The sequence below is a fragment of the Crocodylus siamensis genome, chromosome 12 (genome assembly GCF_052110815.1).
Source record: "Crocodylus siamensis isolate JL-2025a chromosome 12, ASM5211081v1, whole genome shotgun sequence".
Taxonomy (NCBI): Eukaryota; Metazoa; Chordata; order Crocodylia; family Crocodylidae; genus Crocodylus; species Crocodylus siamensis.
Genome location: NC_143406.1, coordinates 20,210,058 through 20,353,356, shown reverse-complemented (window position 1 = coordinate 20,353,356; position 143,299 = coordinate 20,210,058). Strand labels below are relative to the sequence as shown.

At 47.0% G+C, this 143,299-nt stretch overlaps 2 protein-coding genes and 1 pseudogene across 3 annotated transcripts; 1 reads left to right on the top strand and 2 right to left on the bottom strand.

Moving 5' to 3' along the window:
• Positions 1–22,113: 22,113 nt before the first annotated feature.
• Positions 22,114–25,318, bottom strand: LOC149854742 (hemoglobin subunit pi). The gene is made up of 3 exons (XM_090023634.1): positions 25,155–25,318; positions 23,237–23,441; positions 22,114–22,386 (listed from the first exon to the last, which is right to left on the bottom strand). Exons 1-3 carry the CDS (start codon positions 25,247–25,249, stop codon positions 22,258–22,260), a joined length of 429 nt encoding a protein of 142 aa, XP_089879760.1. The 5' UTR covers positions 25,250–25,318; the 3' UTR covers positions 22,114–22,257.
• Positions 25,319–34,210: 8,892 nt separating this feature from the next.
• LOC149854741 (uncharacterized) lies at positions 34,211–36,384 on the bottom strand (annotated as a pseudogene).
• A 6,629-nt stretch (positions 36,385–43,013) lies between these two features.
• Positions 43,014–137,621, top strand: NPRL3 (NPR3 like, GATOR1 complex subunit). 2 transcript variants are annotated; one of them, XM_090024241.1, is made up of 11 exons: positions 43,014–43,250; positions 51,540–51,609; positions 68,754–68,883; positions 71,753–71,827; positions 75,905–76,058; positions 83,087–83,162; positions 90,596–90,733; positions 91,681–91,837; positions 105,059–105,165; positions 106,419–106,548; positions 137,475–137,621. In XM_090024241.1, exons 1-11 carry the CDS (start codon positions 43,094–43,096, stop codon positions 137,475–137,477), a joined length of 1,197 nt encoding a protein of 398 aa, XP_089880367.1. In that variant the 5' UTR covers positions 43,014–43,093; the 3' UTR covers positions 137,478–137,621. The 2 variants fall into 2 exon arrangements, with proteins under 2 accessions (XP_089880367.1, XP_089880366.1); XM_090024240.1 differs by having other exon boundaries at positions 43,015–43,250; positions 83,081–83,162; positions 137,475–137,618.
• Positions 137,622–143,299: the final 5,678 nt, after the last annotated feature.

Here is a 143,299-nt window from a genome sequence, read left to right as displayed (position 1 = left end):
AGTTCTGCTTCCAGCTCCTCCAATAAGAGGCCAGGTAGCTCGATGTGAGGCAGCGGCTCTGGGAAGGTCCAGACCCCTAGCAGCTTGGCACAGTATCAGCACTGTTGGCTGTGTGGGAGAGTTTCTGCCTACTGTGGAAGAAATCAAACTTTGCATTGTGGTTGAATCAGAACTGACAGAGCCAGCTTTTCTTTATTGAGGGCTATACTGTGATCACAGGGAGAATTCCATACAGCGAGGGAATCACTCACTTGTCTGTTCAAAGGAATCCTCTCCCTCCCTCAGTTTCTAAGCATTTTTATACTTAAGACAGATAAAAAGAAAAAAAATACGACCTTGAAGAAACTAAAACAAACTTACTTCTGTGCACAGAGTAATAATGCAGGAATTTTTTTTATCTCAGAACATATAACTGAAATAAGCAGTATTAGCACTTCTGGTCTCTGTTTTTTCTAGTCAGAGAGGCCAAAAGCCTGATTAAATTCACTTTAACATTCCCTAATTTTTTTTTTCTTTAAGTTAGATATTTATAGCCATTAGCCTTTCAACTTCTAGTTTTCCTTTTTCCTTTACTTTCTGCTATTTCAACATACAAATTATATACTTCGTTTCTGGTTGATGGACTATTCCTCATTTGCTTAACAGCACAGTTTAAGCCACACTGAATTATCATAAATACTAGGCATACTCCAATAAAAACAACAAACAATACCAACAAACTATGAATGACGGTAGAGCCTAAGGAACTGAAAATAGAGCTAAACCAAGAACTCAAATTCCAACTATCTGACTCATGCAATTAGCTGCTTCTTTTCAAAAATGTTTACTTAAATTCTAGATTTCTTCTGAATTATCAGGAATATAAGTACAACATTCTTTACCTATTAAAGCACAGACTCCTCCTTTGCTAGCTAGTATATAATCTAACGCAACTCAGTTTTGCAATGTCATTTGCCTTATTTCTTTCATTTCTGTATTTATTTTATCAAAACCATCAGCAGTAGCATTAGCAATCTTTTCTAGAGATGCTGCAACTTTCTTTATCTCAGACATAGCTAAGCCTGCACCATAGCTCGGGAACATTATACCCCAAAACCTTTGATTTTCTGTAATTCCGTGAACATTGCGAATTCTTCCTTTAGGTAAGTGAGTGTCACGGAGTGGGTGCAGGGGCGGCCGTGATCCCGCTAGCACCCCCTGCCGTGTCAACTTAGGTGATCCAGCACCCTCTTATCCTTGCCCGCCATGTCTTTGATGGTAATTGGTTCAATTGGGGAGACTGCCTTTATCTCCTAATACACGGTGTAAGTTGAACTACCCCTGCTCCGTATGGGGTGCCTCGGTGCACCCCTGCCTTAAGGGCTAATGCGTGCCTCCTGCCTCCCCTTCAGCACGCCCCAAGCCTCGCAGCTGTTCCTGCATGTTCTGGGGTCCTTGCCCTTCGGTGCCCCTCTCTGGCACCCCTGGGCTTGTCTCGTACCCGGCGCCCCTTCTCTGGCGCCCCTGGGCTCACTGGCCCTCTCGGTCCTGCTGGCAATACTCTTCCAATCAGGCTCAGGCGGCCTGAGCCTTACCTGGCCCCCTTGACCCTTCGGGGTCCTCTCTGGTCCACACCTCACTGGGTATCTGACGGTTACATGCACCTGCTCCTGGGGCCTGTGCCGCGCCCCTCGCTCTCCCTCGCCCCCTCTGGGGCCTGTGTCGCGCCCCTCGCTCTCCCTCGCCCCCTCTGGGGCCTGTGCCGCGCCCCTCGCGCCTTGGGGCTCAGGTGGCGTGTAGCCGTGCCTGGCCTCCTGACCCTCCTTTGGGGTCTTACGCCCTACTCGGGCTTTACTCCCAATACTGCCCCACTGGGTTGGGGTCAGGATACCCCGCTAGCTCCGGGGCTCTTCGCTGCCCCCTTTAGCTCCTGGCTGGGCCAGCGCACCCCCAAACAAAGCTGAGCCCTCTCCGGCACCAATCGCCGCACCCTCCCAGGGCACACTCTAAAATACAGCGCCCTCTCTGCTGCCAGGAACCCCCAGATTATTGGGGAGCTCCCATGAGGCCTCCTCACACCCCTACAGCCTCACCCGGTCCTCCAGTGTAACACTAACCAAACTAAACCATAAGCCTGCCGGCCGTAACATAACAATAAGCCTCCTGGCTAAAGCATCTATTCTAGGCCCACCTGGCTCTCTCGCAAGGCCTTCTAATCAGGGTCCTCTCAACCCTTGCCATGGTGCAGCCCCTTGGGTGGTCAGGGTGCACCACTTGTCTTTGCTCCGCTAGACTCTCCTGCAGAGCTCCTGTACCTCAGGCTGCCGGACAGGAACTGCTCCTAGGCTCTGGCCTGGGCTCTTTATAAAGGCCCTGCCCTGCCCCCTTCTGGCCACATGACCTGCCTGGTTGCCCCGGCAACTGGCACCTGGGCTGCCCTGGAAATTGGCAGCTAAGCCTGCATCGCCCTCATTAGTAGTGAGCACCCTAATGCTCCGCTACAGTGAGATTTAATAGTAAAGGCAGGATACGCTGTGGAGACATAGCATGTTCCTCTCCAACCAGAGGGAAGATTTTTATAGGCCTTATCTCCACACACAAAATAGTGACCAGCTAGTGCAGTATATCCACCTGTATTACAGTGTGGGGACATCCTCCATTGTGAATAATAGCCTGAAAATTAACCTGCAGAGGAGTAATTAGATGTCCAGGAAGCATTAGAAAACCAAGCACCATTTATCTTAAATTCTACCTCACAGTTACTGACTCCTACTGCAACACGAGATCCATTACAGGTCCAACAGAACTTTCCAGGGGTGGCATAAGCTAATCGTACATAGACTGGTTGCAACTTACATTTTGCCAAGTTTCATTTCCATGAAAATCTGAATAGTAAGGGGCTAACATCTGAGTTGCATTTAAGCGTACTGGTATCATGGGTATTCTTCCGGTAGAATAGATAGGGACATGACTACATATCCAACAATGAGAGACATTTAAATCTATCTCAATTTGATTAACTAAAGACAAGAACATATTTTCATGAAATGATCTTCTTTGTCGGTGCAGAAGTGTAGTTTGGTTTACAGAGTTTCTTATAACTGATGAGTCAAGTTCACGTAAGATGGCCCAAAAGGAAATACTGAGAACTACCCAAATCACGACTAACCAACTCCACCTCAGGAACCAGGAACTAGGTAGAGGCCTTTTTCCTGTCCCAAAGGGCATAGTGGTGTCGTTGGGGCACATCCCCTTTGCTCTGTAGTGGCAAATCCTCTTCACCAGTAGGCACTTGGCTCACTACTGGTCTTGAGCTCTCCTGCTGGCAGGCGCTAGGCTCACTACCAGTCTGTGAAGGCTGATTACAAGTTTGATATGAAGGAGACTCTGGGTCTAATGGGGCTGATGTTTTCTTACTGTGTGAACCGTGGATCCATGTCTGGAGTTCTTGACACTTTATTGCATTGTTGGTGGTCAGGAGTACTTGGAATGGGCCTTTCCAGCAAGGTTCCAGCGATGACTTTAGTTGATGGACGTTTACATGGACCCAGTCTCCAGGCAGGATAGAATGGCACTGCTCTTCTGGTTCTTTGGGGAAAGCTGCTTGTACCTGTGAATGAAAAGCCTTAATACACTTCATTAGTGCCTTACAATAGTCCAGAATAGTATCATCAAGTGAATGTATATCGCAAAAGTGGGAGGCAACAGGTGGCGAGGCGGGGAGCCTCATGGGTCTTCCCATTAGAATTCCATGTGGGCTAAGCCCAGTCTTTCGGTTGGCAGTAGATCTCATACTCATAAGGGCTATGGGAAGTGCATCTGGCCATTTCAGGTGAGTCTCAGCACAAATTTTGGCCAGTTTATTTTTCAGAATGCCATTTTGGCGTTCTACTTGGCCCAAGGCCTGTGGATGGTATGGGCAATGAAAGTTCTGTTGGATCTGCAGGACCTTACAGATTTCTTCCATTATCTGTCCAGTAAAATGAGTTCCTCTATCAGAGTTTAGGGATAAAGGAATACCAAACCTTGCAATAAAGTCTCTGAGCAACTTTTTGCTTACAGTGATGGTGTCAGCTTTTGCACATGGGTAGGCTTCTACCCATCCAGAAAACATACATACAATAATAAGAACATATTCATAAGAACACCATTTCTGCATTTGAATAATATCTAATTGTAAATTTACAAACAGTCCCCATGGTGGGAGGGGTGCTGCCTTCTTTGTTTTTACAGGCTTTCCTACATTATGGTCTTGGCAAATAGGACAGGTGTGGCAGTATGGATTTGTTTTACTTTATTAGCATGCTGGGACCAGAGAAACGAAGGGACAGCTTTTATGATTTCTTCTTGCAACACAGAAAGATCAGGGAACTCAGCCTGCTCAGGAGGTGGACTAGCTAAAGCGGCAAATACTGCTATCTCATTATCACAGGGGACATCTAAATAAACACCATTAGGAGAGCAATAGATAGTACAGCCGAGTTTACAAAGCAAATCTCTGCCTAATAAATTAACAGGAGAACAAGGACTAAGGAGAAAAGCATGTTGATCAGAAACAGGACCAAGAGACACATGTAATGGTTGGGAAACAGGATGAGGAACTATTTGATTTGAAATTCCTACAGCGTTTACAACAGCAGAGGAGAGGGGAGTTGTGGAAAATTCTTCAGCTTGAAGAGTAGAGTGGCTTGCACCCGTGTCTACTAAACATTTTGTAGAGATGCCATTTATCACACAGGAAACGAAGGGATCATCTCGATTAAGTGGGATAAGTGGGGCTGTGATGATGTTACTATTCCTTAGGCTGGCCTAACAGGAGGCTTCCTGATTTGGGACAGAGAATTGAGTGAGAGGAGGTGGTGGTGGGTTAAATGTCATCCAGGCCGGTGAGGACATTGAGCCTTCCAGTGTCCTGGTTGGCCACAATAATGACAACTGCCATTATTTTGGGACTGAAATCCTCCTCATCCCATACCACGACCACGTCCCCTGCCTCTGAACTGTCCTTGATGGAAACCTTGGCTTCTGCCCCTGCCTAAAGTCTGTAATTGCAATGACACTAGCTTAGTTTCTGTGGATTCCTTTTTCTTTTCCTAGCAGGTTGTACAATGATTTGCAATGGTGACTAGTTCTGCAAGTGGCTTAGTCTGCCAGTCTACAGCAATTGTGCACAGCTGTTCTTGGACTTTAGAAAGAAGTCCATGGACAAAAGCAGAAGCAAGAACTTCTGGGGCAGTTTTGGCTGCATTTTCAATACCAGAATGTTTTTCAAATACTAGTTTTAAGCGGTCCATGTAGTCTGCTGGGGATTCTCCCTTATTTTGTTTACAGTTATGTATTTTGGCCCAGTCAGTTTTCCTGGGGCAAATTTTAAGCACAGCCTCAAGGAGGCATCTTCGGGCATCTATTAGTGATCTCCTATTCCGGGGTCTTGAGTAGGCCAAGTAGCCTGTGCGTTGAGGCAGGTGCAGATCTCAGAGGGCAGAACACTTCTCATTAATTGGTTCAACTCTGCCCATGTTGGATCATAACATTGGATTACAGTGTCTAATTCATCTCTAAATTTTTGGGGTTATTCTCTGATGTTGGGAAATTGTTTAACAAGGTTTAGGAGATCTCCTGGGGTCCAGGGGACAGGGACTGTGATTGTAGTTTCCCCATTTGGACCTTGTCCTGGAAGTTGGCATAAAGGCATAAGCTGAGCCTTTTTAGATTTTAAAGAAGGGGATGGACCATACTGAGTACCAGACCTTAAACAAGAGGAGGGGGTTGAGATTTCAGGAGACAGATGCCATGCCTCCAGTGGATGTGGGCATGCCCCAGGGGCAGGTGACGGTTGTTGAGTGATAGTTTCCTGGTGAGGTGGGCTAATCTTGCCAGAAGAGTCTATTTGGTTACTTTGGACTTCTTCAGGTTCAGATTGTGCCTGAGGCTGATATGGGGGTGGTACATTAAGAAAATCAATTATATCTTCTGCAGAGTCATTCTCAGTTATTTGTGGATAAAGTTGTTTTGGTGCTGATGGTACTATTGCTGGGGGGGGGAGGGGGCCTTTTGGTGCACTTTTCTGTTTTAATTCCTTTATCTGAGATTTCAGTTTCTCTTGGGAGTCCTTAAGACTCTGAATTTGAGATTCTTGATGTCTTTTGAAAGCTTCTTCATACCAATCAAAAAATGTGTCCCACTGAGTCTGTGGTATATTACTACCTCTTAACTCAAGGTCTCTGTGGAGATGAACAATTTTACTTAAATCAAATGTTCCATCCAGGGGAAACTGCTGGCTAAAATCATCTCTGGTATACCAATTCCACTTGTCTAGAGACTTACAACTTTTATGGCCATAGTGTGTGTACATGTACAATGCTGAAGTCCCTTTTGGCGGAGCCGGTATGCCTTTAGACTCTCTGCTCCCCATATCTTTAAACTCAATTCACACAGGTCTTTCATACAGGAATGGCTTATTCAGGGTATCTGGTCAGGTTGTGAGATTTGCTAGTGGCACAGAGATGCTGTGGCTAATGTCCAAAGACAAGACTCCACTACAGTAATGGCACACAATGCAGTTACTCACGGTTAGACAGGGCTCATTTATGAGGGTAGGGAAAGGGTAAACCTGTCCACTGGGTCAAGAGGTTCCAGTTGGGCCCCCTTGCATTCAGAACTGCTCTTCTGGACAGCCTTGGGGCGGCTGAACCCAACCTTAATCTCAGACCTGGTCAGTGGCTCATATTTCTCAATTCATACTCTCAATTCACACAGGGGAATTTCTGCATTGAGGCATGAGGTTCAGGAGCAGTTCTTTAGTCTCAGCCTTGGTCAACGCTTATTGTGGAAAACACTCACACTCTAAGAGTTTTCACCTTGCACCCTTGCTTTCGAAGAGCACACAGAACAAGTCCAGTGTCCTCGAGGCGGCTGCACAAGGTTTCCACACCTGGCCTCAGAGAGACCTCATAGTTCTTTACAGAACTTAACTCAATTCACACGGGGAAATACTTTCATTGACAACAGCAACACGAGTCTGTAACCTTAACTCTTTCTACTCACAGTTACTACTTATACATGGGTCTGACAGTTCTGGCAGAAAAAGTTTGGATAGGGTGAGCCTCAGGCAGGAATCAGGAAGACACAGAGACAGCCTCTCACTGAAAAGCCTCAATAGAGATTTCAAAAGGTCTCTTACCTTGGCTTGGCACCAGGGCTTCAGTGAAGAGATATCTGTGTCCCAACTGATCACTCCGGGCATCTCTATCCGAGTCACAGCACCAAATTGTGGAAGAAATCAAACTTTGCATTGTGGTTGAATCAGAACTGACAGAGCCAGCTTTTCTTTATTGAGGGGCTATACTGTGATCACAGGGAGAATTCCATACAGCGAGGGAATCACTCACTTGTCTGTTCAAAGGAATCCTCTCCCTCCCTCAGTTTCTAAGCATTTTTATACTTAAGACAGATAAAGAGAAAAAAAATATGACCTTGAAGAAACTAAAACAAACTTACTTCTGTGCACAGAGTAATAATGCAGGAATTTTTTTATCTCAGAACATATAACTGAAATAAGCAGTATTAGCACTTCTGGTCTCTGTCTGTTTTTTCTAGTCAGAGAGGCCAAAAGCCTGATTAAATTCACTTTAACACTACCATGTGGGAGATCTGCTTTCAAGTCCCAGTTGGGGTGAGTGAAGTAATAGGGAGAAATTCTTGTTGCAGTGGAAAGGGGTCATTGTGTTTTCCCCCCTTTCTCCCCCTCCAGGTACCTAGGCCCTATATTCCCTGTTATTTGACATTTTGTATTTATTTTGTGCCTTTTATATTTCACCAGCCAGTATTGTTTGTTCTGCTGTTTGTGTTTTATATTTTGTTAATCCTGTCTATTGTCAACTGGATGAATACGTCTATGATTGTAAGTGTCTAACCTTTGTTGAATCTTGCCCCCTCGGGGCATTGTAGTGTCCCCTATACCACCTGGTTTATGCCTGTTATGTTCCCAGTACTGTTCTATCATTAAAAGGTATATGGTTAAGTCCTCATCGGTGGTCTGGCTCTGCTCTATAGGGGGAGGAGAGTCCCTACACCTGCCATGGAGCTTGTGCTTTGATCCCTTCAACTGAAGAGGGGGTACTTTGTGGAGTACTGCCCATGTTACAGATTTATAAGAACTCATGGTGCTCAGGAGAGGTACTGGATGGCTGGAAAAGAGCCAATGTGGTCCCAATCTTCAAGAAAGGAAGGAGGGAAGACCCAGGGAATTACAAACCAGTCAGTCTGACATCCATCCCTGGAAACATCCTGGAGAAAATTACCAAGGGTTCCATCAGCAGCAGGCTAACGGAAGGTAACTTTTGGAGTGCTAGCCAACATGGATTTGTTGCTGGAAGGTCCTGCCTGACCAACCTCGTCTCCTTCTATGACGAGGTGACACATTGCCTGGGCAAGGGAGATGAGGTTGATGTCATATATCTGGATTTCAAGAAGGCCTTTGACTTGGTCGAGGCTGCAGTTCTCCCCTTTAGCCATAAGGACATTATGGGAGACCATCTCACAGTCCAATGGCTTGGGAACTGGCTCTGGGGTCAGACCCAAAGAGTATTAGTTGATGGAAACAAATCAACTTGGTGCAAGGTGACCAGTGGTGTCCCTCAGAGCTTAGTGCTTGGGCCAATACTCTTCAACATCTTCACAAATGATCTGGATTCAGGCATCAGATGCAAACTGGCAAAGTCTGCAGATGACATTAAACTATGGGGGAAGGCGGTAACATTGGAGGATAGGCTGGGGATACAGGCTGACTTGGACAGCTTCGCAAGGTGGACAGACCAAAACCTGATGGCATTTAATGCAGAGAAGTGCAGGGTGCTCCACCTTGGGAGGAAGAACCAGCATCACACTTATAGGCTCAGCAGTGCTACACCACAACCAAAAGAGACTTGGGGGACTTGACTGACCACAAGATGAACATGAGCCATGAATATGATGCCGTAGCTGGCAAAGCAAAGCAAACTCTGGCATGCATCCACTGATGCATCTCAAGCAAAACCAGGTACATCATCCTCCTGCTCTACTCAGCCTTAGTGAGGCCACAGCTGGAGTACTGCATCCAGTTTTGGGCCCCCACTTCAGGAGGGAAGTGGATAAGCTTGAGAGAGCTCAAAGGAGAGCCACCCACATGATCAAAGGCCAAGAAAGCAAGCCTTACAAGGAGAAGCTGAGGGGCATGGGGCTCTTCAGTTTGGAGAAGAGAAGGCTTAGTGGGGACTTGGTGGCTGCCTTATAAGTAGATAAGTGGGGTACTCCAACATCTAGGAGAACAGTTGTTCACCAGAGCTCCCCAAGAGATAACACGGTCAAATGGCCACAAACTTCTGGAAAGCCAATTTAGACTGGATGTAAAGAAAAACTCCTTTACAGTCCAAGTGTCCAGGGTCTGGAACAGACTCCCCCCAGAGGAAGAGAAGCTCACTGAGTTACAGCCCCAAAGGAAAAGGCTAAGGATGTGGTAGTCATGGGGGACCTGAACTTCCTGGACATCTGCTGGGAAGAGCAGTCAGCCAGGTCAGATTGTTCACGTAGGTTCTTAGACAGAGTGCAGGACCTCCATCTAACCCAGGAGGTGCACAGCTCCACCAGGGGGGACGCCTTGTTGGACCTAGTGCTGGCCACGGGTGATGACCTGGTGAGAGGGCTGCAAGTGCTCGACCACCTGGGCAACAGCGATCATCGCCTGCTGGAATTCACCATCCAGCGCAAGGTGGCAAAGGCAAGCAGTAAGGCAGTGGCCCTAGACTTTAGAAGGGCAAACTTCAATGAGATAAGGAGGATAGTTGGAGAAGCGCTGAGATCCCAGAGGGGATGGGAGCCAGGTGTCCAAGGTGAGTGGTCGCTGCTTAAGGAGACGATCCTCCAAGCCCAAAGGAAGGTAATCCCAACAAGGATCAAAGGGAGCAGGAGAGCACACAAGCCTCCATGGCTCACCAAAAGCATCCAGGAATGTCTCCTTGCTAAAAAGGAGGCTTACACCCAATGGAAAGAAGGGGTCATCACCAGGGAGGACTATTCTGCAGTTGCTCGGGGATGTAGGGGGGTAGTTAGGAAGGCCAAGGCGGAGATGGAACTGGGACTAGCTTCCCAGATTAAGGACAATAAGAAGTCCTTTTTTAAATACATAGGAGGTAAAAAGAAGGTCCCAGGTAATGTGGGGCCCTTGCAGGATGCGTTGGGAAACTTGGTCGTCACACCAGACGACAAAACTAACATGTTTAACGAGTTCTTTGCCTCCATCTTCCTAAGTAGGGACCAGGACAGCCACCTCCCTGCTGGGCCCCCCTCAGGCCCTGGGGGAGGCACACCTAGGCCAAGGGTTAGCGAGGATTTAGTTAGGGAGCTTCTGGAGGGGACATTTTAAAGTCAGCCGGTCCGGATGATCTCCACCCTAGAGTTCTAAAGGAACTGGCCCAGGTCATTGCAAGTCCCCTGGCATGGCTTTATGAGCACTCGTGGTGCTCTGGAGAGGTACCGGAGGACTGGAAGAGGGTCAACGTGGTTCCCATCTTCAAAAAAGGGAGGAGGGATGACCTGGGAAACTATAGGCCAGTTAGTCTTACCTTGATCCTAGACAAGCTCTTCGAGAAAATTATTCTGGCACACATCCAGGAGGGGCCAGCAGAGGCCAGCATGCGTAGGGGCAACCAGCATGGGTTCATCAGTGGCAGGTCCTGTCAGACCAACCTGGTGGCCTTTTATGATCAGATCACCAGATCATTAGATGCAGGGGTAGCAGTGGACATAGTCTTCCTGGACTTCCGGAAGGCTTTTGACACTGTTTCTCACCCCGTTCTCATTAAGAAACTGGAGGGCTGTAGCGTAGACATCCACACAGTCAAATGGGTTGCCAACTGGCTGGAGGGCTGCACCCAGAGGGTGGTAGTGGATGGGTCCTTCTCAACCTGGAAGGACGTGGGCAGTGGGGTTCTGCAGGGCTCGGTCCTCAGGCCCGCACTGTTCAACATCTTCATCAGTGATTTGGACGAGGGGGTAAAAAGCACCCTGTTCAAATTTGCTGATGACACTAAGATGTGGGGGGACGTGGGCACACTAGAAGGAAGCAACAGGATACAGTCAGACCTAGACAGGTTACAAGGGTGGGCAGATGAGAATAGGATGGGTTTCAACACTGAAAAGTGCAAGGTGATGCACCTGGGGAGGAACAACCAGCACCATACCTACAAGTTAGGGAACTCCCCTCTTGTCAGCATGGAGGCGGAAAAGGATCTTGGAGTCATCATTGACTCCAAGATGAACATGGGTCAGCAGTGTGGGGAGGCAGTTAGGAAGGCCAACCGTACCTTGTCATGCATCCACAGATGCATTTCAAGCAGGTCAAAAGAGGTGATCCTCCCCCTCTATGCGGCACTGGTCAGGCCGCAGTTGAGTACTGCGTCCAGTTCTGGGCGCTGCACTTCAAGAGGGATGTGGACAGCATGGAGAGGGTCCAGAGGAGGGACACTCACATGATATGGGGACAGCAGGGCAGGCCCTATGAGGAGAGGGTACAGGACCTGAACCTGTTCAGCCTCCAAAAGAGAAGGCTGAGGGGGGATCTTGTGGCCTGTTATAAACTAGTCAGGGAGGTCAGCAGGCATTGGGGTAATCCCTGTTCCCTCAAGCACCCCCAGGAGTGACCAGGAATAACAGTCACAAGCTGGCAGACGGAAGGTTTAGGTTAGACATCAGGAGGCACTACTTCACTGTTAGGGTGGCTAGGGCCTGGAACCAACTTCCAAGGGATGTGGTGCAGGCTCCTACCCTGGGGGGGTTTAAGAGGGGGTTAGATGAACACCTTGCTGGGGTTGTTTGACCCCAGTACTCTTTCCTGCCATGGCAGGGGGTCGGACTAGATGATCTGTTCAGGTCCCTTCCGACCCTAGAAACTATGAATCTATTGAAAAAAACCAGGAGGGCTATGCTTGGGGAATGTGGGGGAGGGAGAACACACAAACAAGGGCTGGGAGACTTGAGCTGGTTTACTCAGCCACACAAAAAAAGACCAGGGCGGGGGGGGGACCACAGGACTTACCACACAAGGGCAAAAACACACGGGGAAGTCTGCTGAAATGGGCGACTGGTGCCACCTTATTCAGGGGGGCTTTTGCCCTCCCAGTAACCAGTCAGTGTTGGGGGGGTCACCCACAGCCAATCTCACTGACAGAGGCGGGGTCTCCCCCTGCAGCAGGATTTCACTGACCGGGGTGGGGGGTTGCGGCCAATCACGAGGTGGCTGATCAATCTCTGCAGCTGCTTCCAGAAGTGGCTGCAGCCACTTCCAGGAGTGCTGCTCCTCAGCTGGTGCTTGCAAGGGGGGGCACTGGCAGCAAGCATGGCCAGTCAGAGGGTGCATGTGCACCTCTATGCATTCCCTACACCTCACCACTGGCTGCTGAGGCAGATATAAAAGATGGCTGGAGTGGTGGAGGGGCCTTGTCCAGGAGGCCCTCAGGCCTCCACCCAGGTACACAGCAGCAGAACAATAGGCAGGAAAACAAACCAGGTTTCAGTGCAGTGAGGCAGCTGTGGGGGAGGCAGGAGCAATCAGTCAATTAGGGAATAATCCAGTGCAAGTGTGGTGTTGAGTGGTACAAGGTTGTGCAGCAGGAAATTTCCATCTCTCCTGAGAGCGGGTAGCAGCAGAACAGCCAGCAGCAGTAGCAGCAACAGCAGCAGCAGTGGTAGTAGCCATCCAGTTCAGCCACTCAGGGTGTGCTTCAGGTGAAAGTTGAGGTGAAGGTGGGAGGTGGCCTGCCAAGGTAGCTGGGGCAGGCAAGTAACCTTTGGGCTCTGGCAGTGATGGTGGGGGAGGGGCCCACAGGAAGTGTAGGCTTCCTCCCCAAGCTGTCTCCCAACTGCAGCTTGGCAGCGGGCTGGGCAGCAGGTCGGAACAGGAGTGCAGGACCTGAGATGCGGTGCTAGGGTGCAGTGCAGTGCGGTGGGCCCCCTGCCGAGGCAGGGGGCAGCAGCATGCAGCATGCAGTAGAAACCTCCCCCTGGGGAAGCAGCAACAGGAACAGCAGCAGCCCAAGGCAGGAAGGGATGCATCCAACTTATTCCCAAAAGCTCTGGGAACAAGCCAGCAGCAAGCAGTAGCCAGAGGCAGGAAGGGGCCTGACCATCTTCATCCCAGAAGCTCCTGAGACCAAGCTTGCAGCACCAAAGCAACAGCAGCAGCCTGGGACAGGAAGGGGTGTGGCCAACCTCCTCCCAGGTACTCCTCCCCCAGAAGCTCCTGCCTATTTGGGTTACCTAAATGCCATGGGCCTTAAGGCCCACCCAACTAACTAGGGGTCCCTACGGTGTGGAGCCATTGAATAAATAACACAACAAAATGCTTGGGACAACTAAGGCAAAATCAGGGTGGGAGTGTCATGTGGGTCAAAGGGTCAAAACATGAAAAGAATTGTGCCTGAGGGGGACACCAAGCAGAGCCCCCTGGGCTGCACCCACCAGTCCTCAAAGGCATCCAAGGAGCCAGTGGACACCGCCCACTGGTGCTCTGTCTGGAAATGAGCAGGAGGTCCCAAGACTTGGTGGGGCCATGGATGAGGTGACCAAAAGCAAAAACATGGGAAGTGGTGGAAGGGCTGCATACTGGTACACTCAAAGGTCAAGTATGCCTGGGTCTCCCTCTGCCCACAGAAGGAGCAGGAGACTGGGGTGTCCATGAAGCTCACCACATGCTTGTGGCAACACCTCCATGGAGGAGCTGCCAGCTGAGGTCCCTAGTGGCTCATGGGATGAAGGTGGAGTACAAGCTCAACCACTGGGGTGCCCCAGCCATGCCCTCACTAAGCAGGTCCCACCACTTAGTGCCTGGGCAGGACGCGAGGGCGGCATGATGGATCGTGTGGCACACGAGCGTGTAGAGGTAGTGGCGATGGACGGTGGAAAGGTGGACCACTCTTGTGTCATAGTTTCATAGTTTCATAGTAGCTAGAGTCGGAAGGGACCTAGGTAGATCATCTAGTCCGACCCCCTGCCTTGGCAGGAAAGAGCACCGGGGTCAGATGACCCCAGCAAGGTGCTCATCTAACTTCCTTTTAAAAATCCCCAGGCTAGGAGCCTGCACCACTTCCCCTGGAAGCCGGTTCCAGGCCCTAGCCGCCCTGACTGTGAAGTAGCGCCTCCTAATATCTAATCTAAACTTACCCTCTGCCAGCTTGTGACCGTTATTCCTGGTCACTCCTGGCAGCGCACGGGGGAACAGGGACTCCCCCAATACCTGCTGATCCCCCCTGGCCAGTTTGTAGCAGGCCACAAGGTCCCCCCTTAACCTTCTCTTGTGGAGGCTAAACAGGTTCAGGTCCCGTAGCCTCTCCTCATAAGGCCTGCCCTGCTGACCCCTGATCATACGAGTGGCCCTCCTCTGAACTCTTTCCATATCGTCCACGTCCCTCTTGAAGTGTGGCACCCAGAACTGGACGCAGTACTCCAGCTAGCTTAGGTGGTGGTGCAGGGAGCACCACAAGGCTGCAGGAGGCGCCGGCCCTACGACAAAGTCCAGTGGGCTGGAGGACACGGCGGGGGAAGGGGACCGCAATCATGCAGGACCTGGTCGACAAGGACAAGGGCATCAGGAAGTAAGGCAGATTTCACCTCCTGGACCAGACGGCACATTGTTCATAATTCATAGTTCAGGAGGTCTGCAACATGGATGACACAAGCCAGGATCAACCTCTGTCACAACCGGAGTGCCTCTACTGTCAGCACCTCCAGATGAGGGTTCCAGAGGTGGGGCTCAATAAGCAAGTCAGTGCCCTGAACAAGTGTTGCAGGGGACCTGGAGCAGAGACCTGCCTCCAGGCCTATAGGAGGTCCTGGTAGAAATCCAGCAGCCCTTGCAGATCCTGCAGGGAGAAGCCCCACAGGCCGAGGACCTGCCAGTCATATCGGAGCACCTGGAAGTGGCAGAGGAAGGTGCTCCACAGGTTGTACCATGCCGCGTGGCTACTGACACTGTATAGCAGTCACTGCAGGGCCTGAAGGTGAAACATCAGGACCTGGCTGGAGAGGCGAACTAGGCCCTGGCCGCCTTCCCACAAAGGGAGTCTCAGGCCCTCCACAGCAACCCAGCGCCGTCCTGGCCAGAAAAACTCCAGTGCCCATCTCTGGAGCCCTGCCAGGACCTCAGGGGGACAGGCAGGGTGTGTAAGCGGTGCCAGAGCATGGACAGGACCAGCTGGTTCAGCACCAGCACTCTCCCACTCATGAAGAAATACCTCAGGAGCCTTGCACACACCCAGAACAGCTCTACCACCCTTACCTCCAGCTGGTGCAGGCGGGGTCTGGTGGGGAGGGGTCTGTGAGGAACAGGTAGACTCCCAAATAGAGCAGCAAGCCTGCATTCCAGCAGATCCTGTGGAGCGTGGGTGGGAGTGAGACCATCTGCCACCTGTCGCCCACTACCAGGCCAGAGCTCTTGGCCCAGTTAACCTGGGCAGAGAAGGCAACCGAGTACACGGCCTAGCAGGCCTCCACCTGCACCAGGTCACCTGAGTCCTGGATCACAAGGAGTATGTCATCAGCATATGCTGACAGGACCAGCCGCACAGCCTCCGCAGGAGAACAAGGAAGGGCTCTAGGACCAAGGCGTACAGCTGGTCTGACAGTGGGCAGCCCTGATGCAACCCTCTCCTAAATGGGATGGGCTCCACCAGGGTCCAGCTGAGTTTGACCAAACACTCTGCAGAGCTGTACAGCACCTGGAGAGCCTGCACAAAGCGGGACCTAAACCAAAGGCCTGCAGCATGCTTGTGAGGTACCCATGATCCACCCTGTCAAATGCCTTCTCCTAGTTCAGGGATAGGAGAGTGAAAGACAGGTCTTCCTGGCATGCTAGTTCCAGGAGGTCTTGAATCAGGTACAGGTTGTTGAAGATGGGACATCTGGGCACCATGTATGTCTGGTTGGGATGGATCATATCCATCAGCATGGGCCACAGGCGCAGTGAGATGGCCTTTGCTGCCACCTTGTAGTCCATGCAGAGGAGGGACACAGGACATCAGTTCCTCATGTCATGGGGTTCCCCCTTCTTTGGCAGGGGGGTCAACATGGCCCTCTGGCATGACATGGGGAGTTCCCCACTTGCCTCAGATTCAACCCAGACCACGGCAAAGTCCAGGTTGAGTACATCCAAGAAGGCCCAGTAGAACTCTGTGGTCATCCCATCAATGTCTGGTGCCTTGTTGCCAGACATCAGGCAGAAGGTAGCCAAAAACTCAGCCAAAGTGAGAGGAGCCTCCAGCCAGTCCCTGTCACCCGCACTGACCTGTGGGAGTCCCTCCCACAGGGCCTGACTGGCTTTGGTGTTCGTCAGATGCAGGGAGAAGAGCTCTTTGTAGAAGGCTCGTGCGCGCTGGCACATCTCTCCTGGATCCATGAGGGAGTTGCCATCGTCCGCCAGAAGGCAGGTGATGTCTTCTTGGCTCCCTGTCTCCTCTCCAGGGCATAGAAGAAGTGGGAACTGCAGTCCATATCCTGAAGGAGCTGGATGCATGAGCGGACAAATGCACCATGGGCACGATTGTCGTCCAGAGCATGAAGCTCTTCCCGCCTCTCCTGACTCTCTCTGCAGTGGGATGGGTTGGCTGGGTCAGTAGCCAGGCACCTACCCAGCTGCAGCACTTCTTGCTCGAGCTGCTCCCGAACTGCCTCCATCGGCTGGGTATGCCCCCGAGTATAGCTGTGGCAAAAAAGCCAGATGCGCACATTCCCCATATCCCACCATCTCCGAGCTGAGGGGAAAGCTGCCTGTTGCTCCCACCAGGCCAGCCAGAACTCCTGGAAAGCCTCCCTGAAGCACACATCCTCCAGCAGACTGGCATTGAAATGCCAGTAGGCCGACCCTAGATGCCTAGGTCCTAGCATGGCCAGGGTCCAGACAAGGTAGTGATTGCTGAAAGGAGTCAGCCAGATGCCAGAGGAGTGGGCCTGGGCAAAGTGCAACGCAGAGATATAAAGCCGGTCCAACTGGGAGTGTCATGCCTACTCCTCCCCCACCCTCACATAGGTGGAGGCAGGGGGACCGGTAGGGTGACGGGCATGCCAGACATCCACCAGGGACTAGTCTGCCAGTGGTGGCCCACTGTCCGACTGGTCCTGTGGCTTGGTTCTGCTCCCTGCTCAACCAGTCTCACGCGTCTAGGTTAACGTTAAAGTTCCCACCAAGGACCAGGCACTCAAGAGGGTTGAGGGTGCTGTCGCAGGGCATTGAAGTGCCCTGCTCCTAGAAAGAGTTACAGGTGCCAGTTGCCGGGGCAACCACAGGTTGGTCAGCTGACCAGAAGGGGGCAGGGCCTGGCCTATATAAACAAGCCAGGCTGAGGCCAGAGTCAGTTCCCTTCTGGAAGCCAAGGAAGAGGGAGCTCTGCTAGGAGGAGGCAGAGCAGAAAAGCCTGATGGCCTGAGCAGTGTCAGCTTGATGATACTGGGTGGAGGAAACCCTGATAGCGATATGAATGAAGGTTAGGCAGTGGGCTTGGAATTTAAGTTATAACACAGGACTGTGAGTTTTCTGTTTTGTAGTTGTGTAAGACCGGAGGACCGGGTGAGGCTGTAGGGGTTGGAGGAGGCCTCATAGGAGCTTCCCAGTAGCGTGGGGGTTCCGGCGCTGCGTTTTGGGGTATATCAACCCCGGCCCCAGTGTGGGCAGTATTGCGGGGAAAGCCCCAGTGCGGCCGCAGGCGAGAAGCCCCAGTAGGGCGCAAGACCCAGGAAGGGGGTCTGGAGGCCAGGCATGGCTACGGCCACATGAGCCTCAACTGTAAGGAGCCCAGGGGGTGCAAGACCCAAGAAGGGAGTCCGGGGGCCAGGCACGGCTATGGCTACCTGAGCCTCGATTGTGGGGATTGTGAGGAAAGGCCCCAGTGCAGGAAGGGGATCGCAAGGCAAGGCCCCAGTGTGGGTGGGGATCGCAAGGCAAGGTCCCAGGGCGGGCGAGAGCACGGGAGACAGGCCCCAGAGCTTTGGGTGTACCGTGTCACTGAAGGCAGGGCACAGACTGGGACATCTCAAGGCACTGTGCCAAAGAGGGTAGAAAGGCAGCCTCCCTTTAACAATATTACCATCAAAGACGTGACGGGTGAGATAGCGAGGGTGCATTGAACCCGATTTGGCACGGTAGGTAGGGGGCACTAGAGGAGTTCACGGCACCCCTAGGTCGCGTCCTGCCACAGTACTAATGTAAGTGGCCACCTGGCAGAAAAAATCCGCCAACTCCAGGTCCCTCGCAAGGGGTGTACACATTCAGAAGGTTCCGGACCAGCCCCTGCACTTGGACCCAAAGATGCAGCAGGTGGCCCGGCACCACCTCAACATCCTGGAGAACCTCCAGCTGCAGGCCTGGGGAGAACAGGGTGGCCATCCTGCAAGAGGTGGCCGAGAGGTGACTAAAAAAGACCCTGCCTCCCCACTCCAGCTGCCAATTAGGCTTGTTGGCTGCAGTTGTCAGGGCCTCCTGCAAGAATACCACGGGGTACCCTCTGTCCTGAAGGAAGGAGAGCACCTGGCATCTCCAGAGACCCTTCCTTAAGCTGTGGACATTGAGGGTTGCAATCTTAAATGACCTCATGGCTGATGGGGTGGAGTGGATGGTTTAGCAGGGGACTCATGCTTCTCAATGCCCAGTGTGAGGCCCATCGGCTCACACAGTGCCCTCCCATAAGTATAGAGGGCATCTATGAAACTGTGGGCCTGCCTATAGATCTGGGCATTGCAGCTTTTGGACCCCTTGCCTTCCCCTGTCAGTGCCCTTGCAGTGGTGAGGATGCTGTCAAAATCTCTCCAGCAGTCCAAGGCGAGCTGTACTTTGCTGGTGGACTGACAGGTGTAGTCACGGTCAAGAGATACAAGTAGCTCATCCCTAAAGACCACCGGGACTGAGAAGTCTGCAGGCTCCACAGAGCCTGCCGGTTCTTGGGCATCTTCCTCCTGGTCCTGGGGTTCAGTTGGCTCCTTAGGTACTGTCTGAACCCCCCAGTCCGCTAAGACCTTGGACTCTGGCTGGGATTGGGAGAGCTCTGCATCCCCTTGAGATGGGGGCAGGGGTAAGGGTAGGGGCAGGGTTCCCTCACAAGATGGCAGGCCATAGCTGGAACCCTGTGAGGGCTGCATGGTGTCCCTGGCAAGATCGACTGTTGGTCCGGGGAATGCCACCCCAACCACCTGTGGGTGGGACCACTGGGCGGGCTAGTAGCGGGGTTTGACTGGGAGTCGGGAGGAGAAGACCCGTCAGGCACCGGGGTGGCATCAGTGCTTGTCTTGGGGTCTTGGAAGAGGGGACTTTCTCCCTCAGAACTCACTGGAGTGAGCCCCAGGACCCTCATCTCCCCTAGATCATTGGAGGGAAAGGGCTCCACTGATGGACCTTGCATTGGGTCAGCCTTAGCCTTGGGGCCTGTGGTCTCACAGGATGGACCCTGGCCAGTGGTGTGAGGGGCCTCCTCCATGGGCTCCTGCTCAGGGCTGTCCAGCAGCCCCAAAAGCTCCTCCACAAGAATCACTTGTTTGATCTTTCCTGGGGGTGGGGTGTCAGGTGCAGCCAGGGAGGCCCCTGCCAGCTAGGCTACTCCCTCCCCCTGTGTGGTGGTCTTGAGGGGGAGGTGTCCTCCATATCAGAGGGCTCCAGCTATGGCCAAGCCTTCCTTTGGACTTTGAGCCTGGAGGGGACCTGTACCTGGTCCTCAGCTGTGTGCTCCCCTGTCAGAATTAAAGAAACTGGAAGCCCCATGCCCCTCAGCGCCATGCACCTCTCCTAGTTCTGGCCAGAGGGCAGTCCGAGAAAGTGGCTCTGAGAGGTCAGAGCACACATTCAATAAGCTCCACTACCCCAGCATGGGCAGGAGGATTGGAGTCAGGAGTGGAACTGTAGGTTGCAGTGTCCCTCAGGAAGTTGGGGTGAGGCAGAGTGCAGAGCAGAGCCAGAGTAAGCAACAGTGCCTGAGACTGAGTAGAGCTGACTGTCTGTAACCACCCTCCTGTGCCCTCCATCTCTGTTCTCATGGAGCATCCCTCCATCTCCTCTGGAAACAGAAGAAGTGCAGATGAACATGGGACTTCCCATCTCCCTGATTGCCAGCACTGCCAGACTCCTCCCTGAGCTGCAAGCCTCCAGATCTGCATGCAGACAGAAGGCTGCTGCTGCTGCCTGGGACCAGCAGCAGCAGCAGTCTTCCCAGACCTAGGCATGGGTCCCAGCAACAGTGGCAGCCTCCTGTCATCCGGTGCACAGATCTGGGGTCCTGCACCCCTGGGAGGAGTCAGGCACAGCCCCGCAGCCCTCCTGGGGGTGCAGGTCCCCGGATCTGCATGCCAGATGACAGGAGGCTGTTGCTGCTACCTAGCGCCAGCAGCAGCACCCAGTGCCGGTCCTACGCAGCAGTGGCAGCCTCCTCTCATCTGGTGCACAGATCAGAGGAGCCACACACCTAGGAGGAGTCCCACACAGCCTTGCAGCCCTCCTGGGAGTGCGGTCCCCAGGATCTGTGCACTGGATGACAGGAAGCTGTCTGCAAGTGTCACTAGTTCTGCTTTGAACTGTTTGAGGTGCAGTTTCCCAGAAATCTCTTCACCTATCTTCTTGAAACTTAGCAGGCATCATACCCTCAGAAGGGGCTACCATTCATGCAATTTTCATTCAAATCAGTCAAGAAATGACAACGTTTTAGGCATTTTCATGATTCCCCATTATAGCCTATGGGAGAAACACATCGAAACAGCAAGGCAGTTTCGGTGAAACAAAATGGAACAGTGCTTTGAAATGAAACAAAATGATGAAATGAAACACTGCCCCTTTGAAACAACGAAAAGGACATCAAAATAAAATGGTGCTGTTTTGCACAGCCGTAGTGAGCAGGACTGTATTGCAGCCTCTGTATTGCAACCTCTCTATAGCTCCTTCAGAAAGCTCTTCACATATGACCTACCACTAGAAGGTAGCCACCTCTAAAGAAAAATGCAGCTGGCACAGCTGGCAGGATGCAGCAGCCCCCTGTTGCACGCTTGGCTGCAGCTGCACTTTGAAGTGCTTCAAATGTTACAAATGTCCCTACCCTACTCTAAGTCTTCATTTCCGGAAACCAGGTCTGCAGCCTGACCTGGGCTTCTGTGAACTGCATATTAGCAGTAGGGGCTGTCAAAAGGCACTCCAGTATGCATCTGATGCCATGTGACTCAGCATCTTTCCCAGGATATCAAAATTAACAACAGTCATGTCCTGGAATGTCTCATTCCTTGCCTGTGTTAAGGAAGTCAGTTTGTTGCCTACTGGGTTGGAAAAAATGGGGAAAGGATTGCATTAGAGACAAAAACCTTTCTCCTTTATATCCCTGGCTTTTCTGCAGAAGTAGGATTTGAAGTCCTGCTAAAAAATAACTCTCTACTTTTATTCTGAATGCCTGCTGCACTTACAATCCAGTGACTTTATCTGTGCAGGTAATGCATCTGCAGAGCTCTGAGAATTTGCCAGTCTGACTGAGCCAAGGTAGCCTAGTACCTGCTTCCAGGAGTGGCCAGTGCCAGTTGCTTCAGGAAAGGGCACAGGGATCCCTACCTAGTATTAATTCTGGAGTAGCCTGCCCATCTGGGAGTTTTTCTTTGCCCCTCTCATCAGAGCTTGACTTGTTCCCTACCAGGAGAGTTTTATGCCTCAAAAATATTTGCTATTTAATTTAGCTCTAGATTTGACATCATAAGGTAAATGACTTGTCATCATATATGCAGATCCCACTGACCTAGTGGCTTCAGTGAGAATCACAGAGTTGGAAAGGACATCAAAACTGATCTAGTTCAACCTCCATGAGGTATTTTTTCCACATGATCTTATAGCAATGAGTTTTATAGTTTTGTTGTGCAAACATGTGTTCCCTTGAATTGGTTTATAAATGTGCTGCCTGTCTTTTCAGTTCAATATGCCCTTGATCTTGTATGATGGATAAAGAGAAGGATAAAGAGAAGTATTTGTATACAGACACTGTATACAAACCCCAGCCCCTGAAACCTATAACATAAAATGTAAGAACACTTTTCAACATGAGTAATATTGTGTGAATGGAGCTAGTGACAAACAATTCAAGCACACAGACAATGGCATACATTTGGAGTATTTATTGATTTTTTTAAGGACAGGACCCAGGTCTATGAATTCACAAAGGACACAAGGCAAAGGTAGTGTATTCCCAAGTTCTGCTGCCATGGCCCGCTGCAGGAGCACATCTCTCACTCTGAAGAAGTAGTTTATCTGTATTTCTCAGTCAGAACAGAGGAAACCTTGGACAGAAACTTGTCCCATGCAGCATGAACTTCAGGGGTAAAGTCATTGGGGTAGTGAGCAGCCACAGAGCACAGGATGCAGTGGGAAAGCAGCTGCAAGAGAAGAGGATAGAAACAAATTCAATGGAACTGCCTGAAATCACAGTCCTCTGAGCAGGGAGATGACAGAACAGGACTCTGCCTTTAGAGAAACAGATGTTCCCATCTGTCATGCTACCTGGGGCTGACATGACCTACTTGCTGAGAAATGTGCCTTTAATTCCTTGTGCATGGAAGAAAAATCATTGCTTAATACTGTCTTTGTGCAAAAGACCCCACCCACTCCACAAAAGGGAAATACAAAGTAAGCATGAATCCCCTGGGAATCTTAGGTCACCTAGCCATGGAGAGTCAGTAGTATTCTCCTATATTCATATGATGAAGAGTCATAGATTACAAAGCCAAAAGGCAACTGCAAGCATCTAGTCTGACCTCATGTATAGCTCAGAACATAGGACTTCCCTGAATTAATTCCTCTCTGAACTAGAGCAGGAAAACAATTAATCTTGGTTTAAAAATTGGAGGAGGCACAGACAGGATGATACGACTTCCCTAAGTTTGCAAAGTATTCCAGTAGCATCACTGCGCTTGGAACCCAGAGCTTTTGACTTCTAACCCAGTGCTCAACCTATGAAAGCACATCAGAAACAGGCAACCCCACTAAAGGCAGGAGATTTAGCAAGTACAGAAGTAAGCAACTTAAGGACTACATAGCCTCACTGGTGAGAGTGAAGTTGCAGCCTCACTCCCAAGGCTCAGAATGAAAATACAGTACCTTCATCTCTGAATTGCAAGGCCTAGCTCTATTGTGCTGTATGGAGAAGTCCACCCACTTAAGTGGCTTGCATTGTCTAAGCCAGAGATCCACAGACCCTCTCTCCTCTATCTCTGGACATTCACTCACCTTGAAGTTTACAGGGTCAACTCTGAGGATGTAGGCATGCAGCTCACTAAGCTTGGCCAAGGCACCTTCAATGTCATCAATGTTCTTGACAGCCTCCCCAATGGCACCCAAGACCTTGGAGCCATGGCCACGAAGCTGCACAGAACCATGGCTAAGGTCAAAGTGAGGAAAATAGGTTTTGGTTTGGGGGAAGCTTGAAAAAAGCCTGGAAGAGAAAATCAGAAATGGCTTCAGGAATGGAAACTGCACTGAACACCTGAAACAGCCTTGAGAAATAGGGCTGTAGCCCCAGCTCCTGTAAAGGACAAACACTTGTGCCTGCTGCTCTAGTACAAATGTTACAGGACGTTTACTAGTCCACATGTGCAATTATATTTGAGTAACATATAGCATGATTTCTTTGTCCTAAGCAAACAGTGACATCAGGCCAAATTATTCGTGGTGTACCAAAAAAGTCACTAGAGTTATACAAGTGTGGAATTTGGTTCCTCCTTTTCAAGTGAGTTTAAGTAACCTAGTTTACATTTAAATCTTGAAATGGACTGGTATTTTACATTTACTTTCTTTTTTGGACTAAATATCCTAACTCCCCCACAAAATTGCCTGCACCTTTGGTATTTTGTTTTCTCCAGTGGAAACAAGTTGCAGTTCCTGAGGCTAACTAGTAGAGTATGAACCTTTAGAATTAATTTATACAGAAATATTTCATGATCCCAAATCCTTGCTTTAATTGCTATACATGGTACTATAAATCCATAAAGGATCATCAGAACATTTAAAATTAGCTTATAAATAACACAAACGTTCAAAAAATATCTCCTGGAGAATTCAAGACAACTCGAATCAGCTGCCAGGTTCTTTCCCTCCTTTTGTGCCAACTAAGTTAAGTAAATTTGGGTGTATTTCTACTGAAAAGAACACAAATCTCTCCAATCATAGAAGAGGTTGTTCCCAAATTTCAACATGGTTCATTTGAAATTGGAGGTGTGGAGGAAAGTAGTGTACCTAACATATTCATGTATAGTTTCCCAATTGTGGCAGCAAAAGGCTATCTAGTTATATTTAAATAGATCTTTCAGTCACCTAATAGTCACACTTGGTTTGAGGTGATACACATTCTTATAGGAAGATAACATTTTCTCCTATGTATGTTACACATCAAACAGAACACTGAGACATGATTCCAGCTACCTGATTGATTTTCCAGTATATTGTCACTCTTCCAGCAAGGTCCAGCACTTGCCAACTAAAGCTGCACATTACACACCTAACAAATTCTATATTCTTGCCACTTCTTTACATGCTCTGCTTATAATTATGATAACCTTAGGACATGGCATGAGCTGGGTATTAATCACTGTGTGGAGTTCCTTGCCTGTATTAGACATTATGGACTCCTCTCAGCTGTTATCCTGGGAAAGTCCAATAGAGCTGAATAGGAAACTATATTCTTACCATAGGGTTTTGAAAATGTAATAGATTTTGATGGGAAGTATCATTTTCTGTTACAGTGTAAGGGTTTTTAGAACAATTTCTATAGAACTCTACTACATTCTATTTGTAATTTTTATGTTGCTTATTCTGCAAGAAAGCCCAGGAACATAATCATTGATGTCTGAAGGATACACTTTAAAATATGCCCTCAGCATGTTATCCAACAGCCAGCCCACCTTAGCTCTTATTCTGGTAGGACTGTGCGCAACAGGCCCACATTTACCACAATAAATCCAGTTCTGGAATTGTCCGTGTTGCTGGGCTCATATACACAAGTGGTAAACTTGGTCTACAGAGTATAACAAAGCAAAGTTTTATCTTGATTTCACATTCATTTTGCCCTAAAGTAACTCTAATGACCTAGTTATACCAGAGGTCACAGTTAGGCCCAAAAGCAACTAAGCAAAAATGCAGTACTGCTTACCTCTCCAGTGATTCTGCCCCAATGGCATCAGCTTGAGAAGCCACTTTTCCCCAAATAGCAACCACAGCAGCCTTCTCAGCTTGAGTCAGAGTCATTGTGAGAGTTTTGGAGTTTTGAGATCAAAGTCTTCCTATGATGAAAATTCAGAACAATTGTGAACCGATTGACTTTGCAGCTGCAAATATAAAGGGGAAAGAGAGAGCAAAGCTTGGCTGCTGTCCACTGTTATTGGTCACTCTTGGGGCCCACCCAAGGAGGTGGGGTTATCTTATCTCCCTGTGGAACAATGGCTCCTTCTGTAGGGGGTCCATGCACTGGGTTCCATTCTGGGTTTTATCAGCTTCTTACATCTTAACACAGAGGCTGGGAGAGTCACTGACACACTGTACAACTTGAAAAGAAATAACCATTACTATTAATTCTACAGCCTCACAGGTGTGAGTATGAGGCAGTGCATGGTAGTAGTTACAGATTAGACATTTCAGACACTAATGAGAAGACTGCTATTTCATAAGGAGCTCATTTCCATATCATATCTGGAGACAGATTGGGTGTGTTAAACAAAGACTGGTTGAAACCCCTTTGCAGTCCTTGGGAGTTTTGCCATTGAGTTCAATTCTACCAGGATTTGTACCTTTGTTGCTCCTGCAAAATAATTTGTAACTAATTCTACAATGGCTTTATCATGTGGTATCATTAAAAACGTACATTACTACAGACACCTTATATAAACAGCAACAGTAATAACGTGCTACACAGCCCCACACACAGAGCAGTGTATCTTGTAGAATTCAGTGTGTGCGCAAAGTATTATTTTACATGTGTGCATGTGCATGCACATTGCTTCTTACCTGTAGTATCTGGACTATTCCTTATGTAGTAAAATAACTGGCTCCCAGAATTTGCTTCCTAGACCTAGCTATCTCTCTGGAACATTGGCAGAGTTCAGGTCTCTCATTCTTCGCTATACAGTTATTATTCTTTTTAACCATTTTTGTGAGACAGCACTCAAGGCTCCAATCAGGATTGAGATATCTATATATCTGATGTACATAAACAGAAAAAATATGGTCCCTGTTTTGAAGTCCAAGAACTTGGAAAACTAAGAATGGTGGTCTCTGCTTTGAAGTCCAAGGACAGGAAAACATAAGAATGATGGGGGAATGAATGAGGAAGGAAAAGGCTGACTCACATCTAGAATCACTGTGCAAACAAGAAGCAGCCATACACAGCCCCAGATAAATACTGCTCTACAGAAGGGTGCTTCTATGACTGCAGAGAGGAAACCCATGCTCTCTTTCTGTGACTGTGCCACTGCAGTATTTTGACTGAAAAATACAGGTCAGGCCTTGCCAGCTGCATTTTCCTTTAGAGGTGGCTACTTTCCAGTAGTAAGTGATATCTGAAGAGCTTTCTGAAGGAGCTATAGAATGGTGCAATACAGTCCACTTCTAAGAACATAAGAAGTGCCATACTGTGTCAGACCAATAGTTAATCTGTCCTAGTATCCTGTCTCTGACAGTGGCAGGAATGGATGCTTTAGAGGGAGAGCAATGAACCAGGCATATCTAGAGCAGGGGTGTCAAGCATATGGCTCACAGGTGGGATCTGGCCCGCTGAACCAATCTATCCAGCCAGCTGGACTACCAATGTGGCCAGGAGGAGTGGTCTGCCATAAAATGGTGATCTATGGCAGGAGGCTGAGTGAGGTCATGCTCTGGCTGCTTTGCTGGTTGCCACTGCTGAGGTCCTACCTCCTGGTCACTAGCCCCTGCCATGTACCCTGTGCTGGAGTTAGAACTGGAGCTGCTACTACAGCATGGGGCATGCAGTAGTGGCAGCTGCAGCTCTACATGTTTTGATCTGGAGCTGCTACCACAGCATGTTCCGTGGCAGCTTTCTCATGCCCTGAGCCAGTTCCAGCCTGCAAAGAGCTCCACAAGTCAGATCTGGCTCAGGGCACAAGATGAGTTTGACACCCCTGACCTAGAGTAATGTGTTCCCTATTCATTATCAGCCCTTGTACCTATCATTATTGGTTTAGAGATCCCAGGGGAAATATCTCCAATTCTTTTGTTTAAAGATCAGGTCTGTTAAAACAGTTCTGTTTCAAGAACCCCTTTGTATCTGGGGCATCATTCTTCGTGAGGTAACCCACTAAGCTGTGAACTCTTAAACCCAGTGGGCTTGTCTACATGTGGCCCCTGCAAACAGGATTAGCCTAACATTGCCATTTTTAAAGTGCATTAAGGGCATGTGCCCATATGTGCACACCCTCAATATGCCTTTAAAATGGCAATTTTAGTCTAATCCCACCTAAATTTGTTACCTGCTTAAAGCAAGTACCAAATTTAAGCTGGCATAGTTAAGTTGCATTAGCCCACGTGTAAACACTTAATGCTCATTAATGCACTGCACTGATGCACATTAGTGTGGCTGCATGTGTGCTAATGCGACTTAGCTACGCCAGCCTAAATTTAATGTGCGTTAATGCACATTAGCATGTCTACATATAGAAGCATGCCTAAATCGCCTTAATGCACCTTAAACAAAGGCACATTAAGTTTAGGCATGCATAACTACACGTGTAGATGCATCCAGTGTTACTTAAAGCAAAGGCTACTGCTTCATTGATAAGATAACTGTGTATAAAGGAGGCACCTTCCTGGGATCTAGCAGTATTTGGGACACTGGTTTCAGGGCTTTTCCAGAATAAGGAAAACTCCCCCTAATGTAAAAGCACTGGTGTGATTACTGTATTGCACATAAGGCACTAGTGTCAGTTGGGCCTTCTACCAGGATGACCTAACAGTGCTTGCCTATGCTGCTGATTTCTTCACTGTTTGGTTATAATGTACAACCCCCATGTCCCCATGTACATTTGCTGCACTGCTGAGAAGAGAGACTGGACTGGTTTTGCTTACTCTAGGTTGAAACCACAGCTAGACCACTCTGCAGTCATGAGTCCAGATTTCCCCAATCTAGCTGGGCAAACACTGGCTGCATTTGCCTGTAACAGCAGCGTTTGGTCCTCTATTGCAAATGTTTCTTGCTCTGCTGCAAGTCAGCTCAATGTTGGTGCCTAGACTTAGTACCTATCCTAGTGCAGACAATTGTGTCTGTAGATCTGAAATGGGATTTCAGAAAGGAGAAGGGTAGGAGGACTTTGGGTCCATGCAAGAGCAAGTGAGGATCAGCTAGCAGATGGCAGCAGACAATAATATGGTGTCCATGACATAATTAATGGGGAGGGAGGCTGTCTATCAGGTGGAGGACTCTGTATGACAGCTGAAGCCACAGAAATAGCAATTAATGCAGTGGAGGTTGATGCTCTTACTGTTACCATTCTGCTCTGTCTGCAGTTGTTCCTGACTCTTCAAATGCTTCACTTTTGCACCAAACATTTCAGAGACTTGGTAGCAAAGAGGCATATGGAAGTTGGCAGGAAATAGATCTCACTGAGAAGTGGTATTCTAGAAGGAATGAGTTTTACCTGAGCAAAGACAAACACCTCTGAAAATTGCTCTTTGTCCCTGCAAAGTGGGCTTTGAATGATGATAGCTCCTTCCAGATAACAATTGCTTCCATCTTCACTTAAAGGAGGTAGCACTGCCCAGATGTTTAAGTTAGTATCAGTGCCAGAAATGCCATGGGCTCTGCTTCACTCTGCATAGAAGAGAGGCTTATGTGAAACCCTGATCCAATTCAGTGCATAATTTAATGCTAAGGAGACTGATGATGCTTAAACATTTATGCCAACTTCAATGTGCCATGTAACATGGAAAACTTTGTGAATTCAGGGGCAAATCCAGTCTCTTTTTCTGTAACCATACAAGGGATCTGATGTAAGAACATTCTGGGAATGTGTGTGTGTCAGGGAACATCAGGAACTGATAGGAACAAACCAGAGGATTGTATTTATGCTTCCTAGTACTCATGACCTGGAATAGTTGCCATAGGGAAAGTCTGGGGAAACTACTGTGGCTGGGCAGTGGACTCCAAATTTAAGACTCAGTGCATGGTCTTCTACATAAAGCAGTGACAACCTAGGGCCTCTCCAAATAAAATACACAAGAAATTTAAAACTTTTTGGCATGCAAGCCTAACTTCATGTTGGCTCTTTGTATTACATAGCCACTCCGTGTTAGCATATTGTTTCCCTTGGGATATCATTTAGAGAAGACAACACTGGACTGGGACTTTTTGATCTTAGTTTTCTTCTTCGTTGTTCTCTTGGGCAAACCATTTCCTCTTTCTATGCCTCAGTTTCCCAATCTTTAAAATCAGAATAGCAATCTTTAAAATAGGATTAGCAATACCCTCCTCCTCTATAAAATCCTATTTCAGACCTACTGTGTTTATTTCTTTTAAAATACCCCATACATATATATGTTAATATGCACTACAGTGTACTTACAAGCCAGGCTACCTTAAATCCACCCATTTGTGCAGATGTAGTATGACACAGCCTTTGATTACATATAAGTCTGTAGGGATCCCTGCCTTATCTAATGACAAACTAGACAGAGTAAAGCATTTAGTTGTAAGCAACTCATAGAAATTAAACATCCTACGTAGATAGCTGCATACTGTGCAATTTCTGAGGCAAGAATTAAAGCATTTATTTTCTCTATGGAAATTAAATACAAGTTTATTTTAATAGTCATGTTTTCAGACATATATTAAATATAATATTTCTGTACACTTACCATTCAATAAGTGGTCCTATTCCTTACTCACTGTGCACTATAACCTGCATGCTGATGGCCAAATTCTGCTCTTAATCACACTACAGTTACTCAGGGATTACTCCATTTATTTCAATGGTAATATTGAAAGCAGAATATGACCTAGGCACAGAGACAGGCAATGGCAGGACTGCTACTTCATTTGGTATGCTGTTTCCAGTCTGCACACTAAGTGAGGCAGGGGTCCTACAGAAATTGATCAGACAATGAAAGACTATCTAGTTACAAGGCTAGGAGCTACATTTGCATTGGACAAATAAACTTTGATGTATTTGAAACTTAGATGCTCAGCCAGGAAACGCAAATTTAATTTTCATGGAATTACCAACATGTCCCAGAAAAAAACAGAAAAGCATTGGGAGAAATTCACCCACATGCCACAGACAAAGCCTACAATGGAGGTGGTGGCAGGAGCTCTATGAGGCACCACATAGCAGAGCCAGTTACCACCATGCTGCATTTTTCTCTTTCAGAGATCTCCCTGAACTCTTGAGGTTTTCCTACATCCTATGATTCTATTTTTAGATAGTGTCCTCCCTCTGACATGCTTCAGAGAGGAAGAATGGCCAAGTGGTTAAGGTGGTATGTTCTGACATAGAAGACCAGCTTTTGACCACCTGCTGTTGCACATACCTTTTTTTGTTGCCTAAGTTTTCCACTTGTAAAACAGGAATAATGATACTCAAGGATCTATGGCCTGTTTTATGCAGGAGGCCAGACTAGATGATATATGGAAAGCAATAAAAAGTCTTTCTTTGCATGCATCTTAGATTACATCTGTATATAGAACTAGGATAATTCTTCTGGGGTCCAAGAAATAAGTTTTGTTAAAGATACTGTGGCTGCAAAAAGTGCAGCCTGAGCTATGATGATAATTTATAATATAGAGCATGCTGGCTCCTCAAAGCACATTACAAATATATCTTTTCTTGAGAAGGTAGAACATTATGCATGATATAAAGATTTTTGCACATGCCAGGTTTCAAGTAACCAAATTAGACAGCTTCTTTGATGCCAAACAGTATTGTGTGTGTGTACAAGGGGATAAAGAGATGGGAAAACTATTCCTTTACATGTTCTATGTATGTTACATATATATTATCATAGTGTTTGTATATTGGTTCAAATATTTATAAAGTGTGTGGGGGCACATCTACATATTACCCTATGTCATCGTAGCGATGCACTGTGGCTACATAGGTCTACACGTGATCAGCAGCTACTCGGCCATAGTGGCGCACTCCCCTGTTTTACTGTGCCGCTATAGTGAAATAGTGGCGAAAACTAACCGTGTACCATGTGCACAGTGTAATATGGGTGGTTACTGAACCATACTTTAGTACTTCCAAAAGTACTAAACGGAAGTACTAAAGCATGATGCAGTAACAACGTTGCCATAGGGTGATGTATACATGCCCTGTGTGAACTTTTTATGTTATTATAGTATCTAAATGTTTGTCTATTTATATACTCATATTTAGATATAGCAACAGAGGTATAATATGTAGCTAGAAGCATATACTGATTCTTATCACACTATGGTATGTTTCTGTTGCATTGTCTGTAACCAAAGATGAGGTTGTAAATAAACTGGATTTTACTGAGTATATTGGCACAGTGAAGCCTATTCAAGAAGAACCTTTTTTACAGAGATATATAATTAAATTTGATGCCATTTCTGTTCACTACAAAAAGCAAATGGCAACTGATGACAGCAAACTTCTGTCAGTCAAGTAGTTCTGTATTAGTATTCTGTGCTAAAAAATAAAATAAAATTTACTTTGTTATTTATGGCTCCTTCATAGCCTGGATAGGATGGGAAAGGGCTGCATTATTTTGTAGCCCTTAGCAGCCAATGAATGGCCTGATTTAGCAACTAGTGCTGGAATCTCAAAATGTTTTTCTGTCCTACTTAGCTTCTGAAGATACTGAATATTGAATTGGACAAATACTGAGTAAGAAAAATCCTGTTTGCTGTATTTAGAGAGTATAGTATTGATTAGGTTCTCTTTTACCACCACCATTTTATTCGAAGGGCAAGCTTCCAGAAAAACAAATGGATTTTATTTCTTGTTTTTGAAGACAGAATCAGGTAAGAGTCTTATGTATCCACTTCAAAATGAAATTGATTCATATACTGATAGAGGATCTTCTCTTTAGCAGTGTAAGTTAACTCAGTTTTAGTACAGGATATTTGCCTTATTCAGTTGATTGCAATAAAATATATATTTACTCTCAGCTGTAAAGAAATTTGGGATTACTACGTTTTGGAAACCTAATCTACAAAGAGGAAAACGTTCCCGAAGGTTTTATACAGCTCTTTGTTTAACATAGTCTCTTACAGTTGCAAATGACACACTTCTGTAATTTGTCATTTGTAATTTGTCACTTCTGTAATTTGTGAAAAATAGTGTCTTGCTTAGTAGAAGCCAAGTTGAGAAATTTTAGTACAGCTGACCACTTTTGGAGCATGAAGAATGCTCTGCTGAGATAACATGCCTGTTTTTAATCACTCTTAACACAACTGGCTCACTCGAGTGACATCTACTCCTGCTACAGTTGTTATCATGATGAGCCTTACAGAGAATGACCAAGCAGAGCAGCAAGTAGTCTGCGTTCATTTACCTGCTCCGCCCTAGCTACTCATTTCTGTATGCAGTCTTTGTGAGGGGACTCTACTCAGTGAAACCCACAATAAGGGTATATCACATTATAGCACAGAGGACTTCTTAGTCTCTTTTGAAAGAGCTGAATGCAGCAAATTATGGAAAGGAATTTTCATGCAATGTATCCAAGTGATTTTCAGGCCCCTTTCTAGCATCATCACTGATAACTGTCTGTTCCCACTTAAAATTCCTGACTGTAAAGCATGAATGATGAGAGAAGTTGCAGCAAAAGAGTTGTCAGGGAAAGCAATGTTTCATTAATAGTCCAGACAAAGGTGTCAATTCATCGGGTAACGTATTCCATGAGAAAAGCTAAATCAGACTTGAAACCAAACTACACAGTAATCCATATGGACCATAACATCAGGTCTTGGATAACAAGATTCAGTTCTAATGGAGTCCGACATCCAGGAATAGAAAGGAATGGTGAATAACAACCAGATCATGATGAAGGAGATTCTTTACCCAGAGCACTGGCAACTATTGATCTTTCCAGATCATGGTGAATGCACAACAGGCCACCCAGACCCTCAATGCATATGCCTAGGCAGGAGGGTTATTTTTGGAGGAGTAGAAGTTCCCAGACCTTTCATCCCTCCCTTTAGGCCACTGAGACAGAATCCAAACGTTAGCAGGAGTCCAGACATTTGGTGCCTCTATGGCTGTATTTATATAATCATCCAGGAATTGAACCCAGGTCTCCTGTGGGGCAGATAAAGATTCAACCACTGAACCACAAGTGACTCCATACATGCAATTAATGCAACTGAATCTGGTCACAGAGTCTCCAAGTGCACCCAGTAATAAGAGCAAATTGAGCTCAGGTGGAGCAGCTTCGGCCAGGGATGCTCCTGGCTTGCTCTGACCCACTGATGCAGGAAAGGGAAGCACCAGGCTCCAGCTGCAGCTGGCCACTGCATCCTGGCCACCAGCCCCACACTGTAAAAGGCTGCTCCATGCTGTGTTCTTTGGCCACACACTTGTCTGGCCCTGAGCAGTCTGCAGCCTGCTGGCACAGCCCTCCAGGATGCCATCCCAAGAGCCTGTGCCTAGTGTACAGTATGTGTTTTCAACTGTCAGGTGGGGAACAGTGGGGAGGAGGCACCTAGGATGTGGAGTGTTGAGGGAGATGCCCAGTACACCAGCCTTCACAGACACCACATTGGGTCTGGATGCCATGTGGAGGGTGGTGGGCTGGGGGCTGGCCCAGGGACAAGGGTGGCTGCTGTTCAGCACACTCCAGCCGCTCCCTCTCCTCTTCCTTCATGGGGCTGGGGCCAGTAGGGCCAGCACGAGGAACCAGCACTGCGATGGCCAACTCCCACTCAGGGGTCACATGGAGGTGGGGCGAGCAGTGGGAAGTGGGTGAGACAGGGGCCAGCTGCTGGGGGGCCAGGATCTGGAGCAGGGCTTGGGGACCCTGGCTACTGCAGGTGGCACTGCACCTCCTCCCACGCCCAATAGGGGACCTGAGGCAGGCCCATGGGCAGCTGTCAGGATGACCTGGGCCCAGGGGCAGGGCCTGGGCCTAGGCACCAGGCAGGACAAAAGACGTTGCCAGGACCAGCATTGTTTAAAGGATGTGCTGGTCATCCTTGATTGCCTCCACTGCATATTGGACCGTGGCAAGCTGGACCTTTATCTACCTCTGAAGGAAGGTGAGGAACACCCTGAGGTCCTTGCAGTCTACCCGGTCCATCTCCTGGGACTCATGCCAGGCCTGACTCTCTTCAAGCTGGGCCTCAGAGATGGTGGTCAGCCACTCGAAGAGAGCTGTCTGGTCCTGGCTCTGGTGCTCATTGAGCCAGCTCATGAAAAGCATACCAGCAGAGAGTGGCAGCATTCTTGAGGCCCCATCTCTACTAGCAGCAGTTGGGTCTCCCCCATGTCCAGCAGCTCTTCTGCAGAGCAAGGACAGAGGGGCTCCTCGTGAGTTTGCAACATTTCAGAGATAACATCTACAGATGGGCTGTATGCCACCTGCCCTCAGTTCGAGAGTCACGTGTGCACAAGTGCCCAGGGACCATGGTAAGTTGCCCAGGTGGGCCCTTCCACAGGTGACTGCCCAGTGAGCCTTCTCTCTCTGCTTCCACAGAGGGAGCAGGCAGGCCACTTGCTGCTTGCTGTAGGCAGTTTCCTTTCCACATACCCTACCTAGGCCAGGCCATGGCTGGCCCCTGCCAGCAGCTGCTGTGGTGGCTCTGGAGCAACTCCCCTCCTTCTCCTCCCTATAGGCCAGGCATTTTGGTCCCATGCTACTGGGCCTGTGGCACCCAGGTTCCAGGGGTGAGGAGCTGCCTGCGACACAGACCTGGTGATGCCTCCCTGCCCCCTCCTCTGGAGAGGTGCCCTGGGCCAGGGCCCCCATTGTGCATGGGCTGTGCCCCAAGCCTGCCTCTGGTCAGAATCACCAAGGCGTGCCATGATGAGCTGTTTGAGCGCTGCCCAACCCACTACACCTTGCTGCTGCTGATCACGATGGTTCCCCTGGCACAGGTAAGAGCCTGGCATGGGGCCCTGAGCTTAAGGGTGTCCCAGGCAAATCCAAGTTTCTCTGCTATATGTGCCACTGCGTGGAGAGGTATGTTTGCCTATGCTATGAGTGCCTGACCCCTGTAGCTGAGGAGATTGCCGCTGCCATCAATGAGTTTCTCCACAAGTGACAGGGCCCTGGCTGCCCAGCTGGGAGCCTGCACGGTGCTCAGTAAAGTCCTGAACTGCCTTCAGTCCCCCTGCATGTTGGGGGGCAGAGGGGGAAACTCCATCAGATGTTGGAGTGGGCAGGGAGTTTGGCCAGGCAAGGCAGGGAGGGAAAGGCCCCCCACCCTCTCATGCTGGGTCCCTGGCTCTAGGCATGCAGCCCTGAGGTGAGCAGGTGAGCTGGCACAGCCATGAGTAGTTGCAGCGCCCCATCCCCATCAGCCTACCTCCCTGTGTGAGGCTTACCGGGCAGGTGTGGCAACCAGTCCCAGTGGTCAAATGCTTTCCTTGGTTGCGGCAAGGAGGTCTGTCTGACCGTGTCCCAGAGGGCTGTGTAACACAGCATGTGGCTGCCCAGACAGTGGCTCCCCCTGGCAACAAGCTGGAGCTGGCACATACAGGGGCCATCCTCAGCCTGTTGTCACTGTCAGTGGGCCACTGCTGGAATAGCTGGGGCAGGCGGTGGTCTGGGCTGTCCAAGCTGCTAGGTAAGGCCAAGGGCAGGGACTGTGCCAGGACCTGGTACAAGAACCCCGAGGTGCCTTCCCCCAGAGAGTTCTGGCTTGTGGCCCCTAACTCAGGCTCCAGCACCCTGCCCATGCTGCAGAACAGGTGTCAGGCCTCACCAGGTCCTGTGAAGTCCAGGATGCTGTCCAGCTCCTGTGGGAAGGGCATGGATTTGCGGAAAGTCTGTTGTGGTCCCAGATGCAGACCCACTGTGCCCTTAGGGTCTTGGCCTTGACTGAGCACTGCTGGTGGGACCACTGGTGTCTGTGCTTCTGCATCTGCTGGGCCACGTTCTCATACACATGGGCATTGGCCCTTGTCGCCTGGCCAAACTGCCACTGGACCTCTACATCTCCGCAGAATGCTATGAAGTCTGCTGCCTTCTCATGGCTCCAGTTGGGCCCCCTGTCTCTGTGTGTCAGTGGGTGTGGGGCCTAATATGGTGGCAGCTGGCAGGGGCCTTGGCAGTGCAGCCCCAGGCTCCAGGTAGTGACATCCAGAGGCAGGTGCCTGCAGTGGTGGGGCATGCCCAGGCTGGTAGGGGCCTTGGCAGCACAGCCGCAGGCTCCAGGTCAGAGCATTGGGTGCTGGAGGAGCTGCCCATGCCATGAGGCTCCTAAAGTTGCTGAGCCACGTGGCTCTGAAGCAGGCTGGAGTCTGGCCCCTTGATGGATCAGCTGACTGGGGACAATTTGTGCCTGTATCACCCTCTACATATGCATTTAATTAGTCTACTGTGCCCTGATAATGGTGCACATGTAGATGCTGATGCTTTATTGAGGAGCCATTTAGTCTACTCAATAAAACACGTGTAGATGCACCCACTGTCTTAAGTGTTTTTACTGATTCACAGGATGAATGCCACAGTCTCTGGGTAACTGTTTTGTTACATGTAAGTGCAGATACAGAACTAGGAGAAAGGAGGTAAGAGGTGAGGGGAGAAAGGATGATTCCTTTAGATCAGTGGTTCTCAACTGCTCCTTGGAAAATGTCAACTCTTAGGCTTCACTTGATTTTTGATTACTGAAAAATAATAGATCAATTTTTCTATTGCAAAGAATTCTGAAAGACCACAAAAGGTCAGAATGTTTTTAACACTATGGATTTTTATTTGAAATCTCTAGGCTTATCTTGTGAATTGTGTTTGCACACTTAATAGTGCTAACATCATGTGGCACTCCATGGCATCCCTGAAAGGATCTCAAGACACTCCACTCTGCCATACACTGTGGCTGGGAATCACTGTTCTAGATCCTAGTTTGGGTGTCTTGAAATGCTGGCCACTTGGTCTTATGGTATTGCATTATAATATGTTAATTAGCAAAATGTTAACCACTTGGTACAGATGAGGATTTGTATATTTAAGCAGCCACCATCTTGTTGTGATAGTTCAGTGTAAACTACTGCTCATATATATAGTTTTTCATAGCAGAGGTAGATACAAGCCTAAGGGTCTTAAGTGGGGGTGCCCAAGGGCCAAAAATTTGACATTGAGACAAGCGGCAGCAGCTTTAACTGCTGTGGCTCCCACAGCTATTAGAGCCACAGCAGCTACTGTTCATCCCACCACAACATTTCTGACCAGGGCAGCCTGTGTTTGTGCCTGCCACTTTAAGGGCCTGGAGCTGGCAGCTGCCAGGTGCCTGATGAGGGCAGCTATTTTGAACCTAGGGCTGCCCTTATAAACAGGGCAGTTTTGCTGCCTGGCTGCAGGTATCATCTGGAGGTAAGGGAGGAGCTATAGGGGGTGGTCAGGAGGCTCCTGGTCCTGGACCAGACCTAAAACTGCACCCTGCTGGGAGTGGGTGGCCTGGTGGGGCTCTCAGTGGTGTGGTAGCCCCCAGGAAATACCAGGCCAGTTACCACCCTGGTAAAAGGGGGGGCAGGGTGCCTTAACCCCTAGCCCCCACAACCAGGTGGGTTACCCCTTTGTAGGGTCTGGAGGGTGGACCCCCAGAGAATGAGAGTGAGGCCATAGACTCATGCCTGTCTGGACTTCTCCTGACTAGTCAGTGCTGGGGGCAGGACTGGAAGGGTCGAAGGGTTGCAGGCCCACCGTGAGGAAAGCCCAAGAGCTGAGGGCCTGGGTCTCTGACTGGCCTGGAGGTGGGCCAGGGCTAGTGAGCCAAAGGTCCAGGGTGGGGTGGGGCTCACACCTGGAAGGGGAAACAGTTCAGGGGGTTATGATGCCCAGGATGAAGGCGGATTAGGCTGCCAGAATGGAGGGATCATAGAGGGGTTCAACACTAGGATTATGGGGCCCAGCATGGGGCTGGTGATTGTGAGAACATCTGGATGCCATGTGCAAGGCTTGGGCTGTGGTATATGGGAGGAATGGAGCCACAGAGAGTGCCCCCTGGCATCGAGGTAAGAAATGAGCAGCCTCCTGCTTAACTGACATTTTATTAACTAATTACCAACAAGGCATGCTGGGTGAGAAGGTGGGTGGTTAGCCCAGAAACAGGTGGATGGGCCACAGTGAGATCAGCCCTGAGAAGGCTCCCTGTTGCAAAGAGCTCCATGGGCCAGATCTGACCAACACTTTGGAAATCTGGCAGTGAGATGAACAGCAGCTGCCATGGCTCCCAAACCCATGCAATTTATACTGTTGCTACTTGCCCCACCATGAAATCTGAAGGCCACATGATATGGGTCTGCAGGCTGATTCTTTGACAGCCCTAGTCTGAGGAATACCAACTATCATCAAGAAAAGAGATAAATGTCTGTGTGGGAACTATTGAGGTATTGCCCTCGTTTCCACATCAGGGAAAATCCTCTCCTGCATCTTTCTGAACCATCTTTTACCTCTTGCTGAGGAAGTCATGCCAGAATCTCAGTCACACTACCCTGTGGGACAAATTTATATGACCTTTGTTACTCACCAGGACCAAGAACAGTGTTGGGAACAACATTAGGACATGTATATGGCCTTCAGTGACGTTAAGACATTTTGATTTCATCAATTGTGAAGTCATGTGGTTCCCCTGCTTTATCTATGGCAGGTCAGGGAGTTAGGTCTGTGTTATGTCACAGTAATCTTGCATAGAGTTTGGCTTATAGATTGTATAGGATAACCCCCATCTAGTCCAACCCCCTTCAGGCAGGGGGTTGGACTAGAGGACTTCTAGAGGTTCCTTCCAGCCCTACTTCTGTATGATTCTAAATACTGGCCAGATCTGGATACTTTTCAGATGGCTAAACCTGAAAAGTACATTAGGGTCCTGAGGCTTTTCCATGGGCAGATAGATGGCTGCAGCCATTCTTTGTAGATCAGAGACAGATCCATTTGTCATCTTAACTTGGGTCAGGCAAAGATGCGCTATTGGGCCAGCTCTGTTCTCCATTGTTTGGCAGTCATCCTGGTTCTCGTTCAGGACCCTTTTTCCTTCCAAAATGGACATAGAATACCAAACAAATGGAAGGCTTTTCAACCTGAGATGTTTTTGCTCAAAGATTAAAGTATTCAAAACAACCATCCTTGAACTTCAATATGCTGACAACTTCACCATCTTAGCACATATTGAGGAAAACTTCCAGACTGCGCTGGATCTTTTTGGAGAAACCTACTGAACTTTGGGTCTGCCTCTCAACATCAGGAAGAGTAAAGTGCTCTATTGGCCTGCCCCAGGCCATAAATATGATCCTCCTCCCCATCAAGGAAAATACCCTAAAGGTAAGATGTGGGAGGATGTGGGAACGCTAGAAGGAAGGAATAGGCTACAGTTGGACCTAGACAGGTTACAGGGGTTGGCGGATGAGAATAGGATGGGATTCAACACTGACAAGTGCAAGGTGATGTACCTGGGGAGGAAGAACCAGAACCATACCTACAGGCTGGGGAATTCCCTTATCAGTGCAGTGACAGAAAAGGATCTTGGAGTCATCACTGATGCCAAGATGAACATGTGCCAGCAGTGTGGGGTTGCAGTCAGGAAGGCCAACCGCACCTTGTCATGCATCCACAGATGCATCTCAGCAGGTCCAAGGAGGTGATACTCCCCTTCTATGCGGCACTGGTCAGGCCGCAGCTGGAGTACTGTGTCCAGTTCTGGGCACTGCACTTCAAGAGGGATGTGGACAACATGGAGAAGGTCCAGAGGAGGGCCACTCACATGATCAGGGGGCAGCAGGGCAGGCCCTACGATGACAGGCTATGGGACCTGAACCTGTCCAGCCTCCACAAGAGAAGGCTGAGGGGGGATCTAGTGGCCTGCTACAAACTAGTCAGAGGGGACCAGCAGGCATTGGGGGAGTTCTTGTTCCCCCGAGCACTACCAGGAGTGCCTAGAAATAACGGTCACAAACTGGCAGAGGGTAAATTCAGATTAGACAACAGGAAGCGCTACTTCACCGTCAGGGTGGCTAGGATCTGGAACCACCTTCCAAGCGAAGTGGTGCTGGCTCTTACCCTGGAGGTCTTTAAGACAAGGCTAGACAATCACCTTGCTGGGGTCGTTTGACCCCAGTACTCTTTCCTGCCATGGCAGGGGGTCGGACTTGATGATCTGCTCAGGTCCCTTCTGACCCTACTAACTATGAAACTGAGCACTTCCTCTACATTGGTAGCTATCTCTCACATAATGAACATTGATGAAGAAATGCAGCACAGGAGCCAGTGTACAAGTGCCTTCAGGATCCAGGTCTACAATGCAGTTTTCATCCCCATGAAATGTGGGTGACCTACTGTCGTCAGCCCAAGAGCCTGGAGAGAGATACCAATGATGCCTGATCAAGTTGGCTGACCTGATATGCTCATTGGACTGTGTGGAAAGTGCCTGTAATTTCTTCAAATTCAAGGGACTAAAACTATCAGGACTCTACAGCCCAAGCAATGGAACAAATCTTGCAGGAAACAGTTCCAGATCTAATAGGATGTGAAATTTCCTTATGAAGGGTACAGGTACAAGAATATTAGAAATGACAAAGGAATGCTTACCATAAAAAAGTCATCTTGGAATGTTTTAGAAGTCAAAAAAGTATAGGGATAAAGTGCAAATTGCTAGAAGTCAAGGTGAGTTAGATCTTCTCAAGGATATTAAACAGCAAAAGTATTTTCAGGCACATGAATAGGAGGAGGACAGAAAAAAATAGGGCCACTTTGCTCTGAGGGTGGTGGAGAGACTTAAAAAAACCAAGTATAGCCCCCAAACTGAATGATTACACTTCAATTTTTTAATAAAGATGTTGTGGAGGACTACTGGGGCAACAGCAAGATGAATAATGAAATGAGGGTAGGGAATAAAAATTACTACAACTAAGGTGGAATCAAAACTCAAACCGTTTCAGTTCAGGAGCACCAGATAATCTCTACCAGAGAAGACTGAAAGAACTGGCATGTGATTTTTAACATATTTTCCAAGCCAAGGTTGATACTATATAATTGGAAATGACAAATACAGTGCCTATATTTAAGAAGTGGGGGACAGTATTCTGAGCGACTATAGCCCTGTTACACCTCAACATTATTCAAGGCTTTAGAACAGATACTGAAGGAAAGGATAATTAAACAGAGATGAGAAGAAGGTACCATACAAATGGCTTTACTAAAGGCAGTCCATTCCTAACTCAACAGTTTTATCTGAGAACTCATCTTCCAGATGTGTTAGATTTTACCTATCCAAACTTAAGTAAAGCATTTGATTATTATGCCACACAGACACTAAATTAAACTGGAGATGATTGGAATGAGATGGAATTAGACTGGGGGGGGGAAAGAGCAAAGAGGAATAGTGAAAGGAGAGAAATATCAGATTAGAGAGCTTAGTTCTGGGGTCCCTCAGGTATCAGTCTTGGGACCAATCTTGTTTAACATTTTCATTAGTGACATCTGCAGAAGGATTATGAGCATTTGCTGATAAAACAAACTTGGAATTATTAAGGAAGATTGGGATAGCATGCATAAAGAACTGGATGACCTTGAGGACTGGAATAATAAAACTGACCTGAAATTTAATGGCACCCAACACAAATTAATGCACTGATGAACTGTAGCCAACTGTTTTGTTTTTAATCAGGAAGCCTGAGTAGGAAACAAATGAGAAAAACCTGTACGAAATGGTTGATCACAGGGTGATGGTGAGATGTCAGTGAAAGGCAGAGCTGAAAAAAGAAAATGTTATTCCAGAACGCATCAAGAAAAGTATTTCCACTAGATATAGGGAAGTAATAGCGCTGTTGTAAAGCCTCATCTGCAGCATTGTGTACACTTCTGAAGCATGTTCAAGAAAGATGAATTGAAACTGAAACAGGTTAGAAGGGCTAGTAGGATGACCAGAAGAATGGAGAGTCTATCTTACAAGACCAGCCTAGAAACACTTTACCTTTTTTGTTCAGATAATAAATATGCTGAGAGAAATTTCTGTCTATAAACACAGCGGGAGACTGCCATTTTTAAAGGATAATATTGCTATACAGACAACTTGTCATGAATAGATTTTGGTTGGAATTAGAAGGTTCCTAATCATTAGTGCACTTAAATTCTGTACTGGTTGAAAGAGAGAGAGCAAAAAGCCCAACCGCTTTTAATACTGACAGATCATATTTTGGAAGGGTTACATTTCTGAAGTCATCTGGTTGCACCATATGGTTTCTACAATGGAAGGGGCATGGACCTGACCCAGGAGATCCCCTCCAATCACACATTCTGATGTTTCTATTAGTTCAGCTATACCTATCCAGGGTGCAGCAGCATCCTGGGGTCTGTTGAGATCCTTCCACGTGTGCCACACATTAGCTTGGATAGGTTTAAAACACAGAAAAAAAGCCAGTGACTTCCACCAGAAATCCACAGCTGTAGCCTTTCTGTTCTTTGCAACAGAAAGCTGCTCTTTTGTCTTTTTGCAGGCAAAGAAGAGAGAAAGGTGAGAGGTGCTTTCCAAGGGGCACCTTGAGGTGAAAAGGGTGGAGAACCACTGTATTAGGTGCTGGCACGAGGTGGCTCTTACAGGTTAGGTGCACGAGTGACAACAGCAAGTCCCCGAGGCAGCTCAGCGTCCCAGCCATGGGCTCTGCGCTGCCCCAGGAGCAGCCAGGTCACACACAGGTGTGTGCACACGGGGGCGAGTGCGGAAAAAGCCAGCGCCGCTGAGCCAGGGCACTGCAAACACACGGGGTCCCGGAGGCGCGGCCCCGTATGACCACAGGAACCTTCTCTTCACGTCTGAAGTGGCCGGGCGGACAACAGCACGCGCACAGTATCCGCCGCCCTGCCCTCAGAAGCCGCTGAGCCGCACACTGAAAACTGGTGCATGCGCAGGGGCGGAAGGAGAGCATGCGCTTTCCTGCCAGGTCGCTCTAGGCCGCTCGGCGCGGCGTCTTTATGGTTCGCGCTCGCAGCGCGGGGAGGGGGCGCAGCATGATGGGCGAGAGCACGAGCCCGATCAGCGTTATCCTGGTCAGCTCGGGCAGCCGCGGCAACAAGCTGCTCTTCCGCTTCCCCTTCCAGCGGGGCCCGGAGCACCCGGCCTCCCGGGCCGGTAAGTGGCGGCGGAGGGACGCGCAGACGAGCCGGCCGGGCCGGGCTGAGAATGGTGGTGGCGGCGGCGGCCTCCCAGTGGGACATGTTGTGTCGGGCCAGCCCGCGCTGCCCTCCCGCGGCGCCCTGAGCCGCCTGCTTGCTGGGGTGGAGCGAGCGGGGCCTGAGGCTCCATCAGGGCTGTGAGCCCAGTGCTGGGACCTGCCCGCTCTGCTCCTGCATCCTGTGGGGCCTGATGAGCTCGACACGCCCGATCTGGCGCTTGGTAGCCAGCCTGCTGCACGCACACACATGCCGCAAACAGCCCAGTGGCAATGGGGCACTCCCCCAGCAGAGCACCAGATCAAGCGGAAGAGGCATTGGCTGATGTGATTCCAGAGCTATTGGCTATCATCTTTGAAAACTCCTAGCGATCTGGAGGGTTCCCAGACAGTTGGAAAAGGGGAAATATAGTGCCCATATTTAAGAAGGGGAAAAAGAAGGATCCAGGGAGCTACAGACCAGGCAGCCTCATGTCAGTCCCTGGAAAAATCATGGATCAGGCCTTCAAGGAATCCATTTCTAAGAATTTGGAGGAGAAGAATGTGAATAGCAGGGATCCTGGTTTTCTCTGATTTAAAAATCGAAAATTCTCTGATTAAAAACTCAAAACTCATTATTAAAATTAAAGACCCCCCACAGCTCCCCCTCCCCCAGCAGTGCTGGCTCCCCCCACAGCCACCACTGCTACTTGCTTGTACAACCATGCCTACATGTAGGCAGCCGGCACACATGAGCCCCCCCATCTGTGAGCATGACTCTGAAGACAAGCAGCAAGTGATGTGAGGTGATGGCAGCCCCCACCCTGCCCCTGCTGGGTGCGAACCCCCCCACCCTGCCCCTGAAGCCGCCACCGCCACCACCATCCTGCACTGCCACTTCCACTTGTGTAAGGATCTGTGCCCACAGAAGGTGGGGGCTTGCACGCAGTGGCTGCTACCACACTGCCACTGTCACCCTCGCTGCTGTTGCTGCCACAGAGCCATGCCTGTGGACCTGTGTCTGCAGAGCTGTGTGGCCATCTGTGGGGCGGCAGCGGTGGTGCAGGGGTGGCTGCTGCATGTGAGCCAGCCTCTTCCCCCCAGCTGGCCAGTATGTATGCAGCCTGCAGAGGGCCACCTTTGCCCTCACTCCCTGGTCCTGCTCCTGGGAGTGGGCTGAGGCGGGGGGGCAGGAGGTGCTGCAGTGTGCTGGGGCTGGTGGTGCCTGGCTCACTCCCTGCTGTGTTCACCCCCCAGCCACCTTTTCCCCCACAGCCCTGCCCCACAGCCCCAAGCCCCACTTACATCCAGGGGCGAAGGGTGAACCTGAGCCTGAGCCTGAACTCAGCCTTGGTGACTCAGAAGCTCAGGCCCCACCCTCCCCCTCTTCCTTCCCCTCTGGACAGGGCTGGTGGTTTCCCACTCTTTCTGCAATCAGTTCTTGCAGGCTGGAACTCTGCCAGTCTGCAGAGCTCTTTGCAAAAGTGGAGAATCTGTGTATTTTTCTGTTAAAAGGGGAAATCGATCGTTTTCTCCGTTTTTCCATGGAAATGGAAAACCCGGATTCCTGACCAGTCAGCATGGATTCACCAAGGGCAAGTCATGCCTGACCAGCCTGATTGCCTTCTTTGATGAGATGACTGGCTCTGTGTATGTGGGGAGATCAGTGGATGTTGTGTACCTTGATTTTGGCAAGACTTTTGATACGGTCTCCCGCAACATTCTTGCAGGCAAGCTAAGGAAGTACGGGCTGGATGAATGGAATGAAGGTAGATAGAAAACTAGCTGGAGCACTGAGGCTAAGACAGTAGGCAAGCTGTTCGAGAAAATTATGCTGGCACACATCCAGGAGGGGCCAGCAGGAGACTGCATGCTTAGGGGGAACCAACATGGGTTCATCAGTGGAAGGTCCTGTCAGACCAACCTGGTGGCCTTTTACAATCAGATCACCAGATCGTTAGATGCATGGGTATCAGTGGATATAATCTTCCTGGACTTCCGGAAGGCTTTTGACACTGTCTCTCACCCTGTTCTCATTAAGAAACTGGGGGGCTGTGGTGTAGACACCCACACAGTCAAATGGGTCGCCAACTGGCTGGAGGGCCGCACCCAGAGGGTGGTAGTGAATGGGTCCTTCTCAACCTGGAAGGACGTGGGCAGTGGGGTTCCGCAGGGCTCGGTCCTCGGGCCCGCACTGTTCAACATCTTCATCAGCAATTTGGATGAGGGGGTAAAAAGCACCCTGTTCAAATTTGCTGATGACACTAAGATGTGGGGGGACGTGGGTACATTGGAAGGATGCAACAGGCTGCAGTCAGACCTCGACAGGTTATAAGGGTGGGCGGACGAGAATAGGATGGGTTTCAACACAGACAAGTGCAAGGTGATGCACCTGGGGAGGAACAACCGGCACCATACCTACAGGCTGGGGAACTCCCCTCTTATCAGCACAGAGGCGGAAAAGGATCTTGGAGTCATCATTGACTCCAAGATGAACATGGGCTGGCAGTGTGGAGAGGCAGTCAGGAAGGCCAACCGCACCTTGGCATGCATCCACAGATGCATCTCGAGCAGGTCCAAGGAGGTGATCCTCCCCCTCTATGCGGCACTGGTCAGGCTGCAGCTGGAGTATTGCGTCCAATTCTGGGCGCCGCACTTCAAGAGGGATGTCGACAGCATGGAGAGGGTCCAGAGGAGGGCCACTCATATGATCAGGGGACAACAGGGCAGGCCCTATGAGGAGAGGCTGCGGGACCTGAACCTGTTCAGCCTCCAAAAGAGAAGGCTGAGGGGGGATCTTGTGGCCTGTTATAAACTAGTCGGGATCAGCAGGCATTGGGGAAGTCACTGTTTCCTCGAGCACCGCCAGGAGTGACCAGGAATAACGGTCACAAGCTGGCAGAGGGTAGATTTAGGTTAGATATCAGGAGGCGCTACTTCACAGTCAGGGTGGCTAGGGTCTGGAACCAGCTTCCAAGAGAAGTGGTGCAGGCTCCTACCCTGGGGGTCTTTAAGAGGAGGTTAGATGAACATCTTGCTGGGGTCATTTGACCCCAGTATTCTTTCCTGCCATGGCAGGGGGTCGGACTGGATGATCTGCTCAGGTCCCTTACGACCCTACAAACTATGAAACTATGACTCAGTGTCTAGTTGGCAGGTGGTATCAAGTAGAGTGCCAGGGATCCTGGGGCCAGTTTTGTTCAATATTTTCATCAGCAACTTGGACAGTGACAGAGCACACTCTCAACAAGTTTGCCAATGACACCAAGCTGGGGGAGTAGTAGATATGCTGGAGGGTAGGACTAGGATTCAGTGACCTAGACATATTGGAGGATTGGGCCAAAAGGAATCTCATGAGGTGCTTCAAGGACAAGTGCAAAGTCCTGCACTTAGGGCAGGACAATCCCATGTACCAGTACAGGCTGGGGGCTGACTGGCTGGGCACATCTGGAGTACTGTGTTCAGTTTTGAATCCTGCACTACAGAAAGAATGTGGATAAATTGGAAAGAGTCCAGCGAAGGGTAACAAAAATGGTTCAGGGGCTGGGGCACATGACTTACAAGGAGAGGCTGAGGGAACTAGGCTTCTTTAATTTGGAGAAGAGAAGACTGAGAGGGGATTTAATAGCAGCCTTCAACTACCTGAAGGGGGTTTCAAAAGAGGATGGAGCTAGACTCTCAGCGGTGACCGATGACAGAACTAGGAGCAATAGTTAAGTGTTGCAACAAGGGAAGTTTAGGTTGGATATTAGGAAGGGTTTTCTCAGTAGGAGGGTAGTAAAACAGGTTACCCAGAGAGTTTGTGGAATCGTCATCCTTGGAGATTTTTTAGACCTGGCTAGACAAAGCTTTGACTGGGATGATTTAGTTGGGGCTTGTCCTCCTTTGAACAGGGGGTTGGACTAAATGACCTCCTGAGGTCCCTTCCAACCCTAATTTTCTATGATTCTTTAAAGTGGTGTTCATGGTGGGTGTACGGCTTATTTGTAGCATACCTGCCAAAAAGTTTGACCTTCACTGGTCTAGAGGCATATTCACAAGGGGTATGACCCCAAGTACAAACCCCAGGGAGAACATGCATGCTTTTTAGGAAGTAGGGAATGTACTTTAAGGTACTTTACCAACTCAGCCAAAACCTGTTCTCAGATTCACAGAAGTTTAGGGCTGGAAGTGATCTTGTGAGATCATTGGGTCTAGCTTCCCTCCTAACTTGAAATCTAATGAGTGTTTGTTGCTTAGTTCCAGAGAGATTTTATTGTTTGTAATTTGAGATGAAGAGACAATGTTCAGAGTTAGTCCTTAACCTTAACTTCTGGAATGTTTTTACTTTTGCGAATTTGATGTCATAACATTAAATATTTTAATAATTCTTTAAAATGGTTTTGCATGGCATGTGTAAATCTATAAAATGTTGCATTCATACAATGAAATATTTAAGAATCATTTAAGAATCAACATTCACAAGTGTTTAAGAGCTGCTTTTCCCCATGCTCAGCACCAGCTTGTAACCTGCCCTGCTGCCAGCCTGGACCCTGTGCCGGCTCTGGACTTGCCCGTCGGTTGCAGCAGCTGCGGCCTCTCGCTTGCTGTGATGGGCAAACCAGAGTGGGCAGTGCAAACGCTGCCCGGTGCTCCAAGTGGGGGCACCACAGCTGCTGTCTCTACACACAGCACTGACGGGTGAGCTTGGAGCGAGTGTGTGGCCTAGGCTGGCAGTGGGGCTGGGTTACAAGGTGGTGCTGAGCATGGGGGTTGCGGGGAAAGCAGCCTCTCCCCATCCCATGCCTGACGGCCCGCGCTGGAGCTGCTCGCAGCCCACCTGGGGCTGCCTGTGCCTGCTCCTGACAGCCCCGTGCAGGCTGTGAGCGGTTGCAGCAGGGAGCCCTGACCATGGGGCGGGCAAGGGTCTGCTTTCCTTCGCATTGGGAAGGAACAGGGAAGGAGCCCAGGGAAAAGCTGAGTGCGGGGGAGAAAAGCAGTCCGCCCTATGGCCGGCGCTCCCTGCTGCAGCCACTCGCAGCCCATGCGGGGCTGTCTGGAGCAGGCACAGGCAGCCCCATGTGAGCTGCAAGCAGCTGCAGTATGGGGCGCTGGCCATCGGGCAAGGGAGGGGCCGCTTTTCCACCGCCCCCCCCTCCTTCCCTGCCTGGGGTCCCTCCCTGCTCCTGAGGTTCCAGTGCAGGGCAGCCACGTGCTCCCAGGCCACAAGCCCTGGCTGGGGCTTCCGACGGGGTCGGGTGGCCTCTGCTGTTGTGGGAGCCCACTGGGCTTCCCCTGGGTCCTACTGCCCTTGTATCCTGTCATTTTTGACAGGAACCAAGGGCAGATAAATATTAATTTTCTACATTTTTTAGGGGCCCTGCAGGCCGGATAGAATGGTCTTGCAGGCCAGATCTGGCCCGTGGGCTGTATTTTGCCCACCCCTAGCCTAGAACAACCATCTTAAGCTAACCTTGAGGGATAAAGCCTGGCCTGGCTTCAAGGCAGACCCTTCAATCTCAAACAGCTGTTATGGGAGGGGGTTGCCTTTTTTTCTAGCATTGATGTGGTCCTCTGAGCATATAGGGAGTCTATACATGTGCTCCTGGGTGAGTGGGGGGAGGGGGAGCACTTTAATTAGAGTGACTCTGAGAGCTGCTGTAATTAAAGTGCTCACAGTGTCACATGTATTCAGCATCCCATGCTTCAAAATGGTGGTGGGGGCACTTTAAATAAAGTTCGTTCAAAGCTAAAGCTTGTTCAACGAGCTTTAGTTAAAGCGCCCTTGCCACCATTTTGGAATGTGGGTATACTGAATACACGTGATGTGGAGGCTGCTGGAGCACACTAATTAGCATGCTCAGCAGACTTGCAGAAGACTTGATTAGTTGCATGTGGTCTGATGCATGCTAATTAGCATGGGTCAAAGCAGAGCTCCATCATGTGTATAGGTGCCCATATTTTCCACATTACTTCTTTGCCAAGCGGTGGCAGTTCATTAACTTATCAGGAGCAGAAGTAGTGCTCTTAAAGGGGGGCATAATTTGTTATTGAGACTTAATTCAAGATGTTTAAAAATAACAGATTATAACTGAACTGGTTTTAATGCGAGGTAGGTATGTATATATCTTAGAATATTGGGGCCTCAGTTACTTCTCAGGTGTCTGACGTGTACAGATTTTACTTAGATTTAAATGCCTGAAAACCTCTGAGGATTTGGGCCTAAAAAGATGCTATACAAAAGTCATATTTTACCCTTGATTTCTGGTGTAAACTTCCCTGTGTCATCAGAGCAAGCTTGACATCCCCACTCTAAATGTTAAAAAGTACCTTTCAAAATGCTTTCTTTCTTTGTACCTTTTTTTTTTTTTTTTGCATTCTTTGTAAAGAAGATCTGACAGATTTCCCCTACTCCTTTTCTCCCCAAAGGTTGTTTGGATCCTCCCCCCTCCCATAATTGGTGTTTGATCTCTGTCCTCCACTGTTCAAAATGACCTCCTGGGGTGCTTGTACACATGACAGGGGGTATAGTTCCCTAAACTGAAACAATGGGTTTTTAATTGCAATGATTGAAAACCCACCGTTTCAGTTTAGGGGTTTCTGTCACTGTTACGTTGGGGGCCCTGATCCTTTTTTTTTTTTCCGTCCCCCCCTCCCCCTCCTGAGCGTGCCTGGGTCTCCTGTGGCTGGGGGGGGGGGCAAGCTGCCAATGGGCCAAGTGCCCCTGAGCTGTTGTGGGGGGGCCCGATCCTTTCCTCCGCAGTGGCAGCACCCCCTGGGGCTGCCTGCGTGGGCTGCGAGTAGGTGGGTACCACCTATGGGGTGCCACTCCTGTGGAGGGAAGGTCGCTTAGGCCTGCCAGCAGCTCGCCTCCCAGTTATGGGAGAGGCTCCCTGGTGCAGTAAGATCAGATCTCTTGCTGCTTTTTTTTTTTTTTTTTTCTTCCCCCAGTGGAGCTGGCCTGCACAAGCTGCTGCTGGGTGGTTCAGTCCCTGAGCTGCAGGAGGGCCCGGTCCTTCCCTCCACAGTGGTGTTGCCCCCCCGGGGCCAACCTGGCAGGGTCCTAGCTGCACGGGTGCTGCTCCAGCTTGCAGGCAGCTCCTGCTGGATCCAACTTTTCCCTGAGTCCACACGGGGAGCAGCGCCTAGTGGGTTTCCAGCTCACAGGCTCAAGGAAGAGTTGGATCAAGTGTGTGCTGCCTGTAAGCTGGGACAGTACCTGTGCAGCTAGCATCCTGCTGGGGGAGTGCTGCCACTGTGGAGGGAAAGACTGGGGCCCCTTGCAGCTCACGGGTTTGCACAGCCTGATGGCAGCTTGTGCAGGCAGAATCTGCTAGAAAAAAGAAAGCGGTGAGGTGCCTGATCCTTTTTTTTTTTTTTATTCCACAGAGCCTGCCTGCCTGTCCTGTGTCTAGGGGGCAAGGTACTGGTGGGCCTTGAGCTGCGGGGGGTCCTGGACCTTCCCTCCATGGCAATGACAGCCCCTGGGGCTACCCAGGTGGATGGTTAGTGGGCGGTACCCAGCCTGGTCCAACTGTTCCCTTAGCCCAAGCTGGGACAGCACCTGCCCACTAGCCAACCTCCCCACCGCCCCGCAGACGGCCCCAGGGAGCCTGTGGAAGGAAAGACTGGGGCCCCCTGCAGCTCAGGGCCTGATTGGCCCACTGGCAGCTCATTCCCTGGCTCCAGGAGATGCAGGCAGGCTGTGTGAAAAAAAGGATTGGGGAAGGGAAGGGTGTGCTGTCAAAAGGCTATGTTGTTACAATGTCTATGTTATAAACTAAACTAAATGCGGATTTGGTTTATTTTACAATGTAGCAAACTCATTTAAATTGAAAAAACCCCTCCACGTGTACAGTGTGACACAGTTAAACCTCCAAACGGCTAGTTTTTGTCACGTGTACAAGCACCTCTGGAGAATTACCACACTCTTTTTGGCTGTGACGTCAATAGAAATGAAACTGAAACTTGAGCAATAATGAGGAAAAGGTTAGAGTCTTTTTTTTTCTTTTTGTTTTTTGCTTACTCTATGTAAAATGCAAACTCCTGCTAGATACTCTGAAAGTTTGTACCTCTTTCTGATTGAGGGCTGACAGCTCCTATTTTTGTTCCTTGGTACCTGTGAACAAAAACAGGAAAGTCAGGACTTGATTCTTATAGTATAAAAAGGAGCAAGATTTTCTGCTTTGTTTTTCAGCCTTTCTTATACATCATCTTTTTAAAAAAGCACACACCTACATGTGTCTGTTTTCACATTGCTTAAATGGCTTTTCTTTTCCTTTCTATGTCAGGTAAACCAAGGAGCCAATATGCTGTGAACAGTGCAGGTGATAATAGAGAGGACCAAGAAGGAGACTCTAGGTAAGAGAATTTCTTCTCAGTCATAATTTTTAAAAGTATGAAAATGGGCCTGGTTTTACTTGCTGGTTGAGTAGACAAGTAAGCATGTGTGTGTGTGTGTTGTACAGTATAAACAATCTGCAAAGAAAAGCTTAAAAGTAAGTTCCCCACAGACTGAAATGCAGGATGAACCTACATAACTGAAATGTCTCATGAGCAGGAATCCTAGTTTTCTGTTCAACATGGAAAAATACAGTAAAACCCAGATTTTCTCATTTTAAGGAGAAAAATGCTGGAAATGGTAGGTTTCCCCTTGTAGGCTGCAGAGTTCCAGCCTGCAAGGGGCTGGGTTGTGCAGGAGGAGGGCAGTCAGGAGGGCAGCCAAGGTCCCCCAGGGAGGACAAGAAATTCTGGGCACAAGCTGATTGAGGATTGGTTCAAGCTAGACATAAGGAAAAACTTCTTTACAAGATGAGTGCCAGGGTTTGGAATGGGCTCCTGCCAGAAGTGGTACAGTCATCCACCCCAGTGATTTTCAGAAAGTATTTTGTCATCCATCTTGTTGGGGTCATCTGATCCCAGCAGTTTTCCCTCCCAAGTGCAGTGGGGCTGGACCTGATGATCTGTAAGGTCCCTTCCAGCCCCTAACAACAACTACGAAACTATGTGCACGTGTGCATGTATGCATGCACATGGCCTCCAGGCAGCCTAGAGAGTAGCTCCCGCAAGTAAGTCGATGGGGAGAGGGGGGTTGAGGCCCACGTAGGGAGGGTGGGAAAGAGGGAGGGAGAAATGGAGTTGGGCAGGGCTGGGGCGGCAGTCTGTTCCAAAACCTGGGGACTCGGACAGGAAAGAAGTTCTTCCTTATGTCCAGCCTAAATCGGTCGTGGCAGAGTTTGTAACCATTTGATCTTGTCATCCCTTGGGGCACTCTGGTGAACAGACGTTCCCCCAGATACTGGTGAGCACCCCTGATAAACTTATAGGTGGCCACCAGATCACTCCTGAGCCTGCGCTTTTCCAGGCTGAACATCCCCATAGCTCTCAGCCTTTCATCATAAGGTCTGTTTTCCTGACCTCTGATCATGTGTGTGGCTCTCCTCTGCACTCTCTCAAGCTTCTCCACATCTTTTTTGAATTGTGGAGCCCAAAACTGGACGCAGTACTGCAGCTGCGGCCTCACCAAGGCCGAGTACAAGGGGAGAATGATGTCCCGGGATTTGCTTGAGGAGCATCTATGGATGCAAGCCAGTGTTTTGCTTGCTTTACTAGCCACAGCATCACGTTGAAGGCTCATGTTCATCTTGCGGTCAGTCGTGACCCCCAAGTCCCTTTCATCCGTAGTGCTAGCCAGTGTAGCACTGCCGAGCGTATAAGCATGGTGCAGGTTTTTCCTCCCAAGGTGGAGAACCTTGCATTTATTAATGTTGAACACCATCAGGTTCTCATCTGCCCATTTCATGAGCATTTCAAGATCTGCCTGGATCACCCTCCTGTCCTTGGGTGTGGATGCTTTACCCCAGAGTTTGGTGTCGTTAGCAAACTTGGCCAGTCCACTTCTGACACCGATGTCCACATCATTGATGAAGATGTTAAATAGTATAGGCCCTAGGACAGAGCCTTGAGGGACCCCACTGGTGACCGCATACCAAGACTATTGGCTTCTGTCAACCACCACCCTCTGGGTCCTACCACAGAGTCAATTGCCCAGCCAGTGGATCGTGGTGAGGTTGAGGCCACAGTTATCCAATTTTGCCAAGAGGTGATCATGGGATACCAGATCAAAGGCTTTTTAAAAATCAAGATATACGACATTAATCTCTTTCCCCTTGTCCAGGTGATAGGTCACCTGGTTGTAAAAGGAAATGAGATTTGTCAAACAAACCCATGCTGTGTATCCCTCAGGATGTTGCCATTGGCCAGTCTGTTAAGAATGGCCTCTTTGATAATCTTTTCTAAGACCTTCTCCTGGATAGTGGTCAGGCTGATGGGCCTATAGTTTGCCGAATCTACTTTCCTCCCTTTCTTGAAGATGGGCATGACATTGGCCTTCTTCCAATCTTCAGGCACTTCACCAGAGCACCAGGAGTTCTCAAAGATCGGTGCCAGGGCCTGAGCTATGATGCTTGCCAGCTCCTTGAGTGCCCTTGGGTGTAAATTGTCAGGGCCGGCTGACTTGAAAGTATCCAGCCTGTCAAGGTGTTCCCTCACGAGGTCAGCTTCGATGGAGGGCAAGGAATCTCCCTCACCCGAGCCTCCCTGACCCACAGTGGGTAGGGGCGTCTCATGGGACCGGTGAAAAACTGATGCAAAGTACCCATTTAGCAAGTTTGCTTTTTCCTGAGTATCAGTTGTCAGTTGTCCCATCTGGCTTAGGAGGGGCCCAATGTTGCCCTTGCTTTTCCTCCGGCTCCCCACATATCTAAAAAAGGACTTTTTATTGTCCTTGATGTTTGTAGCTAACTGGAGTTTCATCGCAGCCTTGGCTTTCCTGGTTTGGTCTCTGCAGGTCTGGACCAGAGCAGAGTATTCCTCTTTGGTGGTGGTTCCAGTCCTCCATCCTTTGTAGGTCTTCCTTTTCAGATGCAGAAGGTTTGCCAGTTCCCTGGAGAACCAAGGGGGCTGTTGTGTCCTTTTGCTGGTTTTCCTCTGAGATGGGATAGACTTTGCTTACACATCCAGGATTGCTCCCTTGAGGAGCAACCACTCGTCCTGAACTCCCCTCCCCTTTGGGTTGTGGCCCTTTAGGGCCTCACTAACAGGCCTCCTTAGCTTGTCAAAATTAGCTTTTCTGAAGTCAAGGACTTCTGTATTACTAACTGACTTGCCAGCTTTACGGCGGATGGTGAAGGTGATCAGCTTGTGGTCACTGTCCCCCAGCTTCCCTTCGATCGTTATAGGTCGCTGATTGGGTCATCCCCGATTGCCAGTACGAGGTTGACCAGCGCTTTACCTCTTGTCAGTCTGTACACTTCCTGCATCAGATAGAGGTCATCCACGCACGAGAGAAAGCTTTGTGACCGCTCAGATTTGGCTGAGTGCGCCTCACATGAGATGTCTGGGTAGTTAAAGTCTTCCATGACAACCATACGCTGGGAGCGCGCAGCCTCAGCCAATTCCCTGGCAAACTCCTTCCTGGTCATGGTCTTGACTTTGGGCAGGGGGTCTGTAGTAGACTCCCACCATAGTATCTCCTGTGCCGTGTTCCCCATAGATTTTAACCCAGGGGGTCTCAAGTCATCCACTGTAGGTGCCAATGTTGGCTTGCAGGGACGCGTAGCTTTCCTTGACATAGAGAGCTACATCCCCGCCCCTTTTGTCCACTCAATCCCTCCTGTACAGGGTATAGCCATCTATACCTGTGGCCCAGTCATGGGTGGAGTCCCACCAGGTCTCTGTTATCCCTGTTACGTCATAGTTATTTGCCTTTAGCAGGAGGACAAGTTCCTCCTGTTTATTCCCCAAGCTCCTGGCATTTGTGTATAGGCACACACGTGTCCCCTTGGGGGCCCTTGCCTTGCCTACAGTTCATTCCAGGGCTGCAGTAGGGGTGGGATCCCTTAAATGCTTTGGCCTGCTGGCATTGCAAAGGTTGCTCAGCGGGCCAGCAGTGGTAGCGGTCCCTCCATCCCCCGGCAGGCTTAGTTTAAAGCCCAGTGGAGGAGGTCAGGCAGTTTAGCTAAGAAGAGCCTCCTCCCCAGTGGAGAGAGGTGGAAGCCATTCCTTCCTAGCAGCTCATTGCCTCTCTCACCAAAGAGTGGGTTGTGGTCATGGAAGCCAAAGCCTTCCCGATGACACCAGCGCTCCAGTCTTTGGTTGACTACCTGGATCCTCCTCTTCCTCCTCAGCCAATAGCCTGAGACTGGGAGGATCGAAGAAAACACCCTCATTCCTGGCCTACAGCCAGTAGTGTGTGGGGCTTGGGGCCCAGGGCTGGAATGCATGGCTGCAGGGTCCAGGTGAGGAGTGGAAGGAGGTGGTGGGGGGTGGGGCGGATCCCCAGCACTGTGTGCACTCCCCAGGGGAGAGGTATGGGGGACATGTTCCCCCCCAGATTTGTGTGTGGGGCAGGGATGGGTGCAAGCTGCACACTGTGGGTTTGGGCTCCCTGCCTTATTAATGTCTTCCTGGAGCCTCCGTGGCCTAGTGGGTAGGACTGGGCACTGCAGAGGAGAGCGGGCCTGGGCAGGGAAGCTTGGTGCTACAGCCAGGAGCACTGCAGTGCCATGGCAAAGTGCCCCCTGCCTCCCTGCCAGCAATGGGGGTGGCTGCATGGAGTTGGGTTTCACTGGTTCCAGGTGGGTAGGAGTGCCTCACCATGGCAGCGTGGAGCTCCCAGCAGTGGCAGTAAGCTTTTCTGCCTGGCCCTACTTTACTGTGTCGCACTGGGTCTTTTCTGCTGGACTGCAGAGGCCCTGAGGAGAGGGCAGCAGGGCAGAAGCCCAAGGCCAGAGGGGAAAGCCCCCACCGCCATCCCCTATGGGCTTGGCTCTGGCTGTGCTGCCCATGGGGGAGGGGGAGTCAGGCTTCATATTCTGTTCCACCATAACGGTTGCTGCCTCCCATGGGTGGCAGCCAGGGCTCGGGCACTGCTGCGGGGGGCAGGGGGCAGTGGACATGGGTCCCTGGCCCCATAGCCCTGGCAGCTGGAGGCTCCCTTTGGCAGGGCTGGGAGGGGCAGGGGGGCTGTGGTTGTGGAGTGAGGGTCACCAGCAGGGGCAGAGGGGGCTGTAGGCCAGGAATGGGGGGCCCTAGCAGCAGTGTGAGCCAGGAGTGAGAGGCACTAGCAGTACTGGGGGGCTGTGGGTTGGAAGTGAGGGGCAATGGCATGGGCAGGGCACCGACATATCAGGGCTGCTCAGTGCCACAAAGCAGGTGTGGGGGACGGGTCAGGACGGACACACGTCCTGGTGAGCAATGGGGGCAGGGAAGAGCTCTGATTTTCCATGATAAAAAACCCAAAATCAAATGCCAAATTTATAGATGATTCAAATTTATTTTATTATAGTGATTGAGATACTGGTAAGCTTTCAAATTGCTTTAAGATAGTAAATATATCAATAAAACATTATGTTCAACTGATATCTATGTATATAGTCGGACAAGGTTCTTTGGGTGAATCTGATATCTTTTATTAGACCAACTTAAATAGTTGGAAAACAATTATTAATCAAGCTTTCGGGTTCAAAAACCCTTTGTCAGGCTAAGGAAGTTTCTGCAGTTGGTGTGTGCTCTTCCTGGATGGAATGAAAAGTAAAGAAGCCAGAGGCGGGGCTGGTATCCGTACAAAACAGATAGTCAGTGAAAAGGTAGATTGAGGAGTCAGTGGGTGAGAGAGAGGCTGGTGGGGGCAAGGAGGGGGAGAGAAGGGGGATGAATAGTGGAGAGGTACCTGGGAAGTCAGATGTCAGGCAGGTTATAATGTGTCATAAATCCAGGTTCTATATTTAATCCATGATTTTTAGTGTCCAGGAGGCTGATGAAGTGGAGTTCATAGGCCTGTCTCTGGGAAGTGTTTTGTAAGTTTTCTCTGAGGATCAGGACTGAGAGATTGGAGAGAGAGTGGTTTTCTTGTGAGAAATGTGCCCCCACATGTAATTAGGTTTTCCTGTCTTTGATAGATTTCCAGTGTGCATTCATTCTGGTGCGCAGTTGTTGTTTGGTTTCTCCTGTGTATTTTCCATTAATAAATTAAAAATCAAAGACAGGTATACCCAGTTACCTGTGGGGGCACATTTCTCACAAGAAAACCACTCTGTCTCCAATCTCTCAGTCCTGATCCTCAAAGGAAACTTACAAAACACTTCCCAGAGACAAGCCTATGAACTGCACTTCATCAACCTCCTGGATAATTGACTTAGTGAATTAAGTGGAAGCTCCACACACTTTTCGTAGGATAGAATTTGTCTAGTAGTTGGTAAGTCTTTATTCTGATTTAAAATTGAGAGTCAAGCAAACAAAGGTGGTTATCAGTGATTTCTTTAATGTCATCTCCTATGCAAAGGTTCCATAGGAGCTATCTGTCAAGGCAATGACTGGCAGACAGCCTGAGGAAGGATGGAGGGGAAAGTTCCCTATTTTCCTTCAGACTGTGGAATAAATATAGTCCTGTATTGAACTGGAAGAAGTGTTTTTGCCAGGCTCATCAAGGTGCTTTGCATTACTAGAAATAAATTCAAGATACACTGCAACAAAACAGAACTGAAAGATTTTCTTTCTAGGAAACATTTGGCCTGTTTTGTCACCACTCTTCAAAATGACTTCATATGTATAAATGAAAATGGCCTTTGTTTTTTGATTATTCACTCTGATTGTATTGCTTTTTTCCTACCTAAAGTCACAGTCTTCATTATATTTTCCCATTGCTCATTTGCAATATCAGGTTTATTATTTCTGATGGGGAATAAACCACTACAGTTGATGGGCTCATAAATGTGGACCTACTGAAATCAAGGCAGCAGACGAGAAATTTTACACTGGTCACCATTTTTGCAGGCTTATCAATGGCGAGCACCTCCCTTGCCGCTGATTGGCTAACGGGTCCAGGTGGCCTACCTCCTGCTGCTGCTGGCCGTGAGGGTTTCCCTTCATACAATCCTATCCTTCCCTGCTGAGTGGTGGAGAGGGATGGGGCCACATGAGGCAGCCCTCTCGGACAATCAGCAGTGGAGGGAGGAGGGGGCAGCCACCATCTTGGCTGCTCCCCTTTGAGCTGGTGGCTCCTTCCCCTCTCCCCAGTGGGCTGTGAACCAGGGTCACAGCAGCTGCTGGCTCCCATTGTGGAGCCAGAATTTTATTTTAGTAAGTTCCCCCCCCACCGTAATTCCCTGCAAAATCACAGAAACAGACATTTTTCACAGTGTTCACGAAAATTGTGAAATTGCAATTTGAGTAGGTCCCTACTCATAGATCCTTAAAACAGAAAGAAGAGTGCTCAGCTGGCTGGAAACCCCTGCCGCTCCCAGCCAGCTGCCCTCTCCTAGGCTCTCCAGAGTGCAGTGTGTGCGACTGGCATGGCAAGGCACAACGGGGCCATGCACAAAAGCTGCCTGCCACTGCAAGCTCCATGCTGCCCTGGCCACACTTCCTCCTTGTTCATGGGGGTGGTGTACATCTGCCCTGCTCCCATCCCCTACACAGATCTGGGGGGGGTGCAGGTCCCCTCTGCCCCCCAGGAGTGCATGCTGCCACTGGGAGCTTGCCCTGCCTGAGCCTGCAGCAGGGGGAGCTGACTTGTGCTCCTGCTGTAGCAGCCACTGCCTTCCACTGGGGGCAGGGGCCTGCAGACCTAGGTCCCTGGCCCCATAGCCCTGGTAGCTGGGGCCCTCTCCAGCAGGGCTGGGGGCAGGGACTGTGGGTGGGGGGCAAGGGGCACAAGCAGGGCTGGGGGGCTAGAGTGGGGAGTGAGGGACACCAGCAGGGCTGGGGGGTGGCATTAATTTTAACCACGGATTTTGGGATTTTTATCAGAGAATTTGTGATTTATTTTTTTTTTATCATGGAAAACCAGGATCCCTCATTCGGGTGAACTGAGACCTGAAAAACATATCTTGCAGTGAGAGACTTCAGGAGGTTAATGTGTGCAACTTCTTAAAGAGGATATTAAGAGGTGATTTGATCTTGGTGTGTAAGTACCTATAGATACAGAAAATCTTGGACAGTAAAAGGCTTTTTAATCTAGCAACCAAAAGCAGGTCTATTCTCCTGGTGCAGGTGCTGCCTGTGAGCTTGTGCACCTACTTTAAAAAATATGGCTCAACTGCTAAACCTACCAGCTATGATCCTTTCCCTTCCTGAAGTAGTATGCTGAATGCTGCTTTTCCATATATTTTTTTTCTTGCTCCTGGGATAATCAGTATTTTTCATGTAACAAAACAGCTTTCCTCTCAAATGCTAATGGAAGGGAAGCTATCCTGTCTGTCAGGTCTAACTGGAGAACTGATGCAACAGCTAGAAATACACCTATGTTTGGAAATAATAGTTGAGAGCAACACCTGATTTCTTCCCATTAGATTACTCAGTGTATTGTTACTGTACAACATATTTTCAAACTATCTAAATGAAGTGTTCTTTTATCAAGTGTTAAAGTCATATAAATATTTTTTGTTTTGCTGCTGTCTCACTCAATTGTGAAGGCCAGGTAGCTTAATTTTTTTGAATCTGGCTCTTTTAATAGATTTTAACACTTAATATAATGTAGTATTGTATTTGCATTGGAACATGAACAGCTTTGACCAAAGAGACAATGAAATAGCATACTACTTTTCCTTGGTTAATTCTGCTCAGTGCAGGGGCCATTTTTCTCTAAAGAAAATAAAAGTAATATTTTAATTGCACTCACATGAATATTACAGTTATTTTATAATTCTTGTGCTAGACAAAAAGTTTGGTAAGACATTTTTATATATCAATAAAACTTTAAACTGGAACATACAGCAAGTTACCCATAGTTTTATAGAAAATCCATTACAGAGTATTTGCTCTTAGGCTGCAGTAGTAGCAATGTATAATACGTGTGGATTTTTTTTTGGAAGTGGGGTGATTAAAGGGAGAGAAATGAATGATTTGAATCATTAACTGTGAGATTGTGTTTTGTCCTGGATTAAACGAACCTGATCTTCAAAATTAGATTTTTTCATAATTGTACATCTTCACGACAGCCCTGAAGGATAGAATTAAAGCTCTTTTGGGTACCTTAACTCCTCTATTCCATATCTGTACATAATTGTATTTCTCTTAACCTTGGAGGTCTTTAATTTTCTGGGTTTGTAATGGTGTTTTGTGAGATATTCTGTATTTACTCAAATCCAGGGCAACTCTGAATTTAAGACATGCTTCAATAATTAAGATTCTAGACATGGAGAATTTATATATAAGGTGTAAGTTTCCATGTGTAGAGTCTTAATTTTTGGAGTGTCATCTTAAATTCATTCTTCCCTACCAAAGTGGTGGTGAGGCAGGCAGCGGTGGAGTCAAGTGGCCTGCCCATCTTCCCCATCTTCTCCCCATGCCTGTGTACCCATGGTGCCTGTACCCCTTGCCTCCTGCTCCTTCCCATTTGAATCTCTTCCACCTGCACCTCCCCCTGCAGTGCCTGCCTCCCTGATAGTTGGCTCACCTTCCCCCCTTGCATGTCTGTGCCCCCTGATGCCTGTCCCTCCCTGTGGTGCCTGTGCCCCTGGTCACGCACCCACCCCCACCTCCTCCCCCAGCTGTCTGCTCAGCTCCCACTTGGTCCTCTGTTATTCCTTGGAGCATGGAGCACATGCTGTCTCTGGCCCCAGCCTAGCCGTACTTTAGCTGTTTCAAGAGCAGCTTCTTCAGCCCATGGCCTTATGTTGAATCGGTGAAAAAACTCATCTGAGGTTTGAGTAAATACAGCATACCATTCTTGTGCTTATTTTACCTAAAAGACAGTGGTGTATAGTTTTAATTTTAGCTGTATTTTAATAAAGCTTTATATATAAGGACATAAAATAAAGATTTCTCCTCTTTTCAGAGGCAGTTAAACAGGATCACTTGAATAGTGTTGCTAGCAGAAATAAGTTTACCGGGGATCTATCCCTAGGCAGAACAAACTTTTTCTGACAAATGCATCTCTTCTTGCTTCCTTCCTAGCCTTTCATTATTCCCCATTCTTATCTTCTGAGTGATTAACAAACATTACATTATCATTCCAAGTCATGGTGATGGATATTAGCATTATTTGCATAGATGGTGAGATTCTGGCACACAGGTTGTAAATGACTTTTCCAAAATGGTAAAATAAGGCTTGTTCTACCCTTAAAGGGTTACTGGAATAGTTTTGTTGCTTAGAGGCATGAGGAGATGTTTTCACCAACATGGATGAACTGGTGAAAGGTACACTGAACTGCCAGAAACTGGACCAGCAGAACAACTTTTATACACATGTAGCTAGGTTTATCTTAAGAGGTTTTACCAGTTTAAGTGTGCTGATACATATCTGAACTGGGAAAATTGTAATTGTGGAAAAGTAACCAAGCAACCCCTAAAGTTGGTGCCATGAAGGAGCTCCCAAGTCCTAGACTCCCAGGCTTCTGTCCGTTTCAACTGTTGTGAAGCTGGGACAATCGGTATGTGCAAAGATGACTGTCTTAGCTCCAACATTTTGCAGAGTTTAGTCACTAAGCCTGTGTATCATCAAGTTACCTCTTTTTGCCTGAGGGGAATACATGGTTCTCTGCTGACCTGAGGAGACTGACCCTGATTAGTTTGGCCTGGTGTTGGAGCCTCTCTGGAAGTCAACACAGTTTTCTTAACCTCCACTGACACCTTCACCTTTCAGATAGCACAGAATTTATAAGCTCCACCACATGAGGAACATAATCTATCTTCTCCATTTTCTTGTCTTGATTTGGTCTTTGGTTCAGCAGTGGGAGTTATACAAACCCACTGGTGTCTTGCTAGCATCTGGGAGCAATCTTGCTGTGTCAGGGTGTTTCTAGCTGTTGGTTTCATGTATATACAACTCACTGAGTGATAATGCATTTCTGGGCTGTAAAAGTAGCTTTAAAGCCAGGTGGACTGAAGAATGCAAAACAGATTTGTTCTATAATTGAGCTTTCTAGGGCAGCTTTTACTGCAATCTCTTTCTTGGACTGCAGCATAATGCTACTGGTGGTATCATCTCCCTTGTTAGCATTGCCAGTGAGATTGACACATTTTTAGGGGTATGTCTTTTCCTTTACGCCACTTCCTGAAAGACACCTATTTCTGATTTAACCCCTCCACATATATTGTCCCTTTTTAAATTGAACATGTGCCCTTGAGCACATTAGGGCACTGTTTGAGCATCCTTAGGAATCTCCTTTCTGGGAAGTATCTGGCTTTCTATCCCTCCCTTAGTCTTCCCTCCCATATTATCACACTCAATTTGTTATACTTTTTGTTAAGTGAGTGTGAACCCAGTTGGCTGCCGTGGGTGGAAGAAGGCCAGCAAAAGCTTGAGTTGACATTTGATTTCAGTTAGTGTGTAAAATGTGTGGTAAAAGGCAAGCCTGACTTGGGGGTGGAGGGCGGGGACAGTTCTTCAATCAAGCCTATCAACTTTAAGAAATACACTCCTTTTAGCAGAGACATTTTATTTTGTCTCTTTCCCATGGTGTTTGGAAACAAGTTGAAGGTCATTACTGTGAAATGGTGTGTTCTTTGGAGCTTATAAGAATAGCTCCAGCTGAAAACAGCCTACCACATGAAGGTCTTCATGTTCTCTTGCTGAAGAACCTTGCTTAGCCTCTCTATTTTAAAGCTCTCCTTGTTGATTGGTTTCTGTGTCTGAAGCAAATTGGGAGACATGGAAATTGACCCTGCTAATGCTGTGACACTGGATGGACTTGAAAGTGTTTGTTTAATCCCATGGGGAGATGCACTTACAGTATTCAGCAACAGTGGCAGTTCTGTGTTAAGGACCATTTCAAGGGCCACAACTTTGCACACAGTAAAAATCATTCATGATGTCCTGTATCTCAGCTTTCTGGGATGTGCTGCTACCAGCTTACAGAGTGTGAATCAGGAGGGTCTGTGGTATAACACCACAGATGGGTGCATCTCAATGCCAGAAATGCATATGACTATCTGGAAATGAAATTAAGTCATCTCCTCTGCTATTGTCAGAATGTTACTGTTTCTACTTTTGTTAGATAAGCATTAATAATAAAATATGTACAATCCCCTTACTTTATATGTGTGTTTCGTCTTCCCAATAGTTAGCTGTACGGTACAGCTGTTTAATCCTTAATAGTCTATCTTAGTTTTTAATGTTGTATTTTTTTGTATTTTGTGTTACTTTGCCTCCTTTTATTCTTTTGTTGTGTGCTTGTTTTGTGTTTATGGCCATGTTCCCATTTCAGAGAGCAATGTCTTCTAACTGATGAGCAGTTGGTTTCAGGGTAAGACCAAACATTCTAAACAATCACCTCTGTCTAGAATGGCTTTCTTTTCTCACCATCCTTTAATTGTGCTTTGTTTCTGATTTCCATTTTACACTGAACGATTAGATAACTGATTGATATACTAAATCAAAGCATCAATGAGAAACATGTTGCCAAGGTTTCTGCTAGGGAATTTACAAAGATCCTACTAGCATTTCTGTGCTTCCTGTACTGTATCCAGTGGGAGGATATGGATTGTTCCTTTGGAGGTATGGCAAAGTAGGGAATTTAGCAAGAACCCAGCAATGTGTTGGAGAAGGTACAGCAGTTTTTCTTGAGAGCGCTCCATGGAAATTGGGCCCAGGGATTGCACATCACCTACCTTGTATTTGAATTTAGTACTTTCTTTTCAAACCCTAAAACAGTTTCTTTCTGACTAACAATCACTTAGTTTTACACGTTAGATTGTACTTTGTCTGACATAATTCAGTGATATATGCTTGCAATGTATGTCCCGGCACAGTGTAAATAAGGAAGGCTGCCTTGCCAATGAACTGTTGTCACAGATTATTTCACCTTCCCATCTTTGAGTTCCTTTGTCTTTCCAAAAAATCAACCTTCAGCCTCATTGGTATAAAACAAAGAAAAGAGTTAGGATCCACAGAAGAGGAGTAGCTCTAGTGTCTTAAAGTGACTGAAGAAGTGGATGTTGTACATGCTGGGGAAAAGGCTCCTTCTCTGGTACAGGCAGTCCCCGACTTACAGCATTTCGCATTACAACGTTTCGCATTTACAGTGTTTATAAATTGACACCCTATTTCAACTTTATGATGTCAGTTTCAGTTTTACAATGCTTGATCCAATGTGATGCTACGCCAGCGAACAACTTCGCTGTGTTGCACATCTCCTTGGAGAACATCTGTCCAAACTTCCTTGGATACTTTCTTTAAGAAAGCAGACAAAAAGAACCTGCATCCAAGACTCCTGAGAATACTCCAGCCAAGAACCCTTCAAAAAGTCCAACCAAGAGCGTTTCAAAAAGTCCAGCAAAGTCACTTCCAAAGAAGTCCTTCAAAATCAATATGATTGCTGTTTACAATATAAATACATTAATGTAGCTATATTACTCATCTGTAATTGATTGAGTACAAAATTCTGGGGTATTTTAGTGAAAATAGGGTATCGGTTCAGGAACCAATCTCTCATTTATAACATTGTTTCTTATGAGAAAATTGGTTCCGAGTTACAACGTTTTGACTTAAGACGCAGTTTTCAGAAACCAACTGTGTTGTAAGCCTGAGGACTGCCTGTACTGTATGCCTGTAGGGGGGAAGAACCAGCAGCATACCTACAGGCTGGGGAACTCCCTTCTCGTCAGTGCAGAGGCAGAAAAGGATCTTGGAGTCATTATTGGTGCCAAAATGATGGGCCGACAGTGTGGGGATGCAGTCAGGAAGGCCAACCGTACCTTGTCATGCATTCACAGGTGCATCTCCAGCAGGTCCAAGGAGGTGATCCTTCTCCTCTGTGTGTCGCTGGTCAGGCTGCAGCTGGAGTACTGTGTCCAGTTCTGGGTGCTGCACTTCAGGAGGGATGTGGACAACATGGAGAGGGTCAAGAGGAGGGCCACTCGCATGATCAGGGGGCAGCAGGGCAGGCCCGATGGGGACAGGCTATGGGACCTTAACCTGTACAGCCTCCACAAGAGTAGGCTGAGGGAGGATCTAGTGGCCATTTACAAACTAGTCAGAGGGGACCAGCAGGCAGTGAGGGAGTCCCTGTTCCCCCAAGTACTACCAAGAGTGACTAGAAATAGCTGGCAGAGTCACAAGCTGGCAGAGGGTAAATTTAGACTAGACGTCAGGAGATGCTACTTCACTGTCAGGGCGGCTAGGATCTGGAAACAACTTCCAAGCGAAGTGGTGCTGGCTCCTACCCTGGGGATCTTTAAGAAGAAGCTAGAAGAACACCTTGCTGGGGTCCTTTGACCCTAGTATTCTTTCCTGCCATGGCAGGGGATCAGACTTGATGATCTGCTCAGGTCCCTTCCGACCCTACCAACTATGAAACTATCAAAGGAGAAAATATTTTTTCTTGAGCAGGAATAGCTTTGTTTGAGGGTGTCTTCCTTTAAAAAAAAATTACTGTTGTTGCTGCCAGTTCAGTTCTAAAGGTTAAAACTTTATTTGTAAATTGAATAAAGTAGTAATAGTGGTATTTGATCCATACTAGTGGTCCAAGAGGTATTATCATTAAGATGTTTACTGTTTCTACATTGATGGAGTTTAAAGCCTCTTCCAGATGTGCAGGCAAATGCGTAATAGGATATGATATGCAATCCACACCATGCACATGGGCATGGCAGGAAGCATGTCCATATGGATTGTGCATCAGATCCCATAATGCATTATTTCCAGTGCAGGGGGAGCCTGATGCAGAGGTCCTGCTGCTCCAGCTAGTAGCAAGCTCCCATGGCTGAGAGGGCTTCCAGCCACAGGAGTACATCAGGCAGGTTGGGAGTCTGGTACGTCCCTGTGACTGGGAGCCCAGATCATTGGTGGGTCTCTCAGCCACAGGGGCACAGCTGGCCACATGTTCAATTAATGACATGATAGGAAACAGCCACAAAGTTATGCATTTTTTGTGGAATAACTTCATGGCTGTTAATCATGTTTTAAGTGTAATGTGTGGCATTGGCGGAAACAACCCCAAACCAGTGCAGATTATGCAGCACTAGTATAACAAGTTCTCAGTCTTGAATCGATGCATAGGTACAAGGCATCATGGGTGACTGGTGCCGCCTTAGTCAGGGGGGACACATGCTTCCCCCCCATGATGATTCAATGACCAGGGTGTGTGTCCCCCCCCTCACCCCCCCACAGCTGATTGCGAGAAGGCCAATTGCTGCGCCCACTTCTGGCAGTGGCTGCAGCTGCTTCTAGGAGTGCAGCAGTGTTCCATTCCCCGGCCAGTACTTGCAGGGGGACACCAGCACTCCTGCCTGCCCCTCATTCTCGTTGCCTAAGCGGCAAACGCAGCCAGTTAGGGGTTGCACTGGCGCTCTTTTGGCGTGCACTTGCACCCCTGTGCACCCCCTATGTATTGCCACTGCAAAGCATCTGTGTTTTTTGCGCAAACTTTGCTTTAAATGGTTAAGCTGTGGAGCCTTTTGTGGAAATTGGTGTACTAGTCTAACTTGGTGATAAAGATAGCATAACTGAGATCAGGCTGCCATCATGCAGGATCTTCCTCACCAAAACCATGGAAAAAAATGACTTCTTACCAACAGCAATCCTACTTCCTGGTTAGCTCCCCTTTCCACTTTGAAATCTTCAGCTCTTTCTGACTTAGGTCTCACTCAGATTCTCTCTGGTTCAGTGTGAACCATCTAATTAATGCAGCCTGATGGTGCAGAGGTAGGGTTTCCACATTTTGGGCATGTTAACGTTTTGTGTTACTTATTTTAAACAGCATATGTTCTTAGGAACAGTTTAAGGAAATGTTACAGTTTGTCCATATTAACTTCATAAATACATTATTGTGTTTATGGAATGCTGGCTTTGTTCCTACTGGGATTCCTTGGTTAATCTGTATTTCTGGCAATATCCAGTTGCATTCACCAGGAACCTGCCTCCTGTAAATGACAACGCTGCTCTTTGGTGAGCAGATAGTGTCTGAAAAGGCAGTGTGCAAGTACTTCCTCCATAAGTGAGAGGGCTATCTTGATTTTTGTACACCTATTGATTGGCATTGCCAATAGCATAGTCTCTATGATAATCCCTAAAGCCTTTTGATCAGCCAACACTTCTGGTACACACTGGACTATTTTACAAGCAAAAATGGCTAGTTTAATTTCCATTTAGTTAGTATGTTTCTCATTTGTGGGTAAACACATTAAAAGATTATTTGGCTGGACCAGAAATATGTCTTACATTAATTCCTTCTTTAAATACTAAAGGCTCATTTGCTGACAAAAGATAAGGAGACTACAACCCACACCCATGTGTGCCCTTTTTTCTAGGCGATACTATGTTATCTAGGATGGCTGTTTTGGAAAGGGGGATGGGTGACACACTTAAGTACATGTTTAAAAAAAAAGAAAAAAAGGAAGCAAGGTAAATTTTACAATTTTTTTTAAATACTCTTTAGATGTCTAATTGATTTGCTTTGGTTTCAGTGGGACTTCTAAAAGGGCAGTTGAAGAAAGAGCAGTAATAATTCAATGGTGTCTGCACAATCCTTAAACTGAAAAAAATGCATTCCCCACAGTTTACTAAATTAGGTCTTTTTATTATTATCTGAGCATGCTATCTCAGAAAATATGGTAGTGGATACAACATAAAAATTCAGAGATTAGAACTGTATAAGAACAACTGCAATCTATGCAATATTAGAAGGTTCCTGTCATAGCTTTTGTGTCCCGTGTTTTAACGGTGAGTGGACACTTGCCACTTCCATCTGTGAGCTCATGGACTACATCCTTTTCCGGTGAATCCAGTAACATTTATGCGGTTACCACAGTATTTTATGGAGAGAGTGCATTAAGAGTGGATATATTTGATTAACTTCCTTAAATGTAGTTTAGCAACTGAAAAGCTAACACTTTGTGACATATATCACTTCTTTGCAGGCCACCAATAATATTTTGGCCATAGACTGAGTGCATCTCAGAATAATAGCTTTTAATCCCAGGAGTCTTTCCTGCCCAAGTGCAGGGGGGATGGGCCTGGTGATCTGTAAGGTCCCTTCCAGCCCCAACAACTATGAAACTGTGAATGACACTAATGGGTTTAGAGGAGAAGGGACAGACGGCACGAGCATGGTTTTAATTAAATAAAACCAGCCTCTGTACTTGGCTAGTTAAAAGATCTTTGTCTGCTTGAGTGATCAGCTTTTTTGATATCAAGTTGCTTAATAGTTTATTAACCTGCAGCTAAATTCAGGCAATGGTTAACTTAAACTGTTTTTATATGTTTGAAAATAAACTGCATCTAACCTTTCCATATGTTTCTAAGAGCATGTAATTAAATAAGCATGGCACTCCGGTCTTTGTCTTTGATGCCTCTTATTTTATAATTCTGTTGATTTGAGAGATGTTATTGTAAAGGATGTTTAATTTTTATAATTGGCATTTGAGGTGCATAAATCCAAATATGTTGTTTAACATACTCCAAGTAATTCAAATTAAATAAATTTGCATTTCAGCTGGGGGAATATTTGTAGGTGTGTGGGTTTTTTTTTGATGAATATAGTAATATATTTCCACTCTTGAAGGTTTTCAGATGTGATCCTGGCAACAATTTTGGCTACAAAATCAGACATGTGTGGCAAAAAATTTGAGCTGAAGATTGATAATGTTCGTTTTGTTGGCCATCCTACCTTGCTGCAGCATGCCCTGGGACAGGTATGGTAAGAAAGCTGCTGGAGTGAACAGTGAAGAATAGCTTTTTTCTTAGAACTGCTGGGGACAGAGCAGCAACAACCTAATTTAAGAAATTTAGAATCTAAATTGTGCAGTTTTACTGTGATACATTTTTAAAACTATGGTGTTAGAAGTTTTTATTCTCAATTATTTCATAATGTTAATAAGTTTTTATATTTAATGCTTATTCTCATTTATGTTTGTACTTGAAATTTTACTGAAGTAACCCCCATCACTGGTTAAAAGATAATTGTAGTGTAACCAGTCATAGTACTAAATTGGTTGTGAAGGCTCATATTTTTGGAGTTGTTTCAAAAGGAGAATGTTTCAAAGTTCAGCTGCTGCTAGATTCTAATTGTTATGTGTGAACAAGCTGGGAACAACACACCTTGGAAAAACTGATCCAATTTGAAGTTTGGATGAAGCAGCATTACATTTGAAGTGGTTTTGCTACATTTGTATCACTTCCACTTTGCCACATGTAAAAATTAGAACATAACAGTTGCTGTCTTTTTGAAATGGCCCCAAATGTGTCCGTACCCATAGAAACTTGTATAGACAAGTTTTCTGCATCAGAGTTTATTACAGTGTCAATTAAATTTCCTTTTTAGCAGGTGTAAGTCACAGCATGATAAAAATGTTGGAAGCTATCTTTACTTTTTCTACCTTTTCAGGGTCACCAGTGCTAGGGTTGTTTCAGAAAGATCTGTGTTCAAAGTCATATGGACTTTCTTTGTAGACAAGGCCATTTAAATATTTCTAAGCTGAGACTTCAATTTGTAAATGCTGTATGTTGGAGTGGAGTGGGCTTTCAGGGTCTGAGAGTGAAAGAATTGCCAAGTAAACAAAAAAAATTTCTGAGAGTGGGGAGCTTTCTACCTTCCAGCTGCACTTGCCCGGGGCTGCTGATGTGGCTGTCAACTAGTAATCATTTGCTTTGGGGTTTGAGGAATTTTTTTTATCATTCCCAGAATCGTGTGGTCTACCCATGCACATTTGTCCTAGCAGGTCATAGATTTGGGGAATGAGGCATAACTTTCCTCAAAACCCGATCATGCAATTGCTTTCATGTCTTCCAGCAGCCCACAAGATGTACACTAGGCTTCTTTAACGGTTCCTGATCAGGTAGATCCTGGCTGCTTATGGCTGTGCCCTTGACTTTTCCCATCTCTGTATTGTCATTCTGTCTCAAAACAATCCCTATGGTTGAGTGGGAAAAGGCACCTCCCTTATTCTACCCTGGACAAGGGGTGTTACAAAGTCTTATGTAGTTCCATTTGAGATCAGTGGTAGTACTTCTTTTGACTTGAATAGGAACAGAATTGCTTGTTAAGCCCTTTAAAAAGGTACTTAGGGAAGTGCAACAAGCATATGGAATCTTTTTTACTACTGGAGACCAAATAGGCTTGTTGAAACTTCAGAGCTTGGTGTTGCCCTCTCTTATGTCATTAATCCAAATACCAATGAGTCTGTAGAAAACAAGTTTCCCTTATTTCTTTCAGTTTCTGGTGTGGGGGGGAGTTGTTCTTTTAAGAACACTGTTAAATGGTCCTGTTCGTTGTTTGGGGGTGCAGCATCAACTGAGGACTCTTGGCACCTGTCAAGATTATGTTCAAGTTCAGTGTGTAGTTTGTGGGATACTTAGGGTGTGGTTACATGTAATAAAGGCACTTAAAATGCAAGCATCCATGCATTACAGAAGGATATGGCTCCTTTCCCATCCATATGACTGAGTGGTTAAGTTGTGGTTCAGTCTATACTAAGAAAACCAGGCATCTTTCAGTCTCCAGGAACCCAGGTAGCAAGAGGGAAGAGCTAATTAGCACTTTTGTCTCCAGTTCTGTCACTGCTCCCCCCCAGCACAGCTTGATCCCAGGCACCTAGGCTCCTGGCTATGTCTCTGCTTGCCAGCCTTCTAGTGGCAAGTCAGAGCTGTGGAGTTCAGCAGTGGTGTGAAGCCGGGGCAGGCAATTATATCTGGTGGAGGACCGCTTACTGAGCTTTGGCAAGCCATAGAGGGCTGCGTGACAGGCAACCAGGGGCAGATATATATTAATTTTCTACATTTTTTAGGGACCCTGTAGGCCAGCTAGAATGGCCTGACAAGGCCGCATTTTGCCCACCCCTATATTAAGCCTCAATGTGGGACTGTTTAGAGCACATTCTAATTTTAATGCCTCTTAAATTTTCATAGATTCAGTACTTGATAATTGTAATATGTAACAACACTCGTAGACATGTCACTTGGATCTCCTACTCCATCTTGTGGTGACACTTAGTGGAACAATGGAAATTTAACTGCTACTAAGAGTGAATTTTAGTTGTAGGGTTTTTTTTCTGTACCCCTTCTCTCACCTTAAAATGACAGTTCAGTAAAGGCCACCTTGAAGGTGTTTGTTAAAAAGAATAGATTTTCTACAAATTAGCTGGTATACAAACAAGAATCTCCTCTAAAGGAATAAATGTATAGGGCACTTAACAGTAAAGTGCAATGAAAAATTAATCGAAATAAGAGCAGTTCTGTTAAATGGTATAAATTTCTGTGTACTAAGGGAAAAAAAAATAGTTTTCTGAAGCAGATGGGCTCTCTTCAGAATTCCTCAAAAACACGGTTTTGTGAAATAAGCATATTGATTTAATAAGTTTCTGGTAAGTAAATGGAGAAAACTGAGTAAGTCCATTAAAAATACTAATTCTGAGTTTATGGGTTGGGGTTTGATGGTACATGTTCATCTCATCCTAATTAATAACATCTGTGGTAATTTGATGCGGTCAGCCTTTATTTTCAGTCCAGTGTTCAAATGCAGTGATTTTTGCTTCTTTATCTGTTTGTTTTTTAAATATTGTGCAGGTATCTAAAACTGACCCCTCACCAAAGAGAGAGATGCCTACCATGATTCTCTTCAATGTTGTATTTGCCTTAAGGGTAAGCATAGTCCATCCTAGCTTATTAAAGAATGGATTTTATACCTGTGTTTCTTGTTTTAAAATACTTATATTTCAGATACCAGTAATATTTCAATGAAACATATTCACAATCTTCTTTTATTAAAATACAAATGCCATTAATTTGAAATTGTGTAAGAATAAATGCAAAAACACTATCAAATGTGACATTTAAGCTACATAATTAAAATCTGTAAAATCACGTAGTCATAGAAATCGAGACTGAAAATTTATTTCAGCATTTTGAGTCCATTGCATGGGGTGAGTGCATGATTGTTCCCTGCAGGGTATTTTCTTGAGCTTCTTAATTGCCTCAAATGATGAAAGCCTCTTTCTCTCCTGTTTTTTTTCCATAGGCAATTTTTTTCAGAAGGATTTTTTTGATAGCTCATATCTTCATCATCTCACTCTGAGTTATTTCTCATAATTCAGTAGCTGGTAATTCCTTTCTTTTACTGGTGTTTGCACAGTTTTAAATATTGGTGTGTTTCCATCATTTTGTCCCCTTCTCTCCACATGCTGTCACTGAGGATATTTTTTGTGTTTTTTTGGTATTTAGCCCTTCTAATCAGTCCCTCTATACCCTTCCCCAAATTTATCATTGTCTTGCAAGTGAATGAAAAGGGTTATTTCCTACTGAAAGGGTTATTTGAATTGGATGCATAACCTGTGTACTTTCAGGTATGCATTACCTTAAATGGATTCCTGCAGACCCCTAGGTAATCAAAAGCGTAAGAACAGAGAAGACTATTCGCATACTACAAAACCAATGTAACAATTAGGTGCTTGAGAATGAAAACTAAGTAGCTCTTGACCATTGTTTAAAAGAATAAATGCAGATACTACTCCTGGAGGCTCAGACATTTTTATTTTAAGGAAGGAACTGCTTCCTCTGTGAAATGTGGAATAATGCATGTATTATTTGATAGGTGTGTCGGTGGTGCTTGTTACTATATCTGGATCTCTACATTATTAAAGTTGCATCAAGTACATGTGTGCTTGAAGATCCATGGAGGTACCTTTTTAAGTTAGCAAGGGTGTACGTTGGGGATCCATTTGCTAGCAGGACAGTAGAGCCCTAGAGTAACTGTGGGGCTATGATGCTTCTTTAAATGTCTTCCCCACAGATTAGACTGATTGGGCATTTGTGCAAACGTGAGAACTAATGATAGCCCACCGAAAAGTAAACTTTGTTAGGGAGATGAAAGAGTAAGGTAGCTGTAGGTCTGGCCCTGGAATTGGGAGGGCTCCATTTTTGTATGTCGGGATTAGTTCTCCTGGAGTTTGTGGTCTGTTTGAATTGAGAACACTTCCACCTAAGCTCATTATGTCCATTTCAGACATTCATGATTGAATTTTCAGCTCTTTTCCTAAGTGCAACTATGTGCATGTTCCTCCTCTAACTATTTTCAGGAACTCAGTAGTTTAGTTTTTTGTGTTTGAAATAAATAATCAAGAGGAGGTGTGGCTGTTATGTTTCCGTTTGCTCAAAAATGGCAGAAGAGATTGCCTTCAAAGTAGAAATAATAAGAGAAAACATTAGGAAGAGCAAGACTGGGACAATTTCCAGTCAAGTTAATGGCTTTTGAGAATTTAGGAGTGAGTGAAAACGGAGGTATAAGAGTTGTTTTGTATTCTTAATTGTAGCAGTCACTGAGTCTCAAATAATAAAGCAAAAATTTCCTGACGTGTTCATTTGCAGTGACTAATACATGGTAATGAAAAAGAGACTTAGAAATAAAGATTTTAATACTCATACCTCAAGAATCAAATTAGTCTCAGGTTTTTGGGGAAAATGGAAGTTGAAAATCTCCTTTCCTTTTCTAGCTCAATATTCTGATTCTGATCTGGTCCAAGTTGTATATCTTTTTTTCCTGGATCAGAAGCTTGTGGTTTGATCTGTAGATGGCTTTTTGCTGAAAATGGTATTTGGTTGGGAGTCCCTACTTGTTCTTGTCCTTCCCTTTTCATTCAGATGAAGTCCCAGGTATGCTGAAATAAAGATCTGAGAGTTTTGCAGAAAAAAATAAATATTCACTTTCCTTACAAGCCTTCCTGAAGTGATGCTTCAGAACAATATTGTTTTAAGTTTGAGTCATACTTCAGGTTTTTTGAGTTAGAGCCCTTTGTTGCCCACATGTAGAGTTTATTCCTACTTATTCCCATGTATTTATTTATTGATGTTTTAAAAGGAAAATCTTTCAAATAATGTAGAACATAGGGTAGGGTGATACCTTAGACTCGGAGAGGGCCGTAAGCTTTCCTAGGCAATATAATCTACTTTGTCAGATACTATGAAATAGTATGGTTTTCTAATAGTGTGAGGAAGAGTGGGGGAAGGCACCACCCAGCACCTGGGCATAGAATTTGAACCATTTTTGTACCTTTTTCCCCTTTTTTCTTGTACCTAGTTATATAATAGGGTCTGCATTTATTTACCCCATTCATATATGTTAGACAATCCTGGCTCAACCAGCTGAAATGTAAAAACTGCCATATGCAGGCCCAGTTTTGGATTTCCCATCTCTGGGTTTTTCTTCCTAGCCCAGAGACTAATGCCATAGCATTAATAATGGCAATCGAGCATGGCATTTAAATAATATATATTCAATTTTTGATCACTCTGTGGACTTTGTGATGTACTTTGTCATCTTTTTTTAGTATCACTACGATTCATTTACCAAAATGACATTTTCTGTTTTATAGACAGCTGTGAAGTCTGTGGGAATATGTTCAGCAAATTGAATTTTTTCTCCATGCTGTAGGTTATTGCTGCAAACCTCTCCATGCTATGGGTGGGGATACTTTAAGATAACAGGCCATCTGCAGCAGACAGACACAGCAGGCAAAGGCGCAAATGTAATCAGCAGTGATCCTGCTGTGCTTGAGTTACAGTACATCAACATACGTTGACTCAGCAAAAATGCTGAGTTCAGAAATGCTGATTCACAGTTTGCTAGTTCAGATGCCAAGTTATCTGTTGGCTGAACCTTCCAGTCCTTTAAATGTCTTAACAGACATACAGCAGCTTACTGCTGCACCCTTGCTGACTTGAAGCAAATGAGCCCCACCTTATCAGCTGCATAGAATTGATAGGTTTCCTAACTTTTTATTTTAGGACTTTATAAAAATGAAATAGTTTTAATATATAGTGTTTTTGAGGTGTGAAAAACCAGTTCCATTTTCTCTTGGATTAAAAGTGGGATAATGTTTTCTAGGTCTTTAATAGTTAGCATTTGTCATACTAGTGACTAAAATACTAATCTGCCACATGGAGAGAATGATTTGTGGCTAAGTGCCTACCTTCCTTGTCTTTCCAGTATTTGAATGTATTGATGTTCTTCTGATTTCTCAGTAGCATGAAGTTTAAATTACTTCTAAAAACGTAAAACGTAAATTACTGAAGGTGTGTTCTATAGCTGATCTAGCCTAGTAAGAGAGTTGATAACAGTTAGATGAATAAAATAGTGAATTTTCTTCATTTTTTGAATTATACACATTTGGAACTTCTGTGTCATATTTTTCATGACTCTTTGGCCTAGTAATATTTATTGGACTTGCTGTTGTTTTTGGTCTCTGTACTTCTGCTAAACTGTTAAATAAATCAAGAGAAATCTCCTTTCTCTTAACACCCAGTTTGAAGGTCGGTCTCCCTGGTAACTGTTAAAAGTAATTTATTTGACTGTTTATCTGGAGATATTATTTTACTTTTCATATATTTTAGAGAGTATAGACAGATATGGCCATTGTTTCACTGTCAGAGAATACTAATTCAAGCTGTTAAAATGCACTTCTTTCATCTGTATAATCCTGTAATTGTACAGGTATAACAAAACTACTCCAGCTTTAACCCTGCTTAGCTCAAAATCTGAGTTGGTGCAATTTAACTAACTTGTAATGCTACAGGATCAGATAGATATAAGAGTTAGATCATAACAGGTGTGGCATACTCCCAAGCAATAGCAGTCCCCCTTGCCTTTCAAAGTGGCTAAAATGTACATTTATCCATACCGAAAATTGCTGAAAAACTGACCAGCTGTTTCTATATTGCATATAGGCCAATGCAGACCCATCTGTGATAAACTGCTTACATAATCTCTCCCGTCGAATTGCCATAGTTCTACAGCACGAGGAACGTCGTTGCCAGTACCTGACCAGAGAGGCCAAGCTGATCTTAGCCATTCAAGATGAAGTATCTGCCATGTCAGAAAGTGAGTTCTGAGCTCAGCTTATTTTACTGAAAGAAAATGTCATAGATCCTCATAAATTAAAACAGTCTGAGAATTTTAATTTTGTACATACTTCTTGTAGCAGCAAGGTAGTAACAGGAATGAAGATGACAGGTAACATAGTGACGTAGTGAACTGAACTTTAGTTTTTGGAGTCTTGAATTACCATCCCATTGGGAGGGATCTTGGACAAAATCAGTTTTTCGTCTTAGCCCAATGTTTCAGGCTTCTGCTGGCTGTCTCGTGGGGCCAGGAAGGAATGTTTTCCTCCCTCTTGTGAATGTTTAATTGGCTTCTGGACTTTTTCCCTCAGGTTTTGATAATTGGCTGTGCTTGAGGTAGGAGGTTTGACTAGGGCATCCTGACAGTCCTTAGAAACCTTTTGGGTTACCTTGTTTAGAGGGTTTTGCTTTTCCCCTCAGGTTCAAATCAATTGCCAAATTAAGGTCAGGAAATTCATTTTTCCCCTGGGTCAGATTTGCAAGGACTATGAGTTTTTCCCTTTTTCTTTAGTGTGAGCATTTGTACCTTCCTAGCATCATCTGAGCGTATTTAATCTAATGTGCTGGGAAGTAGCTCTGGGCTAAAGAATTGCTGCCATTGCAGGAGGACTGTCTTGATCACCTGAATGGAGTGAGGAGGACCAAGTCAGCCAGAAGACCCTAAAAAGGCAGGGAGCCTCCTTGGGCAGGTGCCTAGGCATGTTTTGACAAAGGACAACTCTCAAGGGTGCACTTTGTTAGGGATTGAGGCATGGGTCTTTCTGTTACTTCCTTGTTGTGGTTCTTTTAGATTTGGTGCTGTGGTTGTTTTGGGGTAGGGAGGAGGAGGGGGAAGCAATGTGCTTTTTGGAATAGCCACAGCCTCTCTAGGGAGAGGTAGGAGGGATCTCATCTTGTGTGATGAAGGGGAAATGTGAGTGGGTGGGAAAGGGGGGCAGTGGGAAGTGGTTTCTTACATCTGCATGCAAATGTGATTGGGAAGTGTGGTGGGGCTTGGCCAGAGGGTTTGCAAGGAAGCAGTAGTTGGAGGGGTGGGGAGGGGAAACGGTTGTAGTTTTCAGGTTTAGTGGTTTTGTTTGGAGAGTCTGCAATTATTTCCTACCTGTAGGTTGCTTTTTATTGTAAGCTGCTCTGAACCTTTTGGATAGGGTTGACTGTGCATCTAAATAATAATAAAAGCTCCCCCTGTATTGTAGTGGCAGCATGTTGGGAACCCCTTATCTCCCTTGTTTTTACATTGTGGTATGTTATAAGGCAACCTCCAGCCTACAGGCCACATCTTGCTACCCAGAAATGTCATCTGGCCTGCAGGGCTCCCCACGAATCCTGTGGGGAGCCTCATAGGCCATGATCTTGCATGCTAGATCAGACATTCAGGTCAATGCAGGACCTGATCCTGGCACGTGAAGGCTGGGTAAGGGCAGCACAAGGGCTCCAGAGCCTGATCCTAGCTGGGGGAGGGCTAGCACAATGGCAATTATGGCAGAAGACCAGCTTGGCTTAGGGAACTCTTCAGTAAACAAAATCACAAAAAGGAAACTTATATAAGAAGTGGAAACTTGGACAGATAACTAGGGAAGAATATAAGAGCATTACTTAGGCATGCAGGGATGAAGTCAGGAAGGCCAAAGCACAACTGCAGTTGCTGCTAGCAAGGGATGTGAACGGTAACAAGAAGGGTTTCTACAAGTATGTCAGTAGCAAAAGGAGGATCAGGGAAAGTGTAGGTCCTTTACTGAATAGGGGAGGCAACCTTGTGACAGAGGATGCAGAAAAGGCTGAAGCGCTCAATGCCTTTTTTTACCTCAGTCTTCACAGGCAAGGTCAGCTCCTAGACTACTGCACCGGGCAGCACAGTTTGGGGAGGATGTGAGCAGCCCTCAGTGGTTAGGGACTACTTAGAAAAGCTGGATGTCTACAAGTCTGTGGGGCTGGACAGGATGCACCTGAGGGTACTGAGGGAGCTGGCTGATGTGATTGCAGATCTACTGGCCATCATCTTTGAGAACTCATGGCGATCGGGAGAGATCCTAGATAAATAGAAAAGAGCATACATAGTGCCCATATTTAAGAAAGGGAAAAAGGATCTAGGGAACTACAGACCAGTCAGCCTTACCCCAGTCCCTGGAAAAATCATGGAGCAGATCCTCAAGGAACCCATTTCTAAGCACTTGGAGGAGAAGAAGGTGATTAGGAACAGTTGGCATGGATTCACTAGGGGGCAAGTCATGCCTGGATTGCCTTCTATGATGAGATGACTGGCTCTGTGGATGTGTGTAACAAGTGGGTATCCTGGGGCTGGTCTGAACATTGGCCCACCTACTTGTTTCAGGACAAACTGCTCTTCTGCCATGCCTTTAGTGTAACCAGGAGGCTGCCCATTTACTTGCCCTGTTGTCAAGGGCCTATATATACGGCTCTGAACCTCCCCTTATACCACGTCCCGTGCCCCGCAGATGGGATCCATGGCCTAACACCTGGCCTGTGATCCAGTGCCCACACACCAGGACCCTCACTCCACTGCTTCATGTCGGGACTCTCACTCCTGTGCCCTCACACTGTAGATTGCAATCTCTATGCCCTCACGTCAGGACTCTCAATCTCTGTGTCCTTTCACTGGGCTCTCAATTTCATTTACTCAAAGCTTTCAGCCCCTCCCTTTTCTTCAGCTCCCTGCCTGGCTAGGTTCCTCTTGGTCCCCTCACACCTCCACACTGGGGCCTTAATCCCCTTGCCCGACACTGGGCCTCAATCCCCTTGCTCCGGGAGCTTCACACCCAGCTCCTCCATGGGCTCAGGGCCCCACCCCCCTGGAGCCTCACACCCAGCTCCTTCATACACCTCAGGACTCACTGTGAGCCTGGGCCCTTGCTTTGTCTTCAGGGTGTGCTACCCTAGCCTTTCCCCTCCAGAGGGTAACCTGCAAGGCAGTGGGGGCTGAGGCTTTCTGGTGTCCCATACTTGCCCTTCATTGGGGAGGCACAGGTATGACATTTCTTGGAGACTGCCCCGCCACTGGCAGTCCCACTACACCACCCAGGCCCAGCAGGGTGTAGTTTTAGGTCATGCCCCAGGACTAGTAGCCTCCACCTTCCCCATAGTTCCTGCCCTGTACCTCCAAGGTGTTCTGAGCAGCAGCTCTAGCTGTGCAATGTTCCTTCTCTGGCTGCCTGCAGCAAACTGTTGGCTCTGCTATTCTTTATGTCTAGCAGCTGGGCCCGCTTTCCCAATCAGGTGGCCCTTGGCTGGCCATGTGATTCCTGATGGGGATTGCAGCCACCTGTGGGCTGCTCTGCTGCTAGCTCAGCCCCTTTGAGTAACAGAGCACAACTTGTGCTGTGTTACATGGTGGATGTGGTGTACCTTGATTTTAACAGGGCTTTTGATACAGTCTCTCACAACATTCTCGCAGGCAAGCTAAGGAAATATGGGCTGGATGAACGGACTCTAAGGTGGGTAGAAAACTGTCTGGATCATTGGGCTCAGAGAGTAGTAATCAATGGCTTGATGTTTAGTTGGGAGCCAGTATTAAGTGGAATGCCCCTGGAGTTCGGTCCTGGGGCCAGTTTTGTTCAGTGTCTGGAACTACCTGAAAGATGGCATAAAGTGCACCATCAGCAAATTTGCAGATGACACCAAGCTGGGGGGAGTAGTAGATATGCTGGAGGGTAGGGCTAGGGTTCAACATGACCTAGACAGATTGGAGGATTGGGCCAAAAGGAATCTCATAAGGTTCCAGAAGGACAAGTACAAAGTCTTGCTCTTAGGAGAGACCAATCCCATGCACCAGTACAGGCTAGGGGCAGCAGCCCTGCAGAAAAGAACCTGAAGGTATAGAGTGGACAATAAGCTGAATATGAGCCAGCAGTGTGCCCTTGTTGCCAAGAAGGCTAACAGCATACCGGGCTGCATCATTAGATGTGTTGCCAGTAGGTCAAGAGAAGTGATTATTCCCCTCTACTCAGCACTGGTGAGACCACACCTGAAGTATAGTGTTCAGTTTTGGGCACCTTAAAATAGAAAGGATGTGGACAAATTGGAGAGAGTCCAGTGAAGCGGAACAAAAATGGTTCAGGGGCTGGATGACATGACTTATGATGACAGACTGAGGAAACAGGACTTACTTAATTTAGAGAAGAGAAGATTGAGGGAGGATTTAATAGCAGCCATCAACTAGCTGAAGTGGGGTTTGAAAGAGAATGGACCTAGATTGTTCTCAGTGGTGGCAGATGACGGAAGGAGGAGTAATGGTCTCAAGTTGCAGCAAGGGGAGTTTAGGTTAGATATTAGGAAGAATTTTCTCAGTAGGAGGGTAGTAAAACACTAGAACAGGTTACCCAGAGAGGTGGTGGAATCTCCTTCCTTGGAGGGTTTCAAGACCCAGCTAGACAAAGCTTTGACTTGGATGATCTAGATGGGGCTGGTTCTGCTTTGAGCAGAGGGTTAGACTAGATGACCTCCTGAGGTCCCTTCCAACCCTAATTTTCTATGAGTCTGTGATTATCTGCCTGACCAGGTTTGTGCTCCAGGACCCTGCTCTTCCTCTGCCTGGCCCTTGAGCCCTGGGATTGGGCCTTATGCCACCCCTATTCTGATGCAGGTGGCATGGGGTTCCAGAGTGCTAGTCTGTGGACTGGTCCCATACTATTCATTTGGCCTATAGAGCCAGAACTGTGAGCACTACTGTTAAAAGATGTTTTGTTTTCATAACATGTGATGTACGTGAGGGCCAGGAACCACTGGATTTTAGGACTTGTAAGATAAATGGTTGTATGTGGGTGTACGGAACTGGACTTGACCTGGGAGGCCTTTTGAATCCTGTTTCCAGTTCCTATTTGTACATACTGTATCAAACCAATCTTCTTTGAAGTACATACAATAATTGGGCCTCATTCTTTAAAAGCAGAAGAAAGAATGGGACACATCCTTAAAAGAGAGGTCTCAGTTCTGGAGGGTTGTGGTATTGTGCTTAAGGTTGGCTACAATATTGTGTGTGCCAACTACTAAACCAGCAGCCAAAGGGACTCCATTCTCTTGGCTATAGCAACAAGGCCCAGTGTGAATACTTGCAAAATGGGGGTTGCAGTCCTTGCAAAATAGAAACTGCAGAGACCTAATGGTCCTTCTGCATCTATGCTACTCTTCTATTAAATGAACAGGCTCTCTTAGGCCTTTTGTTTGCTTTTCCCTTCTTGGTCCCTGAAGAAGAATATTTCTAAACCCAAACCATAAGTCAGTTTTCTTTGTTTTCTGCCCAAGGTTTTCATTTGTATCTCTTCTTTCAGAGAACTCTCCTTACTGCAAAGTTTGCTATGCTTGCCATTCTGTTGTTTACTTTTTTTTTTTTTTTTGGTAAAGAACACAAAACCCAGATATTTTCATGTCTTAAGGTAGAGACACTGCCTTCGAGTGTTGAGGGAATATTGTTGCTTTTCTGGAGAGCTTTATTTGTTGCCGTTTTATGACAACAGATAATTATAAACTTGGCATAATAGGTAGCTGAAAATAATAATGTTGGAAAGCACTATCATAAGGCAGTGGGGTGTGAATGCTGGGAAATGAGTTTGCATCGTGTGTCTGAACCTGAACATTTGCATGATATTTTTGGTCACTACTCTTTTACAAGTTCAGTATCTAAATCAGGTAGATAACAACATAGTCTGCAATCAGAGTAAACCATCTAATGTTTGAAATAGCTGATAAAGCCTCTAGCCAGGAACTAGGCCATCCGAGCCCCAGTCAGACTTTGCAAAGAGATCTTATTATAATTTTAATATTTTGAAACAAAAATAATAAAATTTCAATTTTGAGGGAAGTCGGAGGGGAAGTTTTAATGAAGACAGATTTTCTGATATTTTTGGAGTAGTCATTTCATTACCGCTGCCATACTTTTGAGTATAAACACCACACTGATTGGGCTCAGTCTAAATGGGGTCTTTGTGGCTGTTGTCATTCAGGCTGGTTTTGACTTCATTTTGGTTTGTGTGCTCCAAGATCATGTATGCTGCACAGAAGTGTTGGCTGCTCAAGTATTTTTCTATTAGCTCAACTTCAAACAGTTAAAAAAGTGAATGACAACCTTTTCCTTCTGGTACGTTTCCTAGCTGGATATGGAAGTGCCCCACAGACGGTCTCAAACTCAGGCTTTCCCCACTGTAACACTGTATGCTGAGAGAGGCTCACAGTATCTGAGGAAGTAAACTTGGGCTCACAAAAGCTTATACATCTCTGATTTTGTTAATCTGTAAGGTGCACCTCCACCTTGTCTTCTTCATTGCATACGGAGTTACCTAGTCCTTCCTGAGAGGAAGCTTTCCATTTCTGTATTTTGTTTCCAGGACTGATATATGTAGTGTGACATGACGTATTTTCATAAAGTTTGCATTATAGTTAAGGCATGATGTAAAAATTTCAAACTATCTAATATTCCATTTTCTGATATTTATTAGGCACTTGGGAGCCTTTGAATTCATTAAAACTCAGTGGGACTTAAGTGCTTTTGAGAATTTTATCTTCTGTGATGAAACCTGAGAAGCCGAAGATTGACGAGAGTTAGCCAGTATTATTAGTAATTAGGATGGACAGTATATTTTTTAGAGTTCTAGTAATAAACCATCATTAACACCTTAGGTAACTGTATGTTTTTGGATTAACGTCCATAGGGTTTTGTTTTTTTATCTTATCTATAAGATGAGTCCTGTTAAGAGATTTTAAAAAAATTAAAACTTAAAAAGAAAGCCAAAGAAATATCAGCTTCTTGAATTAGTTTGAATTTAAAAAAAATTGGGAACAATTTACTCTTAATTATCTTATATTTACTCAAATAAGAAAGATATGTTGACATGAAAATATAGATTAAACAGACATGAAATTGCCCAAGTCCAGTGTCTCCTTGGAATTGGCTATTACAGTAGTGCAAAATTAAAATGACAGTTAATATCTATAAATGAACTTTCTCTCTGTGAGGACAATTGCAGCTTCCTTGCTTTAATCTTTCCATAGCAACAGAAGGTCCTCAGTCTCCTTTCCATCACATCCTGCCCAAGTGCAAGCTGGCCAGAGACCTCAAGGAGGCTTATGACAGGTAAGTGGAATATTCACTGAGAAGTTGTTTAACCTGTAAATTCTCATGATAACCTTCTGATTTTTATTCTGTTAGTGATAATTAAAGCAAGTAGAGGTTTGGAATAATATACGGATTAACTCTCAGAATAAACTTGAAATATTAGACAGTGCTATTGCTGTCATGGTCTGCAGTGGAGTATTCAGCGGATCATTATCTGTTTCTGAAGACTGTCTTTGTCATTGCTGTAAGAAGTGTATTATTCTTTTCTTGGTTGACAAGAGACAGAATAACAACTTATTTGCCAAGAATATCTTCAACAGTAGTTCTTTAAGAAGGCATTACAGATATTCAGTTTTAAGAGTGCCTCAGCCAGAATAGGTATTAATGCCAGAGACTGCACTTGGGCAGGGTATTATCTAAGGTAATACCCTGACTTCAGGCTTAACACCTCTGGATTGGTGTGAATTTTATGAAATATATGCTTGTTTTTATAGAATAAAACACATTTTCCTGGCCTGGCTTTTGAGAATTAAACATTTCTTACTTTTCTGTTTTCCTCCTGGATTATTAAAGCTGCTGCTGGATGGTAGAATGCTTTCTGGATAATAGCATAGTGACATCTAGTGACAGAGTACAGTGATTGAGATCAATTTAAATTTTGGACCAAAACATCGTGGTAAGGGAAGACATTATATAGCAGTAGTTTATCTTCACTACTCCCAGATCCTAGCAGCTGTTTTCCTTTGAAATAAACTTATGCTATGAAAAAAACACATTTTGAATATTGATCTGTCTTTAATTATTTCCATAGTTTGTTTATGGGTAAAAATGTTGCTATAGACTATTCTACTTAAAATTGGAATTTTTTTTATTTTTAAGGGTTTCTTAATAAATTTCTGTTTGCATTTGTAGTAGAATATGTGTTTATATCATTGCTTCAGCATTACTTCACATTTGGGGCTTTGCAAAGTGATATGTTTTGTATCTGTGTTTGATGAGCCAGAGGCAGCCACTGGCCATACTTTATCATGAGTCGTGTAACTATAAACCTAGGTATTAGTAAGGCCATGTCTTAATTTTATATGAATTTCTAATATAGGCTAGAACTTCATGGGTCTGTGCACAATGTAATAGATAGGGTATGTGAAATTGCATGGCCAGGTTTAGATTCCAGCTTTCCAGTGACTCACTTGGACCAACATTTTCAAAAGGGGGTGCTGATCTTTTTTGGGATACTTAATCTGAGATACCTTGAACTTGATTTACCAGAAATTCTGGTAATGATATGGAATGATATGAAAACAAGTATGCTCCCCACTAGATGGCACTAGAGTATTTCAGGCAAATATAACACACCTAATGTACTTCATTCTGTAAAATCAGTCATACATAAAATCTAAACATTTCTCCTAGGTAAAATATCACTTAAGCCCAGATTTTTGTATTGAATGCTTTTACCTTTTAATAATAATGTCTATGGTATTGGCAGTATATAATTACAGGTAATTATAAAACTAGTTTCCATCTATTGGTTTTCTTGATCAGGTACAAAGATTGTAAGGATGTTGGACATTTATTTTTCACATAAACAGTAATCTTGGAACAAAAAGCAGTAGCTTTAAGGTTAAGAAATGTCAGCCACAGCTCCTTTCTAAATTGGAGTTTTCATCAATTTTGAAAATAGGTACCCACCATAAAATCTGAACTGCCACTTCAGATAACTGAAAAAAACCACAGTCTACCACTGTTAAATCTGTAGCTCTAAAAAGTGTTTTAGCCTGACAGCTGCCCATAGCTTACATTTTTCTTCTTGGAAAACTCCTGTCTAAGATTACTTGGATTCTACTATTTTCACCTCTCTGAAGCTGAAAGTTTTCCACCCCCTACCCCATACATAAAGAACCTCCTCATAATTTTTGCAGCTGACTTTTTAAAAATCGCAACAACAGAACAAGAATGAATAAAAACCCATGAGAGAAGTAGTATGGTTTATTAATTTTCTGTATGAGCTTTTTCTCTCAAAATGTCAGATATCCTGACAAGATATGCAGGCTCCTTAGAAACTTAAAGATGTACTGCAGAGAAAAAATTGTTGTATAGATATGCATATCATAAATGACCACAAAGACAAACTGGATATACATTGCCATGGTCTGGCAAAAGAGGCCAGCGTAAGATCTGTAGAATTTTGACATCAACATATGAATGCAGGATGTGCTGTGCTACAGCAATAGTGATTATACTGCATGATAGAGGTCAGTGCATACACCAGCTGTAAAAAAAAAGACAGGTAGTGTATATGGAAGAGGTGTGTTTCATTCAAAGTACCATCTAGCCACAGCCTTATATTATCAAGAAAAGACTCCTGACACAAGTGTATAATTGTTTTCCTAACCTAAATAGAATACACCTATAATAAGCATATATATAGAACATTTTATTTAAAAAGTGAAATGTTTTAAAAAGATGAGTGGGTATAATTAGCCATTTGGCAGATAGAGAAAGAGATGTGGAAGTTAAGGCCAACATTTTCAAAGATTCTTTTGTTTTTTGGGTCCCAGCTTGGATTATTTTTTATTTGATTTTCAGAGATGCTTATACTCTGAATTGACTTTAATTGGAGCTGTATATGCGTATAGCCTCTGAAAAACATTCTCAAGGTCTGTTAGGCAGCTAGAATTAGTGGACACTTTACAACCCATACTGTCTAATGTAGGTAATTAAATTGATTTGGAGTTCAGATGTAGTTGGTAAAAGCTCCATGTTTCTGAAAGAGGATTGCGTCTCAGTTTTCAAATGATTTAGAATGCCATCTCCTCAGGGCACAACTAGTGCATGAAGTCAGCCATGCTGTTACTATCTTCCTAATAATAATAATATCTCTGTAGCGAGACTTACAAACTAAGTGTGTTTAGATGAACAGTAGATAGAAAGTACCTCCTGGAAGCTAGAAAAAGCAACTAGTTTTTGTAGTCTGAAGCTCATCTTGACAAGATTATTGTCCCATGAGTATGCTTTCCATCATTTTACTTGGTTAAAAATGAGGTGCTATCCTGCTAGAAGTGAGAGGGGAGGGAACAAAAGCTGTTCTTTACTGCTACAGGCTACAGTTACCCTCGATGAACATTGTCCCGGGATGCGAGGGATGCAAGAATACTTACCGGCATCTCAGGAAACGGCATGTGAAGGATGGGAGACAAAATCCACGTGGCTCGTCAGCCGCCTGTTTATATAGCTGCAGCCGGCCGGTTATGTCAGCGCTGAATGTCAGCCGGCACAAATAAAAATGGCAGCGCACACTGCAGAGCCAGTGGAGAGGGAGAGAAGACAGCAACTGATGTCCCTGCAGCTGAGGCAAGCTGGCACACTGGCCCAGAAGAGGAGGAACATCCGGGACGAGAGTAAGAAGGGAGAAGAGGGTCGTCCAGATGGTGCTGCGGATGCGGCTGCGGAGGGACGCCAGGATCGCCCTGTAAAGATCGCAGGGGGTATCCCTGAAGAGATCAGCCCTGGGAGAGAGGGACTGTGAGGGATCCAAGAAAGAGGTGCTGCCGAGGAAAGCATCGTTGCTAGACCAAGAGGTGCCTTGGAGTAGGCAGGGAACTGAGTGCCGAGGCATAAGGCAGCCTGTGCCCTGGTGAAGTGTGGGGGGGGGGCAGTTAAAGGGGCAGTACGCCCAGTTTTGTGTTGGAGCGTCCTTTTCAGTTTCTTTTGTGTTTGTTCCTCCCCAAGCTCCAGGGGGCATCTGAAGGTAGTAGACACGCACTGTAGGCTTAGACAGTGTTGGGGAAGGGCCCGAGAGGGACCTGGTCGAGAGTCTTAGGAACAAAATGCTGACCAACTCGACACTGCTACACAGGAGGTAGAAGGCCAGGGTGTAGGGGTGGCGGAGCCCTGAGAGTGACCGCTGGGAGGAACCTTGGGCCAACGAGCGCGCCCGATGAACGACCCCGGACACTGAGGTCATCAAGTCGTGGCAGGCAAGCACGGGGTCCAGGCGTCGGCCAGAATCACCAGCTCAGGCAACGGCGCAAGCCCAAGAGGTGTGTAACATCGATCACCCGGGCGAGAGCGGCATGAGAGCAACTACTTGAGTCCTGGTGGTGACAAACATAAAAGGATTCTTAGCAAGGTGAGGGGAAGGAATTGTGCCCTATGACATCTTATGGTAAGAGCAGAGGTGCTCAACCTTTGGCCCTCAAAACACCTGAGCCTCAGAGTTCCTCATGGGTTGGGAAATTTGGCAGCTGGGGAAGTGATAATTGCCAAGCCCCTTACAGCAGGTTGGGACTGGGCCATGTACCCTTCCCTCGGCAAAGCCAGACCTGGGTCCTAATGTGCCTGCCCCAGGTACTGGATCTAGACTGCTAGCTAGATCTGGCCTGAGGACAGACCAGGCATTGCCCATCTGGCCTGCCAGGCAGAAAAGGTTGAGCACCACTATGGTAGAGTATTCTACAGTGTGGCTTTGAAAGCCAACTCTCTCAGGTGCCTTTCTTTTATTTTTTGTCTTTGACTGTATGAACAGAGGCTTACATAGTAGGGTGGTGCAAAGTATAAATAGGCTTATGTTTACACAGACTTTCATGGCCCTGAATCTAAATGTATCTCTGATTTGGTTAGTTTATAAGGTGGAAATCTATTATTTCCTTGTGTCCAAATCTGAAATCTGCTTTGTTTTGATGTATTGAGTGAATAGAAGTGGAGAAGCCACAGGTTCTCAAACTTAGTCTCTCTGAAACCTGGGGAGCCTGACCATGGTATGGTATGAGTAATTTTGGAATTCAGAATGTGCTGTATTTCATGGGAATTCACTCTGCATCCCATTAAGACATCTTACCAAATATGCATCATTACACTGTGGGTGGATCTTTTGAGGTCCTACATATCAAGGACAAGTAGTGATATTTAAATTGTAGCATTGAAGTCCAAGGCAAACTGGGGAGTTTCCAACACTGTGATGTAACCTTGGACATATTCTGAAGGCTTCTGGCTGATGCCTAAATGTGTTACTGAAAAGTATGAAATTGTCTTCCATACTCATTGCCTTACATGTCATAGATTCATAGATTCATAGATACTAGGGTCGGAAGGGACCTCAATAGATCATCGAGTCCGACCCCCTGCATAAGCAGGAAAGAGTGCTGGGCCTACATTACCCCAGCTAGATACACAACTAACCTTCGCTTGAAGATCCCCAGGGTAGGGGAGAGCACCACCTCCCTTGGGAGCCCGTTCCAGACCTTGGCCACTCGAACTGTGAAGAAGTTCCTCCTAATATCCAATCTAAATTTGCTCTCTTCTAGCTTGTGGCCATTATTTCTTGTAACCCCCGGGGGTGCCTTGGTGAATAAATACTCACCAATTCCCTTCTGTGCCCCCCTGATGAACTTATAGGCAGCCACCAGGTCGCCTCTCAACCTTCTCTTGCGGAGGCTGAAAAGGTCCAGTTTCTCTAGTCTTTCCTCGTAGGGCTTGGCCTGCAGGCCCTTAACCATACGAGTGGCCCTTCTCTGGACCCTCTCGAGGTTATCCGCATCCTTCGTGAAGTGCGGCGCCCAGAATTGCACGCAGTACTCCAGCTGCGGTCTGACCAGCGCCCGATAGAGGGGAAGTATCACCTCCTTGGACCTATTTGTCATGCATCTGCTGATGCACGATAAAGTGCCATTGGCTTTTCTGATGGTTTCGTCACACTGCCGACTCATGTTCATCTTGGAGTCCACTAGGACTCCAAGATCCCTTTCCACCTCCGTGCCACCCAGCAGGTCATTTCCTAGGCTGTAGGTGTGCTGGACATTTTTCCTCCCTAGATGCAGCACTTTGCATTTCTCCTTGTTGAACTGCATTCTGTTGTTTTCTGCCCACTTGTCTAACCTGTCCAGGTCTGCTTGCAGCTGCTCCCTGCCCTCCAGCGTGTCCACTTCGCCCCATAGCTTAGTGTCATCTGCAAACTTGGACAGAGTACATTTCACTCCCTCATCCAAGTCGCTGATGAAGACATTAAAGAGTATTGGTCCAAGGACCGAGCCCTGCGGGACCCCACTGCCCACACCCTTCCAGGTCGAAACCGACCCATCCACCACGACTCTCTGGGTGCGACCCTCCAGCCAATTCTCCAAATGTCAGATTTGTTCAATGTATACTTTGATGTGGATATTTTTAAGTCTGCATGTTGAGCAATGATTAAAATTTAGTCTTTCTGCTTTGGAACAATGTTCAATTTCTGAAGTAAAGCTGTATGTAACATTTATCCAAAGTGAGACTGAAAGAACGTACTGCAAAAATTCCATTTTTGTTGGGTTTTGTAGAAGCAATCTTTGCAAGCTCTGCATCCCTTCTTGTGTTGTTATGCTTTTGAAATATAACAGTGAGAGAAAGTGGGATAGTCTTTATCTTGAATTAGGTTTTTTGAGGTTAAATGACCATTTGCAGCAATTAGCACGATACATTTGGGGAACTATTGGTTGGTGCCTTCTTCGAACATGGTTTGTTAGAGAAATCATTTACATATAAAACTTTGCTGATTGGACAATATTATGCAACACAAAAAATGTGAAGAAAAAAATGAGAATCTTTTGAATAACCTCTACCTTTCTGAAGCAGCCAGAGGCAGTATTTTCTAGTAATGAGGATTAAAACACCAGTGCCTGAAATGGTTTTCAGATTTTGTTTCAGAAACAGTTTTGTGTAAAATACTGACTGATATCAGATGTTGTAGATGGGGCACAAGCATTTTTTTTAATTGCATCAACCAGCATAAATGTATCCCTAGAAGTCTGTCTGTCTGTCTGTCTCACGCGCGCGCGAGCACACACACACACACACGTGTGGGTATATGCACTTGTATCATGATGAAGAAGGTAGTGAATGCAAGGAAAATAAGGAGAAAATACAAGATTGTCTGAAATGAAGGAAGAGTTTGCAGCCACTTTTGTTATGTCATATGACAGGCAGGAACAGGTCAGTGAGAAACTAAGATAGACAGGTCAGTTTTCTTGTTATGACATGTTTGGTAATGCGTAACATGTAAGTTGGACCTTTCTCCCTCCCTCTTTACAATTCAGTGAATGATGGCAGTATCATTGGGCCACATTCATCATTGCTCTAAGCTCCCTTCTGGGGAGTATCCCAGTACAGGAGCCCCACGCCATCCATGGGAGACCCTTCTCATCTCCTGGGACATTGGTGATGGCTAGCTAGAGTAAGAGAGGAGGGGCTAGAGCCTTTGCAGTCACTAAGAGAAGGTAATGCTTCATGGGTACTAATTATGGAAGTCCTTACCGCTAGGCATTCCTGTGGTTCTTGCTGGTCCCTGTGGGGAGTGGATGTAATTTCCTCCTCTTGTGTTCTTGTTGTGATACCAGCAGAAGAGTAGAGCTGGTCCACTGTTTTTATTAGGGAGATGATATGAGTCTTCATTGACATTTTGTTTTTTTATCTTATTTTAGTCTCTGTACAACGGGAGTGGTACGTTTACATATCAACAACTGGCTAGAAGTGAGCTTTTGTCTGCCTCATAAAATTCATTACGTTGCAACAAATTTTATACCCCCTGAAGCAATTGAAAGAAGCCTGAAATCTATTCGGTAAATATGTGCTGTCTTTCAAGACCTATGTCTTCCCCCTCCCTTGTCTTGGAGATATACCAGTATTTATGTTTCACTCCATTTGGTTTTAGGACCAATTTTGCTGTATTACTGAAAAATGTTACAGAAATAATGAAGATTTGCTTTTTCTTGTGCCCAAATTTGGAAAGTTGAGTTTGGATTGTATCTTTATATGTTAAGTGGTGATAGATCCCATCTGCATTTCCTAGATTATGCTAATGAGTCGAAACTAAGCTCTGCTTTGCTCCCTGGCTTCTCTGTGCTTAGATTTTTAAAATTTTTTTGTGCATTGACAGTGATTTGATACTGTGAAGTAACTATAAACTGTAGAATAGTTCAGTAACCAACGTCTGCATTGTCTAAAATCAGAAGATCTTGTCTTAGAAGTTAAGATATTCTTCATTCAGAATACTATCAAGAAAACACTTCTTTTTAATCCTAGTAATCTTAAAATGATTTCTCATCTATGTCAAAGTTCCAGGTATGTCTGAATTCTGTGGAATTGTTATTTCCTGCAAATTTCCCCTGTTTTTGTTTCCTGCAGTGCTGCAAACATTTAGTCACAAAAATCATCTGCTCTCTTACTTGCATTTTCAGTGCCCAGTTCTAATCAGTAGCACAAGTGAGCTAAGTAGTTTCATCTCTGCTTCATTGGTACTGTAATCTGTCTGTCTTGTCTTGTATGCCAACTCAATTCCATTTCTGTTTCTTGCTATTGAGCTGTCCCATTATGATACAAGCTTCAGACTCCTTTTTACAGAAGACATCATCTTGTGATTTTAAACAAAAATAAGATATTTGTGAATGCTGCTTTGCCAAAACTGTAATATTTAGATATTCTGTTTTGTTAATATTTTGTCCACTTACCACAGCTAAGTCTTCAAGAAAGCAGCAGTTAATAGTGACACATATCCGTTTGTCTTCAGGCCTTACCATGCCTTATTACTTCTGAATGATGAGAAATTGTTGCTTAGTGAGCTCCCATTGGACTGCTCCCCTGCCCTAGTGAGAGTAATTAAAACTACCTCCGCTGTGAAGAATCTGCAGCAGCTGGCTCAGGATGCTGATTTGGCTTTACTACAGGTACCTCTAATTACTGAGCATTTCCTCCTATGTTCCTGTGGTGTTCCTTTAAATCATGGCGGCCTAACTGATGGATAGCCTGAAGAAGTTAATACACAGCCCACTGCTAGGGGGTGGGGAAGAAACTGCTGCATGCCACTGGTGCAGCCTAGGGAGATGGGGATGGGGGGAGGAAGAGGGGTGCAGTGCTCTGTTTTAAACAGACACAGAATGCCATATAAGATTAAAATGTCAGAACTGGGGAAAAGATTGGAAAAATGTGGTAAATAAGGCCTGATTTGGTAGAGGATGTTGGTCAGCCTTGGCGCTTTAGCTGATTCTAAAAGAATTGTATCCTGAAGTAGTCATTCAGTTCTCCTACCTTATCTTATATTGTTGTTTACTTTAAAAAGAGTATACATGTTGATGTCAGTGTAACTTCATAGATGTCTCCATCTATTCACTGCAACCGGATTTTTTAGTCTACAATGCCGTGTATGGACTTTGTCAGGAGAGAACAGTGGTGCTATTGTCTGTGTCAGCACAATGCATCTAGCCAAATTAATATATTGTATGTATTAAATGATACTATTGCTGTGACACCTAAAGGTTGCAACCAGGCAAGGCACCGTTGTACAAGTAGGACAGGGGTTGGGAACCTATGGCACTTGTGCTGAAGGTGGCATGCAGCATGGTTTTGATTGGCACACAGACTGCTTCCTGCCTGGAGGGGCAGGAAGAGCCGTGCCCAAATCGAGCAACATGTGGCTGCCCTGGACCTGCATGGGACCTGGCCCCATCATGGTGCTGCCAAAGGCCCTGGCCATGTGCTGCTGGCGGGCCCAGCCCTAGCCACCCCCACCACTGCTGCCGGCCCCAGCTCTGCATGGCCCTGGCCTCAGCCCCAGCCCGGTGCCGCCGCTGGTTCCATCCTGGCTGTAGCCCCAGCCCTGTGCTGCCCATGGCTGGTCTCCAGCCCCAGACCCCTGTTGCCGGTGGGCCCTGGCCCCAGCCCCAGGCTGCCCATGGCTCTGGCCACTGCCCCAAAGGGCACAGTGCCAGCATCTGCTGTCTTCCTGGAGCCTGGTCCCGGGAGACAGCCAGGGCCGGGGCGGGGAGGCCTCCCAGCTGCAGCCAGCCCAGGTTCGAGGTAGCTGCTGATAGTCACGGCTCCAGGTTACTGCTCAAAGCAAGAACAAGGAAACGAAATGAAAAAACAACATGGTGTGATACGCCAGTAAGAGGAGACAAAAGAAAACAGGACACAACAAAATAAAAAAGAGGGCAAATAGAAAAGAGGGAGATAAGGATACATAGTCCTCCTTCTCTCCCTGTCCTGGAGCCAGTGCCTGGCTGCGTCTCCTGACGCTGCTCCCCTCTCTGTCTCCAGAGGGAGCTCCCTTTGCTCCTCTCCTGGTCATCTTGCCTCCTGGTTTGCTCCTCTCCTGGTATGCAGCTGGAGCCTGGGGTGTGGAGCTGCCTTCTCCTCTGCTGCTTTCACTGCTAGTTCCTGGACGAGGCTTCCTCTGGCAATCCGGTGCAGACCGTGAGGGCTTTAGGCTGCTGCTGCTGTCTGGATCATCCCTCCCTGATCGGGATCTCTTTCTACTTGCTGGAGCTGCTTGCTGCCAGCATGGAGAGCTGCTGCAGTCTCTGCTGCCTCTCCCGCACTCCCTGTCTCCCTGTTAGTGTTGGCTTTCAACTCAGCTGGCTGGTGTGCATCCATGACGTCACCTGCCGGTTTCAGCTGTATATGAGCGCAGCTAATGAACCATGTGGGCTTTTCTCTTTGGCATTGTTCTGCCAGCATCAAGCAACCTGAGATAGGTAAGTAATTTCCAATTTTGGGGTCTCTCCTCTTGATTTGCACCGCCCCCATGCTTGTATCCCTGGGACATACTCATGTTGGGATGGGGTGGTGCAGTCTTGGAACCAGAAGTCACACCCTGTCACATGATCTATGACCATGGGTGACTAGTGCCTCCTGAGTCTGGGGGGAGCCCCAGTGGGGCGCGACCAGGGGAGGGGTTCCCCCAGCGGCCGGTCGTCTAGTGTACTGGTGACACGGTGGCAGCATAAGTGCTGGCACTTCTGCATGTGACACTTGGAACCAAAAGTCCCTCCCCCTAGCCTGTGACCGTTGCCACTGGAAGTTCCTCCCTTTTCCCTGAAAGTACTCCTTTTGGGATGTGGCAGTGCAGTCTTGGAACCAATTTTAGGGGGGGAACAAGTGCTCTCTGTGCCCTTGTACTAGCCAGAGCACTTGCTGTGCCCTCCCTATGTGTTGCCTATGTCTGTGACATAAGACCCACCCACCCTATACCACACCTTGCCCTGCTTGCCAAGTTGGTCCCAGAATCCCCTTCCTCCAGGCCCATCACATGCTTCCTGACATCAGAAGGTCCACCCCTTGAGTGGAAAACACTGCCTCTCCACAGGGCCTACCCTCACAGTGCACGGCCTGCCTCTGAGGCCCCAGAAGTTCTACCCTCTAGGCCACGAGTCAGCGGCACAATCTTATCAGGTAATGAGGAGTTATGATCCCTCTGACATCCTGCCCTATTACCCTCAACCCATTGGTAGTGGTTTCAGGGGCATTGAACCTCCCTGAGAATGGTACCAGACCAGTCAAGTCAAGGACTGTACACACAAAATGTTTCAGAAAAACTAATTTTAACAAAGTATAGATAAAAAGCAAGTCATATACTAAAAGTCAAATGTCTATTATAAAAGATTTTAATTGTATTTTTAAAAATAATTTGAGTAGTGTATGTAGAGACAATTGAATAATAGCTCAAAATAAAGTCTTACTCATGTATGCTTTATGGTACCTGAATTGTAGATGCTGTGTAGTAGACCTCTCGAACCTCTTCCAGTTGGTTGCCCCATTCCTCCCAATTCATCCCTGGCAATGGTCTCACCTGCCACAACTTGACGTAATAAACTGGCTAGGGACCATCTCATTGGAGGAACGGGCTCTTGGTTACTTGGCCCTTGTCTGGATGGGGTCCCCTCCACCCCTGTCCACTTTTGTTCTAGCTGCACCTGTTTATTAACTCTGAGCTATGACTACAGGCTTCAGGTGCAGTGTAGCATGGCACTGGCTTGTAACTGCCAAACCAGGTTGCGCTGACACTTTCCTCTCTTAACTGGCCTTTCTCAAACAAAAATGCCCTGCTATGGGTTTACTTCACCCAGGGCAGCTTGCTTCAAGTCTCAACCAAAAATGGAAACCAAAAAGCCTTGGAAATTATATGTTTCCTTAGGGTAATGCTGCCGGTCTCTCCAGCCTGAGCGTCTCTCTTGAGTCACTTCTTCAAGTCAGTCACCATCTCCACAGGGAGCTCCTTCCCTTTTGGACTCCTGCCTTTCTCTGCCTCTGTGTCTGGAGTTGGAGCCTGACATAGTGGAAGAGGTATTACTGCAAGAAAACCCTCAACATCTCAACCTCTCTAGTAATGGGGAAGTGTGTTTGTGTTACAATATTGAAAAATAGGTTAAGGAAAACAAAGGAACTCACTCAATGGGAATAATGAAGCCTCTGATGTGTGTTAACTGGAAAATCATTCAGGCATCATCTCTTGCTGCAATGCAGAGCACTGCTGCAAGGTGGTTATCGCTCATCAAGAATGTAAGATTTGATTTGTTGACTTTCATTATAGAAAATGTCTTCTCACATATGTATATTGATCCAAACACTGCAAGCATCTTCTGGGCATTAGCCTTAATCTTGGAAACTTATGTTCATTGAGAGAGGCATAAAAGCTAGGGAAGCGGCACTGATCTGAATTGCTTCACAAACAGTGCATCACACTGCAGGTCAATAAGCTCAAGTTGGAGGTCACATGGAGCTCTGTCAAAACCAAGTGGGAAAAGTGAGGAGACCACAGACTGGTTTTTTCTATCATTGAAAAATCCTTGAATTGGTGAGAAAATTCAGCGTGCAAGTCCACTGGTAACGGTGTGTATTTTTCAAGGTTTTGATCATAAACAGTACTCTCCCATAATGTAGGAAAATGGCTAAAACCCTTGTTTCTTCTCTGATGGGAGAAAAGGAGTAACTTTATTATAAATGACGTGATACTGGAATGCAACTCATGAGCAAAAAGCCTCTTCCCTAGCAGTTGTGAATTCAGATCATTTATGTAGACCACTATATCAACAGTGAATGCATAACCAATCCACATCATTCAGCTGTGGGAAATTCAAATCTTTCCCTTTTATCTTCAAAAACAAATCATTCTTGGCTCTCAGTTTCCACACTCTTTTCAAAAAATTACCCAAACTAAGCCATATTGGGTTGGTATGATACAGAACGTCTGTGTGCTCAGATTCAGATTTTTCAAGCAGAATTACAAATTGTCTGTGGTTTATAATCTTCTTGCTTGAACGTAGTTGACCACTTTTGTAACCGTGTCCAGGCTTAGTTTTAGAACACTTTTACAAAGGACCTCTTAATGAATAACATAGTGTAGAAAAAGAATTTTCTGTTGTGGAGTTGTTTCTTCAACTTGGTCTTGAATTCTTTTCAGCAGTCCAACATGTTTGCCTATCAGGTTTCGGCTTCAATGGTGGTCACACTCCCCACTTTTTTCCACTCCACTTCTAATTTTGATATGCCTTGATGTACTGTCTTCAGTAAATCTTTTTCAGTTTTTGTATCGTTCATTGACTGCACTGATGCCAATTCTTCTGTAAGGTCAAAATTTTCAGTGATTCCTTGAATGAAAATCAGGAACTGGGTTGTGTCTTTGACATCACAACTCTCATCAAGTGCCAGTGCAAAATATGAGAAATCACTTACCTTACTTTGCAACTGCTGGTTCAGATTCTCAGAGATATCCTCAACATGTCTCACAATAATTTGCTTTGACAAGCAAATGTTCTCAGACTACTTTTTCTTGTCTGGGTGCAAAATTGCAGCAGACTCAACCATACATTCCTTTACAAATTCTCTTTCACAGAATGGTTTGCTCTTCTTGGTGATTTTGTGGGCAAACACATAACTCATTCTCATAATTCCATCCTGTGCCACCAGTACTTTTGTGAAAAAACTGCTCTTTCTGCATTCCAGCAACCATCTCCTTGGCTTTGTTTCTTTTTCTTTGGCAGACAATTTCTAGTATTTCGATGCATGCTTGTTTTCAAAATTGCAGTTCAAATTGTATTCTTTGAACACTGCCACTCTTTCTCTTTGCAAATTAAGCACACAGCTTTTCCACCCACATTGGTTAAAAAAAAATAAAATAAATGTAGAAGTCCACTCTTTGAATATTTGGCATTCAGTGTCTACCTTCCTCTTCTTTGACATGCTTATTTCTAAATTTATATTCTCCTGTGCAGTGGTGATATTAGGGATGAAAATATAACTTAGAATTATCCATTTAAACTTTTCTAATTATGTCATTTAACTATAGAGGTGCACTGATACCTTCATCTGATATCACATCAGCACTGATATAAAAAATTTTGAGTGTATCAAAAATTGGCCTGATGTGGCCAATAATGTGGCAATTATGTATGGCCCCTCTGCCCCATGCCCCCCGGACAAGCCGTGATTCCACCCTGTGCCCACCCCGCCCCAGCTGGGCAGCGCCTGCCCCAGTCCCAGCTCCAGCTCCACGCCTCCCTCACTGCAGGGTGCAGGGGCTCAGGCAGGCACTCCCTACATGGAGCGTGGTTCTGTGCCTCCACATGGAGCTCTGGGCACTGCAATGAGGAGCTGCACGTAGAGACACAGAGCTGGCCTGGCCCAAGGGTGTTCAGCTCCTGGCCAGAGTCCATGAGCCACATGTAGTGGCACTCACCAGGGCCTGGCTGGCCAGAGTCCCAGGAGTTGCACATGCGGCACAGAATGGAGCAATCTCACATGTTTCCCTCCCTCCCCTGCCTTCCCCCAACTTTCTCCCAACAGGAATCCCTGGGAACCTTCTTACCTGAATTCTACTCTTGCGTGGGGGGAGGGCTGGGGAACACTCATAGGCTCACCAGGCAGAAGCCTCTGCTAGGCAGAAACTTCTGGTCTCCAGGGTCCCCTACCTTGGGGCTGGGGGCAGGGTGGGCAGGTAGCTTTGCAACCAGAGCCCGAGCTGCTGCTGCTGCAGCCAGCGCCTCTCATGGCTTTCAGATTGGCAGTCATTGGCTGGTAATGATTTAATAGATTTCATAGACATTAGGCTGGAAGGGACCCTGGAGGATCATTGAGTCTAGCCCCCTGTCCCAGGGGCAGGAAGTCAGCTAGGGCCAAAGGATCCCAGCAAGATAAGTATCCAAACATTTCTTAAAAGAGTCCAGAGTAGGTGCTTGCACCACGTCTGGAGGGAGTCTGTTGCAGGCCTTGGGGGCTCAGACAGTAAAGAAGCTTTTCATTATGTCCAGGCTAAAACAGTCTTGGAGGATACTGTGACCATTGGACCTTGAATTCCCTTGGGCACTCTGGTGACCAGGCATTCCCCCAGATCTTGATGTACACCCCTTCTATACTTATAGGTTGCTACCAGGTCACCTCTGAGCCTGCGCTTTTCCAGGCTGAAGAGTCCCATGGCTCTTAGCCTCTCTTCATAAGCTCTCCTCCCTTGTCCAGGTGATATGTCACCTGGTCATAGAAGGAAATGAGATTAGTCAGGCAAGACCTACCCAGAACAAACCTGTGGTGGCTGTCCCTTAGGATGTTGCCATCAGCCAGTTTGTCAAGAATGGTCTGTTTGATAATTTTTCCAAAAGCTTTCCAGGGATTGAGATCAAGCTGATTGGCCTGTAGTTCCCCAGATCTACTTTCCTCCCTTTCTTGAAGATAGGCACCACACTGGCCTTCTTCCAGTCTTCAGGTAATTCACCTGAGCGCCATGAGTTCTCAAATACACTTGCCAGTGGCTGGGCTATGATGCCTGCCAGCTCCTTAAGTACTCTGGGGTGCAAAATGTCAGGAGCAGCTGATTTGAAAGTGTCCAGCCTCTCAAGGTGTTCCTTTACAAGGTCTACACCAATGTTGGGTATAAATTCACCCTCACTCTGGCTGGCCTACATCATGTTAGGCAGGGTGGTCCCTTTGGGTCAGTGAGAAACCGACCCAAAGTACCCATTAAGTAGGTTGGCTTTTTCCTGGATGTTGGTTGTCAGTTGTCCCATTTGGCTTAGCAGGGATCCGTTGTTACCCTTGCTTTTCTTCCGACTTCCCACATATATGAAAAAGGACTTTTTCTTGTCCTTGATATGTGTAGCCATTTGGAGTTCAGTTGTAGCCTTGGCTTTCCAGGTTTGCTTCCTACAGTTATGGACTAGCGCAGAATAGTCCTTCTTAGAGGTGATTCTTGTCTTCCATCCTTTATAAGCCTCTCTTTTTAGATGTAAGAGGTCCATAAGTTCCTTGCTGAGCCAAGGGGGTTGCTGTACCCTTTTGCTACCTTTCCTCCGAGATGGGATTGACATCCTTTGTGCTTTCAGGATCGCTCCCTTAAGGAGCAATCACTCATCTTTAACTCCCCTCTCTGTTAAGTCATGGCCCCTTAGGGCCTTGACAACAAACCTTCTGAGCTTATCAAAGAAAGCTTTCCTAAAGTTGAGGACTTCTGCATTGCTGACTGACTTGCCAGCTTTGTGATGGATAGTAAAAGTGATCCGCTCATGGTCACTGTCTCCCAGCTTTTATTCGATCTTTGGGTTGCTGACTAGATCATCTCCTTTGGCCAGTACCAGGTCCAGCAGTGCTTTACCTCTTGTTAGTGTATAGACTTCTTGAGTCAGGTGGAGCTTGTCCACACACATGAGAAAGTTTTGAGACCTTTCAGATTTGGCGTAGTGCTCTTCGCATTAGATGTCCAGGTTGTTGAAAGCTCCCATGGCAATCATGCACTGAGAGCATGCAGACTCAGCCAGTTCCCTGGAGAATTCCTAGTCAAGCTCTCATTCCTAATTAGAAGGTCTGTAGTTGACTCCTACCATTGTGTCCGCTGTGCCATGTTCCCCACGTATTTTAACTTGGAGGGTCTCCAGTCATCTTCCATGGGTGCCAATGTCAGCTTGCAGAGACATGTAGCTTTCCTTGACATAGAGAGCTACACTCTCACCTTTTTTCCTGCACAGGGTATAGCTATCTATACCTGTGGCCTAGTCACAGGTGGACTCCCACGAGGTTTCCATTATCTCTATGAATTCATAGTCATTCCTGTTTAGCAGGAGGACCTTCTGTTTGTTCCCCAAGTTTCTGGCATTGGTGTACAGACATGTAAGTGTCCCATTAAAAGCTTAGGCTTCTTTGCACTCCCAGGAGGACACTGTTCCAGGGCTGGGGTAGGAGTGGATTCCCTTGAATGCCCTAACCTGTGGGTCTTGCAGTAGTTGCCTAGTGGGCTTGCTTTGGTGGTTGTCCATCCATCCCCTGGTAGGCTTAGTTTAAAGCCCGATCAAGCAGGTCAGCCATTCTGGGTGAAAAGAGCTTTCTCCCCAGTGAAGTGAGGTGGAGGCCGTCTCTTCCCAACAGACCACTGCCTCTCTTACCAAAGAGAGGACTGTGATCGTGGAAGCCAAAGCTTTCATGATGACACCAGCACCGCAGTCTTTGGTTGACTACCTCAATTCATCTCTCCCTCCTCAGCCCATACCTAGGAAGATCGAGGAAAAGACCACCTGCATTCTCAATCCCCTAAGCCCCGCTCCCAAAGCCCTGTAGTTACTTATGACCTGGCTGGGAATGCTCCGAGCAGTGTCATTCGTGCCACATGGATAGGGAGCATAGGGTAGTGGTCGGAGGGCTGGATCCTCTCCGCTATGTCCTGGATACAGGCTTCCGGGCTAAGGGGTTGGGGTGGCAGATTGCTCCCTCAGGAGGGAGTCTCCCACAATGAGCACTCTGCGTTTCATCTTAGGTAGAGTACGGATTGTAGTTGTTAGTTTTCCTCCCTTGCCTGCAGGAGCTGGCAGCTCTGCAGGCTCTACCGGGGCTGCAAGAGGTTCATACCTGTTGCAGAGCTCCAGAGGGGAGGGGACTCTGGTGTAGCAGGCCTTGGGGCCTTTGACTACATTGGTCCAACCCGCTGGCTGGACAGGGTGGGAGATCCTCAAGTCCTCCCTTGTCTTGGAAGATGACTGTCCTAGGGGGATGGAAACAGGGGCATGAGAGACCCCTCCCGCGACAGGACCTGGGATGGAAACAGCCTGTCCCTGCAAGAAAAGCCCTGAAGCCAGGGTGAACTTACCTGTTTTAGGCCGGGAAGAGATGGGTGAGTTGCTCAGAGCACCCATGCAGTTTGTGAGCCACGTTTTTTTCCAGTTAAAAGCAGTTAAAAGTGAGTGGATGACGTCATGTCAGGACACCGCCCTGCCGAAATAAAAGCCGGTGGCAAGAAGACCATGGTGGAAGCAATGCAGGGAGCAGTCAGCAAAAGTGCGTCCCACCCTGGGCACAAGTGGCACCAGCGACCATGAAGGGACCCTGGGATGGACCTGTTGGAGGGGTCTGCAGTGAGGGGAAGGAGTGAGGACGGTGTTGAGGGACTGCAGGAGCCACAGATGCCAGGCCAGTGAGTGGGGACAGGCCAAGGCCCTACTCCTTTGTCCTTTCTGTTAATTTCTTCCTTTTCTTTTACTTTTGGGGATTGCCCAGAGGGACCCCGAGATGAGGGTCAGAGCTACGGGCAGTGCTCTGGGGTTAGGAACTGCCAGGATAGCAATGGTAGGCAGCCAAGCCATAGTGAAAGACCCTGCAGTAGAGCAGGGATGGCTTAACATCCCCAAAACACATAGGGCTGGGAGAGGTCATCTGTAGTCCAGCTGACGTGAAGAGAACTGGAGTTGATATCAGAAGGCGAGCCATCTGATCATCAAGTGGCCATCCTAGAGGCTGGGGTGTAGGGGAGGTGGAGCCTCATGAATACCCACTAGGAAGTGTGACTGATACAAGAGGGACCACAGGAAGGGACCCCACCACTGAAAGAAAGATGTACATTGTGGCAGGTGAGTTTCTAGGCTTCCCTCAGGGAGATTATGGGCCCTCTCTGAGACCACTGGAACAAATGCAGTGGCTAAGCCCAGGAGCAGGCTCTAAGGTGGTATGAGAGCACCTCCTTGAGACCAGGTGGGCACAGGGACCTTGGTCTACCTTCAGCCTTGATGAGATGAAGGTCCTGGCAGTAGGAGTTGATCCCTGATGGTACGCAGTCCCTGAGCTGCGGTCTGGAGTCTGCTATCTGACAGCTCAGAGACTCCGAAGTGAAGCAGACCTCACAAGGGGAGGTGGCCATACTCCCAGTCTCATGTGCCTGGAATTGTGCCAGGCAGCCCCCACAGCCGAGAGCTAGAGGCTCTGTCTGTGTGGAGCCTGGAACCATAGGTTTGGCCTGGGTGGAGACCTCAGAAATACCAGAGGGGGAGGTCTCATGCTCCAAGGGGATCCTTGGGGTGCGGTGTGTACCCATCTGCATTGCACCGGTGGTAGTTCGGCTACTGCTGTGACAAGCTTCCTTTGGGGATCACTGGCAGAGCCTTGTGCCCTCCTGCATGAACTCCTGCACTAACTCGTGCATCGAGACTACAAGCATGCCTATTTGTGAAGCTTCAGTCACGTAGCTCCCTGGGAGGCTGGGTCAAGCAGGAGCTGGGTGCGGGGAGGGAAGTGTGACCCCTCTCGGCTCCTCTCAATTGCCTCCCCACAGCTGGGCTAAGTCCCACCTACCACGGGCCCCTGCTTACCTTCAGGTAGTCTGGGTGTCCTACTGGGGAGTCCCAGGGCTCACAGGGGTGCAATGGGCTTCTGCTTGCGTGTCTCTCGCTGGAGCCAGGGGCCAAGTGCAAATTTTGCCATTGGTGGCCCTTTTAAAACTGCATATCTGCAGAAGGGTCTGCCAGGACCATGCCGCTCTTGGGGGGCTGAGAGGTCCCTCTCCCACCGAAGAAGGGGACAGGTGAGTTACCTCTGCTTCCCTGACTGGCATGCCTGGCGGCTTCGGTCATGTGGCTCCCTGGTGGGCTGGGCCAAGGTGTGTGTGTGTTTGGGGGAGGTGTTTGGCTCCTCTCAGCTGCCTCCCTGCAGTTGGGCTAAGTCCCACCCACCACAGGCCCCTGCTTACCTACGGGTAGGCTGGGGCTTGTCGGAAGTCCTGAGGGTCGTGTTGAGGAGTCCTGGGGGTCCTGGGTCTCATAGGGACACAACGGGCTTCCGCCCATGTGTGTCTCACCGGAGCTGGGGGCCAACTGCGGTTTCTCCCATTGACAGGCCCTTTATAAACTGTGCACATGTGCAGATGGGCTTGGGCAGGAACTGTGGTCCACCCTGTCAAATACTTTCTCCTGTTTGAAGGTTAGGAGGGAGAATGACATATCCTCCCTGCAGGTGAGGTTGTGGAACTCCCAGATGAGATATAATTTATTGAAAATGGTGTGCTCTAGATCTGTGTATGTTTGGTCAGTGGATCATGTCTTTCAGCATGGGCTTCAACATCAACAAGGTGGCTTTAGCTATGACCTTGTAGTCTGTGCAGAGGAGCAAGACTGGGCACTAGTTCATCAGGTTCCTGGGCTCCCTTCTTTTGGGCAGCAGGTTTAGCATGACCTTTCTGCCCTACAGGGGGAACTCCCCTTTCCCTTTGTACTCAACCTGGACCATGGTGAGGTCCGGGCTGAGGACATTCTAGAAAACACAGTAAAATTCTGCTGTCATCCTGTCGATGTCTGGAGCTTTGTTGGTGGATGGGCTTCTGCAACTTGGCAAGAATAAGATGATCCTTCATTTGGTTCTGGTTGCCCGTGCTGACTTGTGGCAGGACCTTATGGGTTTTGGCATTGATCAAATCAGGTGAGAAGAGAACTTCATAAAAGTTCCCTTCATAGAAGGGACCCTTTCTCATTGGTTGCTGGGATCAGTGAGGAGGATGCCATCCTCTGCCAGGAAGCAAGTGATGTACTTGGCACCTCTCTTCTCTAGGACATAAAATAAATGAGTCAATCTGACTCTTAGAGGCACAGTGATTGTCTAGAGCTCAGAGCTCTCTTTTCCACCTCTTTTGACACTCTCTGGAAGTGGATGGCTTTTCTGGGTTAGTGACAAGGTGCCTCTCCATCTCCAAGAAATCCCTCTGGAGTTGCAAGGTCCTTCAAATTTGTGGGGGGAAGCGGTGGGGGAGGGAGGTAGGGAGGAGGAGCTGTGGGCTGGGATTGGGGTTGTAGGAGTGCTGGTATTGATGGCACCCCCTTCCTGCAGAGGTGGTTCACTGTTCCTCCTGCTGGCTCATAGGGCACTCCTGGTGGAGATGCCCCAGTGCCTGGCATTGGAAGCAACTGTTTTTCTCATTGAGTAATGCATTTTCTACAGGGTTCCTTGGTGGTTGCAGTATAAAAGAAACTAATCCTCTAGTTATGCAGTCCAAAGAAATTTCTTTGAGGAAACATAACATTTACAGAGGTCTTCTCTACATGTTATCTCTATTATGCAATTACCTGGTTAATTGCACAGGATATTTAGATTGACTACATGTGCAAATTAACTATGATGCCTTAAAAAGGTCAACCCAGCTATAAAGTTTTTGCTCGAAAATGTGTATTAACTTGTTTTTTTATCTAGCTTTCATTTGTATGTGTAGGCAGTCTCTCTACTTGTGTAGGCAGGTAGATAACAGCTGTTGATGCCTCCTAGCCGCTGTGATGCACAATACACCTCCCCAGGGCTGGGAGATCACAGTGGCCGAGAGATCACAGCAGTCCCTTGTGGCTGCCGGAGCTGAGAGTCCTGCAGCTTATGGGACTCTCAGCCCTGGCTGCGTGTGGGGTGCAGCGAGGGCCAAGAGTCCTACAGCTGCGGGGACTTCTGGCCCTAGCTGCATGAGGGCAGTTGTGGATGCTGGGTCCTGGCAGTGCCCCATAGCCTCCCAGCTGCAGCCTCCCAGCTGCATTCCCATGACTTGGAGCCTTACCAGCAGAGGAGGCTCCCAATCATGGAAGCCTGCTTCTTGCCAGGGCAGGGACAGCCCAGGATCAGGCTCCTCGTGCACTGGCATGGTGGGACCAAATACACAATCCCAAATCAGCACAAGTGGCATAGCAGGAGGTGTGATTGTGTGGATCGCGTATTAGATCCTATTGTGCCTTTACCTGCAGGTGTACAGGGGGCCTTAGAAATGTGAAGCCAATTTATGCAAATTAATCAGTTACGTGAGGTGATGGTGTGGTACTGGCTTTCTTTTGTTCAGCCAGACTCTTGCTGAGAGTTGGATCATTTTTGCTTGCTCTTCTACTTCTGGACTTTTCTTGCAGGTTTTCCAGCTTGCTGCACATCTTGTTTACTGGGGAAAAGCAATTATCATCTATCCACTGTGTGAAAACAATGTCTATATGCTGTCCCCCAATGCCAGTGTTTGTCTGTAAGTAGAGACTACGACTTCCTATGCTGAGCTTGCTTTATAAAATGAAAATATGATCTCCATTTGTGAATTTGTTGAGATTGTATAGTATGCAGATTGCACCTGTTGCCTAAATGCCAGCAGCTCTGAAGAGCTGCTCAGAATTAGAGAAAGAGTAGAGGAGTTGATCAGCCTGTTCTTGGTTTATATTTGCATACTTATAAAATCCCCCCATGGATAACCAGTTTTAAGAACTCAGAACAGTGTAGTTACCATTAAATTGTTTTATAGGCAGGCACATTTTTTAAACATGTAGTGTACTTGGTTGGTTAATGAGTGTCTGTCCAAGAAAGAACTGCATGAAATCAAAACAATATTGGAACGGTCAAAAAAAGCCAGCAGACATGTTGCTAAGTTCTGTATGGTAGTGGGTACCTGCTTTTGATAGGCTCCTTGGGGGAGACTCGTGAAGTGAGGTTTTGAGCCTGGCACAGTGATTTGGGTGGTTCTGCATAGTAGCACCCCCTACTGCACCACATCTCTCATTTCAGAGCCCAAGCTAAAAACCTTAACTCAGATGTGGTAATATTAACTCAGGTATAGCAATGATTGACAGTGAAGTATTGGAGGCACTGTCAAAGCACTGAAGGCTAGATGTGCATTTAACAATAATGATTGCATGACTAATGACACAATAGCTTTCATGTGTTGTGTTATATGTGAAGATGTGCCACTCCTTTTCTAAATCCTAGAGCTGCCCACATATGAGATGCTTTGGGTTTCTGTATGTAGAGATTGTGAAATGAAATATCGCTTTGTTTTGGTTTTTGTTTAAATCTGTAAATATAGATCATAGGAAAATAAAGTGGTGGTTGAAACCCCTTTGATTAAAATAAAAAGAAGTTTTCTGTGGCAGAACAAAATACCAGCATTAATGTGTTTATTTTTCCTATTATTTCGTCAGGATACTAGATGCCATAAACCAGGGGTTGTCAACCAGTGGTACACGTACCACCCTGTGCTGACGTCGCTTTGTGTCCAGCCTTGTGTTGCCCCACTTTTCCCCGTGTCCAGCTGCTGAGGGTACACTTATTAAAAAAGGTTGACAACCCCTGCTATAAACTATAATAGAGTGCTTTACTGTTTACAAGGAACATAAATATTTTTGATGTTGAAATTAATGCTTCTTCTGTAATGAGTCAGTTCTTGCAAATTTATGCCAATTTTATTTATCAGCAGCACATAAACTATTTTTTCTCATGCATCTTTTCCAGATATTCTCCTTTAGCAGATAGATTTTCCTGTCAGTTTCCTGGCCATGACTTGCCATCTGTGCTTTCCAAGTTCTCACTCCCAGTTTCATTATCAGAATTCAAGAATCCACTGGCTCCACCCATTCAGGAGGTAAGTAGAGGAGGGCATGTGATAACTGTGTTGGGACACCTCATGATTGCCCAGCTACAGGGAGCAGCAATAGAGGTTACCTTTAGAATATCCTGTCAGGAACTTCAGAATTGTTGTATAGCTACTGTGCAAAAAAAATCTTTTTCCTATGTAGAAGTTGTCTTCATCCCTACTTATCTATGATACATACCTGGAATTTAGCTTTCTGAAAAACAAAAAGATTGAGATCTATTATTACATATTCCAGCTGATTTAGATTTGCAGTCTGGAATTAAAAGCAGACTGTTTGCTTAGCCTTCTATATGATCCTGAAGGAATTTACTAACGTTAAACATACGTTTTTTCTGACTCTGTGCTGAGTATAGTATAATGTTTTCATGCCCAAAAATTTCAGATTTTGTTTTACTGCTTGCATGAGGAATAACAATTGAGGTTTGAGCAATATTCTGAGGATTATTAAAAGGCTGGGAGCACCCAGACAGCAAAATCTATGGCAGTAATCAAGGCTAAGTAGTTGTTATTGCTACACGTAAATTGTACATGTAGAAAAACGTCATTAAATGTTTTTTGTCTGTCCATTAATCCTCCCATCTCCATGACCATACTGTATGTATGACATTTGGTCACTGTCCATATTTCTAAAGAATAATCCAGTAGTGTAGCCAGTCATATTACAAAAGGAGAGTTTGTTATAATTATAAGTTTATGTGAGCTGGTGGTGTACTAGCACAAGAATATTGCTAAGTCTAGTCAGTTCTCTTATCTGAATTAATGGAAAACCCCACATACTTGAGCGAGAGGCAGAAAGGAATTGTACTTATGACATTTCTTACCCATTATAGTTGTTGACCCATCTGCATCCTAAAAAATTATTAGCTTTTTCAGTTTTATTCTTGCTGCTGTAACTTCAGAAGCTATTGTTCTTAGTGTTACTTTTTGTTTGCATGTCTCAGTCCTAGCTCAGTTTTGTAAGATGTAGAGCACATTTCTGTAGGCATCCTGAAAAACAAGATAGGCTTGAGGAAGAAACTAGTTTTTGTTCTACAGAATCCTGGCTTTAACTAAATAGAAGTCTTGCTATTTTGGGAACAAGGATAACCTTGAAATTGTGACTGGAGTTGTGTTATGAACTGCCCCTTTTGTTTGAGTAGGTGCTGATTCAGGACCTCAGATGATGCTCTAAAAGTCACTCTGTTAAACTATTTTATCATTTATTCAGCACATGACAAAGTGGGGGTAGTCAACCTGTGGCACAGACAGTCTCTGTGTGGCATGTGGCAGACTGGGGAGGGAGCAGGGAACAAAAAGCAGAACAACAGATCAGTTGGGAAGGGGACTGGAGTGGCACTTAGAGAGGTGAAGGTTTATTTTGTGGCACACTTGCCAAAAAAGGTTGGCCCTCACTATTATAGAGGATGAAGACTGGTGGTGTATTATGTGCAAAGGATTAGTAGGTATGTGAAAGACATACATTAAGGTTAGCATATTTTTAACACACAATGACTACTGAGAAATAAGATAGGCTTCACTTTCATGAGACAAGGCTCATTTTTTCAGGTTGGGAAATACTGGATCAGGGAGAACATTTTATATCTTGCTTTGGGTGTTAGAATGTTCTTGTTTTCTGTGTGAAAACCCCTTGTCCTGAAGTTACTTCTACCTGTTGTAGTGTTGTACGGAAGTAAATTAATTCCCAAAAAGAAGAGAACATTTGCCATTGTTCAGTTAACCCCTCAAAAGTAACCAAATGCCAAAGCTGAGTTTGCACATTCAGTTTTACTTTGATTGTTCTGGATGCATAGGAGGAAACAGTCTTGGATTGCAAATGAATACAACGATGCAGTATAATTCTAATATTATAAAAGCCTTAGTTTTGTCTGTCTGTAACGCTTCATTCGCACTCTGGTTGGTTGCCTCAGCAGCCAATCAGAGTGCTCTGGACAGACAGTGACACATGACGGAGCGCTATCATGACAGTGGGAACTGAGGGGCCTGAGCTCCACCATGACGGAGGGGCGGAGCGGAGGGGTGAGGCCAGCAGTGCCAAAGTGGCGGTGGGGAGGCAGGGAGCAGCTTTGCCCTAGCCCCAGCCCAATATGGGGGGCATGGACACAGGCCTCTGTGTCTGCCTACCTCTCTGGTCATTCTTACTGGGCAGTGTGCTAGATCTAATATGATAAAAGCCTTAGTCTGTCTGTCTGTAATGCTTTCTTCGCACTCTGATGATCTGCAAGGCTTCTTCCAGCCCCTAACAATATATGAATCTATGAGGAGGGGGAGGTAAAGAGCAGGTACGGCACGGTCTGGCCCAAAGCAAGGTGGGGTGGAGGGACCGGCCTCAGCTTGAAGCAGTGGAGGGGAGAGGTGAAATGGCCCTGGCCCCAGGGGAAAGTGGGGACTGGCCCAGCCCAGCCTGAAATGGCAGGGTGGAACAGCCTGGTCCTGGCACCATGCTCAGCAATATGAAATGGAGTGCAATCAGTTTACACAAGAAACTTGCTCAGGTATGCTCAGACATCTTCTTTCTGTCCAGAGGCAAACAAGTGAATTTGCTATGTATTGGAGGTCAACAATATGGCTTGCAAGATCTTAAAGGGAAATAATAGGTAAGTGCTTTTGCCGCATCTGAGAGTCAAAAGCTGTCTGTCATCTGATGCTGAAAGGTGGTACATTACAGAATAATGGATGTGACTTGAAAAATCAAACTTGGAAATCTGTGGTATGTCTCAAATAAGGAAATGATGTTTTGGACATAATGGTGAACAATCAAACAGCCTAATACAATCTGGCATACAGATATTTATTGTGGTCATTACAAATATACCACTTTCTTTCCTTCCCTATTATTGTACCAAGGCTTTCCTAATAGATGTTCTTTTTAAATATAATTGTGGAAAGTATGTACATATGAAATCCTGACCCTTTGGTGTCTCATACTTACTCTGGTTTTCATAGATTTCATTGACATTAGGGCTGGAAGGGACCTTGGAAGATCATTGAGTCCAGTCCCCTGCCCAAAGGGCAGGAAGTCAGCTGGGGTCATAGGATCCGAGCAAGATAAGCATCCAATTTACTCTTGAAGGTGTTCAATGTAGGTGCTTGAACCACCTCCGCTGGCAGACTGTTCCAGACCTTGGGGGCTCGGACAGTAAAGACATTCTTCCTTATGTCCAGCCTCAAACGGTCTTGCAGGAGTTTGTGACCATTCGACCTCGTCATCCCTTGGGGCGCTCTGGTGAACAAACGTTCCCCCAGATCCTGGTGGTCACCCTTGATAAACTTATAGGTGGCCGTCAGATCACCCCTGAGCCTACACTTTTCCAGGCTAAAGAGCCCCATGGCTCTCAGCCTGTCATCGTAAGATCTGTTTTCCTAACCTCTGATCATGCACATGGCTCTCCTCTGGACTCTCTCAAGCTTCTCCACATCCTTTTTGAATTGTGGAGCCCAAAACTGGACACAGTACTCCAGCTGCGGCCTCACCAAGGCCGAGTACAAGGGGAGAATGACGTCCCGGGATTTGCTCGAGAAGCATCTATGGATGCAAGCCAGCGTTTTGGTCGCTTTACTAGCCGCAGCATCGCATTGCAGGCTCATGTTCATCTTGTGGTCAATGATGACCCCCAAGTCTCTTTCTTCTGTAGTGCTATCCAACGTAGCACTGCCGAGCCTATAAGGGTGCTGCAGGTTTTTCCTCCTAAGGTGAAGAACCTTGCATTTTTCGGTGTTAAACACCATCAGGTTCTCGTCTGCCCATTTGCCGAGCTTGTCCAGGTCAGCCTGGATCACCCGCCTGTCTTCTGGCGTGGATGCTTTGCCCCAAAGTTTGGTGTCATCAGCGAACTTGGCCAGTCCACTCCTGACTTTTCCCTGGCCCTGACTCAAGGAACTAGTATTCAGTTTGCCATTCTTTCCCTCATATGTAGATAGCCAGGGGGGAAAATGAGGGACACAAATGTATTGTAATATAAGTATAGTTTGCATAGAAATATTACAGCAAAAGTCTGTCATATCATATCACATGTTGGCTTAGACTAATCCAGTTTAGAATGAAGAGAGGTGTATTCTTGTAGGTATGATGTTAAGAACACAAAAAAGCATACATGTTAACACTAAGGTTGGACTGCATATTCCCTGCCCTTGTTGTATTAACATTTTTCTTTACATTTGCCATGAGAAAAACGGCAGACCTAGGGGCTCTAATAAAGGAACATAACTTCTGAAACATAGTGTTTTAAAGGACTTTACAAATGCCCCTGTGTTTCCAAGAAAGAAGAGAATATTGAATAGTTTGATCTGACTGTTGTAGAACACAAGGGCTGAGATCTGGCATCCGATTGTCTGAGTTTTTCTCCAAAGGAAAGTGAAAACAGCTGTTCTGTGCTATTTGTTAATAAATACAAAGCAGTATATTGTTCCAGCCTCTTTCTTGCAGTGTCTCATGTGCTGGACAGCTGGATCTGCAGCCTCTCATGCAGCAGTAGGGAGGCTGATGATGAAACCAATGCCAGAATTGCCAAGGCAAATGTGGACTATGTGCAAATGTGTGGGAGCACAGAGGCATCAGTCAGCAAACAAAACTGAAGGTCTACAAGTTCATTGTGTTGCTAGTCTTGATATATACATGCAAAACATGGATGATGTACAGATGCCATGTTTAGGGTGATCACCTGTGCCAAAGAGATTTCATAGATTTCATAGAGGGCAGAACAGTCCTGGAATGGGAACCTCAAGTCCTGGTCCCGGGCTGTGTGACTTAGGGACAGCATTTGTCCCCGATTCACAGTGTTGTGAATCCATGCGAAATGGCGCATCTCCCCTTGCAGGCTGGCAGCATTCCAGCCTACAAGGGGCTGCTGGGAATGAAACTCAGGAGGTACCATGTGTATGTGTGTGGCTGCACACATGCAATTGGTTGGGAAAGCATGGCGAGCATCTTCCTGCAGATACATCTGTGGGGGTGGGGAGGGGCTTAGGGGGTGATGGGAGAGGGGACAGATTGAGGCTCCCATGGTGAGGGAGAGGGTGGGGCAGGGTCAGGGGGAGCTGCCCAGCCAGGGCAGTGCATGGGCTCAGGGCATGGAGCAGGACAGGGCCACGGGTGGCTTGTCCAGGGGGCGAGGGGCATGTGCCCTCCCCAGATTTGTGCACAGGGCAGGGGCAGATGGAGGTGTGGGCTGCAGGCTTGGGGCTCCCCACTCTGCTGCCTTTTCCCTGGGAGCCCCATGGCAGTTGTGTGCCCCCTGCCTGCCCAGCAGCAGAAAGGGTGGTGGCAGCACAGTGTTGTTCCCCCCACTGCTGCTGGGTGGGCAGGGGGCATGTGACCAGTTCAGGGCTCGCCAGGGAAAAGCAGCAGGGTAGGGAGCCCCAAGCTTGCAGCGGGCAGCCCACATCCAGTCTCACTCCACTCGGCTCTGTTCCAGCCATGTCGCCAGCAGGGGGAGGCAGTGGTGCTGGAGTCAGGCATGTGTCCCACCTTTCTGTTTTGAAAGGTCACCCTAGCCATGCTATGAAGCTGAACCAGTTTCACATGGGCTGTCTGAGGAAACTGATGATAAGATGGCAAGACACTGAGGTTCTCTCACAGGCAGGCATTCCAAGCATCCACACTCTGCTGATGAAATCACACATGAGATGGGTAGGCCATTTCACCTGGATGTCAGATGAGCAACTGCCAAAGATCTTCTGCAGTGAACTAAAAGAGGGAAAGTACCCTCAGGGAGGCCAGAAGAAATGTTTCAAGGACTCCCTCAAGTCATCCTTGAAATGTTTCTCCATTGACCCAAAGCCTTGAGAAGACCTTACTCATGATGATTAGTGAAGCCTCATCCATACTGGAGCTACAATCTATGACTGAAGGAGAGCTGCTGAGGCAGAGCAGAAGTGCAAACAGCATAAATCTGGCAACAGCAACAAGTCTGTTAATCAAGGAACCTAAAGTGGCATCTCTTGCTCAATGAGCCACAGACAGTTCAAAGCACAAATTGGTCTGATCAGCCATTCACATGCTAACAGAACCCAAGCCAACCACTGATGTCAGGGTCATCTTCAAATTCAAAGGTTGAACAACAACACTTAGGTTGAACAGCTTTTTACAGTGATGTTGAATAACGTCTTATCATTGTTGCATGTCATGATGCTGCCTTAAAGGGCGACCCTGCTTTTTAGAGCTGTATTGAATTTCACTGTACAAAATATTCTTGGGGATATGGTCTCCTTCCATTCTCCTGGCATAGCCAAGCCATTGCAAACTTCTTTTCTTGACAGTGGTTTCTGAGCATATCAGTCCTGTGTGCTCTAGCACCTCTGTGTTTGGCATTTTGTCTTCCTACTTCATTTTCAGGATTCTTGCACAGACATCTCATGTGGAAGCTGTTCAGTCTCCTGTTGTGCCCAGCATATATATAGTCCATGTTTCTGAACTATAAAGAAGGGATGACAGCGTGCAAGTCATATAGATTTGCATCTTCACCTTGATAGTCTGTAGCTATTGCATACATGTTTCTGTAATAGCCTAAAATCCTTAGCTACTTCTCCAATTCTATTCATTTACTCTGAAGGTTAAGATTCCTGCTGATCATGGAACCCAAGTAGAAAAAGCTGTTGATGATGCCAAGAGATTTACTGTCCAGAGTGATAGCCAACCCTTGGTATATAATTACGGTCTTCTTGAGACTAATTGTAAGCCTGAAGCCCTTGCATGACTCAGAAAATCTGCCCAAGAGATTTTACAGGGAAGATTCACTGTGGGCAAGCAATTTTTCATTTTAACGGATTCATGTTGCCCCACTTCTACTGCACCTTTTCTCTATCTCCCCCCACCCCATCACAAACTCCCTTCCAGTTTATTTTAATAAAGTATGTTTGCAACACTTAAGATTGCTTCCATCTCTAAGTTTCGGCATGCCCTGTTCTCTTCTCCGTCCCCATTCTCCACGCTTTCTGGCTGTATTCTAGGCCACATGCATGTGTGCGGGCGCATATATGGACATGGCACCTCCTGTGTCCTGCTCCTGGCAGCCCCTTATAGGCTGGACTGCTGCCAGCTTGCAAGGGAAAACCTGCCATTTCCCATGGATCTTTGCACAGTGGTGCAAATCCAGGACAAAGGCTGTCCTGGAGTTATGCAGTCTAGGACCAGGACTTGAGGTTCCCATTCTGGGACTGTCCTACCCAATTAGGGATGGGTGGTTACCCTAAGCACTTGCCTTGGCAATTCTTCAGTGTTTCATCTTCAGTGTGAACTGCACATGTCAGTGTACTGCCAAGATAGGTCAGCTGCCTGGAGGGTTTGGCTATTCACTGTGATGGGCAGGCTCTACATAAGGCTTTCTGGTTGCAGGCTGGTTCATTGCTTCAGTCTTATTGTTGATTGTGAGACCAAAGTTGTCACAAGCTGAAGAGAAATGGTTCATACTTTGCTGCATGTCAGACTCAAATTTGTATTCAGGGAACAGTCATCAGCAGACAGAAGATCACAATCAGTCACTTCCTGTAACATCCTGTAACTTCATCTTCACTTGTAGCATCCTCGAATTGAAGAGCTTGCCATCAGTCTGGTATCTGATGTCAATCCTAGTGTCACAGTCATGAAAGGCATGTATGCATGGCAGAGAGCATCATACTGAAGAGGGTTGGGGCCAACACACAGCCCTGCTTGATTCTGCTGGTGACTGGGGATGGTTCTGATGACTCTGTCATCTACAGTGTGAGCGAGCATGCCGTTATTGAGTTTCCGAACCATTGCAATGAATTCCTCTGGACAACCGAATTTTGCCATGATCTTCCAAAGGCCCTCCCGACTGATTGTATGAAATGCTTTTGTCAGGTCAATGAAAGTCATGTACAGGTTGGATTTCTGTTCCTGCCATTTCTCCTGAAGTTGATGAGGTATGGGCACAGTGTCTGTGGTCCTGCCTCCTTTCCTAAAGCCACACTAACTCTCAGACAAGAGCCCTTGTTCAATGTGTTGCACAAGGCAATTCAGCAGAATTCTGGCAAGAATTTTGCTGGCTGTTGATAGCAAGGAGATGCCCCGATGGTTGTTGCAGGACTGTCTATTGCCTTTCTGCTTGTACAAGTGAATGATGGAGTATCCTTATACTCCTGAGGTATAGTTCCTTGAGTCCACGTTGACTGGAAGAGTACAGTTAGTTTCAGAGCCATGTGCCAGCCTCCAGCCTTGTAGACCTCTGCAGATATAGCATCTGTTCCAGGTGCTTTGCCATTTGATTGCAGGTTAATTGCTTTCACAGTCTCAGTCAGCAATGGAGGATCAGCAAGAGATATGTTAATGTCTATCTGGGGCAGTCGATCAATTGCCTCATTAATATCTGATTGTTGATTGAGATCATTCTGCCCATCTTTGCAATATCTTTCCTTTGTCAATGAGCAGTGTGGTGCCATCAGCACTTAGTATTGGAGATGTTGCTGATGATAGTGGCCTGTAGATTGTCCTCAAAGCATCACAGAAGTTCTTCATATCATTCATGTCTGTGTAGGACTGAATCTCAGCTGCCTTGTTGCTCTGCCATGAGTTTTGCATCTCTCTAAGTTTGTGTTGGACAATCCTCTTGATGTTGAACTCTGCCTTCTTAGATGTTGAAGTGCTGCCTTCTAGACAGGCCTTATGGAGCTGATGCTTCTCATTCAGTAGTCTCTGTATCGCCATCAGTGGAGAAAGTTGTTCAGCATCAGTGTAGAAAGTACAGAATCCAGTCCAATCTGGAGGGAACATCTGGCACTTGGTACAGCTTAACACAAAGCAGTTTTGATCTAGAGGACAGAAGCAAAGTGTGAAAGAAAGAAGTATTGTGCTGTAAACGTGGACTCCAACTCAGGTACATGGATCTTTGAAACTTGCAACAAGCTGTGTCACTCTTGGATTGGGCTTGTCAGCCACAAGCAGATTCATTAGACACCTGACTAGACCTCTTATGCGTACACTGTGATCCAGAGGAAAGTCGTCATCAGCAGCAGCCGTCAGTCTCAGGAGACCAGAGAGATTGAGCCTTTGGTCGGTTACTGGGTACCACCACAGCTCCTTGAGTGACTGAGGAGTCTGACAAGTGGCAAGCAGACCCTCCGGCAAGTTGCACCTACAAACTCAGTTGAGTTTGCACTGGCACGCTGAGTAGCATTTTGTTTTACTTGCCTCTGACACCTCTTCTCTAGCTCATCATTGACCCTCTCCATTTTGGAATAACATAGGCTCTGCTTCACAGCGGCTTTCCACTTGCAGCTGTTCGAAGTGATTGACTCCCAGTGTTGGCCACTGATGTGCAGTGCACAAAAGTTTTTCTTCTAGACATAAACAAAACAGAGTTTGGGCTGTCCAAGTTGACATTTGCCAGTGGCCAGCTCACCATAGAGTGAGATTTTGATCTCCTCAGTCATGTTTCCCACTTCTTGCTGAACTTGAAAAGCATAGTCTGCTGTTCGCTTATGTTAAACACCGGAACTGAGGCAATATAGATCCCTTAGAGTAGCTGTGAGCATGTCTCAATAAGCATGCCTGAGAGAGAAGCAGAGTACTAGGTCTTGCTTAGGGCCATTCTGATGGCTACATTGCCTTGTTTCCAGGATTTGCTGCTCTTGAGTAGTAAGGAGTTCTTGGTGGCACTCCCAGGCTCTAGGGAAGCAGTGTGGACAAAGACTATTCTTTTAGACATGCTAACACAATAGACTGAAAGGAAAGGATGAGTTAAGTAAGTGGAGAGTAGTATCAAGACATGCTATAAAACACACCCAGTATTTCAGAGGAAGAAAATCTTAACTTTTTATTGCCTTATCCTGAAAAAGCTGCTACATTTAAAGTCAGTAAGGCTTGCCACAGGAATGCTACTTACCAAGAAAAGGAAAGGAATTGGTCTGGGAAAACTAGAAAATACTGATTTCTCCTCTCTAGTAGTTTGTTTATGTTGTGGTTTTTGCGTAAAATGTTCTAAGTGATAAGCCCACTTGATTCATGCCCATATACCTTACAGTCTGGTCTGAAATATAACAACTTTGTGAACTACTTTTGTGAACTATCCTTTAACGAAAAGGGTAGATATTTTCTTTTAATCAAACCCAAGATAACATTGTTAAAGATATTACAGCAGTAGGTCTAGATAGCACTTTAATGCAAACTGTTTTGAAGTACCAGTTAGTATCTCATTACTAAATTAAACAGGCTGAGCATATATGCAGTGATTTTAGTATGATGCAGAACTTTAGATATGTGTACTTTTAGTTCTATTTAGTTTCTCCTCCTCTTTTCTTCTCTCACTGGTCCCGGGGTCACTTGCAGATTCTGGCTTTCCACTGTCTTTGATCATACATTCAGTCATGTAAAGGCGGAATTTAAAAGCATCATATAGAGAGTTACAAAAAACTTGAACTCTTGGTTCCAAAATGATACCTTTTATTAGACCAACTGGAAAATGGCAAGAAAATTGTCATTTTCTGCAAGCGTTCGGGATCAAAGTCCCTTCATGAGGCTCTGGGAAAAGTGTAGATGGTATAAAATGGTTAAAAGTGTCTATAGGTAGGAAATAAACTTCATTTTTGCACAGAGGGAGCTGAAGATGGAAAGCTGTCCCTCCAGGGCAGGGGTCAGCAACCCCTGGCATGCATGCCAAGTGTGGTACGTGGGGCCATTTTGCTTGGCACGCCATGACCAGCCCCAGCTCTGGGAAGCTGCTGCCAGCAACAGAACCTGGGCTGCTCTGAGCAGGGCTTGCAGCATCCTAGCTGCCTGCTGGGAGCAGCCCGGGATCCTGGCTGGCAGCAGCTCCCCAGAGCCGGCCAGGAGGCTCTAAACAGCTGCGCCAGGCTCCTGCACCAGCACCTCACTGGCTTGAGTAGGAGCACCTCAGAGTGGGCGGTGGGGGCAGGGCCTGAGTCAGCACAGCCCCAGTCTCTCTCTTGCTCCCAGCACGAAGGTGATGAGCCCGGTGCAGCTGTTTGTAGCCAGCCCGGCCTCCAGCAGCGGGCTGTCTACAAACAACTGTGCTGGGCTCATCACCTCTGTGCTGGGAGCAGGGGAGAGACCAGGGCTGTGCTCCCTCAGGCCCCACCCTCACTGCCCACTCTGAGGTGTGCCTGCATACGCCGGTGGGGAGCTGCTGCCAGCCGGGATCCCGGGCTGCTCCCGGCAGGCAGCTGGGATGCTGCAAGCCCTGCTTGGAGCAGCCTGGACTCCAGCAGCTACCCAGAGCTGGGGTAGCTGCTGGCAGCCACAGACCCTGGGCTGGGGGGGAAGGGGCTGTAGGGCTGGGGGGCAGAGGCTTTGGGTGGGGGGCAAGGGGCAGCGGGGGGGGAAGGGACAGTAGGACTGGGGGACAAGGCCTTTGGGTGGGGGGCAAGGGGCAGTAGGGAGGGGGGCCAGGGGCAAGGGGCACTAGGGCTGTGGGGCAGAGGCTTTGAGTGGGGAACAAGGGGCACAATCAGAGCATCCTGCCATGTACCCCTTGCCCTCATTTTGTTTTTACTCTGGCACCTTCTGAGGTTGACATTATGGTGTTTTTCGGCACTCTAGCCAAAAAATGTTGCCTACCCCTGAACTAGGCCCATGAGAGTGTCTTTGTGACCTATGTTGGGTAGCTCTTTGATGTGCTGATCAGGTAGAATTCCTTCCCTGGAGGTGTCAGATGGCAGGCAGGGTGGTAAAAAAAACTTCCTTTCTTTTTTTTTTTACTCATATAAAGAGTCACATTAAACTGCCTGAGCTGCCAGTCTTGACGAGGTGGTCTTCATATGGAGTCCATAAATGGAAATAGATGTAGGTGAAAGCTAAGTTTGCCAATAGGACAGCACAAAACCTCTTCCATCTCTGACAGGGAGAGGACCTAGCCTGTGAATAGAAATAACTTTTGTAATGTTTCAAACACTTTTGAAATGTTTTAAAAGGTGAATATACAGATGTATGCACCTGATAAAATGTGCTAAAAATGGCTAAAGTGTGACCCGGGAGGAAGCGGATACTTTTTTGTCTTGTTTCATTTTGTAGGGTTCCATGTTACATGCGTGGTCTAAAGCATAGCGTGACTAGGGACAGTGGCACGCCGCTGGCACTTCTGGGTGGGTGCGATTAGCCATGGGGGGACTGCGGGGATTGCTTCTCTTGGCGCCCCTGCTCCCCAGCTGGTGCTTTCTGGGGGGCACCAGCACTCTTGCCTGGCCCCCTGCCCAGGAATGCTGGCTGTCAGGAGGTGCACTGGCACTCTTAGTGGGTACATGTTGTTCACAGTGATCAGATGCTTGTTGTATGTGACTTCCCCAGCAGCTGACAAGCACCTAGTCAGACAGAAGTGTACTCAGAAAGTTTTTTGCAAACCATTCTGAGTTGCAACCTTACCCCAGACCAAACTGAAGTTCAGTGTTGGTTCCAGGGGGAGAGGAATCTTAACTGCCCACTGGGAGCCTGCAGCCAGGTTCCTATAGCAATGACCATGGCTCTGTGCTAGTACTTGCTGTTTTTGGGGTTCCCCAGCTGGTGCTGAAGGTTGGGGTGGGTGAATTGGAGCCCACCCACCTGACCCCACCCTCCAAGGGAAGGCTGAAAAATCCCCAGACTTAACTCCCTCCACTCCCTTTCCCCTCCCATTCTAAAAACAGTGACAGTCTGGGAGCTGGGCAGGCAAAGGTTACAGCAGATGTTACATTTTGTAATGTCTTTATCTGATCCCTTATGCAATGAGGGGTCAGGTTTTCACCCGATTAGCTATTTTTTAAGCTGTCTGCAGCCATGCACTTGTTTGGTCACAGCTATAAACTTCTTCCTGCGGCCAGATCAGGTGAAAATTGTCACTTCTGTCTGCACCCTTAAGGGCCACTTCATGACTCATTCCTGCAGCGCATTAATGGATTAATGGAAAGCAGAATATTAGCAAGCCCCTCCCTGTTGAAGGGTTGGTCAGTTGCCTAGAAAACCATTAAGGTCCTAGATAAAACCACAAGCAAAGGGGGTGTGGCAGGAGATGGTATCCATAGCCAGCTCCTAAACCTATCTGCCAGTTAGGGGTGGGGACCAGTTCCCTCCTGGATTCTAATCACCCCTTATTACTAAAATGTTCATGTCCCAGAAAAAGTACCTTCATGGTCTTGACTTAAATGTAAATAACCCAGTAGCAAAAATGGGCTTTTGTTCTGGCTTGTTGGGAGGGGTGGGAGGAGGGGAGAGAAGGCAGTGGGGGATGAAGGAGTAGAAATAGCTGAAGAGGTTGGTTGTTTCTTTTAAAATTTTTCTTTCAGTGCAGAAAAGGCGTACCCACCCCTACCATCCTGCAGGTTTTCTCTCCTGGCACTAGTAGATGCATAGTTCTTGACAGGAGGAGCAGCACTGTCTGAAGCAGCACATTACAAGTTGTTGCATCATCCATAAGTATTTCTGAATCCAGCTCCAGTGTAGTTCCCTTTGCTCTTGTGGACTAGGAGGGGTGCAGGAGTCATAGCAAGTCCCTTTCAGGTTCTGCTGAGATGATGCAAGTACCCAGGGGGGTTGAGTTAGCGAGAAAGTTGTAGTAGAAATTTGAAGTAGCTTTTCTAATGGCTAGGGGTAAATAGAACGTCATAGCACTGACTTAATCTGGAGTGTTGCACTAAGGTGTTGGTCAGAGTGGCAGAGAGCGGAAGGGTGTACCATTGTGGATGCTCATAGCTTTTTCAAGCACTGTGTTTCAAACTGTATTCCCCTGATATGTCACAGCAGGAGTTGTCCTCAGGATGAAGGAGGATCCCCAAACCAGGCACTAAGCAAGACCCAGGTGGATGGTTGTTTTCATCATGAGCCAGTCATTCTGCACAAAAACTGGTAGCACGCTTTTAAGTAGCTTGTGAGTCTGGACCTCATTTGGAGGGATGACTCTCCTCTCCTTGAGATGGTATGCTCACCCCTTCCATGACTGCAAATCAGCTGGAACAGCCATGTCCTCCAGTACAAGGAGGATGTAAAGGGATGGGCTTCCCCTTGCAGAGATGAACAACTCCTGTCTCCAGTGCATGGTCAGCCCTATCAGGGACACATTAGGGGAAAAGTAAGAGTTATGCAATGATATGCAAGATGCTTTAGGGTTTCCCTGCTGTGCCTGGCACGTGGCACCGCAAGAGTACCTGCACCCCCTGACATTCCATATTCCTGTCTAGAACATGAGGGAATAGACAGTGATATGTGGTGTTAGACCCCCAACTCCATGCAGTGCCCAGTGACTAGGGAGATGACGATCCAATTGCCTGGTACTCGTTAGCCAGAGCAAGCAGGGAGCAAACACCAGCACACACTGCTCGCAACACCTTTATTCAGAATGGCGACAGCTTCAGACTAGCTCCCAAAAAGCCAGCGAACTGGGGAGCCCCAGTGAACAATAGTTCTTTTCACATTTTATACACCTTGAGTCATGCTCATTAACATTTGTTCCACCCTTGCTTCTCCTGTGTTCCACCCATTTCTCCTCCCATCTCAGCTCTGCCTCTGTTTACTGTTTGCTTCATTAGCATGGAATTGCCTATTTATTTCATTCATTGGCATGCCTTTCTGCTAAGTGTGCGTGTCTAAGACTTTGATTTTACTTGTTTGGTCAATGGGTCGACTTTGGAGGCTTTTTTACCAATTACCACTCACCCTTTTGCATATGTTCATCTCAGATTCTGTTACCAATTATGTGTTGTTTTCCACATTCCAGTCTGTTTTTCTGTCTCAGGTTATACCGTCTTCCTCATTCCTAAAGCTTCACCTCATTCACAGCATGCAGACTCGCACAGACTTGGTGCTTTTTCAGTAAATGGTTGACACAATTAAGATGGTTACTTAGCATAAGCAAATGGTGGCTTGGATATCATTTTGTCTTGCGGTTAGCGGCTTCGCTAGGTCACAGGTCATGCCTCTATTCAGCTGCAAATCTAGTGCTTCCCAAGATCCAACTATTGTCACCCTAACGTGGTACCAGTAATATCAGTGCCTCTCCTGGGGCAACACCCCCTAATTGCTCCTCTTTAAAAGCGTTGTATGCCTTTCTCAAGGGAATGTTCCCTCAGAATGTTAAAGGAGAAAGGTTAGTGCAGAAAGCCAGGGACCTGGCCCAGTTGGGGACTAGAGGGAATCATGGACTTTTGACAGCCTGCTAGTGGAAAGAGAGAGCCATCTGAGCAGCTTTGCAACTGTTGTTGGGGAATTCTGAACAGTCAGGAGTTTAACAGTGAATGCTTTTTCTGTTTTTAGGAGTGACACCTGCACTTAGTAGATCTATGATGCCTGGATCCAAAAACATCTCAGTGCTGTAGCATGAGACAGTAGCACAGACAGTGGCCAGACACAGAAGGCATAGCAAGGCTGAGGTTTTTATCAGCTTTCTTACCTCCTGTCCACTCTTAGAATATGCACTGATAGCACTGTGGATGTGCTACATGTGGTACTCCAAGTCAATGCTGCACCTCCACAGCCCCTTGTTTGTCCTAACCCCAGCATGAGCTACCAAAACTGCCTGCAGGGTTCAGTGTTCCCACAGCACCCCCTGTCCTTGCTTCACACTGCCATGGATTTGTGGTGGGACCTGTGCTGGAATGCTATTGTCCTGGGCACACCCTCTCCACTTCCCCTTAGCAGGGCAACATGGGGAAAGCTATTTTCCTCATTCTTCAGGCTGCCAGACTCTGCACAAGGGCCAGCAGCAGAACTTTTTCTCTTAGTAGTTCCCCACCCATGGGGATGGTTACTTTCCCCAGGCCTCAGCAGCTTTGCTTAGGTTAGCAGTTGAGTCACTGCCCTACCCACTACTGCAGCTAATGGCACCCATGGTCAGTGGCAGCCACAGTTCCTCAGACCCTTTGCTTCTCCACAGTGTCTTTCCCAGGAGTTTCAGTGGCCCATGCATCCTTCTCTCTCCAGTGGAAGGTCATCCAGCCCTTGTTGCTTGTCAGGCTGCAGTGCCAGGAACCTGACCTTCATGGAGAAAACTGATAATTGCGGAATGCGGTCCCCCCTTTCTACCATCCCATCCTTCTTTTGCCCAAGATCGTACCAGGTTACAGTTGGAGAAGGTTAAGTGTACAGTGATTTCAGCTCCTTCAACCCATTGAACAATCATGGAGGCATGGCTTCATGGCACTCTGTGTCAAAGGACACCCCTGTGACTAGACCTTGGATTCAATGGGTGCCATGACTCCTTCCCACTATCACCCCCATTCATTAAGCATCTTTCAAAAATTAAGTTGTTTGCACTGCTTAATAGAGAGTGTTAGGGTAATGATATGGATTTTGAATGTTGGGGTAATGATATGGAATCTGGGAATGCTGAGTGTGCAGCTGAATGAAGGCTTTTTCCTGTGTCTTAGCAGAAAGCTGCTCGTCACAACACTGGATGATATATTAAAGTAACTAACTTTGCAAATGCTTAAGCAAGCAGTTTCATAACAAAAGGATAGTGTGTAAAATGTATGATGTACTATGTAAGAACAAAATACAACCCACCAGCTATCGGCAAGAAATAAGACAGAAGCCAAACCTTGGAGATGGTGCTGAAATCAGCAAAGAACAAGAAAGAACCAGCAGGTAACAGAGAGTACCTGAGTTCATGGTCTTACGCATGCGCTCTTAGCAGAGAGGTATGTAAATGGAGGAAATGCATAGGCAATTCCACGTTAATGAAGTAAATAGTAAACAGAGGTGGAGCTTGAAATGGGAGGAGAAATGGGTGGAACCGGAGGTGAAACAAGGCAGGGTAAATGTTAATATGTATGAACCAAGGTGCATAAATACTGAAAAGAACTGTTGTTCAGGGCAGGTCCCCATCTTTTATGGCGTAAGACCCTTGTCGGAAGCTGTCTCCATTTTGACTAAAGTTGTTGTGAGCAATGTGTGCTGGTGTTTGCTCCCTGCTCTGCTCTGGCTAATAAGCAACAAGATCCATGGCCAGTTGGACCGTTGTCTCCCTAGTCATTGGGCAGTGCATAGAGTCAGGGTCTAACAAAGAGGTTTTATTCTGTTTACACAAAACAAATGTGTCCACAAACTTCCTTTTTCCCAGCCCAGTTGCACCTCCTTCCTAATTTGAAGTGGCACCAAAGCCCATTCCTTTCTGATCATCTCTTGAAAGAATGTGTCCACATCATCACACCCCACCTACCCCTGCTTGTTAAGCACTTTACAACAGTTTGCTTTTATTTGCACTCTTTAATAAATGAAGACCTTTGTTTACAAAGAGAAAATATGTTCCACAACCTGATTCTTCCTTGCTTAGCCTCCTTGTGCCATGCATCTCAGATTCTCTCAAAGTGGTTTGTCGAGGTGTTCCTTAAATTATGCTTGGTTGCTGTCTCCTGCGTGTTCAACTGCTATGGCACCACAGCACCCTACCAGTGTCTGCATTTTCCTGCCTAGGCATCACTGGAAGATTTCCTCCTTGGTCTTGCAGATGTTATGCAGAACACAGGTGAAAAGGATGAAATGGGGCATGTAGCCCTCAGTATCCTTCAACCTGCTTAAGGCACCCATGGTTCAAAAAGGGACTAGAAAAACTCACAGATAAATCTATGAATAGCTAGTAATAGCTATTAAACAGAATAGTTTTAATAGCTAGTTTTGATAGCGGTTTAACAATAGGGTTGTTTCCTTTGGCATTTTTAAACCAATGATTGTATATGATAGTCAAGGTAATAAACAGGAGACTGATTGCCCTATTTATATCTGGTTCAGTATTTTGCCTCTAAAGTATCTGTTCCTGCAACTGTCAGATCATAGAATCATAGAAAATTAGGGTTGCAAGGGACCTCTGGAGGTCATCTGGTCCACAACCTCCTGCTCAAAGCAGGTCCATCCCCAAGTAGATCATCCCAACCAGAGCTTTGTCTATCCAGGTCTTTAAAACCTCCAAGGACAGAGATTCCACAACCTCTTTAGGTAAAGTATTCCAGTGTTTTACTGCCCTTCTGGTGAGAAAATTCTTCGTAATATCTAACCGAAACTTCCCTTGCTGCAACTTGATACTATTGCTCCTTGTTCTGTCATCTGCCACCACAGAACTCTCTAGCTTAATCCTCTTTGAAACCCCCCTCCACGTAGTTAAAGGCTGCTATTATATCCCCGCTCAGTGTTCTCTTCTGCAGACTAAATAAGCCCAGTTCCTTCCTCTTAAGTGATGTGCCCCAGCCCGGAACCGTTTTTGTTACCATCCATTGAACTCTCTCCAATTTGATATAGGGTACTGGGCTAGAGGGACCAGGGGGTTATGTGACAGCTGTTAGTTGAGCAGATACTTCCTAGCCATTCAAACACACTCTGTACTGCTTCATGAGTCGGGGCAGCAACATGTCTGCCATTTCCACAATTAGAAAGGCAGAGGAGGGGAAAGATGGTCACTTCATGCAATTCTGGTAACACTACAGCCTCCCTGCTTCATTAGGGTTAGGAAGCCAGAGTAACAGAATGCCCTCGTGTTGAGACCAAGCCTGACTTAGTTTGTTGCAAGTGAACTGTTCTACGTGATCCACAGTGAGTGCCTTTTAGCATGACAGAGAAAGTCATTGTGACTGATGAACTTTGAACTTCAGTGTCCACAGTACAGGGGGAAATGTGAGCGTTTTGTCACTGGTTCTACTGCCATTTATAAACCCCATGGAGTTAGATACAGTGATGACCCCTGGTAGGTTGGCAAAGTGGATGATCTCCAAGAAAGCCTCCTGAACAACCAGTCCCACTACAGATTTGCCCACACCAAGCCAGATGGTCATGAGTTTTCAGATGGCAACGGCTGCAGGCTTCTTCATTGTCAGGGGTGTCCTCATCCTGATGGCTTGTTGCTTGAGACTAGGCCAAACTCAGCACAGATATTCATAAATGTGGCCTGGGCCATGTAGAAGTTCTGCTGTTACTGCTTGTCATTCCACATGGGCATCATGAAGCACTCCCACCAGTTCCTCATATTCCTTGTCCAGAAATGCCAGTGCATGGTTTGGCGGTGGTTGTCTTCCTTGTACTGTATAATATCACTCTTTAAGGATACAATCCTCCAAGCCCAAAGGGAGGTAATCCCAACATGGATCAAAGAGGGCAGGAGGGCACAAAAGCCCCCATGGCTCACCAAAAGCATCCGGGAATGTCTCCTAACTAAAAAGGAGGCGCACACCCAATGGAAGAGAGGGGCCATCACCAGGGAGGACTATACTGCGATTGTTTGGGGCTGCAGGGGGTGGTCAGGAAGGCCAAGGCAGAGATGGAACTGGGACTAGCTACTGGGATCAAGGACAACAAGAAGTCCTTTTTTAAATGCATAGGGGGCAAAAAGAAGGCAACCTGATTGCCTTTTATGATCAGGTCACAAAAGTCTTGGATGCAGCTGTTGCCATGGATGTAGTCTTTCTGGACTTAAGCAAGGCCTTTGACACCATCTCCCACCCCATCCTCATTAAGAAATTGGGTGACTGTGGCACTGATGCCTGCACAGCCAGATGGATTCCAGATTGGCTGAAGGGTCGCACTCAGAGGGTGGTGGTGGATGGGTCATATTCAACCTGGGGAGAAGTGGGCAGTGGAGCCCCCCAGGCCTCGGTCCTTGGGCCCGCACTGTTCAATCTCTTTATCAGTGATTTGAACCATGGGGTGAAAAGCACCCTGTTTAAATTCGCTGATGATGCCAAAATTTGGGGTGAGGTGAGCACACTAGTAGGGAGGGAAAGACTGTAGCAAGACATGGATAGGTTATAGGGGTGGGCTTGCAAAAACAGGATGCATTTTAACACTGACAAGTGCAGGGTGCTGGACTTGGGCAGTAGTAACCAGCAGCACACTTATAAGATGGGGAACTCCCTTCTTGAGAGCACGGAGGCAGAAAGGGATCTTGGAGTCATTATTGACTCCAAGATGAACATGGGCCGACAATGCGAGGTCACGGTTGGCAGGGCTAACCGGACCTTGTTTTGCATCCACAGGTGCATCTCTAGCACAGCCAAGGAGGTGATCGTCCCTCTCTATGCAACACTGGTCAGGCCACAGCTGGAGTACTGTGTCCAGTTCTGTGCGCCCCACTTCAGGAGGGATGTGGACAACATTGAGAGGGTCCAGAGGAGGGCCACCCGAATGATCCGGGGACTACACGGCAGACCCTACAATGAGAGACTGCGGGACCTGAACCTGTTCAGCCTTCACAAGAGAAGGCTGAGGGGGGACCTGGTGACAGTCTATAAACTCACTAGGGGAGGACCAGAAGGGTTTGGGAGAGACTTTGTTTCCCCTAGTGCCCCCTGGCATAACAAGAAATAATGGCCACAAGTTGTTGGAGAGTAGGTTTAGATTAGACATCTGTACGAACTACTTCACAGTCAGGGCAGCTAGGATCTGGAACCAACTTCCAAGGGAAGTGGTGCTAGCTCCTACCCTGGGGCTCTTTAAGAGGAGGCTTGATGCCTATCTAGCTGGGATCATTTGAGCCCAGTTTTTTTCTCCTGCCCTGGTAGGGGGTCGGACTTGATGATCTATAAGGTCCCTTCCAACCCTACTTCTACCAGTCTATGATTCTATGAAGGTACCGGGTAACGTGGGGCCCCTGCAAGACGGTAGGAAAGCTGGTCATCACACCAGATGACAAAGCTAACCTATTTAACAACTTAGGGATCTTGGAGTCATGATTGACTCCAGGATGAATATGAGTCGCCAGTGCAATGAAGCAATAGGCAGAGCCAACAGGGGCATCACTAACAGGTCCAAAGAGGTTTTGCTCCCCCTCTATGTGGTGCTTGTCAGGCTGCAGCTGGAGTACTGTGTCCAGTTCTGGGTGCCACACTTCAAGAGGGACGTGGAGAACTTGGAGAGGGTCCAGAGGAGGGCCACTCATATGGCCCTATGAGGAGAGGCTGAGGGACCTGAATCTCTTCAGTCTCCGCAAGAGGAGACTGAGGGGGGATCTTGTGGCTGCCTACAACCTTATCAGGGGCCACCAGCAGGGACTCGGGGAAAGTCTGTTCACCAGGGCCCCCTTTGGAGTCACTAGGAACAATGGCCACAAGCTGAGGGATGATAGGTTTAGGTTAGATATTAGGAAGAACTACTTCACTGTAAGGGTGGCCAGAGCCTGGAATAGGCTTTGCAGAGAGGTGGTGCTCTCACCTTCCCTGGAAATCTTCAAGAGGAGACTGGATAGGCACCTGGCTGGGGTCTTATGACCCCTCCCACCCCCAGTGCTCCTTTCTGCCCATGGCAGAGGATTGGACTTGATCTGTCTAGGTCCCTTCCGACTCATTGATTATATGATTCTGTAACAAATCAGCCCCCCCCCCCCACCGGTCCTTCCTCAGGCCCCGGGGGAGGTGCATCTAGGCCAAGGGTCAGTGAGGATCTACTCAGGGAACTTCTGGAGGGAATCAGTATTCAAATCAGCTGGTCCGGATGATCTCCACCCCAGAGTGCTGAGGGAATTAGCTGAGGTCATTGTGGGACCCCGGCACGGTTTTACGAGCGCTCATGGTGCTTTGGTGTGGTGCCAGAGGATTGAAAGAGGGCCAACGTTCCCATCTTCAAAAAAGGGAGGAAGGAGGATCCAGGAAACAATAAGCCAGTTAGTCTTACCTTGATCCCAGGTAAGCTTTTTGAGAGAATTATCCTGGCACATGTCCACAAGGGGCCAGCGGGGGAGGTTATGCTTAGGGGCAACCAACACAGGTTTATTAGAGGCAGGTCCTGTCAGACCAACCTGGTAGCCTTCTATGACCAGGTCACAAAATCCTTAGATGCAGGGGTAGCAGTGGACGTAGTCTTTTTGGACTTTAAGAAGGCCTTCTACACTGTCTCTCACCCCATTCTCATTAAAAAAAACTGGGGGACTGTGGTGTTGACACCTACACAGTCAAATGGGTCACTAACTGGCTGGAGGGCTGCACCCAGAGAATGGTGGTGGATGGGTCATTTTCGACCTGGAGGGATGTGGGCAGTGCGGTTCCACAGGGCCCGCACTGTTCAACATCTTCATCAGCGACTTGGACAAGGGGGTAAAAAGCACCCTGTTCAAATTCGCAGATGACACTAAGATATGGGAAGAAGTGGACATGCTAGAAGGAAGGAATAGGCTGCAATCGGATCTAGACAGGTTACAGGGGTGGGCTGATGGGAACAGGATGGGGTACAACACTGACAAGTACAGGGTAATGCACCTGGGGAGCCAGCAGCATACCTACAGGCTGGGGAACGCCATTCTTGTCAGTGCAGAAACAGAAAAGGTCCTAGGAGTTATCATTGACGCCACAATGAACATGGGCCAACAATGTGGGGATGCGGTCAGGAAGTCCAACCATACCTTGTTTTGCATCCACGGATGCATTTTTAGCAGGTCCAAAGAGGTGATCCTCCCCTTCTACGCCACACTGGTCAGGCTGCAGCTGGATTACTGCGTCCAGTTCTGGGCGCTGCACTTTAGGAGGGATGTGGACCCATGGAGAGGGTCCAAAGGGCCACCCGCATGATCAGGGGGCAGCAGGGCAGGCCCTACAAGGAGAGGCTTAGGGACCCAAACCTGTTCAGCCTGCACAAGAGAAAGCTGATGGGGGATCTAGTGGCAGTTTACAAGCTAGTCAGGGGGACCAGCAGGCATTGGGAGAGTCCCTGTTCCCCCGAGCACTCCCAGGAGTGACTAGAAACAACAGACACAAGCTAGTGGAGGGTAGATTCAGGCTAGACATTAGGAGGCTTCACTGCCAGGGCGGCTAGGATCTGGAACCAGCTTCCAAGAGAAGTGGTGCTGGCTCCTACCCTGGGGGTCTTTAAAAGAAGGCTAGATGAATCATTTGACTCCAGTACTTTTTCCTGCCATGGCAGGGGGTTGGACTTGGTGATCTGCTCAGGCTCCTTCCGACCCTACCAACTGTGAAACACCAGTCGTGGTGCAAGTTAAGAACGTCCCAATGAGGGGTGGCCCTAGAAAGGCGGGGGGGGAGATGAGGAGCCCCAGCGGGGGGGAGAAGAATCAGAGGTCTGGGAGCCCAGTATGTCTGAGTGTACAGAGTTGCCCCAGGAAGGGGCCAGGGCAAGCTTAGACCCGGTTGCGTAATTGGCTGGCCACTACCCCGGTGAGGGTCACGGGAGAGACCCAGAAGACAGTATGTCTGCCACCCAAGGTATGAGCTAGCTAAAGCTTATGGCCTGAGGGGCCCTCTTCAAGAGGGAGCAAGGCAGTATAAGTTGTTGACATGTGAAAGAGATCCTGTGAAAGAGGGTGGAGTGTGAGAGGCCCTAGTGAGAGGAGGGCGGTATGACTGTGAGCGTGTCTGAAGCCTGACAACAAGGCCTAAGCTTGGTCCGGCTGTAGGCCAGGAGCATTGTCATCTGGATGCCAACTGTGAGGCTTGGGCTGCAGTGTAGGGGAGGAGGGGAGCCACAGATAGCGTCCCCTGGCATCGAGGCAAGAAATCGTCAGCCTTCTGCCTTAATTAACACCTTAATTAATGACCAGGCATGGTAAGCGAGACAGGTGGGTGGCATGCCCAAAGGCAAGTGGGGAAACTAGCACTGTGGCTAGTCGGAGAGCCCCACTTTGCCACAGTGGACTTCAGTGTCTATTATAAATATGTTGACAAATGGGTGGGGGGAAGGGGGGACATTTATATGCCCAAGGCAGTGCTGTTGATATAGAGAGTACCCAAATCTCAGATAGTGGTGTGTGAGGACAAAGTGGGATAATTTGATGGGAAAACAAGCAATGTCTTTGTTGGGGACACTGTTCTTTATGGCTTATAGTCCTTCCTCATGGGGAAGTTTGGAGTACAGAGATCTAATATTCATGGTAACTAATATAGTGTTAGCTGGAAGCTTGTCAATGGAAGCTAGGTTTGGGTTTTTTTTAATTGTGGTATCTTTCAAGTATCTGGCAGCTCTCTTAGTATATGGAGACAGGATTAAGTCAGTATAGCCAGAAACTCTCTCTGTGATGGTGCCAGTGCCAGACACAGTGGGGTGTTCTGGTTTGCCAGGTTAGTAGATCTTGGGTTAGAGTTAAAAGTTGATTGGCCTGGACTCCTAGGAGGTAAAAGCATTCATCTTCTCCTGTTTCCATAGGTAGCTTCTTTAAGAATGTATCTAGCTCCTTCTGGTGTTATGCCATAGAGCCTTGAGTCAGAAGTTTGTAAAACTCTGTTGGAAAGTTGTCTCCCAGCTTGCTTTATGTATGCTGTTTTGTCCCTGACAGCAGTGCCCCCCCCCAATCAGCCTGCTGTATGATTATTAGGAATGTTTTTAAGTCCAAGTATGGCTCTCTCTTTTGTAGGACTGGTTGTAATATAAGCATTGTTGCATTTTTGGCAGTCTCAGAGTGGGTGAGGAGGTAGAAACAGTTTATGTATGGGTCCAGAGTGAGTGCTTCTAGGTGCAATCCAGGAGGTGTCCTCCTCCATGTGCTGTGCAGATGTCAGGTCAGTGGTAGGTTGAACATTGTCTGGCTCCTTGTCTTAGACAGCAGAAAAAAGCCTTCAGTTCTCTGTGAACCTGTAGACGACTGAATTGTGTAATAGGGCAGAAAAAAGATCATGATGGAATGTTACAGACACTTCAGCCAGGCTCACTAGCTTTCATTAGCCATGTAGGTATTGGCAGCAAAGAATCTGTAGAACAGGTCACGGTTCAAATTACAGGGGAGCTTGTGGGGGGGGGGCTGAGCCCCCACATAAGAGACGAGAGCCCCACTGTAAGATATGAAAATCATAACCTGGGGGGTCAGAATTCTAGGGGATTTTATTAGGGCATTGTGATGGGCAGCCCAATTTTTTTGGCAGACCCCCCCCTCCCCCCCCCAAGAATCAAAATGTAATTTGAACCCTGGAACAGGTTGTAGAAGTTCCTTTCCAGGGCCTTAGCCATATTGGCTTCCACTGCAGGGCTCTATACCCCAGCTGTGACATACGGACAGACAGCCAATTTGCACCTTCTTTTGCACTCACTAGTTCTTGGGAACCTTCAGAGACTGGGCCCCTGCAAAGTGTGCTCTCTTTAGTCCTCTGTCTGCGAAACACTAGCACTACATGCTGCTGATCAATTTGGAGTACTCAAATGGTGCTCTTCTGCCTGCACCTCAAATGCTGCATTTTGCAATTTTAAACCCTGTTATACTATGAACTGTTTCATGTTATACCTGCCTATACCCCTGGCTTGTGACATGTATCAGGAAGGGGGTCATCTGCTGTTTCCCCAAGTACAAGTAGCTGTACTGTATGTACAAAAACAAAGCGACTGTTTCAAGCATCATGAAACAAGGGACTATTTTGTTGAATGGAAACAAGGTGAACACTTCTATAACAAATTAGCAAAGATAATAGCCTGTATATATAGTGTGTAGGAATCAGTAGATATTTGCTAACACCTGAAAGTACCTTATGGCTTAATAAATTCCCAACCGGGGCTTAGTTGGAGGGGCAAATGATGATGATAAAGGATCCGGGTTTTCTGTTTCCCGTGGGAAAATGTGTTTTTTTCCTTTAAAGGAGAAAAACCTGGGAAACCATGGGTTTCCTTTTGCAGGCTGGCAGAGTTCCAGCCCACAAAGGGCTGCTTGGGGCTGCCGGGAGTGGGAGGAGATCAGAGGCAGGGGGCCACATGAGTGTGCATGTGCATTGTGCATACATGCACGTGGTTGGCAACTCAGCTAGGCACCATTGTGGAGAGCAGCTCCTGCAGCTGCCTGCAGGTAAGTCAATGGGGGTGGCTTATGCCTCCCCCTAACCCCTCCAGCAGTGCCTAAGTGATGCATGGGGGAGCAGATTTCCCCCCATGTTTCTGTGCCCACAGTGGAACACAAGGATGCAGGAGCCACCTCCATGGCCCAGTGGGTGGAACCTGGTGTGGGAGGACAGAGTGGGGTGTGGAGGCTTGGTGCTGCCACCACCATCGGTGCCTCCAGAAGAGCTGCGCTGCCATGGCTGCCAAGATAGGTGCCCCCTCCCCATTTGGCAGCAGCAGAGGGGATCAACTCCATGCCACCACCACCATGGCACCTCAGTTTGGTGGCCATGGTGGTGCATCTGGTGTGGGGCTCCTAGTGGTGGCAGTGTGAAGTTGTGCACCCCCTTTACTGCTAGGTAGGCAGGCGACACCTCACCTTGGTGGCCATGGTGGCATGGTAGTTCCTCCAACGCTGGGTCTTGCCCATTGGGCTGCAGAGACAGCTCCTGCCTGGTGCTGGTCCAGCCAGGTTGCAGCCCTGTGTCCAGCTGTGGGTGCAAAAACCTGGGGGGTTGGGGGGCACGTGCCCTCCCCCATACCTGTCTGATGCATGGCCTGGTGCATCGCCTGTGCCCCCCCCCACACACTATGGGGCTGGAGCCTGGGGGTGGGGGACCGTGGGTCAGGAGTGATGGGTACCAGCAATGCTAGGGGGCTCCAGGTCAGAATTGAAGGGCACCAGCAGGGCTTGGGGTTGGGGGACAGGGGGACTGTGGGTTGGTTGTGAGGAGCAGCAGCATGGACAGGGGGGTTGGGCACTGGCACATCAGGGCTGCTCAGTGCCACAAAGCAGCAGGGTGGATAGCCACAGTTGGACCCAAGTCCTGGTGAACAAAGGGGGCAGGGGGAGTCCTGATTTTCCATGAGGAAAAAATCAAATTCAAATGCCAAAATATATACGTATTTAGAATTTTATTGTAATAATTGAGGCACTGGCAGCCTTTCAAATTGATTTTAAAATGTAAATATATCAATAAACATTGTGTTCAACCACTATCTATATATATAGTGGCATTTCATTTTAATCATGGAAAAACGTGGATTTTGTGGTGTTTAATTGGAGAATTTTGGATTTTTTAATAGAGAAAACTAGGATCCTGGATGATGATACGAGCAGCAATTTTTTGCTGGGACAGGAGAGAGTTGTAACTTTCACCTCTTTAGTTTGGATAATTAATTATGAGCCAAATTTTGTCTTTAGATAGTTAAACAATAAATGGGATATAAGGGTGAATGAGAGTACAGAATTTGGCTTATGACCTGTAGATGTGTGCTAATATTTGTGTTAACATTGATTAAGCCTCTCCAAATATTTTCAGTTCATTGGTTCTTAAATATTAGGTGCATGGAATGTGGCACAAAGACATAAATGTGGTTCTGCCTGTGGTTACAAGCTTGTTAAACTACTTCTCTCTTCTTGCAACCAGAATGGACCAAAACAGACTTGGGCTGACAACTTTATTTATAGTACTATATATTGCTCATTATTTATGTGTTTGTTATTTGCTTGTTTGTTTTTCTGTTTGTTTATTTAAGTTTTTGCCAAAATTCTCATAAGAACGTTGACGTGTTTGGAGAATGGTAACAGACATACTAAAGACACGTATATTTATCCATATTTGCTTGAAAGATTATATAGTATAAGAGCCTTATCCTTAACATCCATGTCAATATTGTCATTAGATGGCCCCCTTAGTTCTGGTAATTATTTTTATGCTCGTTATTGGAGCCCAGTACACAAGACTGTGAGGCATTTGGGATGGCCATTTAATAGGTAGTGGAGGAGCTATTTCTGAGTCATCCCATACCTAGGCTGGTTCTGTTTGCTAGATTTTGTCTCACTGTAAAATCAACATTCTTATCTATGCAGTTAAATGGTTTATACTTGCCTAATAAAGCAGGTAGTGAAGCTGAAAGATGCTATGCATTTAAATGGTTTATGCATTTAATTGAAATGTAGATAATCAGAGTTTGCTACAAGCAATTGACAACAGATTGAGATTGGCAATGAATTATGGAGTTAAGTAATATATTTATTCATTAGATGCATGACTGTAAACTGCATCTGACTAGACAGCCTGGTGGCAACATGGTGGGGCTACTTGTGCAGGGTAGCTCCTATAAAATACTGCAATGTTGCAACCTCCAGGGTGCCTCAGAACCCTATCCCCCACTGTTTTGTGGGTATTTCTTGTTTGGAGAAAAGCTAAAGGACATCACCTTGACAGAAATGTGCCCTCTCTGAGGTGATAGGTAGTCAGCAGAAGCTCTTATCTGTTGTTCGGTAGCAGAAACTACAACCATCAAGGCGTACTGAATGTTTGGATTCTGTCTTAGTGGTCTAAAGTGGGATATTAGGTCTTAGACAGCCTCCACTCCTCCATACTCTCACTTAGGCATATTTGTCAAAGGTCTTTGTGTGTTGGTCACAGGACTTCATACAAGTGGAATCATTAAGTACCTGACTTAGACTTCTTGACTAGGGACAGACATTCAAAAAGCCAGATCCTGAATTGATTCAATTTTTGCAGGTTAGTCTAACTTGCATAGATTGAACTGACAAGCAAGTGAACAGACATTCGCTTTTGATTCCAGAAATGTAGGCACATGCCTGCATTGGTTCAGGCTAGAAGTCAGGGGGCACTAGGGCAGCCCCAGTTCCTCAGCAGCCACAAGGCTGGAGGGAAGCTGACTTGGGGGTGTGGCCAGGCTCCCCAGCAGGGGCTAAGTATGATTGGGGAGGGGTTTAAACCCCCATCCTGACCTGTAGGGACCCCACCCAATGTGTGCCTGGAGAGGGAGGTGGGGAAGCAGCCCTTGCAAGTCTTGTCCCTGACCCCAGACACTGGTCAGCGCCTCAGGTGAAGGGGGGTAGAGGGGGATTAAACTCCCCTGTCTTCCCCTCTCAGGCGATCGGCACAGGGATCTCAGCTGGAGTCTGCCCAGCTTTCCCCTCACTGTTCATGTGGCAGGAAGTCTGGCCAGAGCCATCTGGCAGGGTCCTGCCATCTGCCTGGGGCTGGGGCTCCGGCTGGGGCTGCAGCGGGACTGGGGACTGGCTGAGCCAGGCTGGTTTGGCAGGTGCTGCTGAGGGCAAACCGCGGGTGCTGGGCACTTCCCAGGGGGCTGCGGCTTGAGCCATGCGGCCAGATTGGTTCCAGCTCCCCGTGCCCAGTTCAGGTGGGGCTGTCATGGAGCTGCAGCTCGCTGGGAAGGGCCTAGCCTGGGCTGGGCCTCAGGGGCAGAGCCCTTCCCAGCCAGCTGCAGCTCCCAGACAGCTGGGCTCAGTGGCGTGGGTGGTGGTTGGCCAGGCAGCAGGCTGCCCAGGCTAGCTTGGAGGCACTGGTTGGCCCCAAGCCTGGCAGTTGCCTGCTGCGGGGCCTCGTGTGCCCACAGCTGTCGCCATGCTCCCTGTCCTCTGCAGCCCCCAGTGGCTGCAGCTGCACCACAAGCTACGTGTTGGGTGGGGCCAGCGGGTCTGTTCTGTCTCCCTCGCCTCCAGCTGCTGGTGCCACCCCCACACCTCCTGTGCCACACTGGGTAGATGTGTGGGTGGGAAGCTTGAGCCCAGTTGCTTCTGCCCAACTCATGGAGCTCTGGCTGGCTCTAGCTCCCAGATGCCTTTCACCTGCTCTGTCTACCTGATGTGATGGGGAAACAGAGTGGGTGGAAGGTGTCCGGGAGTTGGAACTGGAGCTCCATGTGCTGGGCAGAAGCTTCCAGGCTCAAGCTTCCACCTGCCCAGAGTGGCGCTGCACAGTGTGGCAGGAGCAGGAACTGCAGTTGGAGGTGAGAAGAGCAGAACAGCCCTTCTGAGCCCAGCCAACACACAGCTTTCCCTCACCTTCAGCAGCTCCTCCTCCTCCCACTCCTGTCCTTGCTGCACTGCTCTGGGCAGCGGGGGTGTCAGGAAGGAGGGAAGCTTCCCAGCACCCCCCTACCATGGCTCGAGAAGCGAATGGGGAGAAATGCCTGATTGCTACACCTTGGCCAGGCAGATCCCAACTGCAGTCCCCTGGTGGGAGAGGGGATTCGGGGAAATAAACCCCTTCTCTGTTCCCTTTGCCTTGGGGCCATGCCAGGCCCACATCTGGCCACAGCCTGCCTCTGCTCTGGCTAGAGAGGGATAGGGCCAGATCTGCTGTCTGAAGCAGACAGCACAGCCCTGCCCAGGGCTGAAAAGCACGCTGGGATGCTGAGGGACTCTGGTTTAACTTAAACCAGGAAGGGGTCTGGGATAGTAATTGCATAAACCAGTTTGACCCAAATCAGGTAAGTCTGATAGCATATTCAACCAAGGTTATTGGCTGACAGCACATTCAACCAGGTTTAATAGTCTTGGGCCATTTTGAAACTAGTTTATGTGCACTGAACTTATGTTTTATTACAGGTTTAAACTAGTTTCTGATCACTTAAACTGCTTTATGTGCAACTTCTTTCCCTACCCAGAAGAGTGAGAAAGGGCCAGTGTAGTCCCTATTTTCAAGAAGGAGAGGAAGGAGGACCCATGTAATTATAGGCCAGTTAGCCTCACTTCTATTCTTGGCAAGACCTTAATAAAAATCATAAAGGATCACATTTGTGGAGGGCCAGCAGGTAATACAATGTTAAGGGGAAACAAACATGGGTTTATAGCAGGCAGATCCTACCTGACTAACCTGGTCTCTTTTTATGACTAGGTCACAAAGTGCTTAGATGCAGGAGTGCAGATAGATGTTATTTACTTGGACTTCAAAAAGGCTTTCCACACAGCGTCACACCTAATTCTTACAAACAAACTGAGTAGCTATGCTGTGGATTTTTTCACAGTGATTGGTGGTGGATGGGTTGATTTTTCCCTGGAGGGATGTGGGCAGTGGTGTCCCCCAGGGCTCTGTCCTTGGACCAGTACTGTTCAATATCTTCATCACTGATTTGGATGGGGGTATTGAAAGCACTCTGTCCAAATTCAGAGACAACACCAAACTATGAGGTATAGTAAACACACTAGAGGGCAGGGAGTGAATTCAGGTGCATCTGGATAGACTGGGCAAGATCAGAGTAGGATGCAATTTAACAAGGTGCTGCACCTGAGAAGAATTTAACAAGATGCTGCACCTGAGGAGAAAGAATCTTCACTACACCTATAGACTGGGAAGTACCATTCTGAGCACCACAACAGTGGAAAAGAAGTCTCGGAGTTGACGCAAAAATGAACAATGAGTTGCCAATGTGATGAAGTAATAAGTAAGGCTAACCACACTCCTTCTTGTGTTAGTAGGTGCATCACGAGCAGGTCTAGGGAGGTGATACTTCTCTATGTGGCATTGGTGAGGCCATAGCTGGAGTATTGCATCCAGTTTTGGGTGCCACACTTCAAGAGGGATGTGGATGACCTGGAAAGGATTCAGAGGAGGGCTACTCATATGGTTGAGGGTCTGCAGGTAAGATCCTATGAAGACAGACTGGGGGACCTGAATCTCTTCAGCCTGTGCAAGAGAAGGCTGAGAAGTGATTTTGTGGCTGTCTACAAACTCATCGGGGGCATCAGCAGGGAATAGGGGATACTCTGTTTACCAGGGCGTCCCAGAAGTAATGGCCACAAACTGAAGGAGAGTAGATTTAGATTGGACATCAGGAAGCAATTGTTTACGGTGAGGGTTGCCAAAATATGGAATGGGCAAAATAAATATGGAAAAGGAAAAATATGGAGGTGGTGCTTTTCCCTACCTTGGAGATTCAAGAAGAGATTAGACAAGCACCTAGCTGGGGTTACTTAACTCCAGTGCTCTTTCCTGCCTAGAGCAGGGGGTTGGACTCGATGATCTACAAGGTCCCTTCCAACCCTAGAAATCTATTAAATCTGTATGCATACACTATGATCCAGATGATTGACAGTTACCTATTAGTTGCATATATGCCACCCTCCCCAAAAAGGTTTAAAACAGCTTACAGTAAAAAACAAAACAACCCACAAGGTATGACAAAGAAAAACAGACTTCCCAAGCAACACCCCAGAACTTTAAAATTCCATTCTTCCCCACTCACTCCTGCTTCCCTTCTGTCCTTCAGGAGACCCAGGCCTCCAGCCCATTCCATCCTTCTCCACCCCCATTCACTTCTAGATATAGAAAACCCCTTTCTAATCCTTTTCTGCCCCCTTCCCTCCCAAATCCCATATTTTTGCCCCTTACTCAGGGGAGCCTCCTTCCCCAATGTTGTTTCCAATTCTGCACCTTATTGCACAGAGGGGATATGGCTGTCCCCTAAAACCCAGTGTCCCTCCCCCCCAGAGAACATAACATTCAATTCACCTCTGTCTAGTTTGCATGGAAGTAGAGTGTGCTATCACAGCCACACACATACAAGCCTTTTGAAACATTGCAAAAATAACTCAAGCACTTCAAAATAGTACTTCTTTAAATTAGGTGCTGTTTTGAAGCATTTCACTTTTTGTTATGTGTGTTTGGGGACAGGAGACCCATAGGTTCTCATTATCCCAGAGTACTTTGCTCTCCCTCACTTCCCCTCACAGGGGAGGGAAAATGAGGTGAACTGACAGTTTGTTAGCTGTCTAGCTGCCAAGTCCTCCTCCAGGGCCTGGTGTTCTGCCAGGTCACCACTCCCCAGCAGAAACCCACTGCCACAATCTCCCCCCCCCTCCTCGAAGTGGAAAATTCCTGAAGAGATACTGCCTATGTACCAAATGCTTAATAAAGGGCCTGTGTACTTTGGGGCTTGGTAGCATATGGGGCCAGGGGGTTAGGGTCAGAATTAAGTTTGCCTAACAGAAAAGTGAGAATTGTGAGGGCTGTCAAGTTGTAATTTGACATCTTTATTCAGGTCAGGCCCATTATTATAATGATTAATATAACAGAGTTAGTTTCCTTCAGAAAATGTGAGCTCACTCTGCCTCTGTGTTTCTTTAATTAGAACAATTCTGGTTACTGTGAAATCACTGAAGACCTTTTGTCAGTATATCAGTAGTTTTAGTGTCAAATCATTAATATTCAGGAGGGACTCTGCAATGTTTTGTGAATTGAAAAGACTGTTGGTGAGAAATTCAGGCAGGAAAGTGATGCATACTGAGGATAATTTTTTCTAAATCCCCTGAAAGCAGGTAACTTTGACAGCCTGCTGTTGCCCCTCCCTCACTTTAACTGCTGCTTGTAGCTTCAGTTTAGAGATGCTTTCAAGTTTGTGTACTGTGTCATAAAGAATTTATCTTGTTTTATTTGCATGCCACATGCCTCAGATAAGACCTGCACGTTGCTTTTGGGAAAGCCAGATGAAAAGACTTATGGTTGTGCAGAACAGGGGCAGAGTGTAATCCTTAGTTCACATACCCACTATTTCCTGCTCAGTGAGAAGCTCAAACTGTAGCTGCTGGACTGGTTATTCTCCATTACAGTTACCATAACACCCAGATTTTCCTGGACATGTCTTCTTTTGGGGTCCTCCCATCTTTGTCTGAGTGGTTTTGTAAAATATCAATAAACGGCCAGGATCTTGTTTTGCTCTGCATCGAAGTTTTTCCCAGAACTTCCCAGTTTGCCCTATCAAGATGCTGCTTGGGGTTGGGGGGAGGGTAATTGGAGGCAGGGGGCATTATGTGTGTGTGGTAGGGCATGGGCATATCACTGCTTCCCAACCCTACAGTCATATTTCCATTCCCCCTTCCCTTTTTGAAACTGGAAGTATGCCCATGGACCCTAGTCTCCATGGGCATGAATTTGAATAGAGCTAAAAGCAGTCTTAAGAGCTGTGAAATAGAAGGAGAGGGACCAGAAGTAGCTAGGAGACAGCAAAATTGCCAGAAGAAAGGTTAGTTGGATCAGTGGAACATTAATACCATTAAAAAGGAGAAATGGTTGTTAACCGCTGTGGAGTGAAGAGCAATGAGCCATTAAGTCAACTGATTCCCTCAACTGTCTGAGTAGAAGTGCCATTGCTGCTGCCTGGCAGTTGGCTTTAAACTTTGGTTGGAGAAGTGGGGTGTTTCTAATCTGGACAGAAAAAAAATCACCTTCTCCACTTAAGACAAGCACCCCAATTTTGGAAGGCTCATTTTTGGGGGAAAGGTATGCAAGTAAATGCAGCATTTGTTCATGGAGTTCAAATGAAAAGTATTTGGGCACCCAGGTGCTTTTGTAAATTCAACTAGGTGCTCATCTGTATCCTGAGGCAGGGCTAATTGGCAGTCCTTAAGCCACATGCAGCCTACAAAGGGTTAGCATGCAGCCTGTGGGCTTCTGCCATGACCGAACCTGCCTCCAATCCCTTCTCCACTGTTGCTCCTGCCATAGCAGGCAGGTTCTATGGGCTTCCCTTCCTTTCTTCAGCTTCTGCTTCCTGCCCTTGCTCCTGAGGACAGCACAAAAAGAGGGGGCTGGGGTGCCCAATAGGGCTGTGAGAAATTTTGCTAGGTGTTTCGTTATGAAGTTGTTTCAACCCGCTTTGAGCTCTAAACAGTGAAATCGAAACAAAGCAAACAGCATCGAAACAGTTTCAAAACTAAATGAGGGCACTGATGTTCTGAAAGTTTTGAAATGTTTTGAGTTTCAAAGCAGCTCAGTGGTAGAAGGCAGGGGAGAGCCAGGACTATACTCTGAGTGGCTCCGCAGCCCTGTGTAGCTCAGCCCAGCATGGAGCGCAGCCCTGGTTCTCCCCGCCTCCTGCCACCAGGCTGCACTGCAATTGGCTCTGCCAGCCCTATGGAGCTTAGCCCGGTGGCCGGAGGTGGAGCACAGTGCCAGGGTCTGCCTACCTCCTGCCACCAGGCTGTGCTTTGATTGGCTCTGCCAGCCCCATGGAGCTCAGCCCAGTGGTAGGATGTGGGCAGAGCTGGGGCTGCACTCTGCCTCCTGCTGCCGGGCTCAGCTCTGAGCAGCTCTGCAGCCCCTTGGGGCCCAATCTGGGAGCCTGCACCCCTGGGAGGAGTCCAGCACAGCCCTCCTGGGGGTGCGGACTCCCGGATCTGCATGCTGGATGACAGGAGGCTGCTGCTGCCGGCAAATTGTGTTTTCAGGATTTTGAGGTGCAGTTTCTGAGAAACTTCTGCACTTATAGCTTTGACATTTGGCAGACTTCATGCCCTCAGAAGGGGCTACCACCCCTGCAATTTGCATCTGAATCAGGCAAGAAATGACAGTGTTTTAGGCATTTTTATGATTCCCCATTATAGCCTATAGGCAAAATGTTGAAACAGCAAAACAGTTTCAATGAAACAAAACGACAAAAGGAAACACTGCCCTTTCAAAACAGCAAAATGGACGTTGAAATGAAACAATGGTTTTTCGCACAGCCCTAGTTCCCAAGCTATGCATGATGGGAGGGGGGCTGGGTTTCTTATATTGCAGATGTGATGCAGGAGGTGGGCTACCTGCATTGTTGAAAGGCTGGGAGGAGATGGGGGCGTATCACTGCAAGCAGCCCTTAGTCTGCACAGCATGTGGCCCCCAGCTTGCCCATAAGTTGGACTGTCCTGCCCTCAAGTGCCTAAATACCTTAAAAATAGTCCTCAGCATTCTACCTGATTGGGTTCCTAAATGGCCCCAATTACCAGAGTACTTGGTCTCACAATGTTTAATATATTGATCCTTTTGTGAAGACAGACAGCGATTGCCATCCTCTTTTTATAGCCGAGGAAATGAATCATGGAGAGGCCAAGTGACTTGTCCAGGATCTCACAGAAAATCTGTGATAAAGGCCCAAATTGTTGTCATATGAAACGATGTCATATAATCCTGTTGTTAAAACTTACATATTTGGTTACAGTGCCTTTTAACTTCCTGCTTTCATTGCTCCTACTGGAAGGCAATTTCAGTTCTTCACTCTTCTGATGGTTAAGAACTTACTTCTGATCCTCAGGCTAAATTTGTTCATAGTCATGTGACAGGTAACTGTCCTGCAGTCCTCTTGCTAGCCTGCATTTGTCCTTTTCCCCATGCCAGGTTTTCTAGACTATCTTTAACATGTGAGTAGTTCTCTGTGGGAGTATTGTCTTATCCCCAAACTGCTAAACCCCAAGAAGTTTGGTGGTCTTTTATTTAATTTTTTTTCTCTCTACACCTATAATCATAGAGAAGTATGGTTGGAAGGGACCTTGGGAGGTCATGTAGTCCAGTCCTCTACCTGAGGCAGGATCATCCTTATCCGAACAGCCAGTAAGCCAAGGCACTTAAAGGAACCAACCCCTGCCCCAGCCCTGAAACGAACTGTAGGCATTGCTGGGGCCCCCATGGGGACAGTTGTGTGCTTATACACAAATGCCAGGAGTTTGGGGAACAAACAGGACCAACTTGTTCTCCTTCTAAATGCTGATGACTATGATGTCATAGGATTAATGGAGACCTGGTGGGACTCCACCCATGACTGGGCCATGACTGGCTATATCCTGTACAGGAGGGATTGAGTGGACAAAAGGGGTGGGGGTGTAGCTTTCTATGTCAAGGAAAGCTACGCATCCCTGCAAGCTGACATTGGCACCCATGGTGGATGACTTGAGACCCTCTGGGTTAAAATCCATGGGGAACACAGCACAGGGGATACTATGGTGGGTGTCTACTATAGACCCCCTTCCCAGGGTCAAGGCCTTGACTAGGAGTTTTCCAGGGAATTGGCTGAAGCCACGTGCTCCTGGAGTATGGTTGTCAAGGGAGACTTTAACTACCCAGACATCTTGTGGGAGGAACGCTTAGCCAAATCTGAGCAGTCACAAAGCTTTCTTTTGTGCATGGATGACCTCTATTTGACACAGGAAGTTTACGGGCTGACGAGAGGTAAAGCACTGCTCCACCTCATACTGGCAGATGGGGATGACCTAATTAGCAACTTATCAATTGAAGGGAAGCTGGGCGACCATGAGCTGATCATCTTCACCTTCCGCCATAAAGCTGGCAAGTCAGTCAGTATTACAGGAATCCTCAGCTTCAGGAAAGCTGACTTTTGACAAGCTAAGGAGGCTCGTCAGTGAGACCCGAAAAGGTCACAACCCAAAGGGGAGGGGAGTTCAAGATGAGTGGTTTCTCCTCAAGAAAGCAATCCTGGATGCACAAGCAAAATGTATCCTGTCTCAGAGGAAAGGCAGCAAAAGGGGCACAG

Bases quoted from the DNA above. Each gene is read 5' to 3' on its own strand.
- LOC149854742 (XM_090023634.1), bottom strand. From the start codon at position 25,249: ATGACTCTGACTCAAGCTGAGAAGGCTGCTGTGGTTGCTATTTGGGGA. The intron at 23,442-25,154 runs GTAAGCAGTACT...TTTCTCTTCCAG, and splicing joins GGGGCAGAATCACTGGAGAG to GCTTTTTTCAAGCTTCCCCC. The intron at 22,387-23,236 runs GTGAGTGAATGT...CTTCTCTTGCAG, and splicing joins TTGACCCTGTAAACTTCAAG to CTGCTTTCCCACTGCATCCT.
- NPRL3 (XM_090024240.1), top strand. From the start codon at position 43,094: ATGGTTCGCGCTCGCAGCGCGGGGAGGGGGCGCAGCATGATGGGCGAG. The intron at 51,610-68,753 runs GTAAGAGAATTT...CCACTCTTGAAG, and splicing joins GACCAAGAAGGAGACTCTAG to GTTTTCAGATGTGATCCTGG. The intron at 68,884-71,752 runs GTATGGTAAGAA...AATATTGTGCAG, and splicing joins TGCAGCATGCCCTGGGACAG to GTATCTAAAACTGACCCCTC.